The sequence below is a fragment of the Ruditapes philippinarum genome, unplaced genomic scaffold (genome assembly GCF_026571515.1).
Source record: "Ruditapes philippinarum isolate M1 unplaced genomic scaffold, ASM2657151v2 ctg1438_1_1_1_1, whole genome shotgun sequence".
NCBI lineage: Eukaryota > Metazoa > Mollusca > Bivalvia > Venerida > Veneridae > Ruditapes > Ruditapes philippinarum.
This window is the reverse complement of record NW_026851715.1, coordinates 30,474-174,652: the sequence shown is the minus strand read 5'-3', so window position 1 is coordinate 174,652 and position 144,179 is coordinate 30,474. Positions and strand designations below refer to the sequence as shown.

Genomic DNA, 144,179 nt, shown 5'->3' with positions numbered 1-144,179 from the left:
GATTATTCAAATTCATCTTCATCTAAATTCTTAACATTATAAATGTGCTCTTTTAATGCGTTACGTTAAATCTACCGATTATTAAATTAAATGTTGATAGTGAAAAATCTTTATTTAGGTATATGTAACAGATAGTTGCGTGTCCATAACTTTTATGATATATCAATTTATTTGTATCATAGTTTTGGGACCTTTCTGTTGAAAAGCTGTCATGCAGAGTTAAATCGTATACATATACATGCACAGTGCGTTAACTGGAGTGCAGGTATTAGTTACCCGCACTCCAGAGCATGCCCATTGATTGGCTCATTTTTGCCGCGGTTTACTTATTGTGATGGCAGAGAAAGGGAAAGCGACAGAAATATCATATTCAGATGCTCGTTCATTGGTTACCTTTTTTCTGGGGTTTCATGTTGTGACAACAGGGAACGTGTTTTTATGCTTGACTATGATACAAAAGGGAAAGAACATCAAAACACTCGGCAATCTGATTTATACTCGGAGGGGGGGGGGGGCGGGGGGGGGGGGGGGCTCGGACAAATCAGATAGCCTCGTGTTCCGATGCTCTTTCTATTACTTATTTTTCTGAACACACTGATCTCTAGGAATAAGAAGTGAGAATAGTTTTTTCATATATATTTCGTTTAGGAAACATTTAAAAGTAATGGATAGAGTGATACCCATTGTTTCAAACCAACATGCTTATAAAAGTTATCTGGTAATTTCATGTTTAAAGCCAAGAATTATTTTCAAAATTGATATAATTGAACGTTTGATAATTTTATGAATCATACACAAAATATTTTAATAACCAATAAAGTCATAATATAATAATATAATACATGATTATTTAATCAAAACATATGCATTGTTAAACGATGAAAGAATAACAATATGTTGTGGATTTTTTTTCCAAAATCAATATGACCTCATTAAAACACCATTACATAATAACTTATTTCTTAGATAAATTGCTGTGGACATTTATCAACATGATATATCAATGCACTTGAAAAGCAGTATTATACTAAACCTTTTTAAAGTTTGAAAGATACAATATTTCATTATATAAGATAAATTAAATGTATAATTTGTTTCTTAATTAGTGAGATTAAGTAATAAGTGTTAATGTCAGATATGACATGATGAGATATTCTTTATACGGCTTTATGAAGATATGTGACATGCCATTATGGTTCTGAAATTAATTTCAATTTAAATGAATTTTAATTTAATTAATTTGCCCACATACATTGTACTTCAAATGTGAATCACTTTAAATTATTCGTTGTTATATAAATCAGGTAAAATTTTAATGTTATAGAATTTAATGGAAGTAGGAATAATAAACCGACATAAAAATGAGATGAATAATAATTCTTGACTAATTGTGTTTATGAAAGTACAGTTATTATGAACACTACTCTAAGTTATTACAATTTTGAAAAAAATATCGCTGTAATTAACAATATGTTTCCTAAAGTTTCTTATTTATTTTGCAATAGAGTAATATTTAATCAAATTATATTGTAACTACCTGCGTATATTTTCCATGGATTGCAATAACTATTTATTCATCACACTGAAACTCTACACACCATAAATGTTAGCATGTATATGTTTCCATGACGAGTATAGAAAAAAAACATATATAGTCTATGAAGATATAGATACAATTAGTTCAAAGAAAGCAACGTTCTGATTTATATATGTTATATCACCATTTAATTCTTTCTTAATACATACGCGCAAGTTAGATTTATATTTACAACTATCAATGGTAGGATACTACGTCATCGCGCACCTGCTAAATGGACTTGGACCATTTTTTCGTCGACTCGAAGGTAAAATACAATTTTATTATAAGAAAACGTAAGAGTATTAAATAATTTTAAAGAAGGTTTTCAACCTTATTTCATATATGTTTCGGGAGAAGTCCGAGTGGGAGCATTCAGAGAAAAACACTTATCCCGTTTTCAGGCCTAAACCAGGCAATAAATCTATAAACTTTTTTTACAATTATCTCAAGTACTATAGCCATTTTTTGGTGCGCTACATGATTTTTTAATACTCTTACGTTTTCTTATAATAAAATTGTATTTTACCTTCGAGTCGATGAAAAAATGGTCCAAGTGGGAGCATTTAGCAGGTGCGCGATGACGTAGTATCCTACCATTGACTATGGTATCTATATAAATATCAAATGGGCGACTTTTTGTTTGTCAGTGCATTAACAGTTTCATACAGTAAAGATAAGTTAAAATACATGCATGTATATTTACTGTATGTGTGCCAATAAATATTACAAGTGCAAAAAGAAAACGACAATACAAAATGTTTTCTTCATTCTTCAGTAATTTCATAATCAAAATAGTTGACTGCAATTTATTACATGCTTTTCGGTGGTTTATAGAAATATATCAGTGATATAAAAATGGTAATTTCACTGTTTGAAACAGTGAAATTACCACTTTGATAATTTCACTGTTTTGAATTTAAGCCCCTAACGTTGTTTCAGTGAAATACCAGCGTGCACAGAACTTGGTACCAACTTAATGACGTGACGTCGTAAATGACGTCACGTTGTATTATTATTTGGCGCGCTTTTCATTCAGTATTAGGTTTAATGTCTTTTTAAAACGTTTCTTTGCATATAATAAAAAGAAAATTTGTTTAATTTAGTGTAAGATCGAAATATATTTCACCTTGTGAACACCAAAAGTTTTATATTTCACTTGTGGCTGCGCCACTCGTGAAATATACCTTTTGGTGCTCACTCGGTGATTATATTCCGATCTTACACTGAACTAAACAAATATCCTCTATATATTTTGATTAAAGTTTACAGGAGGAAACTAAAAGTACAGCAAATTATATATGTCATTTCAATGGTCATCAGTCAGTTTATAATATAAAATACATATAATATAAAAACAACAAAATGTTTTATAAAATAACCCGACTTATGTGTAATAATAATTCAACTACTGATTGCATAAAAAGAGGTATAATAATTATACTATTTATTTAAAATAAAACATGTAATACTATGTTACTGTACATGATAGCAAAATTAGTCTAAAAAGGACAGTAAAGCAACCGTTCATAGAACATCTTATTCTGTAAACTGTCTTTCTGTGTTAAGTCTTCCATATTGAGCGCTACTGCTTAAGAATGTAACAACAAAGATGCATGTGAATACCGTTCTAAGTAAGATAGTCCTTGCTATAAAGATATATCCATTTTCGAAAGAGTAACCTCAAAAAATATGTCATCAATATTCCATTACCGGTTGTTTTTTTATTTATTTAATATTACATTTATTCTTAGTTATTGTTAAGTTTTTTGTAACAACCATAGAATAGAGCAAAACAGATTGTTTTCACAATGACATAGAGCGAAACAAATACTTTCAACAAGGATTACTGTTTATTTATACAAGTGTCTTGGACCCTTGAAGCATGTCTACAATCGTCTATAATCTGTTCAACTGTGTTATCATAACAAGCAACTCTAATCAAAAGCATATTTATAAATAGGTGAAGAAAAACATTTCTACACCAGAAAGCTTTAAATAACATGTTTAGATATTTATAAACCAGTACAGTTGCTATACACTTAGAATTTTATTGATAGACAAGCTCTTGAAAACTAACAAGAAACTAACAATACAAGTGCTTTTGTTGGTATTGTTGATATCATAAAAGAGCGTGAAAAAAATGTATTAATTCGTAGTTATGTTATCAATATTGATATGTTTTACATATAATTTGAATAAACGCATTGATGCCAATAATCAAGGTAAATAGTTAATTCTTAACCCTATACCTGATACCTGATAATGGATTTGCGCTGCTTTGTGTTTGGAACAGTTTATTTTTTTAGTTTATTGGATTTCAAATACAAAATCTGACCCACTGACAGTATAGAGCCTAGTCAGACTGCATTGATGTACATGCTGTCCTGGCTCTATACTGGCGGCACAAGCTGGTTACTTTCGGCTTCAGCAGGTGATGAGAGTTTATGTCAATTTATCTGAAGTTGTTTTGTATTTAATTAATAACTCACATTACCTGTTGTTAACTCAACCCATCTTTCTGCATAATGCACACATTTTTCTTGGTACCCTTTTATATAAAAATTAAAACTGATCTTATTGAAATTTAGATGTAACCGCTATATCACATTACTTACAAACAAAACCAATATTTGCACTTAAAAATAATACAGATTAAAAATTTTTAATACTGTATGTGTATTAAAATTCGCGGAAGCAACTTTTCGCGGAAAGGTCTACTTTGGGGGTCTTTACAAATATTCGCGCTATTTTGAATTCGCGGAGGTGACTGCCGAAAATCATGAATTCGCATTGACCACTCAGGTTAAAAAATAAGGAAAATAACTGTAATCATCGTGGGAGTTCACAGTTCGCGAAAATTTGAAGCCCGCGAATATTTCTACACATACAGTATCTTTGTTTTTTTATACGTGTACACACAGTAATAAAATAAAGCATAAAGCTAAACAGTGATATTTAACTAAAAAAAGGGAGGTAATAATAATATTTCAAAGACATTTAGTGTCTATCATAAACAGTATGTGGGTGTCTTACAGATAAACTTTTGACACAACTCTGTCGGAACAAAAACGTTTAGCAACCAGTTTTATTTGTTTATACTTGTGTCTGTAAGTCGTTTTATCGCTATGGGATTGTTTTAAAAACGTGTCAGAATTGTTATGATAATAAACATTAGTGATAATGATCTGACATTTTTTTTTTTTGTAAAACGTCAACAAATCCTCATTCATAAAGCATAGTGTATGGGTTTTGTCATTGTACACATAAAAATAGACTATGATCTAAGATCAGACTAAACAAAATAAAGTGACAATAAAGTTATACAAATACGAACGTTTAACCAAGTAGAGACCGCCAGTGTGCAAATGTCAGTCTAATTCATTGCTTTCGGATGATCTCCCTATTCCAAATGTATTTTTGTAAATCAATCCCTAACTTTGTGTACCTAAGAGTGAAATAAAAAAGCCAAAAATTACCTTGAAATATAGATCCTAGATCATGTCCTATGTTTAAGTCTTAGTTTTTACTGATAACCTGTTTGCTATTGCTCCATTGAAGTTAATTAGTCGTCATGTATAATATAAATGTGTTACTGGAAGGTCTACTTTGTCATTTTACAATAAGCTTTAAGACATCATGGAATAAATTTGCAAAATAAATGAATGAATGAATAAATAGATAATTAAATTAATTAATTAATTAATTAATTAATTAATTAATCATTAATTTATTTATTTATTAATAAAATAGTGAGATCTGCATTGTAAATCGTTTTTCTTTAAAGTATGTTTGATGATGTTTATCGTTTGAAGCAGACACAAGTGACGATCTTCATCAAAAGCAACTCATGACATTAATGTTAGTTTATTAGCTGCATAATACGTTACAAAATAAAACTAACACTAAATCAATTTTTACATTCACAAACGTAAAAGTTATAAGGCTGATAGATTGATAAATACCCTGATCCAATTTAAAAATATCAATTTCAGTTTACTTAACCAGCAAAATACCAGTAAACTAGTTATCGGACATGTGGTATTGTGAAGTTGTTATAGAAGATGCGTGAAGGGACAGATGCCATGATATTTTGTTTAATATTAATTTTATATAGGGTTTAAAATATGAAATGCCTATAAAGCCTCAAAAATAATTATGTTTTTTTTTATTCTGCTGAAAGAGCAAACATGTGTTTGTGATGTCACAATAATGATTAAAGAACACCTGTGATGCTTATAACCTAAGCTGAACAAAATATCATTGAATGAGAAATAAAGTGCCATTAAGGTAGCAAAATGTAAACAAAGCCGTTGACCTCTATGCAAAATACTTAATGATAATAACTGCACTTACACATTGCCAAAACACAAAAAGACAAAAATAAACTAAGATAAAAGGCTAATGAGTTACTTATTAGACACTGTGACATGACAATAGATTTTGAGATATAACTTTAATAGCAGTTTTAATATTGATGCTGTGTAGACACTGTAACATGTCAAAAGCTTATGAGAAATACCAAAAATAATATTTTTATGTTAAATAGGTCATTTGGTAAACATTTTTTTTATTATTTTAAACACTAATTCCTCGTGCTTTCTACATGTCATGATTTTGTTAATAGATTTCTGTTAGCTTGTTTCATGGACTATAAAAGTACGCAGACACTTTCGCATTATATACTGTTCGCACTGTTACGATACACTTAATGCATACATTGAATACACTATATAATGTGGGTGTCTTGAGCAATATTGATGTATGTTCCAAGTGATTTCAGCAAATCCATAGGTTCAAATAAACATATGATTTAAAGCACATTTCTTCTAAAGATACAAATCAGATTTAAGATTCATGATATGATAAAAATCAAGTTTGTTTCTGCTTTGTACGCACATTTATTATTTCAAATTTACAAATTTATTGAGAACTGAACGAATAAGGAAAACGATACGGGGTTGTGATGCAGATGTAGCAGTTTAAGAAATGCTTATAGACCTGTTTCTTGAAATTCATTTATTTCTGGTGTAGTTTTAACCATGTAGTGGTATTGCTGTCTTTGTATGTGTTTGCCCGCGCGTATGTGCTTGTGCGAACGGGCATGAGTGAATTCAGGAAAAGTACATACTTTGCGTGTAGTTCATAACTTCACGATGAACATGTATAAAGGGCTTTTGTAATACATTGGCTCACAGTATTACCAAAAGAAGATAATATGTCACACGCAAGACCCAATTCCATAGGCCTAAGGGCAAAGTCAAAGAAAGGGGTTTGAATTTGTATTTGTCATAGCATTAATTATAGATAATGATCGTTTTCAGCCAATAACCGGCGCGTTTATGAAAGGATTCAACCCTTAATGGTACAACACACCATGTGTGGCATGTAAGAGCTATGTCAGTTACGAGGTCGAAAATCTGGAGAAGGTTTGATCCCACAGAAGTAATGGAACATCAATATTATACTTTTGCGAATTTAACAGACGCGCTTGGATCGAATCTGTTTATGAGATATATTTTTAAATGTGCAACATCTCCCACGGCCCCTAGCTAACGTTCTGGAATCAATAATCCTTCAGGACCAGACAAATTACTATACCAACACTGCAGTGAAGTACAGGGCAACTTGTTTACAGCTGCCACACGACACTTTAGAATAAAGATATTTAACTAATTAGCTAACATTACAATATCCAGTAAGTGGTATCAGACAGTTGTTGTTGAAAATAATTTTGTAAGATGTTCAAAAATTTCCGTTATGGGGTTGTAATATCTAACGTAGTATGAATAAAGAATTCGAGATGTTTAATGTGCTTGGAGCAATACCTGAAGAACTAAATCCAAAACATCCGATTTGTACTTTTAATATTTAAGGTGTTATTCGCCTACGAAATTTAGGACCTTATCATCCTTTGTTGAACTCTGTCGCTTAATGCAGCTCTACAACAATGAAATTTATGTTATGATAGTTAGCTACAGAAATACATACATTATTTTTTGACACTTTTTGGTGTACGTTAAACAAATTTATAACTGAAATAATATATGGTTATTGACAAATATCTGGAAATAAACAGCTTGTAGGCAATCCCTTGTTATATAATATGTCATATAAAATAACAGAAATATATCATTTTTCAACCCTGTGAAAAGACTAGAATAGAAGGTGAAAACATTAAAGTTATTTATGGAGAGCAAGTGTTAGTCCAATCGTTATGCAATAGTCTAAGAAGGGTCCAGTATGATAGGAAGCATAACGTTACCATTCAGAACATGATTTCAGACTTAATACAGATTGAAAGTAATCAAAGTTTCAAAATGTTCACCTTTTGTCATTTCTCAATGTGTTGTGTATTATATCAAAACAAACATACATGTATATTGTCTATATATCCTTAGCATTTCTCGCAACTATCTCCAAATTAGGAGCGGATATCGTTTTTCACAATTCGACAATCCTCTATTGCGTAATAAACCGTCCAATATATCTGGATTAAGATAAATCTCTGTATAAACGTTTTGATGCTTCCTGTATAAACAACAGTAGGCCAAACATTCTGTTTAATTAACCAAGCCCAATAACACGATATGCTGTAAATTCCAAGATGTCTTTGAAAAAAGGTGAAATATTTACGAGCAATTGAGCAAAATAAATAGCTGTACAAATACGATTTAATTTTATCAAATGGTTTATAACTTTTACATTTTTTTATACAATAGTTATCAACGTGTGAAAAGGACACTTCCTTGACTTCATAATACATGTAATTTGAAATTTGTTTAAAACGCTTGAAATAAGGGACCACTGCTTGTAAATTGTGCGTAAAAAGATCAGCTATCCTAGGATGTATATTTTTTCAGAAGGTTTTAATGTTTTTTAAAGCGAACATGCAATATTTTCAGTTTTGGTCGCTTTTTTAGTATTTCCGGTTTTTACAAGGTTCCTAGAAAAGTTGGCAATGCTAAAGTGCCAGGCCACTTTGTCGGTAAAATAATCTGGAAACAAAGTGATCCCTCGGAAGCATTAATCACAACAAAATTACATGACAATTGCAATTTTTGTAAGGCTGTGAAAGTTATCCTTATGTTTTATGTCTTGTTTCCTTATTTTCATTCCCTAATGACGTTTTTCATTGTTGTTGTACGATTCCGAGTATTTCTCTTTACCTATCAGAAATATAGAACTATTCAAAATTTAGCGTTGATAAACATATCATGTAATATGAATGGTCACATATAGGAAAATAATAAGTGGAATTAAGAGCTACCATAGGAAATATTCAGAGAATGTCTACCTGTTAGTTTCAACATTTTTCTTACAATGATAAATTGTGATATAAGTTTTTTGCGTACTTAGTTTAACACTTGCATGTATTTATTAAAAGAATATCTATAGATTTTACGCAGTTAAGTTAAACGTTATCCATATAGTATAACACTCATTATGTAGACTTCAAAGAATAATTGTATTATGTGTGTTATTGTGTATCTTTTAAATAACTGTCCCTTTTTCGAGTCAATAAAAGTACATTAGAAATAAGCCGAACTGTTAAATCTATAGCATATTTTTACTGTGCTGACATTGTTGTTAATATAAACGAGGGGGAAATATTCGTATTGAATATAGTAAAATGAATGCAGATAAACCACAGTTGTGGCCTTGAAATGTATATAAACATTTTATTAAATAAATATTTTTAAAAACACAGTATACAAGGAAGTCCAGTACTTCCGCAAAATTTTCATAAAGGATCCGCAATGAAGATAAAGACGTAATAACTAACGGGTGTTACCTTCAGGGTTTTTTTTCTGTGTTACTAGCAATGGAGACCAGATTGAATTGAAACGGCATTAAAATAATATCTCAATGAATATAATTATATTATATTTATAGACAACATTGAGACATCAAAGACTTCAAGCATAATACACCTGGTAATTTTATCAATAAAACTATGATAAACAATGTGTTAGTCAATGATTCGGCTTCTCAGTAATAGTAGACACGTGACAATACGTTGATTAAATATAATTCCAAATATAAATGTCCATCAACGTCACATGCCTACACATATCAAATACAATTGTGAATGTAACATTGTTTAGATACTCGTAGCTTTTTATTCATGGTAACGATATTAGTTAAGATTATATATTTTAGTAGATTTAAGTTTACTCCAATTGTGTAAGTCTCCGTGCATAATATATTTTCTAATACGCCTACGATGTAATTAAACAATGAGCTTAAAGACACTGTATACATTTGCAAACAAATAAATAGTGATACCACCATTGATAATCGTTTAGAAAGTGTGTTTGCTGAAAATTATTCTATGAATCAGACACAGATGATGTTCTTCAAGAAACAAGTTATGACATTAACGTGAGTTTATTTGCTGTATTATATGTTACAAAAGAGAACTAAGTATTCAAATTTGACATTCACAAACGTCAGAGCTATGCAGTAAGTCTGATTTATTTTGAAAATACTGAACTTAATTTAAGAAAGATCAAACCAGACAAAGAAATTAATTATCGCTCAAGTGGTTTTGTGTATTTTTGTTAAAGTAATTGAATCAAGGGATGGATGATATTTAGTTTAATATTTATAAAGGATCTAAAACATGAAATGCCCATTAAGCCTCAGAAATATTTATGTTTTTATTCTGTTGAAAGGGCAAACATGTGTTTGTGATGTCACAATAATGTATTTGGAACATGTGTGATGCTTATAGCCTAGACAAAAAGAACACTGAAGGAGAAATATAGTGACAGAAACGTATGAAAATGTAAACAAAGTGGTTGACCTCTATAGAAAATACTTATTAATGATAACTGCACTTATTGTTAAAACGCAAGAGCAAAAAACATCTGAGATTTTAGGATTATGATTAGCATTTTTAGACACTGTAACAAGACAAAAGAAAAAAAAAACAAAAAAAAAACAAACAAACAATAACATTACTTTTAGGGTTAATAGGTCTTTCGATAAACAATTGCTTTTGATAAAAAAATGAAGCAACTAGATAATAAATACTAATTCGTCATGCTATTACCTACATTGTTCTGTTGATAGGTTTCTGTTAGCCTTTTTCGTAAAATATATAAGTACACATACACTTTCTCTTTATATACTGATAAATATTGACACCTGGTATGTGGATCCACGAATAGTTTTCGTATTGTTGAGATACATTGAATGCATTCACTTAGTACACTCTGTTATTTTGTGTCCTTAGCAATGTTGAGTCCTGTCGCGATTGGTTTCAGCAAATCAAGAGCGATCAATAAAACATGCTTTGATTTGTCTACTTTTAAATCACTTTCTTTTTTTATACATATAAATATGAAGCAGATTTTTTATTTTTATGAATATTTTGATAAAAAACGTTTTTCCTTCTATGCACTTACATATATAATTTCATATTTATAAAAACAATAATGATTAAGGAAAATGATAAGGTTGTGAAGGCAAATATACCAGCTTTAAAGGCCCATGATGATCAAGGTTTCTAATTCTCAAAAACAAATTCTGGTGTACTTTGATAGTATCCAAAATGTTAATCACTGGCCTTGTGAGTTTAAATGTTGTCAAAAGCATTGGATTCTTTCATGTGAGGAAGCTTTGCAGCTAATTTACGTGAAGTCGGTTGATCTTCTGAGATATATAATTAAACATTCATGGCGCTATTCGTCTACGAACTGCATAATAATTTTATATTCTTGTATACCTTATAATCCTTCATTGAACTCTGTCATTTAAAGTAGCACCAAACAATGCAGATTATGTTATGCAAGTTAGCTAAAGGAATACATATTTTTACACATTTGGTGTATGAAATTTATGATTGAAATGATATATTGTTTTTTGACAAATATCTGGAAAAAACAGCTTGTAAGCAATCCCTGGATATTTGATATGTCGTATGAAATAACTAATGTATACCTGTGAAAGACATGATCAGAATGTGAAAAAGTCGAAATTATTTATAATAAGTGTAAGTCCAATCGTTATGCAATAGTCTAAGAATGGTGCAGTATGATTGGAGGCATACAGCGTAACCAATCGGAACATGATGTCAGACTTGATGCAGATTGATTGTTAGTAATTAAAGATACAGAATATCAACATTTTGATACTTTTCTGTGTGATGTCTCAAATCAAACAAATGTCACAAATATTCTCCATGTAATGTTAGTATTACTGCAAGTTTCTGCACGTTAATGCATATATCGTCCATACAATCCTCTACTGCGTCCGTCTATATCCGTCCAATATATCTGAATAAAGATAAATATCTCTATAAACGTTTTGCTCCTGTATAAACAGCAGTAGGTCAAACATTCGTAGTAAACAAGTTTAAGTCTATTTGAATACCCAAACACAATAACACGATATGTTGTAAATTACAAGAAGTCTTTGAAAAATGTGAAATATTTACGAGTAATTTAGCGAAATATATAGCTATCCAAGTGAATTGTATTAGATGTTTTAAACCTTTAACGACTGTTTTGTATACAATATTTATCAACTAGTCAAACAGACAATTCATTGACTACATAATGATTTGAAATTAGTTTGAAAAAAGCACTTAAATTAAGAGCCCACTGCATGTAAATTGTTCGTAGAAATATCAGCTAACCTTATATGTATGCAATTTTTATTTAATCAGGATTTATTAAATATTATTAAATCGAGCCTGCAGCATTTTTAATTTTAAAGGTGTTTTTTTTTTTTTTTTTTTTTTTTTAATTCAATGTTTTTCTATTATAAAGTCCTTTGTCAATTTGTCAAGGCGCAAGTGTCGAGCTAATGTGTTGGTGGAGCAGTGCAAGGTATTTTATGATATTTTCATTACTTTCAGTCCTTCTAGGAAATCAAAAGAATTTACAGCAATTTTTGTACGTATGCGGTCATGACTTTATTACAAACGCGGATACATTTTTGTAACGAGTAAAGTAAACTAAAACAAATAACCCACGGTTGTGGCCTTGAGATGTATATGCGCAATAAAAAAATTTAAAAAACAAACACACACCAAAAACAAATTACAAAGAAGCCGTGTATTTCCGCGAAACTTACATTAAGTATCCGTTATGAAGATAAAAACGTTACAGTTTTTTCTGTGGACCAAACGGATTTGAAACGACATAAAAAGGATAATTGCAATATAAGCCTCAATGAAATATTACTGTATATTAATATGAATGATTGAGACATCAAAGGCTTCGTACACAATACAGCGGTAATCTTATCAATAAAAAAATGTGATAAACAATGTTTTAATCGATTTGTCAGTTTCTCAGTAATAGGTAGCTCGTAAAAATCCGTAAAATTAATATTATTCCGAATAAATTTTCATCAACGTCACATGCCTAAACATATCAGATATTTACTTTACTAATTTGAATCTATTTATGTATAATAGTTAATTATCCTAACTTGATAACTTGGTATAATTGCAGATAACTGACAAAAATAAAAAAAAACAGATAAATAACTTACATGACTGGCATTCCTTTAATACGTAATGTGTCTGGTAAATATTTACATTTGTTTCACAAATTGCCTTGTTTATACGTCAGAGGTCATAGGAACATACAAAAAGTATGTAAAACGTTAAACGACAAATACACAACATGACACTATGCAAGAAAGTGCACACGAGATAATACGATAGTAAGATTAAAGAAAATGTAAGATATGTATTATTTACAATACAACGCAAGCCAGACAAACTGCATTAGTTTAGCTTTTACTCAACTTTTCAATTACTTAACAATTACATTAAAATTATGCTTATCACTATAAGGAACTGTATATATTCAAATGAAAGCCAGAAATGTAGAATAGGAAAATGTTGAAAACAAAGAAAAATTAAACTTTTTTCAAACAATATACGCTGAATTAGATATTTTTTTCTTCGGTATAAAGAAAAATGTTACTAAAATAAGCACAATCGCAAAGATAAACCAGTTTGTTTAAAAATTGGCTAATTTTAGAAAACATTATCGTTCTTGCAATGTAGTATAGTGTCACTTACACGTGATAATAGTTAAGTATTGTCTGATATTTGATTATAACAATATAGATAAAAATTAATATTAATATCAATTGATCAATCATTATTTCAGAAGACCTTAGTCGATGTTTATACTGTATAGATATATGATGCTGTTGAACAATTCATTAAAAGTTTATGACAACACATTCCTTACAGATTTTTATTTATTCATTTTGTAAGTATAACTTTATAAAACTATTCAAATGTAAAATACATGGGAATACATATACCTGTACTAAAGCGTCAACTTAATACAAATCCTCACACATGACTAATGTGCGTTAAAAGGATTGTCTATGTTAGCTCATTTATTATGGGCGTAGTAAAATTTTACGATAACGATATTGCATCATTAATGCACAGAAGCTATGCAATATGACAATTATTACACTGGTAGTGAGAACAAAAATACACTTAATTCGGTTTTGTTTGCTCATACGCAAATAAATTTTGAAAATGATGTTAAAAACTTTCGGAAAATGAAGACGCAATACCTACAATATACGAGTACTTCTACTTTTTATTTTCAAAGTTTCCTCAATATTCTTGCAATGTCATTACGTTTTTCACATATATTTGGCTGTTAGGCCACAAACAGTTTCCTGGATATTTATTTTTCTTTTGGAAAATAAAGGACACATTAGAAAAGAAGATTTCATCTTAATTCTATAATTGGACTCAATTTATGCGTTACATACAATCTTCCGACCATAATGTTAATAGAAAATATTATTTTGGTATTAGTAAATGTACATGTAGAACAGTGTTATAACTTTAATCATGTTTTAACTATTTAATTTCTTTCTACTTTGTTCATATTGACAGAGGAAGAAATCAATTTGATTTTTTTGAAAACACCACTGCATATTAACTTATTTTTAGATAAATTGTTGTGGACATTAATCAACATGCAATATCCGTGCACTTAAAAAACAATATTATTCCAAACCTTTAAAAATTTGAAAGATACAATATTTCATTATATAAGATATATTAAATATATGTATAATTTGTTTCTTAATTAGTGGAATTAAGATATAAATGTATAAGAAAGAAATGACATGATAATATGTTCCTTATACGGCTTTAAGATTATATGAACATATGTGACTTGCAATTATGGTTCTAAAATGTCAATTTAAACGAATTTTAATTTAATTAATTTGCCCACATTCATTGTACGTCAAATGTGAATCACATTATTCGTTGTTATATAAATCACGTAAAATTAAAATTTCATAGAGTCTAATGAAAGTAGGAATAATAATACTGACATAAAAATGAGATGAATAATAATTCTCGACTTACTGGCTTAATGAAAGTACAATTATTATGAATATTACACTAAAGTATTACAATTTTACAAATATATGACTGTAATTAATAATATATTTCCTTAAGTTGATTCCTATTTATTTTGCAAAAGTGTAATATTTTATCAAATTATATTGTAACTACCTGCGTATATTTTTCACGTATTGCTATAGCTATAACTATACATTCATCACAGTGAAACCCTACACACCATATATGTCAGCATGTATAGGTTTCCATGACGAGCATAGAATAAGAAATATATAGTCTAAGAAGATATAGATACAATTAGTTCAAAGAAAGCAACGTTCTGATTTATACATGTTATATCACCATTTAATTAAATCTTAATTCATACACTGCTTAGATTTATAAATACAACTATGGTAAGTTAATATGATTCTTAATAAATCTAAAATGGGCGAATTTTTGTTTTTCAGTGCATTTACAGTTTCATACAGTAAAGATTAATTAAAATACCTGCATGAATATTTACTGTATGAGTGCCAATCAATATCACCAGTGCAATAAAGAAAACGACAATACAAAATGTTTTCTTTATTCTGAAGTGATTTCCTAATCAAAATATTTGAATTCCTAAAGTTTACCGGAGGAAACTAAAAGTACAGAAAAATATATCTGTCATTTCGAAGGTCATCAGTCAGTTTATAGTAAAAAAGTTGGGACAGAAATTACTATCTTCGCAAAGGTCATAAAACAAAAAATGTTTTTTCTAAAATAACCCTACTCGTTTGTTATAATTATTCAACTACCGATTGCATAAAAAAGATGTATGATATACTATTAATTTAAAATAAGAATGTATGTTACTGTACATAATAGCAAAGTTAGTCTTGAAAAGACAGTATAACAACCGTTCATAGCGAATCTTATTCTTTCAAGTGTCTTTCTGCTTTAATTTTTCCAAATTAAACGTAATAACTTAAGAATGACAAAATAAATATACATGTGAATACTGTTCAAACTAAGATAGTCCCTTGCTAAAAAGATATATATTCATTTTCGAAAGAGTAACCTAAAAATATGTCATCAATATTCTATTATCAGGCGTTTTATTTAATAACATTTATTCTTATTTATTGTCAACTTATTTGTAACAACAATACACAAAATAGAGTAAAACAGATTGTTTTCACAAGGACATAGAGCGAAACAAATACTTTCAACAAGGATTACTGTTTATTTATACAAGTGTCTAGGATCCTTGAAGCATGTCTACAATCGTCTAGACTCTGATCAACTGTGTTATCACAACAAACAATTCTAATAAAAAGCATATTTATAAATCGGTGAAGAAAAACATTTCTACACCAGAAAGCTTAAAATAACATGTTTTATATATTTATATACCAGTATACACTTAAAATGTTATTGATAGACAAGCTGTTAAAAACTAACAAGAAACAAACAGGACAAGTGCTTTTGTTGGTATTATTGATATCATAAAAGAGTGTGAAAGAGTGTATTATTTTGTAGTTATGTTATCAATATTGATATGTTTTACATATAATTTGAATAAACGCATTGATGACAATAATCAACATAAATAACAAGATGCAAATATTTAATTTTAAACCCTATACCTGATACCTGATAATGGATTTGCGCTGCTTTGTGTTTTTTTAGTTTATTTGATTTGAAATACAAAATCTGACCTACTGACAGTATAGAGCCTAGTCAGACTGCATTGATGTACATGCTATCCTGGCACACACTGGTCACTTTCGGCTTCAGCAGGAGATGAGTTAATATCAAGATATCAATTTATCTGAAGAAAGTTGTTTACTTTAGTCTTATAAACATTACAATAGCAAATCAACAGTATTGTTATTTAAATTATTACTTACATAATGTGTTGTTAAATCATACCATGTTCCTGCATACTGCACAACTTAATTCTTGTTACCCATTTATATAAAAATTAAAACTGATCTTATTGAAATTTGGATTTAACCACAATGTCACATACTTATAAACAAAATAAATATTTGCACTTTAAAAATAATACTTTAAGAATAATTGTAACAAGATAAAAATTTTAAAATATCTTTATTTTCTCTGTGTACACACAGTAATAAAGCATACAGCAAAACAGTGATACTTAAACGAAAATGACAGAGAAAGATAATAATATTTCAAAGCTATTCAGAGTCTATCATAACCAGTATGTGGGTGTCTGACAGATAAACTTTTGACACAAATCTGTCGAAACAAAAACGTTTAGCAACCAGTATTATTTGTTTATACATGTGTCTGTTAGTCGTTTTATCGCTATGGGATTGTTTTAACAACGTGTAAGAATTGTTATGATAATAAACATAAGTGATAAAGATCTGGTGATATTTTGGTTTTTGAGTAAAACGTCAACAAATCCTCATTCATAAAGCATAGTGTATGTGTTTTGTAATTGTTTATTCCCGTTGCACTGATTTTGTGTACAAATAATAATAGACTATGATCTAAGATCAGACTAAATAAAATGAAGTGATAATAAAATGATACATAAACGAACGTTTAACCAAGTAGAGACTGCCAGTGTGCAAATGTCAGTCTTTTTAACCTTAATTCATTGCTTTCGAATGATCTCCCTATTACAAATGTATGTTCGTAAATCAATCCCCTAACTTTGTGTACCTTAGAGTGAACTAAAAAGCCAAAGATTACCTTGAAATATAGATCCCAGATCATGTCCTATGTTTAATTCTAAGTTTTTACTGATAACCTGTTTGCTTTTGCTCCATTGAAGTTAATTAGTCGTCATGTATAATATAAATGTGTCACTGGAAGGTCTACTTTTGTCATTCTAGAATGAGCTTTAAGACATGGAATACATTTGCAAAATAAATAAATGAATAAATAAATAAATTAATTAATAAATAAATAAATAAAAAAGGTAAAATCTGCATTGAAAATAGTTTTTCTTTAAAGTATGTTTGATGATGTTTATCGTTTGAAGCAGACACAAGTGATGTCCTTCATAAAAACCAAGTCATGACATTAATGTTAGTTTATTTGCAGTATAATACGTTACAAAAGAAAACTAGTACTATATCAAATTTGACATTCACAAACGTTAAAGTTATTAGGCTGATAAATTGAATAAATACATAATCAAATTTAGAATTATCAATTTCAGTTTACTAAACCAGCAAAAAACAAGTAAACTAGTTATCGGACATGTGGTATATTGTGTAGTTGTTATAGAAGATGCGTGAAGGGATAGATGCCATGATATTTAGTTTGATATTAATTTTATATAGGGTTTAAAACATGAAATGCCTATAAAGCCTCAGAAATAATTCTGTTTTATATTTTGTTGAAAGAGCAAACATGTGTTTGTGATGTCACAATAATGATTAAAGAACACCTGTGATGCTTATAAGCTGATCAAAGATAACACTGAATGAAAAATAAAGTGTCATTAAGGTAGCAAAATGTAAACAAAGTCGTTGACCTCTTTGCAAAATACTTAATGATAATAACTGCACTTACACATTGCCAAAACACAAAAAAAAACAAAATTAACTAAGCTAAAAGGTTCATGAGTTACTTATTAGACATTACGACATGACAAACGATTTTGAGATATAACTTTAATAACAGTTTTAATATTGATGCTGTGTAGACACTTTAACATGTCAAAAGCTTATGAGAAATACCAATAATAATATTTATAGGTTAAATAGGTCATTTGGTAAACACGTTTTTATTATTTTAAACATTTATTCCTCGTGCTTTCTACATATTATAATTTTGTTAATAGATTTCCGTTAGCTTTTTTCATGGACTCCAAAAGTATGCAGACACTTTCGCGTTATATACTGTTCGCACTGTTACCCTTCACTGAATGCATACATTGAATACACTATTTTATGTGGGCGTCCTTAGCAATATTGATGTATGTTCCAAGTGATTTCAGCAAATTCACAGGTTCAAATAAACATGTGATTTAAAGCACATTTCTTCTATAGATACTAATCAGATTTAAGATTCATGATATGATAAAAATCAAGTTTGATTCTGCTATGTACGCACATTTATTATTTCAAATTTAATGAGAACTGAACGAATAAGAAAACGATACGGGGTTGTGATGCAGATGTAGCAGTTTTTGAGGCCCAGAAATGCTTTTAGTAGCCATTTTTGTCTGGTGTAGTTTTAACCATGTAGTGGTACTGCTGTCTTTGTATGTGTTTGCCCGCGCATATGTGCTTGTGCGTACGCGCGTGCGTGAATTCAGGACAAGTACATACTTTGTAGTTGAAGATAATTTTGTATGATGTTCAAAAATTTCCGTTACTTTTATTATGGTGTTATAATATCTAACGTAGTATGAATAAAGAATTCGAGATGTTTAATGTACTTGGAGCAATTCCTGAATAACTAATTCCAAAACATCCGATTTGTACTTTTTACATTTATTTTGATATTCATCAAAATTTAGGATATATTTTTGTATAATTTATCTTATCTTCCTTTATTGAACTCTGTCTTAATGCGGCTCCACAACAATGAAATTTATGCTATGATAGTTAGCTACAGAAATACATACATTTTTTTTTGACACTTTCTGGTGTAATATATGGTTATTGACAAATTTCTGGAAATAAACAGCTTGTAGGCAATCCCTTGTTGTATAATATGTCATATAAAATAACAGAAATATATCATATTTTTCAATCCTGTGAAAAGACTAGAATAGGAGGTGAAAACATTAAAGTTATTTATGGAGAGCAAGTCCAATCGTTATGCAATAGTCTAAGGGTGCAGTATGATAGGAAGCATATAGTTACCATTCAGAACATGATTTCACCCTTAATACTGATTGAAAGTAATTAAAGTTACATAATGTCCACCTTTTGTCATTTCTCAATGTGTTGTGTATTATATCAAAACAAACAAATATCGTCTATATATCCTTAGCAATTCTGGCAACTATCTCCAAATTAGGAGCGGATATCGTTTTTTACAATTCGGCAATCCTCTATTGCGTAATAAACTGTCCAATATATCTGGATTAAGATAAATCTCTGTATAAACGTTTTGATGCTTCCTGTATAAACAACAGTAGGCCAAACATTCTGTTTAATTAACCAAGCCCAATATTACGATATGCTGTAAATTCCCAGATGTCTTTGAAAAAAAAGGTAAAATATCTACGAGCAATTGAGCAAAATAAATAGCTGTACAAATACAATTTAAATTTTTATCAAATGGTTTATAACTTTTACACTTTTTTATACAATATTATCAACTAGTGAAAAGGACACTTCCTTGATTACATAATAATTTGAAATTTGTTTAAAACGCTTGAAATAAAGGACCACTGCTTGTACATATGAATGGTCACATATAAGAAAATAATAAGTAGAATTAAGAGCTACCATAGGAAATATTCAGAGAATGTCTTCCTGTTAGTTTCAACATTTTTCTTACAATGATAAATTGTGATATAAGTTTTTTACGTACTTAGTTTAACACTTGCCTGTATTAATTAAAAGAATACCTATAGATTTTTAGCAGTTATGTTAGACGTTATCCTTATACACTTATTATGTAGACTTCAATGAATAATTGCATTGTGTGTATTACTGTGTATCTTTTAAATTACTGTCCTTTCTTCGAGTCAATAAAAGTACATTAGAAATAATCAGAACTGTTAAATCTATAGCACTTTTTTACTTTGCTGACCTTGATGTTAAAAAAAAAGAGGGAGAAATATTCGTAATGAGTACGGTAAAATGAAAGCAGATAAACGACAGTTGTGGCCTTAAAATGTATATAAACATTTTAAATATTTTTGAAAACACAGAATGCAAGGAAGTCCACTACTTCCGCGAAATTTTTATAAAGGATCCGCAATGAAGATAAAAACGTTATAACTAACGGTTGTTACCTTGAGGTTTTTCTTGTGTTACTGACAATGGAGACCAGATTGAATTAAAACGGCATTAAACGAATATTTGCAATAAAAGCCTCAATGAACATCATTATATATTTATAGACAACGTTAAAACATCAAAGACTTCAAGCATAATACAGCTGGTAATCTAATCAATAAAACTGTGATAAACAATGTGTAAGTCAATGTTTCGTAACAATACGTTGAATAAATATAATTCCAAATATAAATGTCCATCAACGTCACATGCCTACACATATCAGATTAAGTTGATTTGCTGTATTATATGTTACAAAAGAGAACTAAGTATTCAAATTTGACATTCACAAACGTCAGAGCTATGGGTCGTGAAATTAATTATCGGACACGTGGTTTTGTGAAGTTGTGATAGTAATTGAATTAGGGGGTAGATGATATTTGGTTTAATATTTATATAGGATCTAAAACATGAAATGCCCATGAACCTTTAGAAACAATTATGATTTTTTTTATTAATATTTTGTTGAAAGAACAAACATGTGTTGCTGATGTCACAATAATGAATTTCCAACATGTGTGATGCTTATGACCTGGACAAAAATAACACTGAATGAGAAATATAATGTCAGAAAGGTATGAAAATGTAAACAAAGTGGTTGACCTCTAAAGAATATACATATTAACTGCACTTATTGCCAAAACAAGCAAAAGAGCAAAAATATATCGGTTTTAAGGCTGATGATTAACATTTTCAGACACTGTAACCAGAAAAAAGAAAAAAAGAAGAAGAAAAAAACAATAACACTACTCTTAGGTATGATATGCCTTTTGATAAACAATTGCTTTTAATAAAAAAATGAAGCAACTAGATAATAAGTACTAATTCGTCATGTTATTACCTACATTGTTCTTTTGATAGGTTTCCGTTAGCCTCTTCGTGGAATATATAAGTACACATACACTTTCTATTTACATACTGATAAATATTGACACCTGGTATGTGGATCCACGAATAGTTTTCGTATTGTTAAGATACATTGAATGCATTTACTTAGTACACTCTGTTATTTTGGTGTCCTTAGCAATGCTGAGGCCCGATGCGATAAGTTTCCGCAAATCAAGAGCGATCAATAAAACATGCTTTGATTTGTCTACTTTTAAAGCACTTTTCTTTTATACATAAATATGAAGCAGATGTTTTATTAATTATTTAATAAAACTCAAGCCTTTACCTGTTATGCACTTACATATATAATTTCATATTTATGAGAATAATAATTATTAAGGAAAATGATAAGGGGTTGTGAAGGCAAATATACCAGCCTTAAAGGCCCATTCTGATCAAGGTATTAATTCTTAAACAAAATATTTAATTCTTGTGTACTTTGATAGTATCCAAAGGATTAATCATTGGCCTTCTGGGTTTGAATGCTGTCAGTGACATTGAATCCTTTCATGCGGGGACAGCTACTTTACGTAAAGTCGGTTGCTCTACATAGATATATAATTAAACCTGCATGGCGCTATTCGTCTACGAAGTTCATGATATATTCTTGTATATCGTATGATCCTTCATTGAACTCTGTCATTTAAAGTACCACCAAAACAATGCAGACTATGTTATGCAAGTTAGCTAAAGAAATACATCATTTTGACACCTTTAGTGTATGGAATTTATAACTGAAATGATATATTGTTTTTGACAAATATCTGTAATTAAACAGCTTGTAAGCAATCCGTTGATATTTGATATGTCGTATAAATAATAAATGTATACATGTGAAAGACATGATCAGAATGTGAAAAAGTCAAAGTTATTTATGAAAAGTTAGTCCAATCGTTATTCAATTTTCTAAGAAGGGCGCAGTATGGTCGAAGGCATATAGCGTTACCATTCGGAACATGATCTCAGACATAATACAAATTGAAAGTAATTAAAATTACAGTATGGTCAGATTGTGTCATTTCTCAGTGTGATATATCAAAACAAACACATATTCTCTATATATCCTTAGCATTACTGGCAAGTATCTCCAAATTAGGAGCGAATATCGTTTTTTACAATTCGGCAATCCTCTATTGCGTATTATACCTTCCAATATGTCTGGATTAAGATAAATCTCTATTAACGTTATGCTGCTTACTGCATAAACAACTGTAGGCCAAACATTTGTAGTAAACAAGTTTGTTTTAATAACTAAACCCAAGAACACGATATGTTGTAAATCGAAAAAGGTGAAACATTAACGAGCAATTGAGCAAAAGAAATAGCTGTGCAAATAAGATTTTATCAGATACCTTTTACGATATTTTATACAATATTATACAAGTGAAGAAGACACTTCTCTCTTTGAAATTGGTTTAAAAGATCCCGCTGCTTGTGAGTTGTTTGAAGAAATATCAACTGACCTTAAATTTAAAGTAAAAAAAAAATCAGTTGGTTCATTATTTTAAGTGGAACGTGCTTTTTTTAAAGATCCTGTTACACATTTTTTTGGTTTAAAAAAAATATTATGATTAAATTAAGATTTATCAATATTTGTAGGTTCGAAAATGTATTATTTATAAAGGTATTACAGAATTTAACATTTCATGTAAATAAAGGGAGGTAATAAAAATTTAATTGATATGCACAAATATTCGCATTACATATTTTACATATTCTTCGATGTTTGAAAATTGTTTTATTTGCATAATTGTGTACATATGTATAAATACACTTAGTGTGGTATACCACTTTGATCCACAACATACAGGATATTTAATATTTGCCAGTTTATCGGTAAAACTGTGCAAAAAATGTTTTGTTATCGTTTTTTTTTGTCCCTATAAGATAGTTTCTTCTCCCCCCCCCCTCCCCACACACACAAAAACACACATATACACCCCTGTGACGTTTTTGCAGTCATCACCAGAGCGGTTCACTTTTAATTTCCGAGAATTCATCTTAACTTAGCAGAATCATGAAGAATTATTTCACCGGAGAAATATGTCATGTTATATGAATGGTCACATATAGGAAAAATAGATGGCGATTGAGTTGATTAATGGAAAAAAGATTTGGAACTGTATTCAGATCCATAGGTCCTTCTAGATCGGAGTCCCTGTTAGTTTCAACATTTGTCCTTACAAATCTAAATGTGAAATTGTGATACAAGTATTTCACATAATTCGTTTAGTTTGAACCTGTATTTGTAATATAAATTCCTGTGTTCGCAAAGCGTTTTATCACTTATCACTTTTTTTTACTTTCAGGGAAATGAAAAGAACATTACAAGGAATAACCCGAACTGTTACATCTACAACAATTCTATAATTGTGCGACCTTTATTTCATTCAAAACGCGGGAAACATTTTGTAACGAGTTCAGATAAACCACAGCTGTGGCCTTGAGGTGCATATGTGCATTGAAAAAACATTTAAAAAAGACATAAACTACAAGGAATTCGAGTATTCCCGCGAAATTTACATAAAGAATTCGTTATGAAGATAAAAACGTAATAACTCTAGGATGTTACCTTAAGTTTTTTTCTGCGTTATCGCCAATGGAGACCAAATTGAATTAAAACGACATAACAAGGATATTTGTAACATAACACTCAATGAATATCATTGTATATTTATTAAAAGCATTGTTACATCAAAGGCTTCTAACACAATGCAGCTTATAATCTTATCAATAACACTGTGATACATGTATATAGTGTATCAGCCGATGTTGATTCAGGCGATAGTTCAGCTGGTTTGTATAAATTCGTTAATCTAATATTATTCCAAATATAAATGTCTATCTACGTAACATGCCTACACATATCAGATACTAGTATACACTTTACAACTATGGATATGTAAGTGTTCATCTATATTGTTCTACAGAAATTAGAAACTTCCATGGGAGCGAGCGCAACCGAATAAATTTCTAATGTTTTCTAATGTTGGTAGATCCGCAACAGATACAAACTATCATATTTAGTGTCAAGCTTTATTTGGTTTAATTATTATTCCCTTTAACACGTCACGACTTTTTTATGAATGCAGTTTTATGGAGCACTATCACACCGTACAAGAAAATGGGTAGACAGCCGTTAACCGCGTCGACATCCGTAGTAGTTTATACATGTCGGTATAAAAACATAGTTGACGGACGGTAAGTATTTATCTAGTTTTAACATATCCCAACTGTGTTCGAATAAATCAATGTTATGGATTCATAGTCAACATCTAAAGGAACATGCTAACAAATTTTAACCTTTGTGCTAGCTTTACTTTACGTGAATTTTGTTTGAAAATATCCGCACTTTCCGATGAGATGCGGCATTTTTTCTTTATAAAAAGTCACAAAAACTTACATTTTCTCATGATAATAGATTATTTTCAGATATGATTTGTAAACGTATTTCGGTACTAGAATTTAGTATCTACCACGACTCATCGACACTGATATTTTAAGATGATAGCTTCCAGTAAAATTCTTAAACTTATGGTAATGTTGTTAAGTAAATCGTAAGCATTGTTGAATAAAGTAAGTTTTAACCAAATAAGAAAAATGTATGACAGAGCTACATGCATATATTTATATTCTGTATTAAAAGTCTCTGCACTACTACGTAGTGATCTCCCCTGATCAGTACAATTATCTTTACAATGTGCCAAGGGAGATAATCACTGAAAGGAATTTGAAGTCTTTGGTGACACCTACCCCACGTCCAAATTTTATACTCGACTAAATATGGTAATTGATTAAAATCCTCCAGATAAATCTACTATAAAATCTTGTCTGCAGGAATGCATTGGTTTGCAGACCTTTTCAAATGCAGAATGAAGAAGGAAATGTATCTAGTACTTTGCAACCTTCAATAAGTCTTCATTTTTTCATAAAAAAATGTATTGAAGGTTGCAAAGTACTAGATGCGTTATCATTAATATTATTATTAGCTAGCTTATTACGAACTAACATTTTTCTTACTAATGAAAATAACCTCTGCAGAGCAAGAACCCCTTTTAAGCAACCGTACTAGTATTTTCAAAATTATACAATAAATTCAAAATATGAAAAACAAGATCAACAAGGAAAGGCGGCGTTCAATGAACGCAACCCCCATATGACCCAGCAACAAGAACCAATGGCAAGGAGCCCAGGCGGACCCCAAACCCTTCTAGTTCTAAAGCAACATCTTACAACAAACAAATCCGACTTCTCAATAGGTGTTGCTTTGCAGATTTGTTTTTCTGTACACAAAGACTATAAGATTTTTATTAAAAGTACTATTATAATTAAATTATAATTCTTGTTATTATACGGAGGATGCTTCGATTTTAATGTTTAAAGTGTACAAATTAAACAGTTTAATAAAGTAAATATACATAACACGTGCACAAACTATTAACATAACATTTATAAATATAAGGTCAGAATTCACTTTAAATAAATGCTTTAAAAGTAGCAAGACTCAAGGTTATTGTTCATTTTCATGAACATTTTGAAAATGTATTTAAAAGTAAAATTATGTGGCGTAAACAAGAAAATAACACTACAAACACACTGCAAACGGCCCCCATAATCCACGTTTATTACCAAAAAGAGGGCAAAATAGGCAAAAATAACCCTAAGTCTATCACAAAGAAGTAATATTGTAAACAATACTACAAAATCAGTCATCAATCGTACATAACATTTAAATTGTTACTTGAATTTTGAATTATTTTTTTTATCACAATCTTAGTACATATTTCTCAAGTTTGATGTTCTTGTCTCATTTGGAGGCATGCAGCTTTAAGATAGTCTTTTGTGTTTAAAGTGTTCATGCATGGCATTTATGCATTTCAAAGACTATTGCCAAGAATAACATACCAATACAAATGATATAGCAACTTTTCTATATCTAAGAGTACATTCCATGATTTGCGTTACATAACGTTCACAGAAGATTTTGCATGCTGTGTCTTTGATTTTCTACGGGGATAGTTTTACACTTTTTTTTCTAGCACAATATACATTTATTAAGCCCCGGTGATTTCTCCATAAACAGTTTCAAGAACTGAATACTAACCGGCAGTTTGATGTGAAAGGTTATTTACAAACTATTAACTAATTTCATCATTGGAAAAGAAGAATAACATTAATTTTATAATTCCATAATGGAGGTTTGTCTTCATTATTTCACTTTGCGTTGTTCATGCTATAAATATATTCATTATAAGTCCTTCGTTATCTTTCTTCGGGTTTTCAAAATCAAATTGTTGCTTGTTTATTCTTATTTATAACAAATATAGTGTTGAAATAATTCAACGTATCATAGTTTATTACCTTAGTTTCCAAATTTGGAAGTATGTGATTTATGGCTATACAGATTAATAACATAGTATAGTTTGTCATTTAAAGCTACAACCTACACGATGCTTCAGTTGCTGTTTAATTGATACGGTAGTCTTATAGCTTTGTCACGTGGGGATCATTAATGCCATTAGTTTTAATAATGAAAAACTTAATATAAATGTGTAGGGTGAAGGATTTCGTGCTGTGAAATTTTCGTTTTCCCTTAGGATCAACCGTATCTCCCCCATTTTAATATTGAAAACTAAATAACAATAAATGTCATGAACGTGAAGAATTTTTCAATGCGTAGATAACATTAACATTTTGCTAGAAAAAAATATATTTAAAATAAAAACAAACATAATGCACCGAATTTATGATATAATTAATTTTCTGTGAAGTTTTGAAATCCTCATTTAAATCCAAAAATTGATCTTTAATATTTTCAAGAGAGAAAGAAAAAAAAGTAAGGAAAAATTTATAAACAAAACGATCTGGAATATACATAATTCTTCTTCTCAAAAAAATAATTCTTTGACACCATCGTATCATTTCACTTACTAACACACTTAGATTAACAACCAGATTAAGTCTCAAGTGCAACTGACATTCATGAGTAAAATACTGACATTCCTCTATTACGTAACGTGTCTGATAAATATTTACATTTGCCTAACAAATCGGCTTGTGTAAACACCAGGGTTCATAAGGATAAAAAACAACTTTTATTCTGGCTAAATAATCAATCCCGATAACATTCATGTTGCTATTGATATCTTTAAAAAGATGGTACTAAAAGGTGGTAACAAGTCAAATCCAAATATACTGACAACATAATATGATAAACAAGATCAACAAGGAAAGGCGGCGTTCAATGAACGCAGCCCCCACCCGACCCAGCAAAAAGAGTCAGTGGCAAGGAGCCCTGGAGGACCCCAAACAAAAACAGGACAGGGCACAAGGCAGAGCACGGGCAGGCAAACCAATACATAAGAATAAATAATTAGTAACCAATTATTCAAGTTTTAGTTAAGGTAGGATTCTCATCAAACCAGTGCTAGGAGGAAGGTGCGAGGAACGTTGCACCTCTTCATTATCCGTCGTGTACAGATTCAATAAAAACGAGCCCGCAATATTTAGATAATCTTATAGTGATTAATATGTCCGAACGAATCTTCCTATTACAGATATATACATTTATTAATGCACAAAATTGACGCAAAACCATTACCATCGCTAGAAAACGTGGATATTCTATAATGATACTATAGTCCTAAGTTGCAAACAAGCTTTCATACCACATAAACGTTACTCATTATGAATTTAAGTTACATGGCTACACATTTAATTATGCTTTCAAAATGATGTTATAGCATTTACGTTGAAAAAGGGATCGCCTTCAGACTTCAAATAACCACCATTCTATTTTACAGAGAAATGTCACTAAATTTAGATGAGAATTGATAAGTAACATAAATAATGTATAAGATTTGAACAGGTGTGACGTATGACATCAAATGGCATATATGGACACACTCTAGCAGCATTACGTATTTCTAAAAAGTACAAGTAAACCAAAAGTTACACATTCATAAAAAAATATTTAAGTAAGAAATACAAAGTTTTCTGAAACAATATGTAGGTAACTTACAAAAGAAATGTTTTACGTACATGCAAGTTTTAAAATTCCGCAAACGGCATCCAAAACGTATCCACTATGTAAGGCTTTTTTATGATTTAGTAAACTTGACACTAACTCACTGCTTGTGCAATCATTCGAAAGTACATGATAAAAATCAAACCTTCCTTAAACAAGATATAAACATGCAGATACATAAGGCGTGCATTTATTTGCAATGTCAACTACACTCCTACATGCAGTTTACTTTATAAGATAAAAAAAATATATCAAGAGTGTTAAAATTTTCTTCCTTTATTTGCTGTTCATAAAGAGAGAAATAAATTATATAAAATGACACATGATATCATGTTTTAAAATACAAATGTTTTTTTATAACGTGATCTTGAAAATGCTACAAGCGTGAGAGAAATCTTGAATACAATATGATGAATTAAAAGTTTGCATTTTGGCAGGGACAACATCGTTGGATGATTAAAACAAAAGAACAACATAGATAGTCGCTAGCATAATCATTAGTTTCAAAATAATTGTTACTAGTATTTGAAACAAAATTGTGTCTAAAATACTTATTATATATAAGTAAGTTTGTTCCTATTGATGTCCGCTATTTCCTTCATGATAATCAATAGTTGATGATTTATCATGATAACTCTAACTGCATATTTTATTTTATCTGGTCCTTCCTAGATGATTGATTCCGCTTATGCCGGTGCTAGGGTGCTTCAGAGATGTTGCACGTTTTTAAATATATCTCACGAACAGGCTCAATCAAATCGAGTCTGCTATTTTCATGATATCATCTTGCAAGTGACAGGCATGATGTACGTTAAATACGAGGATGCTTAAATAACAGACCTAGAACAAAAGTGGTTAATGATATGTACGAACGCTGTTTGAATAACCAATTACCTAAACAAGATTAAAGATTTAAATTCTCGTTCGAAAATGGCAATTATCAAAACGTTAAAGAACATTCGATCAGAAAAAGACGAAAAGTAATTCTTAGCATGTTTACAAAACAATCCTTGTACCGTAAGAATTGTCACAAAACAGACACAGTAATTATTTAACCTTAAACACCTCCAAGAAATGTAATGCATGTTTTGCAAAAGGTGATTAAAGTGGAAAGAACCCGATGATAGGTTAGCTACATTTTATTTTTTGCAAGACACATTACGACAATGAAATATTAATTCATGGATGTTAAAGGCGAGAACACTTTATCATATCCTGTGTATCCTGTTTAAATACAACTTACGTATTAACTACCGTACCTTAATCAATGTCTTGTTGACATTTATTTTTGACAATTTAATAAACTTATTACACACACACACCGAGAATTCTAAAACATCTTTAAGTAATTATGAAGTGCAAGATGATGAAGGCAGATTTATATTTAAAAAAAATAGACAGTAAAGTAAAAAAAAAGTCTTAATATTTTCAAATATAAGTGCATTAATTTTAAAGCTCACTATACAAATGTAACAGTGAGAGTAATGTATAAATTTGTTACAACACGACATCGATTGTAATAATCAAATGACTAACAAACGAACACATAATCGAAAATGACGTTCAAAACATAACACACAATAATTTTTTGGCTTGATTTATTAGCCATTTTGATAATTTTGTTATCTTGTTTTATCACTGTGAGTGGGATTAATCCTGAATGACGAAGTGTAATACAGAAAGAAAAAACCGAAGATTAAAGTGACTCCGGTCGAAAAAGCATTTAGAACAGATATATGACATATGAAGACATGAGAAAGTTCTTTATAAAATGAATTTATGTATGACACATGAATACACATTCATATACATACAATTTACTCCTTATTTCTAATGCGTTTGTAAAGGTAAACATAAGTAAAAGTACCAGAAGGAAAATAGAGCATAATAATCCGGATAATGGAAATCACTCAAAAGCAATGAAAATAATGTTCTTAAGGTGACAATTGTTGACTTTGTGTGAGTCTGCAGTATTGTGCTGCATCTACTATATCCCCTAGCACTGACTTAAGCAGGCTCTCAAGAAGTTTACCATTACTAGTTGCCTTCACTCCCGCAAAGAAATTAAACTTTTGTACATCCCAGAGCAGGAAACATTGCGAATGACCGTAGAAAGGATTTCATAATCACAACGAAAGTTACCTGTACCGTCCGATTCGCATTCCACTTCTCTTCATATTGAGCTAACGGGACGGATTCATGTTAATGAATAAAGAGTGTCATACATATTTTCTCAAAAGAAAAGTTGTGGGAGTATGACAATTATTTAACATTTAGTATCAGTGAAAATAGCATTAAAGTAAATATATCAGTTTGAGATACTCATTAATTGGTGAAACAAAGGATTAAGAAAAAGATAAAAACATTGAAACAAGAACCAAAGGTGTACGTCACGTGAAAATTCAAATATTTAATTCTATTAACATAAACGAACAATCCCAACAAAAGGACTTAATTGCACATTTAAAATAGATAAATACAGAATAAACAAATCTATTTATAACGTGTTCATACATGAAAATATACCACTTGCCCCTCACCATTGTGAGTTTGAATCCCGACAGGAACTTTGGATTCTTTCGTGTGTGGAAGCTATCCAGCTAGCTTACAGAACGTAAGTGGTTCTACTCAGGTGCCCGTTCGTGCACGGAAGGGCACCTGAGGTACAAGTATTCCTCAAAAAGTAAAGCTAGAATGTGCCATATGACCTATACTGTGCCGGTGTGATGTAAAACCCAATCAATCAAACAAAGAAACAAACAAAAACAAACATGAACACATTGTATTTTTACTATCAACCTGGTAAAAAGTAAGATGAAAGAAATTCAATAAAGTTGTCAGTAATAATGTTTTGCCTTTCATGTTTCTTAAAAGGTTTTGTTGTATGAAATAACGCTACACTAATTATTGTGTCAGGATGTCAGCTGTTGTTGAATGATTCAATTACTACTCATTTATAATCATACCTTATGTCAGCAAGGTTGTCCTAATACATAAAAGGTTATGAGGAGGCAAACGTCAAATTATTGCAAGGGTTAAGGTATCTTTTGATTAATCAATGCACACGGAAATTAAAGATTCATATCAAGAAATAAATATAGAGTTATTCCAGTAATCAATGGCTTGTCGGAGGATGAAATGTTAATCAAATGTTATTAAAATTGAGGACACAATAATTGACTGTTCAGAAATTCTTGAAAACTGTTATTTCATGCATGTTGTCTTTCATTGAAATAAAGTAAATTGAAAAAAAAATCACGAACAAATAACAGTTACAATATAGAATTTTAAAATAATATCAATCCATATATTTCCCTTACATGCAAATGTTACGGGGTTCTTTAAATGAAAGCATTTTGAATAATTATGTTTGAAAGCTTGCTAACCATAAATTATGTGCAACAGTAAAACTCAGAGTCTATCATTTTATCAATTCTATTTATTTATCTCATTTTGAAAAGCACGCACATGCTATGTTAGGCCAGGTTTGCTTAAATCGTATGATATCAGCTACGTATGAATGTTGTCACATACGGTTTAAACAAAATTATAAATAAAGCAAGATCATGCGTTTTAAAGTAGCCTCGAATATTCAATTCTTATTCTTTTTATAGCAAAAAATATGTTATCCACAATAGGAAACAAATGACAATAAAACTGTATTATTGTATGTAAATCCTAGAGAAACTTAATTTGATGTTTCTTGATTGTTATTTTAGTAACAAACGAGTAGTTATTAAAGTTATAAATATTTTAAGAAAATACCACAATAATCATTTGAATGCCCATTATTTGTATCTTAAGTCATAAACACAAGTCAACCTATAAATAATTGGCACAGAACATGCGGTTATGAAAAGACTATATACCACACCATAAACAAAGCTACTGATAACATACATACAAAAAAGTACGTCGTCAATTGCACACCTCATAAAAAGGTTTTTATTACCTGAAACTTGTCTGGAGAAATATAAACTAGTCATAAAATGTACATGTGCTTTGCATTAGCTGTAATGTCGACACCTTTCTAGAAAATGGCATATAAATAATTAATACAAAGGTCATGCAGAAAACCTGTTGTATAGTTGTATAGTTTAGCATGCAATGATTCTGTGTTTCAAACGTTATGTATGTTTAATTTGTATGATACAAAGCTGAACATGTTTAGATATTCAATAAAAACTAAACGTCTTACTTAAAACGATGATGTAGGACTTAACTTAAAAAAACACTCATATACAAATACAAATATTTTATATTATTATATTGTATTAAACTCACGTTTTATAAGCTTAGCAAATCTCCTGTCGATTCATTAAATAAATTATTTCATTTTGTAATGAAAGACGTTTGTTGTATTAGATATCGTTATAACGATTGTTGAAAGGATTCAGCTCCTCGGGTGATAATGCAAACAAGAATTATGATTCATATAGGGCCATATAACATGTCTTTAATAAAATTGATAATACACATGTATATGTTTCCTTTTAGCCAAAATACATTTTAATGCAATTGCACATATGCATATTGTTTTAAATATAGTTAAAATGAATATCATAAGGGGTACAACTACGTCTTTCTTGCACATGTTCTCTTTTTATTAACATTAATATTCATGCATATAATTTGAGTGCATGATAGTTCATAACATTTGCTCTAAAAATAATTATCTCTATTTACACTGCACAACATATATATTTAATAAAACTCTTTCAATATTTACTTTCTATAAGAAAATGCTGTTGCCTCAAAACAAGCTTTATTACTTCCAAAATTAGCAATTTCAGCAATAACTCTTCCTATAATCAATTCTTAGGCCACTTTCCAATTAAGTGAGGAAAACCATTTTATACTTTAGTGGTATTGTTCTGTTTACATTTTAGTTTAATAACTCGTTAACAATTATCTTTTACTAATAAGCAGGGTTTCTTGAGTTTTAACATATTTATTTGATGTGTTTATATCTTTAATTTGTAGCATGTGAACTTTATGTTTGTAAATAAGACAATGTCAGCCTCTTGCGATTATTGTGTGTTAAACAGCAATACATATATTGTTACTATTATGAGTATATTGGCTTGTATTAAATAAAAAAATACAGCTACTATTAATGTGTTGGACTCACTTGTATCTGCAAAGAGTCAACAAGTAGATATTACAAAACAAGAATGTCTTGCTCACACATTGTTAGTGTAAATTTATATTTCCACTGAACATGTTATATCCCGTTAACTGCATTAGAAAACACAGGACACGTTGTGTATATATCAAGAACAAATGACATCATCCCACAAACAAAAATACATGTAATCAGGATAATGCAATAAAAGTGTAATGGAAAGTTGTAATGTCAATGTACTTCCTTATTGCTGACAGTATTAATGAGAAATGACATTAAATACAATATATTTAATGTTAACTACTGTTACAGTAGATGCCTTGGCAGAAAACGGCTATGCATATCGTTTTTTTTTCTTATCAATGCAAATCGTGTCATTGATTAAATTAACCTTGTTACATGCATAATGTACGGTTTACAAGCTGGCAAAAACACATAATTGTTTATGTAAGTTTCAAAGATAGTGTGCATTGTGGAAAGTAGAAGTCGAGATATTGATCACTGACATATTTAAGAAAGTATCAATTGATTGATTTAATCCATCCGTTGAATCAATATCCCTCGGGACGTCGGGTTAGTCTTTCATCAAAGAGAAAATCAATTTTAATTTTCTACATCTTTCTAATAACTGATTCATACATTAAGTTATTTCTAGATTGAAATTGTTTTTGTCTGGATCTGGTTATCCAAGAATGAGCCTCACAAAATGACATGTGTTTATTAAGCAACGGTGCTGCATTCGATTGTGAAATTAAGATTACAACATCAATACCAAATCACCATCAGTTTTAAGGCGTAGGGTAAAATAGTTTTAGATATTGTACGAAAAATAAATCTTCAGTCAATATAACAAGTAAAAGTGTCAGAAAGTCAATTACCTGTTCTCAGACCGATAGTGTTTTGTAACTGAGTCTTTTAATGTCAATAATATAATTATTTAATCATTAAACATTTTGAAAAACAAATCATCAGACATAATTTTATGACAATATTGTTCTCCGGATAAGGATATATTGTCTTGAATATTTGTACCATGAAAAATAAACTTTCTGGGCTGAAAATGCCGAAAACAACGTTTAATTTCGCTTGTATTTCAAAATATCATTGTTGTGTTAAAAACTTATTTAGTCGTAAGAACGCTTTTAGAAATATAAAAAATAATGAACAAGCTTATCAATGTCCAAAATTAAAACAGAACAATCTTAGAATTAAATAAAATGAGAAAGAAAATAAATTACCGAATCCATAACGTTACGATAACCCATGTTATTATAATTAAATGTTTTTGTTCTTACGTGAATTATGGACGCAATTTTACTGACTTTACTGACAAACTCTTGACAGGTTAAACAAAGTAATAAATGAAAGGATCCAAAAATGACAATCAATTATAAAAGATGTTCTGGAAACGTGATAGTTGTTGCTCTTCCCTTCTATTACACGTTTTGCACTAATTTAATTGTAACGCTTAAGAACGATACTGAAATATTTCCAAATTCAATTTAGAATTCTTGTGTTTGTTTTTTGTTTGTTTGTTTGATTGATTTGAAAAAAAAAATATAGACAAAACTGTAAAACTTTAAGTGTTTTATCTAGATCCACAGCTAAAAAAATGTTATCAAATGCAATATAGATAGCTATTTGAAACAACGTTTAAGTGATACTTCAACATAGACTTATGAGATTTATTTGAATTATAAAAATCGTTCAGTGACTGTCTGAGAGTTCGTTCAGTTTATCAAAACATATCGTAATATAACATTAAAAAAATCATTTTCCTGAAAAGTTGTATAGATTTTCTAAGCAAACATGATAATCTTTTCAGAACAAATATATAAAACAATGTTGTAAAACGAAATTGATAGGAAAAAATATTCATATGATTACGTAAATAGGCAAATGGTTATTCTAAGTATTTTAAGAAATTTGTTCAATAGTTTGCCCTTTTTTATTTGGTCTCTTGTTAATATGAAATCGACATTATTAATCAATATATTAGGGATATTCTCGGGAAGTAAAACGAAAACGTCTCATGGAAAAGGAAAAGTTTTAATTGCAATGTTCAAGGAATGCGCTACATATAGCATTGATAAAAGCGAAATTAGGTTATCGTTACAGAAGATGTAAATGACAAAATAAAACAGAGAGAGGAAGAAAGGACTCGATTGGTGAGGAATCGTATGAAAAGAGTCATGAAAATTGCCAAACAGGCATTTCACTGAAGACGTTTCTACGATTCGTGGAAAAATGAGTTTAACATATGATAATATATCCTTTGAAGATGTAACTATTTAATTAAGTTTTTTAAATGATTGTTTATAGAAGTTTAGGACAATCCGTGTACTTATCCATATACGTTTATAAAGACAAACATTGTTACTCCCATTTGGCTAATAAAAATCAACTTGAAACGAACTCAAAAAAGTATGCCAATTCTCTTACTAAATAAAGATAATGTTAACATATATTTTGTACATAAATACCATAACATGTTGTTAACTGCAATTTTATACTTTACATATCTAAACATAGATATAAGTATGAGCGAAGTTTCGCTCTTCAATTAATCATGAACTTATTCAATGGTTATATTTCAGTCGCATGTTTAAAATAATTACAATTTCAAGTTCAAATCATAGATAACTCGTCTGAAACAATATATTACCATTATTTCAAACGGAAAAGGTACGAAAGATGCAACATAGTAGCCAGCAATTAAGCCATGTCAAAATGAATTTATCACACAAACATTTCAAGTATGAAGGGGAAGTGACATACTGTATATTTATTTCGTGTTTAATATTGCGAATGTCAAGTCAGTTGAAAGGTTGATTAAATTCAGACTTAAGAATAACAAAGAAGCATTTGTGATGAATAAACAAGTATATTGACCTTACTACTGCGATATTCGACGAGGCGGCTAGAAGTTGTTACAATTATAATTAAATGAGCAAATAATGATTTTAACAGTTTCTCGCCATACGTTGAACGCTTTCGTATCAACAGCAACATAATAAAAAATACAGAGTCCAGTTAATCTATAAAATGAGGGTTATAAAATACAGCATAAGCATGTATCACAACGAAACCGGCATTTTTATTTATTTCATTTTAGATTAAAGGAAATTGATTATAGTTACTTAGATGTACAGACACGAAACAGACCCTATAGGATAATTAATGTGTCGTACAATGAATTGTAAAATGATACTATTCACTAGACTGTTTTTTAACAGATGTATGAATGTTTGTTATGACAATTTATGACAAGTACTTCCACAAATTTAAGAATTGAGAATTGAGTACGGGTCAAGCCGGTGTTAGGGGGCGTGGTGGATGTTGCAAGTATTCATTATTCCTCATGTACAGACTCAATCAAACAGAGTCTGCAATTCTCTTGTGTTTTTGTTGTGATAAATGCTTCTGAGGGATCACTTTGTTTCCAGATTTTTAATTTATACGTGTTACCATTGACGAATTTGTTTTCTTTATTGCGTTATTTTCCCTTTTCCCTTGGGTACTTGAATTACAGAACTGATACTAATGAACTGTCACGCTACTAGGTGCAACGTCAACTTTTTACCGTTCTGCCATTCAAACAAACCCAAAAATTCGGATTATAATCAAATTTAATACAAAAAAAAATGTGTGCTCTACACACTTTTGAGCAAGTAATATTTTTCCTCAGAACTTCTAAGTGAACGAAGTGCATTCATTATTTAACATTTGAGTATAGACAATGATATGTTCTAAAGCAGTACACTCTGTCATCAGCTTTTGCCAAACTACAATAATTGAAGTCATTTATTTCATAACAATAAAATGTCTTGGATGCCTGTCATTTACCTCAGTTTCACTAAAGCCATTTCATTATATATACAAGTCGTTTTTGACCTAACAGTTTTCTAAGTGATGCAATTGATCGCTGCAGGGCAAGGACATCTTTTAAGCAACAATATTAGTATTTTTATACGTTATGTAATTAATTAAACCATTCTTACCAAACACCTTTCAACAAAAATCAAGTTTTCTAAAATTCGTTGTTCTGCAGATTTGTTTCTGTACACACACAAAGACTATAAGATTTTAATAAATTTTAATTATTATAATTAAATCATAAGTGTAGTAATTATATGGAGGACGCTTCCATGTTAATGTTTAAAGTGCACAATTTAAGCAGTTTGATAAATTAAACATAGAGTACACGTGCACAAAACCATTAAGCTAACTTAATAGGTCAAAAACTCACTTATACAGAATGCTTTTAAGGTAGGCAAATTTGTTTAAATATCTTGATGCATGACTGTTATTCATTTATAAAGACTATTATCAAGTATAACACGCAAAGTATATCATTTTCTCTAATTCTGTCTACGAGTATATTTCTACTTGTGTTACATATCATTCACTAAATTTATTGCACGTTGTTTCTTTTATTTTCCACGGGAATAGGTTTACACATTGCTTTTGTTTTTCTAGCACAGTATGAATTTAATAACCCCCGTCGATCTTTTCCTGTAAATGTTTTCAAAAATTGATATCCAACCGGCAGTATGACGTGAAATATTATTTACAAACCAACTAATTATCTGCTATTTTGAAATATTAAGCGGTTTTATTTCCATATCATTACCTTTGATATATTCTTACTTGGACTTGCTAGTAATAATTGATATGCTGTTGTTTTGACACTTTTGTTGTTTCCGTTACCTTGCATGATTAGCAAATTGTCAAGCATGTATCATTTCACAATCTCTATATATGTGGACTGGAAAAAATAATAATATTTATATAAGTTCTCAATGATGGAGTTATGTCTTCATTATTTCACTTCAATATATTATCAATATATTCTAACTCCTAAGTTATCTGTCTTTGATTTTCAAAATAAACTCACCACTTGCTTATTTTGTTTCATTACCAAGCAATGATTGAACGAATGAATAATATTCTACATTGATTTCCAAATCTAGAAGTCAGCTAAAGACGATATGCGATGCGATTGATGGCTATACAGATTGATAACATAATTAAGGTTGATTGTCATTTAATGCTACACCCCATACGTTGCTACAGTCGCTGATTAATTGATACATAAAGTCGTATAGCTTGGTAATGTGGGAATCATTAATGCCATTAGGTTTAATTATGAAACAATTAATATAAATGTGTACGGTAAAGGATTGTGTGCTCTTGACTTTCTATTTTCTACTATTAATAATGATATCTCCCATTATAATATTGAGTTCTAAATAACGATAAATGCCATAAATGTTAAGAATCGTTCAATTCTTAGACAACGTTTGCTAGAAATAGAGAATATATCCAAAATAAAAAGAAGCATGATGCACTGAAAATATAATAGAATTAATTTTCTGTTTGTTTTGAAATCATCATTTATCTATATTTAATTTTTTTCGAAAGAAAAAAAAAAAGTAGGGAAAAGTTGATAAACAAACCAAACTGGAATATACATAAATCTTTTTTTTTAAATAATTCTTTGAAATCATTGTATCATATATCACTAACAAACTTATAAACCTGATTAAGTATCAAGTGCACCACCACAAAAACTGACAATCATGATAAAAGAGACTGACATATCCCTATTACGTAACGTGTTTGATAAATATTTTCATTTGCCTAACAGATCGCCTTGTGTAAACACCAGTGGTCAAAAGGAAAAAATGACTTTTATTCTGGCTAAATAATCAATCCAGATAACATTCATGTTGCTATTGATATCTTTGAAAAAGTGGTATCAATCAAGACCAATCCAAATATACTGACAACAAACCATTCATTCAAGTTTTGATTTCAGTACTATTCTCATCAAGCCGGTGTAGGGGATCGGCGTGAGAACTGTTGCATTTTTTCATTATATCTCTTGTATCCACTCAACCAAACAGAGTCCGCTATTTTTATGTAATTTAATTGTGTTTAATGTTTCCGAAGGATCACCCTTTTTCCAGATTTATAATATAATTTATAATAATTGACTCAATATAGCATGCACGAAATTGACAAAACCATTTCTCCATCGCTAGAATTAGAACATGGATATTCTATATTAATACTACAGTCCTAATTCGCAAACAACATATCACACCACACAAACATGTTACTCACTACGCCTTTTGGTAACAGTGCTATATATTTTGTTATGCATTCAAAGTGATGCTATAGCATTTAAGTTGAAAAACATAAAAAAGGAACACAATACTAAAAAAGATTATGAAAAAATATGTAACTATATGTAGGCAAACTTAAAAAAAAAGAAATGTCTTACTTTTATGCACGTTATGGTCCACAAACGGTAACCAACACGTATCCCCTATGTAAACCTTTCTTACTTCGTAAAAATGAAACTAACTTACTGCGTGTGCAATAATTTGAACGTTCATTTTAAAAATCAATCCTTCCTTAATGAATAGATATAATCGTGTAGATAATTAAGGCGTGCATTTATTTCCAATGTAAACAGCACTCCTGCATGCAGTTTACATTATAACATAAAAAATTTGTATCAACAGTGTTCAATTTGTCTTCCCTTATTTGCTTTTCATAAAGAGAGAAATAAATCATTTAACATCACACATTATATTCATGTTTAAAATAATGAAGTATTTATTTTTATAAAAGCCTTTCTTGAATTTGCTGCAAGCGTGAGATAAATCATGAAATCATGAGTACACAGTGATAAATTGAAATTTTACCTTTAAACAGAAACAGTATCGTTGAATGTATAAAACACACAAACAGGTTAAACTCAGTTGTTAGTTATTTTTCTTCTTGTAATCATCATTTCAATTTTCACAAAAATTTGTTTTTTTAAATTGTGTCTATAATTCTTAAGGTAACTTTGTTCCTATGGATATCCGTTAATACCCATATGATCAGTATTTGATAGTATATCATTATACCAACTTCATTTTTTTCTAGTCCTTTGAGTACCGCTTAAGCCGGCTAGTGTGCGGGAGAGATGTTGTATGTCTCACGAACTGACTAAATGAAACCCCTTCTGGAATTTGCATACTATATTGTTGTTCTCGATACTTCTGGGGAGGGGTGTAACTGAGCTATTTTGATATGTACTCCTTAACAAGGGGGTTCGGGGGCATGCTCACCCGAGAAATTTTTTGAAAGAGGAAGCGATATCCTGGCATTTCGTGACTATCTAAAAGCTATATTGACAACATATTGGTGATGATTTCAAACTCTTTTTTATTAATTTCAAAATATGTTAAATGAACAAGTAGATCTACCTTATATATACAATAAAACAGTTCTTTTATTTATAATTGATTATTTTGCAGCACAAATGTGCGATTTTGCGACCTTCAAACTGATGTCATAGCAACAAATATCCTGTATTCAGTAAAGTTTTAACTAAAAAAAAACTAAAAAAACGCTTGACGTCTGTTTCGTTGGTATGCAAAGTTGTCTACTCGGCATTTACTACCAATAATCATTTATGAGACTTACGTACTTCTGACGTTTTGCCGAGAACTGGCATGACCACTAAAAGGGTCAAATAATGCTCACGTTTGGGTACAGAGCCTTGCTTCTTTCAGAAAAGCCAGGGCTGCTGGACGACATTTGTCAATTTTACGTTAACCCACCACATAAGCCACAGCTAACTCTGAGATTCTCGGACAAAGATGGATTTATTCACATTTAAGCTTGCGTTTTTTAAATGCGAGTACAATGCCCCAATCTCTCTCGGGAAAGACCATCATTCTGCACCTTTCATAAGTAGCAACTGTTTAAACAAATATATTAAGAATGATAATATTTGTGAAAAATTGTCACTAAAGTTCAGTAAATGTGTATGGCCTGTTAAATTTTTCATTACATTTTAATATATAAAAAATTACACGCAAAGATATTTTGAAATCTCCTTTCAGAAATGTCAGTAAATTAATTAAAATTCGTTGCCTATATCATACAGTATGTGGAATTAGATAATATAGAACAAACGTGAATACATTTAAGGATTCATTTAAGATCTTTTGTGATAAAATAAATTCATTAGCATATATACGACTTTAATAATGATATAACTGCGCATTAAACTTAATTGATGACTCGTCGCAATGTGTTGCTGACTACACAAAACAATTATCTCAACAACTTTTACAAGAATCTGGCAATACTTTTAAATAAATGCATACAATTAAGATGGACTTTTACACTCTTTGTCTTTTCCTGAATTTTCGGCACTGCCAAGTATATGACTTGAGAAAGTTTTATGTTTTTTAACGATCTTTGAGAAATGACCCCTATTTGTTAATTGTTTTCTGATTAAAAGATCAGAACAAAAATTAAACATACAAGGCGACGTTGGCAGAACGTAGCCCCCTACACAATTCAGCCACATCAACAGGGTACCCAGAAGGCACCCAACCAAAACCAAAAGAGGACACAAAAGGGCCAATATGGGACAAAAAGGGGGTAAAATTTTGGAAAAAAAATTTTACTTGCCGGCGAACCTGCCCGAAATAGCACGGTGGCAAGATATATTAACCCCAACTCGGGGAATTACTTGGGTTAAAACCGGTGTTGAACCAGGCCCACCGAAGCTTTTTGTATCATTCCTCCGCTGAATCGGTATTAGATATCGCAATAAAGATCATTTTAAAAGATATTAATTTATACTGTATACTGCTACTTGCATAGCTTATTATGTGAGTAAATATATATATTGTAGTTATTAAGATTAAAGTACTTTAAATTTCACGTTCGAAAAGGGCAACCAACTTAAGGGCAAACAGTAATTCTAAGCATTTAAAAATCAACACTGGTGTCGTGCCAAAGAAATGTCACAAAACAATTACAGTTATTATCTATGATCTAAAATACATATTGTTTAACTTCTAAGAAATTTAATGCGTGTCTTGCAAAAGGTGATACGTTAGAATTAAACTGAAAAAACATCCCGAGGATATGTAAGCTACATTTTATAAAAAAAAATGATTTTTGCAAGACACATTCCGAAAATGACATGTTAATTAATGTATATTAAACGCTTGAACACTTTATCCTATCCTGTGTATCCCGTTAAAATGCAACTTGATTATTAACTACTGTATCTTAATCAATGTCTTGTAGATATTTAATTTTTACAAATTAATAAACTTATTACACACACACCGAGAATTATAATACCTCTTTAGATAATAATGAAAAATTCAAGATGACGAAGGCAGATTTATACATACCGGTATATTTAAGTGGATTTCAAGCTATGCAAATGAGACAGTGAGAGTAATGTATTAATTTATTACAGCACGACATTGATTGTTATAAACAAACAAGAAACAAACGAACATATAATCGAAAACGATGATGAAAACATAATATACGATACATAATCTCTGTTTAGCTTGATTTATTGGGTTATTTTGTTTTATTACCATGCGTAGGATTATCCATGTATCAAGAAATATAACATTCAAGTGACAATGGTCGACAAAGCGTTTACAACTGATATCAATAACGTATCAATAACAGCGAAGACATGAAAAAGCCCTTTGTAAAATGAATTTACGTTTAGCACATGAATACAAAATTGATATACATATACCATTAATTTCTATAGCATTATAATGGTCAACCTATGAAAAAATACGAGAAGAAAACTTGAGCATAACAACTGGATGAACATGTAAATGAACTTTTTAACATGTTAATGATGGTGTTAGTGTTGATAGTTTTCACTCCAAATCTCGACTTCAAGACACGTTGAGTTTATCAGAGCACAGTTTAGGCACGACATTGTTCCTGGGCAGGGTGTCAAGCAGTTTAGCAGTACAAGTTTAGCAATACTAGTTGCGTTCAATTTTGCAAGGAACTCATAACTTCTGTACATGCCAGAACAGAGGTAAAATGCGAAAGAGCGTATAGAAATGATTTCATTATACATTGAATTCAAAGCCACCTACCTCACCGAAAATCAGGTCGCCCGATTCACATTCCAATGCTCTACCTATTGAGCTAACCGGTTAGCTCCATGTAAATGAATGAGTGTCTAATGCATTTCTTTTTAAAATCAAAGGAAAAGAAAACCCGTTATAAAAGATATACAGTAGTATGACAATTATCTATCATTTATAATAAGTGAAAATAACATTAAAGTAACTAATAATATCAGTTTGAGTGTGGAATAAAGGATTAAGAAAAGACAAAAACATTGAAATAAGAACTAACGGTTTACGTCACACGAGAGTTCTTATCAATGTTTAAAGCAGCATGCTTAGTTCTATTTAAATAAACGAAACCTTTGAATAAAAGGACTTTTAATTAAGAAAATGCATTTTTAATTAATTTAAACGTTTAATAACTTGTCCATACATGAACATATAGTCTTTTATCTATCAACCGGATAAAAAACAATATGATAGAAAAAAAGACATTTCAATATCTCCATATAAAGTGTCAGTTATAATGTTTTACCTTTCATGTTTCATCAGACGGTTGGTAGCATACAATTACGGTAGTACGGTTCGTGAATAATGATGTCTGCTGTTGAAAGATTCAATTACCACTCATTTAAAACCAAAAGCTTATGCCATCAAGCTTGTTCTATTACATAAACGATAATGAGGAGGCCGACGTCAAATTATTGCAAGGGTAAAACTATCTTTTGATTTACCAATGAACACGGAAATTATAGATTCATCATGAAATAAATAAAAGATTATTCTAGTGATCAATGGCTGGTTTGAGGACGAGGTATTAATCAAATATTATTAAAATTGAGCACTAAATAATTGACTTGTTCAGGTTATACGTCAGGATTAAATTGAAAACAACCCGAGGATATGTTACATGTAACTGCATTTTATAAAAAGAGTTTTGCAAGGCACATTCCGACAATGACACGTTACATGTAATATAACCTATCCTTGTGTTTAAAGTTTAAATGCAACGAAAGTATTAACTATCGTATCCTAAACATATATTAAGCTTAAATGTGATATTTGAAAAAACCCTGATAAGAACTCTCTTTTAAAATATAAAACAAATATCTTTTGAATATACACGTTACGTTTTAATGCCTACAAACTATAGGTAATCACAGTATGATTACAAAGTATCATTACAAAAACTGGCAGTTCTTTTAAGAATAGACAAAATGAATTTGACAAGTAATAGGGAATGCAGCTTTCCAAACAAATTATATATATTCACTTATTCAAATTAAACATTTTCAGGACGAATTAACTAGATTTGAAATTGAGCACTAAATAATTGACTTGTTCAGAAGTTGAAAACTGTTATTTCATGCATGTTGGCTTTCCTTGAAATAAAGTAAATTGAAAAACAACAGTTACAATATATAATTTAAAAAGTAAATCAATCCATGTACTACCCTAACATGCAAATGTTACGGGTTTGTTTTATGAATTTCAAAGCATTTTGAATAAATATGTTTGAAAACTTGCTTACCATAAACTATGTGCAACAGTAAAACTCTATGTGCTATGTTAGGCCAGGTTTGCTAAAATGTAACTTCGTATGATAGCAGCTACGTATAGAGCTTTCATAGCAAAAAGTAGGTTATCCACAATATAAAAACAATGAAAACAAAACTGCGTGGTTGTATTTAAATCCTAGAGACATTTTATTTGATGTTTGTTGTTATTTAAGTAAAAAAAGTCGAGTAGTTATTAAAGTTATAAATATTTTAAGACAATGCAAAAATAAATGATTGAATGCCGTTTATCTGAATTCATATCGAAAATCTATGTCGACTTATTAGCATTTGACACAGAAGATGCGATTATGAAAAAGACCATATACCACATCATAAACAAAGATACTGATTAAATACACACACAAGAAAAATACTTTTTTTATCTAAATAAGCTTCAATTGCATACCTAATAAAAAATTTATTACCTGAAACTTGTTTGGAGAAATATAAACTAGTCATAAAATGTACATATGCATTGTATTAGCTGACAATTCCGTCCCCTTTCTAGAAAATGGCACATAAATAATTAATACAAAGGTCATGCAGAAAACCTAAAAAAGTTGTATAGTATAACACGCAGAGGATTTGTGCTTCAAACGTTATACATTTATTATTCTGTATGATACACAGCCGAGCATGATGTGTTTAAATATTCAATTATAAGTAAACGTCTCACTAAAAATGATCATGTAGGACTTAACTTGAAATTACACTCAATTACAAATATAATAATTACATCAATCAATATAATAGAATTCACGTGTGTAACGCATTTTCATTTGACAATCTTGACGTTTATATAAACTAAACAAGGCTGCCGTCGAATCATGATATAAATCATTTTATTTTGTAAAAAAAAATAGTTCGTTGTATTTAATATTCGTTATAAAGATATAACGGTTGTTGACAGGAAATAGCAGATAATGCAATAAAACAGTTATGGGTATTTTTAACGTCAGTGTACTTCTTTATTGTTGATAATTTAAATGGAAAATGTCATTGCACACAAAAGATTAAATGTTAACTACTGTTACAGTAACGGCCTTAGCAGAAAACGACTGAATCTATTGTTCTTTCTTTACATGTCTTATCATTGCAAATCTTTTCATTGATGTTCCCTGTATAATTTACGGTTCACAAGTAGATGCTTTCAAACTGCAAAAAACACATAACCGATAAGTGGTCTTACTGTAAGTTTCAAAGATGTTGTAGATTGTGGAAAGTAGTAATCGAGATATTGATCACAGACAGATTAAAGAAAGTGTCAATTGATTGATTTATTCCATCCGTTCAATCAATATCCCTCGGGACGTCGGGTTTGTCTTTCATCAAAGAGAAAATCAATTTTAATTTTCTACTTCTTTCTTAAAACTGATCCGTACATTAAGTTATTTCTAAATTAAAATATTTGTGTCCGGATCTGGATATCCAAGAATTATCCTCGTCAAATGGAATGTGTTCATTTTGCAACGTTGCTGCATTCGATTTAGAAAATTGAAATTTAATCATCATCAGCCGTACGGTAATCTTATTTTTGATATTTTTGATATTGTACGAAAAATAAATTTTCAATCAATTTAAAAAAAATAAGTGTTAGAAAGCTAATTAGCTATTCTCAGATTGATAGTGTTTCGTTATTGGATTGTTTTTATGTCATTTATATGACAATTTACTCATTAAATATTTTGAAAAAGAATAAAATAGACACGTGAAAAGTTGTTTTGAGGACATGTGTATATTGTCTTGAATATTATACACTATAGATAAACTATTTTGGGTTAAAATGCCGATAATCACGTTTTATAAGAACCAATATTTCACTTGCATTTAAGAATATTATTTTTCTGTTAAAACATTATTTAGTCTTTAAAAAATACATTAACGACGCTTTCAGCAATATAAAAAATAATGAATAAGCTATCAAAATGTCCAAAATTAAAAAAGAACAATCTTAAGATTTCAATGAAATGAGATATGAAATAAATTACCCGATCCATAGCGTTACGATAATCCATGTAAACTTATTAAATGTTTCTCCTCTTACATGAATTTTCGATAACTGACAAACGTTTGATAGGTTTAACAAAACAATAAATGAAAGATCTAAAAAATACAATCGATTATATAAGATGTTCTGGAAATTTGATAGCTGTTGCTCTTCCCTTCTTATATACGTTTTTTCACATATTTTATTGCAACACTTAAGAACCATGCTGAGAGATTGCCATATTCAATTAAGAATGTTATGGTTGTTTGTTTGAATGATTTGAAAACATAAAAACAAAATATAGACAGATCTTTTAAGCTTTAAGTGTCTTATCTAGATCCTCAGCTTTACAAACATTTCATCAAATGAAAGATAGATAGCTATTTGAAACAAACACTAAGTGAATACTTCAACACTTGTCAACATAGATTTATAAGATTATTTGAATTAAGAACATAGTTCAAATTGTTTTATTAAGTGTATGAGGGTTCGTTTAGTGAGCCTAAGAGTTCGTTTAGTTTATCAAAACATAAAGATATATAAAATTTCCTGAAACAATCTCTATTTCCTAAGCAAACAATCATAATGATCTGTTCCTGATCAGATATAGAAAAAAAATGTTGAAAACGAAATTGACAGGACAGTCATTTACAGAATATTTCCTAAAACAACTTAAAGATTCACATCATTGAACGAATGTTTTAACTCCGTCGCGTTTCGAATTATCTGCATAGGGTAAATGTTTAAATAGATTATGGAAACATTATTTCAATATTTCAAATTATATCTGCCACGTCTCTTGTTGACAATTTCTGCTAATAGGATGACACTATATAAAAAAATTTGAATTAATAACGTCAAACAATGAGAAGTGGATAGAAAAGGGAAAAGTTAAAATTGCGTTGACCAAAGAAAGCCCAACATATATCATAAATTAAAAGCGAAATAAAATAATCAGTACAGAAGATGTAAATATCGAAATAAAACAAAGAGAGAAGAAGGTCTCTATCTGTGCAGATATTCGTGTTTTAACGTTTCTTGGGAAATGTGTTACAACATATTAGAATGTATCCATTGTACATAAACCTATATAATTTTGTCTACTATATGACTGTTCATAAAATCTTAGTGCAATCCTTGTACTTATCCATATACATTTATAAAAAATACATTGTAACACCCATTAGGCTTATGCAAATCAAAATGAGACGGACATTTAACTTTCATCTATTCTCATATTAATAAATGTACGGTATACGTATATACCATACCATATTGTTTTCTGTTAAATGTCAGACTTAAATATTGATATATGTATGGGCGATCGATGTTTCCCATTTCAAATTATGAACTAATGGCAGTCGCAAAATTGTGTTTACCATACTCTGAAACTTGAGCAAGAAACAACAACATAATAATTAATACAGAATTCGGATAATCTATAAAATGTAGTTTATAAAATGCAGTTGAATAATTTATGTCTCGCCACCATGAAACCGATATTTGTAGCACTCAATTCTCATTTTGAGATTAATAAGAAATTATTATAGTTACTTAAATGTACAAAAAGAAAAAGAAAACAATTTATTACTGTTTTATTTAAACAGATGTATTTATGTTTGTTATGACAACTTATAATTATGTCAACAAAGTCTATTTTTTACCAATGACGAATATGTCTTTTGAAATAAAATCATTTTGTAAAGACTCTGACAAAAGGTGTGTGTATAATTCATATGTCAAAGGAAACATTATACTTATATAATCGATTTATTATTCCTGCTTTAATCTGGTCATGTATGTAATATATCATATAAATGTGAAGCTCATTTCTATATCAGTGAAATAAAGCCAACTTCATACTTTATTAAAAGAGGCCGTTGATGTTCTAATGTATTCTGATTGCATATACCGTCAAAGGTTTTATCATCTTTTGCCCGTCTGACAGAAAAGAAACTAAACATTGTATTGTTAAATTAAAACCTTGGAACGTTCGTTTTGAAAGATTGAAAAAGATATGTTTATTAATTCAGACATGAATAATATTTGTAAAGGTTAAATACACTCAAGGGAAATTACATCATTACATCAGAGCTTCTTTTATTCATCATGTAATGTGACAGTATAACATGCTGCATAAAATATTTACTTCACAAACAAATAGTTATCTCTATTTACTTTAATATACGATCGTCAAATATCCTTCATTTATTCATAAGGCTTCACACGTTCAAGGTATAAAACACATTATGTTTTAGACATTAATAGATGTAACGTATTTATTTAAATAATATTGTATTTCTTATCAAACAGTACTTTTGATTTAAAATTCACACCGACACTGTTCTATATGTTTTTGGATGGAACTGAGGCAAAAATGTCTTTTCTTGTAAGTGAATTCACGTGATAAACTCAATCATGTACAAATGCAACATCATGACATGAAGAAGAAAATGTTTGACAGTATCATATTGATTGCAAGCTATACAAAACGGAGCATCGTCTCTTGTCAATTAACACCGTCATATATTTGCAGATGTTTCTAAATTTGTTAAGTTTACAGAATTGACAAAAATATGATTTTGCGAAAATGATAATTTTGTTTTATAACAAATGCGTTAAATGAATTCATAGTCAGTTTTTATTATTTGTATAAAAGAATCAATTTGAGTACCGGAATAATTTTTGAATACCTCTACCACAATATGCCTTCTGAACTTGAAGCTCTGATAATTCTCCGCTCTTCATATATTTCTTCATAACAAGATGTTATCAGTCTTCTTAGCAACTGAGAAATTTGATTAGGATGATGTATTCTTTGATAGACAAATATAAATACGTAAACATATAAAATATGTTTTAATAAATATGTATCCTATCGTTTTCTGTCACGAATTTACAATGAACCATTTATGCAATGTACTCTTAGAAACAAACAATAAACAAAGAAAAAAACAGTGTTACATTTTTATTCGCAATTGTGTGATTAACCAACAAATCACATTTTATGTTAAATCACGATATCTCTTTACAAAACCAACAAGGTACAACATAAATCAAAGATAAAACGATTAAAGAGGAATAAAATTGAATCATAAACAAGGAAATGATCTGTTGATGATTTTTAAAGATGTAACACATTATCTATGGTGAAATCAATGACAACTCATTTACTACTTAAACACGTCTTGTCATACCTAGATTCCTCTGTTTTTTTAACAAACAGTTCGCATACAAACATGTGAAATTATATCTGAAATAACTTGCAATTGATAATTTAATGACATTAATGGTCAGTAATGTATTGTCAATGTTCTTTGTCCTCGATTTTACAAATTTTAACAAAGATAACCTTAACATTGCACATTCAATAAAAGACTTTTTGCAAAATTTAAAAAATAGAGTTAACTTTAGCATAGTAATCAATTCAAAAATAAAGTTAAAACATAACATTAGGAGTATGGCTGTTATTTAAAAGGTTTTTGTAAAATTACTTAAATATATATTTGAAATAGAAAGCATTAAGACATGCGCATAATGACAAATAAATACTGATATTGAAATATTACATATTCCATATGTAACCGTTCATGAAAAAAAGTACATTTAAAAAAAACATCAGTTTATTTATTAGCTTAGAGTTAATATATTGAACAAACTAACACAAATGAATGGCAAATGTCATTCTGTATTCTACTATGCAGGGTAGATATTTACGACTTGGCAAAGGGTGAGTTTATACGGGGATTTGCATGGTTAACATTTAGAGAAAACACTAATTATACATTGCAATGCATAAAATATCAATGAATAATCAATTATTTTTTAACAGAAAATGCTGTACTGGTCTTGGTACTGCCAATATTTAACCTCTATGACGTTTTATCTAATGAAACAACCCATCATCTCCAATTTGCAAGCTAAGAAAATGAAATCAATTTTAATTATGTACTGGTACGGGTAGTAAGCATGAATAGTGGCAACATCAACAGTCATAAAATCACTTGCATTTATATAATATCAAACTTGTTTCTCAATCACTGAATAACGAAAAAATGATTCAACGGCAGCTTTAGTCATAGTCCCGGGATATCAAGTTTATCATACTCGCTACTAAAAATTCAATCTGAGGAAAATGCAACGCGGATACCGATAATTTTACAACAGACTGAATCATAATGAATCAAACGCATGCCTTTACACAATAAAATCTCTCGTGGCAATCAATTCGTACATTTTGATGAAATGCAATTTACAACAGACTCTAGAACAATAGAAAAAATACATGTATCGGTAACAAATCAAATGCTCAAATTCTCATACTCATACAATAATTATTTAAAGTTTACTTATTACTAAATTAGATATTTGTTTATGTATATTTTGCCATTTTATTCTAAATCATAAAATGTTTTATCCAATTTTCAAGTTACCAAGTTATTTAGCCTTAAACATCAACGAATATTTCCTTTTTTCAAACTTCATATTATAGTAAGTTCCATGGCACTTTGACCTTGTCTTAGAAAGGAAATAGTCAATCATCGGTAGTCTTGCTATCCGACATTGATCAGTACATACACGTACCTGTTCAGACCTTATCACTTTCAACATTGACGACATTTCTTAACAGTCCTTTGCCGACACCACATGTCAGTTCACGAAATACCTTTTTATGCAATGATCAAGATTATAATGTTTGATAAAAGAATGCTCGCAAAAGTTTCGATCTTGATTTTGTTTTGTTACCGCTTTGATCGGTTCCAGATTTTCATTTTGTCATTTGAACGGATCGTGCACAGAAAATAAAGTCCATAAAAGTAGCATCTTAATATAAAGCTAAGATCGATTTCGTTGAGCCGTAAATTATTATAACATCATACATACACGCCCGTATAAAATATATAATATCAAATTATGCAACAGTTCTAGATCATTTCGTAATATCCTTAAATTAAAGAATAGCTCATTTCAATGTGAATAAAATGAGACAACAAAACCACCTTTATTAGAGCACGGAAATCAGTCGGTAAATAATGAATCAATGTTAGGCAAATTTTACAACATTTTACCTCCGAAGTCTAAAAAAAGATTATTGTTGTACATTTTCGACAGTTTATCAATTGTTTTTCTTGATGGTAAAACCAATTAAAGTAGATTGTTAAATTTATTATACGTACATGGGGATCTGATAAAATTGTGATTGGTGATATTTCAATAATGATTAATACTCCTTTGTAGTGTGTTATAACTGAAGCTGATAATAATGACTGATTACTATTTGCCAAGGTCTACGATGAGCAACTATAATACCTGACCTATTTGTCTCTTTTATCCGCTTAGTCATCTACCAGCTAGTGTTGCACTGTGCACAGAAAACTATTGATTATAGAGGCTGTTGATAACTGACTGATAAGAATAGACGCTGTCATCGATTAACATCAGTCAGAATAAGAAATGTTAACATTTTAATCGTGTTTGCTTTGGTTGATTGGGTAAATATTGAATACTTATCTAATAACTTACCAGCAGACAATAGCTTAATAAGAGTTTTTCTCAAAGAGTTTTTCTTGATTGTATACAATTACATTGAATAATAATTGTTATTATTTGTTTAAAGAAAAATAATTGTATGTTATGTCCCTAATGCAATTGGCCTTCAGGAATAAAAACGAGAAGATTGACTTTCCTTTTACTTATTCAAATTACTATATAACATTATGTTAACAGCACCTAAGCATGACGAAGATTTGAACGGGATTCGTTCCCTGTATTTTAAATAAAAGTCTATAAAAATGTATGAATAAGAAAGAGCATTAATTTGTAGACTTCAAATCATGAAATAATGCTGGCATTTTTGCGATTGCGTGATTAAACACACTATTCCAAACCCAGTGATTTGGTCATCCTAATAACGCTTCAAAACCCAGTGTCAACGAGCAAGATACAAACTAGCTCTGCTGATACAACGTTTTTAAGGTAATTTGAATTAAATCAATTACAATAAAAACAACTGCAATTTGTAAATGTTTGGATGATATCACTGATTATCTATTATGTAACAGTGCAATCTCATTATACAGGATTTATAAGACGATTTATTAATTTATATTGAACGGTTGATATGATACAATATGGAATTGCATTAGACATAAGATTAAGATTAAATATTTTATATAATAATGTTCAATATTGCACTGTCAATGTCGTAGTCTAACAAGGTCAAAGGAGCGGACTGAGGTAAACAAAAGCCAGAACACATGAAATTGTAAAATTGTCAAATGAAGCACATCAAATGAGAGAAAAAAACTGCAAATAATAATAAAAATATGCTCATTATTGATTTGAAAACCGATAGTGAGTGCAATTCTTAGCCCGATTTGAGTGAGAAAACTTATTTGCAACGCTTTTCATTATTGGGCTCAGCTTTCACAAAGAAATTTTGGATAATTTATTCCGGCATTTTTAGTGTTTCATGATTGAATACCGCAAAGGCCAGTGCATAATTTGAACATATACATTATCTGCCATGAACCTGTTCCTAAGAATTATCAAACACATTTTGTATGCATGTACTCACCTCTTTTTGAGGTTAAATATTCTTCTGTTAAATACAATAGTGTTTTGCGCGATATGGCAAATTATGTGTCTATTTCCCGTTATTAATGAGAAAACATGAATCCTCAAAGGAAGGCCAGAACGGTCCCAGGCTCGGTTTGATTGAGCCAGTTTATGGATGGTCCGGTCAAGTGCAAACAACCGCCCACGGAACCTTCAATGTGACACTTCCTTGCCATTCCATGAAAAGCGGCGTAAGGTCCCCAAGTAATTAACAAATTTAAACCCAAACAAACAAACAAGTCATGAACAGACTCAATTAAACCAGGTCTTTGATATTCATATCAGATAGTTGTTTTCATTGTTTGCAAGGTATTTCCGTTTTTCAGATTTTGTACTTGTCAGTTGCTATGTAGCAGTTTAGAAAAAGTTTGCACCATGCTTCACTTCAGTGTTGTTATATTTTTCTGGTCCTTTGGGATCATTGATTACAACACGGAGTTGAAGTTCCAGTGAAAGGGGGAAAAGAATAGGTTGCAAATTAACTTCATCTTAGACAGATGGATAATGTTCGTTTCCTAATCCAGAAATTTATATATTAACTAAAGTTATAAATTGGATTTTTGTTATATGTTTAGTAACAGTGACATTGACTTTTATTTTTGCGGCTAAAAAGACACTTTACAAGCGGATCTTACTACACATGCATATAGAATGGACAAAGTGAGAATCCCCAAAAGAACGTCCAAAATGGCTCGTTTTGACAGGACCTGTTTATGGTTGAAACTGGAAAGTGCAAGCTGTTGTGCTACATTTTGAAATTTCTCATTTATCACTCAGTGTACGGTATTGGCCGGAAACAATTTTGTTATTTTCAGTGATATTGACTTTCAAATTAGGGTGATTGATTTTAAAACAATCCAAAACGCGGTTGCCACATGAGCTTGCTATACACCAAGTGTATTAACATCTGATGTTAAACTAAAGTAATGGAACGTCCCCTTCCCATCCTTGTTTAACATCAGATGTACTTACATCTGATGTTAAACTCAAGTAATTGAACGTCCCCTACCCATCCTTGTATCAAAATTCAAAACAGAATGTATATCAAATTATAGTATTCAATATATCATCCTATACAGCTTTGACCAACTTGTTTGTTCACAATAACTACAAACACGTTCGTAATTGAATTGAATATTGTTAAACAGCGGGTTACTTCTAACGTCTGTAACATATGTGAGATCTCCATTAATGCATTTCACACATCAAAGGTTATGGTTCTTGACGGTTATAATCACTTTGAGATCAATTTCTTTGCAAAAAAACCGTCACAAGGAATAGTTCTTTGGCAGTTTCTTTACCAATGATTTTGATGGTGCTCAATTCAAATGACACGGTAACAGAAAACATGAAAATAAACATATTTGAATATTAATCGGGTTTCTTAACATTTACACCGTTACGTAGCAAAGCATGTATACCTATATAAAAAGAAATTTAATCTTCCTTTGAACTCTGCTCATCATTTACTCCAATCGTTTATAATCGTTTTTATCGAAATGTTTTGTTTCTTTATGAATATCTGTTTCAAAAGATATTCAATTTGTTTATCAGAAAAAAGGTGATTACACCGACTTTAAAACAACATTCTATCATAATGAATGTTTTCAGAGTAGCAAAGTATTCCAATCTTTACAAGATAATATACTTTGTATGAATCGATCAAGTTAGAACTCATTTGGATAAAGAAAATTGGATCAATTTATCTGTTAGGTACAATGTCATTACACTAATAACATTTGAAGTTCAATCGGAACAAAATCATTATTGAATTTGTATAAGATAAATTTAAATGATACAATTGTTAAGAAGTAAAGCATTCTCAGCAATATTTGAAATTTATAAAAAAAACTGTATGAGTAAATTTTTATGATGACTTTGTAGTTTATTATATTATAAAATCTTAATTATGCAATGACGTCTCCTTTATATGAAACATTTACTTTAAGTTTTGCTGGCAATTTAACATAGACCAGTGTGATAAATAGTCACTATAAAACATATAACTTTTAATATGTTTAGTTCAGTCACATTTACATGTTGAATAAAAATCACAACTAGAAATTCCTACAATAATAAAGCAAAAGAGTATTGAATAACGGCATATCAAATGATAATAAAACATTGCTGAATAGTTGAAACGTATGAAAATGTATCAAGATTAGTTAAAGAATGACAGTTACTACACTGGTATAAGTCTTTAAGAGACTGATCTAAGCTTCAAAGAAATACAGCCGTAATATCGAACGCTGTAATATTAACATGTTTCCAGCGGATGATTGATGGAGGATTTCAATATATCTCGACGACTCGTGAACTTTAAAAGTCGATATGCAAAATATATGAGAACGAAAATCATCAAGGCAATTTACAACCAAACAAAGCAGGGTAATTGGCCTTGGACGAACAAAGTGGACTAAATTCTGAAACAAGAACCGAGCATATGAATATTGTAAGAGACACTTTAAAAACGCAATTAAAATAAAAAGGTTGATACAGTTATGACAAAGATAGTGGGAAGGAAACTGACGGAGGATGGTGGGAACCAATGACAGGGGAATCAAGATTTTACAAGTATGATAACTTTAGCGATTATTTGTTTGATAATGATACTAATTATGTATAAATAATGAAAATACATAAAGCACTTCCTAACATATGTTAAAAAAAGAACACGGTGTCCAATAAAATGCAGACTTGTTTATTTGTCAAATGTTACATTATTATTTGCATTTTAATAACCTTAATTCTTCTTATCAAACATTTATTGATGTTTTGCAAAGAATATATTTTGCAAAGATAATAAATGAAGTGTCAGAAAAACTGATGAAAAAGAAAATGGATTCCTCAAAGAACGCCAAAAATTGAACATTTATCAGGGTAGGTTTGATTGTGAGTTTAGAAACATCCCCGTGATGTGTCCATACAGCGTTGATCATGGAATCTTCAATAGGACCCATTTATGCCAGTGAGGGAAAAGCGGCGTTAAAACCCCAATTAAACGAATGTGTGTGCTCTAAACAAGTAATAATTATTTGTTATCAAACAGCTCGACAACGTTTTATATAGACATAATACTATCGTTGAATAACTTAGCACCTTACATCTATTTTCGGTAAATTATAATTTAAACACATTACATGAGTTGTGAAGGACATGTTCCGATGAAACAATGCATTCAAGTATTTATAAGTATTTTATAAATTGACTTGTAATCCATACCAACAGAACAATTCTTGTGCTATTGACTCCCCATACATATGATGACATTGTATAAGCAATTTTTAATCAATTAAGATTGAAACTTTATGTTTTGATCTGGTTATTTACTGTAACGGCCTTTGCGCAAACACTGTTAATTTTTCTTCCTTTACGACAAGAAATAAGATTGTGTTCTCAAATACAGCCGCCAAAAAACAGATAATCAATTATTAATCCCAATTCAGGTTTTTTATAAGAAAACGTGAAACAGTTTTGAAGCATTTCTAAGATCATAACATTGCAGAGATTGGTCTGATGTGAAATTCTTGTACAAATGTTATTATTTTAAGTATTCTTATCTAAAACTGCACAGATCAGCATTTAGGTAGTCAATAAACTATCAGGCCATATATCTAATACCGTAAGATTTATTGACATCGTCTCCACTTCCGTGAAAGCAACACGACACAAAGAATATTAATAACCTTTATTAACCGAATTTGTGAATATAAAAATATATATCGGTTAAAGTAAAGAAAATATTAAAGAAATTGTACATAAGATTTTTATTTTGAATTTTTTGACTGCGTACGAAAATACCCTCTTGGAGAACCTCAACGGATTTTTTTATTCAAAGTTTTAAACTTGACATATATGCATATCACTGGTAACCATGATAACATTCACAAAATTTTCTGAATGAAACGAAAAAGTAAAATGAGAAAAGTCGCCTGCTGTCTGTAAGATTATTCGGGTGACACTCTTTTTTCTTACTTCAACATAAAATTATTTATGGTAACAAAATTTCAACTCATTGCTTTTTTCTTTAATGGAACATTCCTATTCGGGAACACAATAAAAGACAATGTGAATAACCTATCCTACAAATTGCGTAGCCAAACATTCATAACAATATATAACAATCTGTTTCAATATAAAAAGAGGTATTTGTTGTTGTGTGGATGAACCGGTGACCTTATAACTCAATGAAGTTTGTTTTGTAATACAATGATAGGAACACTCCATCAGCATGTTTTATTGAATTAAGATATTGCCTGCTACACTGTGAAAGCAAGAAGTTACATTTGATCGATAAAATCAACAATGTAAACAAAAGGTGATAAAATGCATTTAATGAAAATAAGATACCAGACAACAACGAAACAATTACAACCTTTTACTGACATATTTATACAAAAGTTTACAGAGACAACATGCGGTATCAGTAATATTACATACTATTTTTCCGTTAATTAAAAGCATCTGGTAGAGGGAAAGATAAGAGGAGTTTATGGTGATTGCCGGGTTATTTTCAAGAAAAGGCACCCAAGCTTCCAGGTCCCCTGAAATCAGCCAGTCATTAAATTAATGAGCTGCTTTAAGATAACTGTATAAAGTACAGTTTTAACTTTTGAACTTGGAAGCAATATAAAAGGTCGCAAATATAGACAAATAATCAAGAATTATATATTAAAAAGATCCTACGGGAATGTTAATGTCTATAAATGGCATGGTTCACATTAACTTCGAACATCACTTTTCTCATAATGCTGATCGAAAGCTTAGTGAGAGAGATTATCAATGCTTTATATGCTTTACATCAGTGCAATAAACCAACACTCATGAACCGCCTCCGTGGTCGAGGGGTAATAGTGGATGACTTCTAATCCAGTTACCTCTCTGGCGTGGGTTCGATCCCCGGGAGATGCTTTGGTAGTTTAGGGCGGAGGAAGGTAGTCTATTACTGGTGTAACTCTCCAGGAACGATGGTTAGGAAACTACCCGCCTACATGACTGAAATACTGTTGGAAAAATGCGTAAAATGAAACAAACAAACAAACAGCTATTGTTGTTCTCGATCCAATTCCTTTCTGCTTAAATGGTAAATTAGATATATATAACCTTGAATAAAAATATGTTTAAACTAAACCAACACTCCGTGCCTTTTTCATAGCTCAATAAATTGTCCATGCAACGTGTTTTTTCCTTATTAAGACTAATTAAAGAGTGAATTTCCCATCAAATAATAAAAACAAGTTCTTTACCATAAATGCCAATGTAGATTATTAAGATCAACACTTCCCTGTGTGCAACAAAAAAACTCGTATCACTATAAAACATTTCTACTTGTTGTATAACTAATTACATTATCTATCGCACTAATAATGACTTGGGGATGAAAATGCTTTCTTAATCGTAATTTACAACAGACACAAGATTGCAATTATCTTAAAATGAATTTGTGTATACAAGCTAACATATATAACGTTTTACTATCATTACTTGATATTATCACATTAAGTCTTGTTACAAGACATAGTTTAATTTAAGATATATGTGCATCACATAAGTTTCTATATTAGTTAATATTTTTGTTTTTGTTGCAGTCAGTTCTTATAGATGCTGTTAATTTACTTATTGGATGTGTGTGTGGTCGTCATTTGCAATAAAAAGTGAACGGAACGAACAAACATTAATAACATTATAAAAATGAGACAATAACCACCAAGGTACGGACACTCTACTAAATGTAATGGTTTTATGACTTTATTTCATATATTAAGTTTCTATTCCTAACATTTGAAACAGTATGATTAGTATTTATTACCCGCTTGACATTGCAACACTATGGCATATACAAATGATTATTCAAAATTATGTTATTCATGGCAATTGAACTTTATTTCTAAGTAAGACCAATACGATTGATAAATTCAGAATAATTCATTTGTCCCTTGCCCTTATCCGGTAGGTCATCTTACAGTCAATATTCATTTATAATTTATTTTGTAGACAAGATATGCTGATATGAGGAATACGACATGAAGTATACTACGGTCGCTAAATATACATTAGAAGAGGAAACTCTCATTATAAATGATTAACAGACAAATCAAATTGTAAATTAAAGAAACATAAAACTAGTAGCGATTTAATAATACAAAATGTTTGAATCATTGTAACGACAAGTAAAACCCAAACGTAATAAACATATTGCAAAATAAGTTGTGATGCAAAATGACTAGCGGCAAGCAGGAAGAGTCAAGAAGGGCCAAAAACAAAAACCGGACAGGGAAAAGGGTGGAGAACGCACTGAATAATCATGATTATATTTGATGTGTAGTTATCTCATTTAGAAAACAAATATAATTGACATGTCTTTCAATGTAACAAAACACTTATTTTGTATAGACTGAAGAAATGCATACACTCCAGTGTTTTGAACCTGTGGTATTTTTTGTCAATTTTGTTTTTTATATTATCCGCCTCTTAAATACGACTTTGGTGTTTTGTGGGATGCTTTTGTTGATGCTGTTGTTTTCAAAGATGTGTACAAAGTATGAAATGGTAAACAAATGAAAAATAATAATGAAAAGAAAAAACGTTCCTCAAAAAACACAAAACGGCACAGTTAATATTTTACAGGTTCGGATTGATTCGGCCAGTTCATGATGGACAAAAATGGTATGTGCAAGCTTGTGTCCACCCACCAAGCAACGGCGTAGGCAATACATGTCAGAGGCGAGGCGAATTTTTGGAAATTGGAAACATGCGCAAATATGGTCACATTGCGGTGATCATGGATCGTTCATTGTGATTTACTTTTCGAGCACTTTGATGAAATTAATAAAGTTTGTTATCAGTTAGGACATTCGGTCTTTTTTAATATTTTAAATAATGAACATAAAATCATTTAAAAGATAAAACACACCATCTTATCTAGCTTGGAATAACGGTTTGTTTAGAATAACGGAATTGTTTATAACAAAGCAGGGCACTATTGTGAAAGCAGAAGTTTATGGTTGATCGATACAAAAGCTATTACATATGTGAGACTTACGAATCACACTTAATACATTTCAACGGTCATTATGATGTTACATAAACACTTTTGAAGACCTTTTCTGTCCAGTGTTTCCGAAGGTTTTTACTTAATTACTCAATGAAAAGAGTAAACAAGACATTAACGTGCATGGATTGTCAACAGATTTTTCTTATGTATTCATAGATTGTCAAAGCACATCTTGTTAACGAACTCAAACAGAAATGTGATCTTTCTGAGATAACTGCTTCACATTTTCTTCAATCATCATTTATTATCATATTAATGGTAATGGTTGAAGAACAAACTTGTGAATATCCTTTTAAAATAATAAAAGTCTTTATCACGGTATGGGGCCGTCCACCTGATATAATCATGTTTTGATTCAATATCAAATCAGATGTAAAAAATCTTATATTTCTAAGCCCTTATTACACCATGGTTAAATAGTTTGTACTTCAATTTCTATTGATACTTGTCAATATTTCATATCTAGTCTGTATTTAGGGAAATAGAAAATTAAAAACCAGGTCGAATTACATGAATTAGTGTCATATAAACTGAGAAATCCAAATAGATTTATCTTACGTCTGGCTGTTTTTTCTTTCCGACTATGTTCTAGCACAAAACACGATTACATTCTGTGTTCGGTCCCATACTATGATTAAGATTGTAATAGGAAGATACTGTTTGAGTAAAACAGCATGGGTCAGTTCAACGTATCTCTGCATCAATGCATCTTTGCACATCATAAGATAAATCATACTTTAGTCATTATAGGAATCGTCTAACACAGTGGCATTTGAAAGAATGAGCTGTGATCGATTTGGTAATAGACAGAAATTTCGTAGATCAATCGAGTTTAAACTAATCATCACTTTTCACAGCTTGAGGAATGTAATTACATATGAAGTTTGTTTAGTTTGTTTAGAAAAAAAATCTAATAATTAAAAGTGATAAGGCCTCCATAATATGTTACATTACCAGCAATATAAAGAATATATTATCTTGGAATATGTTTATTATTTAATTGACATTTAAGTAAGTTTGTTAGATGACTGAGTCATTCTATATGGTATCTTAGCTTAATTCAATCATTTAAGGGCCGTTTTGAACCACGACCAATAAGCGAAATGCATTATATTCAATGCAACCTTTTTATCATTAACATGTTGAATCACAAAATCAACAAAAGTTTGTATCAATAGATCATTTTGATAACGGAACAATGCAAAATGTTTACACAAATAACTGACAAAGATTAAACTTACATCATGTGTTTCAAGAGTAGCGGCTGATCATTAATAAGTACTTATGGCCATAACTCCAAGTTAGTTAAACAGGACAAACTACTATCTCTATCGAGCTCATGATGATTGATAAATAATTGACAGTTTTAACATTGATATGCATTGAAAGGAGACTGGTCAAAGCTTCACACATACCGAATGTTGATAAATATTCGATGACAAATTGGTTTAGGATTCCGATATTTTCGTTAGCTTGTGTGATCTATAAAAAGATATATAAAGTAAGTTTCTACTTGAACAAAAGAAATGTATAGTACACATCTGCATTTGTGATGATTGTTTGGAAAACATTTGTATAAACGTTCAAATACTAGATAAATTAAATTCTAGATCATTAGCCTGATGTTACCAAAACCATTAGGTTTTGCCAACAATAATAAGCAAGACTAGTTTGCATTCCATGCAGTCTGGTCATACACTATTCTGTTGGTTTACCAACTTTAAATTTACATTCAGGTATATCTCTGACTGCCAATAGCTTAAATGGAATTTGTAATAAAAAAGTAGGTTAAAGAACGCCTTTCACGGCAAACTGTTTAAGGTTCGAATATAATGACCCTGTTTACGCACGGAAATGGCCAATATATAATGGTTACAGAACTATTGTTTTGGTATTGTTCTAAGGGAATAAAAAAAGAAAAACCAAAAAATAAACATGTACTACAAATGTACTAAGATTTCATATATACTCGTATTTATCAAAATGTTTTTGTCTCTTAGTGAACTATATGTTACAAAAGATAAAGATCACTACCGAGCAAAAAAAATGAAATTACAGGAAGGAAGATAAAGGTAAACAGTATGGGCTAGATATATTCAATCTGAGTAGCCGGAAAAAATGCACACAGTTAAAAGCACATTCTATCTTAATACATGTTCTTAGAGATGCAAAGTATTCCTTTTTTTACAAGATAATATGCATTGTATGAATCAATCAAATTTAAATTCATTTGGATAAAAGTTATTTAACTGTTACGTGCATTGTCATAACTATAAACATTTGCAGTTCATTCAGGACAACAACATTATTGAATTTGAAGAAGATAACTTTAAATAATACCATTGTTAAGAAGCAAAGCATTCGCAGCAAAATTTGAAGTTGATAAAAATGTATCGATAAAAACATAATTTATATTATCATAGTGACATTGTAGGTTTTTTAGATTATAGAAACTAAATCAGGTAACTATTTAAGATGAAACATTTGCGACGGATCCATTGAAGCATGGCTGACAATTTAACATAGACCTGTGTGATACATAATCACTATATAGAATATACTTTTAAAATATTTTCGTGGACATTCAGGTGTTAAACAAAAATCACATAGAAACCACTACAATTATCGAACAACATAATATTGAATAACGGGGCAAATCTAATTAGAATAAAACATTGCTAAATGGCTGAAAATTTGAGTTTTTCAAGATAAGTTAGAAATTGAGTTATAACACTGGTATGCCCTTTTAAAACAACTGATCAAAGTTTCATAGAAATACAGATGTAAAAACGAACACTGTTACATAAACAAGTTTCCAGTGGTTGATTGATGAAGGATTTCAATGTCGCTACTAAAGTCGATACGCATAATATATGAGGACAAACGTCAACAAGGAAATGCGGCATTCATTTAGTTAAACAACGCATGGCACCGAATGAATAAGGAGAGGGTTAAAGGGCGAAGCAAGAATGGTAATACAAGGATAAGGGGAAGGGAATAGGAAGGTGGGAAAATTGAAAATTTAACTGGTATCAAACTTTAGAAAAACGTTTTGAAATAATTCTAATTATTAAGATTCAACTTTACAAAAATATAAAATGAAGTGTCACTAAACTGATGAATATTGATTCTAGAAAGAACGCCTAAAATTGAAAATGTGCCAGGGTCCGCTGATATGAACATACGGCGCTGATCATAAGACCAATTCGTGCCAGTACATGCAAAAACGGCGTAAAATCACTAATTAATAGAATGTGTGTGCTCTAGGCAAGTAAAACTTGTTCTCGAACGGCTCGACAATGCAATTTATAGGCAAAACATTATAGATGTATTTTAGTACCTTACATCTATTACGTTAAATTATCATTTAAACGCACTACTAAAGGTAGCTCACTACTTTCCGACCGAAATTTGATAACATCTCAGATCTTGATGATATTTGGTATGTAAATAATATATATGTAAGCTTTACTTCCGCAGCAGTGTTTTGTAATGAAAGATCTTTAGTATGACGTCATAGCGCCCCCTATCGGCGTAGGCGGAATAACCTATTTTTATCAATAAAACGGTCTATTTTTATCAATTCTCATTGCTCACTGTTCCTCTTGAATGGTAAGTAAATACGAATTTGTTCTCAAATGCATTCGCCTCTAAAAAAACAATCAATCATGGATACCACTTCAGGTGTTTATGAGTAAATATGCAGTAGTTATGGAGCATTTCTTAGAACCTGACATTGCAGAGATTGTTGTAATGTGTATTTTAGTATGACTTTTGTCATTTGGATTAAGATAAGATTATTTTTGTTAAATAAATGTACCATTTCTTCAACATATTTATGTAACAAAAACATACAATCTTTGCTTTGTCTACAATGCAAAGTTCATGTATGGGAACATAATAAAATACAGTGATAATAATCTATGCTACAAAAGTAAACAGCTATAACCATATATAACAATCTGGTTTTACCTAAAAATAATAAAGTGTTGAATAGTAATTTTTGTTGTGTGTATGGACCGGTGACCTTATAACTTAATGGAGCTGTGTTTGTCAAGTAATGATAAAAATATTTCATTAGCATTTTTGATTGAAATAAGATATTGCCGGCTACACTATGAATGTACATGTAAGAGGTTACATTTGATTAATAACAGCAACAAAAATGTAAACGAAAGGTGATGAAATGTATTTTAATAACAATGAGATACAAGACACAACGAAACAATTACAACATTTTACGAACATCTACGAGACATTATTGAGTATCAAACATGTGACATGCAAAACTATTATTCCCTTGATAACTGGTAGATATGAAGATAAGAATTTATGGTGATTGCCAGGTTATTTTCAGGAAAATGCACTTTAGCTTCCAGGTCCCCTGAAATCAGTCATTAAATTAATGAGCTGCTTTAAGATAAAACTATATAAGAGAGTTTTAACTTTTGAACTAGGAAGTAATACAAAAGGTCACAAAAATAAATATGATGTCAAAGAGTAATATATTAAAAAAGTCATACGTGAATGTCAATGTCTATAAATGGCATGCTTCTCATTTACTCCAAACATTATTTTTCTCATAATGCTGATTGAAAGCTTATTGAGAGAGATCATCAATGCTTTACATATGTCAGTGCAATAAACTAACACTCTTTTACAAAGTTCAATTCACTTTCCATAAAACGAGTTTTTCTTATGAAGACTGATCAAAGGGTGAATTTCCAATCAATTAATAAAAACAATTTCTTTAACATAATTATAAATGCCATCAATACATCCCTGTGTGCAAAAAATGAAACCTGTATCAAAATATACAATTTCCATATTTTGTATTAATTAATAACATTGTCCAAAGCATTAAAAATGAAATGCGGATGAAAAGGTTTTCTTCATCTTAATTTGAAACAGACACAAGATTGCCTTTATTTTAAAATGAATTTGTGTATACAGGCTAACAAATATACTTGATAATGACAAAAGTATTATCTCGGTTTTTACTATCATTTAAAACTAAGTTATACATGGCAATTGAGATTTATTTCTAATAAAGAACAATACGATTAATAAATGCAGGCTAATTCATCTGTCCATTGCCCTTATCCGGTGGGTCATATTACAGTCATTTCTTTATAATTTATTTTGCAGACATGATCTGCTGATGTTAGATATACGATATGAACAATACTACGGTCGCTAAATATACGTTAGAAGAGGAAAATCTGACAATGATGAATTAACAGACAAATCAAATTGTAAAATTAAAGAAACATTGAACTGGTAGCGATATAATATTATAAAATTTGTGCTTCATTGAAACGACAAGTAAAACCCAAAAGTAATACATATATTGCAAAATAAGTTGCGATGGCAAAATTGTGTTGCAATCTCCTCACAACCAGTTTAGCAAAAAATAAAAAAAATGCAGATTTTATGTTTAGGTCTTATTCAAAGTACGGTAAGAATTTTACATAAAATATGATAAACAAGATCAACAATGAAAGGCGGCGTTTAATGTACAAAACCCCCACACAACACAGCAACAAGAACTACCGGCAAGGAGGATCCCAGAAGGTCCCAACACAAAAACAGGAAAAGTAAAAGGCAGAGCACGGAATGGATAATTGGGATGAAATTTGATGTGTAGTAATTTCATTCAGAAAACTAATATTATTGACATGTCTTTCCATTTAACAAAAACACTTATTTTGTATAGACTTAGAAAAGCATAGACTTCAGTGTTTTGAACCTCTGGTAGTTTTTGTCAATTTTCCTGTAATAATTGGCCGTCTCTTTAATACGCGAAGGATGTTGCCCTTTTCATTATCTTTCATGAACTGGCTCAATAAAACTGACTTTTTGACTTTGAACTAATTGCCGTTTTGTGGAATATGCTCTTGTAGATGCTGTTGTTTCAAAGATGGGTACACAGTATGAAATTATAAACAAATGAAAAAAAATGAAATAGAAAAACGTTCTTCAAGAACGCACAAAGCGGCACAGTTAACATTTTACAGGTTCGGGTTGGTTCAGCAAGTTCTTAATGAATGGAAACGGTATATGCATGTTTGATTCCTACCAACAAGGAACGGCTAAGGCAGTTCATGGCAGAGGCGAAGCAAATTTTAAGAAATTAGAAACAATTTGTAATCATGGAACGTTCAATGACTTACTTTTCGTGCCAACTGATGAAATTATTTAAGTATCAGTTGGGACATTTTGAATCCCTAAAGAAAGTCCAACATGGCAAAATTGAAAATGTTGCAGGCTCGGTTTGATTGAGCCTGTTCATGGACGATCATTTAAAAGATTATACACATCACATTGTCCAGCTTGCTCTAACTTGGGTTGTATAGAATAAAGATATTGTTTATAACAAAGCAGGGCACCATTATTGCAATATCAGACGGTTATTGTTGATCAATACAACATCTGTCTCATGTGAGAATTACAAATCACACACAACACATTTAAACGGTCATTATGATATTAACATAAACACTTTTGATGACCTTTTCTGTCCATTGTTTCCGATGGTTTTTACTTAATTTCCCAATGAAAAGAGTAAAGGTAAACAAGACAATAAACGTATATGGATAGACAACAGATTTTTCTTTCATCTCTTATCGCACTTATGTATTCATAGATTGTCAAAGCACATCTTGTAAACGAATTCAAACAGAAATTTGATCTTTCTGAGACAACTGCTTTACATTTTCTCTAATCATCATTCATTATCATATTTATGGTAATGGTTGAAGAACCTGTGAATATCCTTTTAAAAAGATTAAAATCATTATCACGGCATTGGACCGTACACCGGATAGATCGGGTTTTGAATGAAAATAAAAAAAGGAAATTACCAGAGGTAAGAGCAATTCTACTCTCGCCCCATAAGACACTTAATATTTGATTTGAGTTTGGCTTCATGTACATGGTAAATAATTTCTCCCGTTAGAAACGGTGATTTTTAAAACAAATGCATCAAATTCTTTTTTTCTTGATACATGTAAATATTTTATATTTGACATGTATGAAGGGAAATTTAAAATTAAACCGATGCCGAGTTAGTGTCATATCATCTGAGAAAACGATTGTTTTCGTCAAGGGATTTTTTGTGTGCAAAAAACAAGATTATATCCGGTGTACGGTCCCACATTGTGCTTATGGTGTAATAGGAGGATACTATTTGGGATATTCTCAAATAGTATGCAGCATGGAGAAGTTCAAAGTATCTCTACGTCAATGTATCTTTGCACGTCATCTTAAAAACATTCTTTACTCATTATGGATATCTTCTAGCGCAGTGGCATTTGCAAATTATCGAGCTGTAATCGATTTTATGAAAAGCAGAAATCCCGTAGATAAGTCTAGTTCAAAATCATCACTTTTCACAGCTGGGGGAAGGGTAATTACATATGAAGTTTGTTCAGAATGGCATGGTTATAAAATATCAAAGTGTTTCTACAATATTAAAAATTTCCAGTGATTCTTAAATTTTATATAAGCATTGTATAAATAAAAGAAAATATTAAAAGGATTTAAAATATATGGATTTTTATTATTGAAATAAATATCTTACATAAAGTGAAATAAGTATCTTAAAAAAAGAAATTAAGTCATGATAAAATATGTTTTAGTTTTGCTGTAAAATGTTCCTTTGGAATTTAATAAAGTTCACCATCATAAATTCAATGCAAAATATTAAATGCATCCTTAGTTCACAATAAATCTCTTGAATAACATTCGCAAAATAAACCACAAGTTTGTATCAATAACTCATTTGAATAAGGCAACAAAAAAAATAAGAGTACAAAAATAATTGACTAAGATTAAACTTACATCATTTGTTTCTAGTCTAGCGGCGGATCATCAATTAGTTCTTATGGTCATAATCCCAAGTTAACTAAAACAGGACAAACTTATATTTCTATAGAGCTGATGATGATTAATAAATAATTGGAAGTTTTTACATTGATATGCATTGAGAGGCGGCTGATCAAAGCTTCACACATATTTAACCGAACGTTGTTACGTTGATAAGTATCCGATGACAAATTGGTTAAGGATTCCAATACATTCAGTTGGCTCATGAGCTCTGTATATCGATGTATAAAGTAAGTATCTGCTTGTATATAGATATGTTTAGTACACATCTGCATGTGTGGTGTTTCAAACACATATACATTTGTATAAACAGTTCAAATAGATCAATTGAATATTAAAGCATTAACCTGGTGTAACAGAAACCAATAAGTTTTTGCTAACAGTAAAAAGTAAGGATAGTTTGCAGTCTGATCATGCTCTATTATGTTGGCTTACTAACAATTTCATTTAGATATCTTAGAAATTGAACACTGCAAAAACCTAAGAATTTTAGAACGTCTTACACAATAAACTGTTTAAGGTTCTAATATAATGACCCTGTTTACGCACGGAAATGATCAATATATGATGTTTACAGACAAGATTTCGTTATTGTTATATGGAAAGAAAAATGAGGTTAACTGCGTTAAAGTGACTGTTTTATGCGTCTTTAAAAGGCTTTCGCCAAAGTACGACAGTTTTACGTGCAGATATTTCGTTTTTATTTCTTAATGAAAATATTACTATTCATTAAGAGATATTTTTTTACATTTCCCCTGCTATTATTTATAATCTAATTAAAACTAAAATAGTTGATAATAAGTGAATCTCTGTCTTTAATTGTCAAAGATTATTATGAGATAAGAAATGGTTATAAGACAGATGAAAGAAACAATTAGGCCTCCGTCAAAGGGATCTTTTTGATCGGATGAAAATGTACGGATCAGTTCGACCTAATGATTGTTATATATAAAACAAAAATCATACAGATAAGGCGATTAAATACTTATAAGGGCGATAATTATTAGTACATAATTCTAATTCTAAAAATTATGGAAAAAGAAAAATCCCTCAAGAGCAATGACGCGACAAAAAAGACTAAGAATGTTGACTCCTTGAGACTTAATGAATAGTGTCATACCCACTAGCTCCCGCTTAAGCGGCATTTAATCATTCAAGCTTAACGTATTTAGAAGAACTATCAAGAAGAACGAAGAAGATATATCAATACCGAGCTGACAAAGCAATATTTAAAAGTAGCACCACAGCACTTGACCTCTGTTGTGAGATTAAAAATCTAGAAAGAAGGAAAGATCTTTCCTTCGAGGACAATGGAAATAGGGAGTTGAATATTGCAGATTGGACTGTTGAATATAAAGTCCATTTGAAAGTACATTCTTAGCTTGTTCCGTATATTTGTTAAGGACCATCACCTGGTACCTGTATAAAAATAGTATGGTAGCAACTTAGAAAAAAATGTGTCCAGGGCTGTCATAATTCTTATAGTTTCCCGTGTAGTATTAAAACTATATAAAACAAAACATTCTAATAGAAGAATAAAAGTGAGTAATGTTTTTTTCCTAACCTTATGATCGATTCGCATAAGACATGTGACATAGAATGTCTCTGTTATTTACCATAAAAGAATATTGTACAAAACAGAATGAAATGTTCCGCAACGAAATATATTGATTTTATTTTCAGCAAGGTTTCAACAGTTTAGCAATGATATAGTGGGTTCACGTTATCTATGAAATACACACAAATATTTAAAAAGAAAACTACAGCCAGCAGTTTTATTAACTTTAAATAAAGTAAAATCCGTCACAAGCAGCACAATATGGTTCATACTCAGACAGAAGTATTACGTGAGACCTTTATTCATCAAGCATTAAAGTGAACATTGTTGATTATATGTAATGCAGTTCAAACGGTTCAAAACAATTTGCCCGTTGTTTCCACTTGTTTGTATGCATAAATCAAAAATACATAATCCATGTGTATTGGCACGGCTTTCCTCTCTTACAAATTACGATAAAAGCATTTTATTAATACATCTTGACGACCGTAAAGCATTCTTTGGAAAACAAATAAGGAGCAACAAAATGTAAACCAAATTTTATATAAATGTTTGTAACTATTGTTAATACCACAGACACGAAACAAAATTAGATAACAACTTTAATGTGATATATCTACAGATGCCCTACTTGAATGTCTCTGTATATAAAGAGCACAATGACATTTACTTCAATGAAGATTTTTGTCATGAAGCTGGTCGATTCCTTTTGTGAGAAAGCTTATGAAGACTTGTACGATTGCAATAAACAGCTTGTTTTGTTTTACATAGTTCATTTAACTTTTCATCTAACGGTTTCTGCTTCTTATAGATTGGTCTAGGAATGAATTTCAAATCAATCAGCCTCTACAAGCTCTCAAACATAATACTTTAGGTATAGTCAATACTTTCTAATGTGAAAAAATATATCACTGTATGCAATGTGTATGTTGTTGAAATACTTAATGCAAATGATTTGAAGCTAATAATTACATGCACACTACTAATTGAATGTAATTATATAATGAACTTCTAGTTACAAAAATATGAAATGACACAATTTATGATATTTTACAATAAGAACAAGTACACACTCTAACAAGTAGAAATAAAATACATTTTGGTAGGGGTGTGAAAATACTTATGAATTACCAATGAGCTAAAGGCAACCCTATTAACATTATAATACAGTAGAATATTCCTATGTGTATTCATTGTAAATGTGTTATTTCCTATGATACAATGCAATTCATACATTCAAGGGAAATAATTCGGTGCTTGTCTTTTAGTTGTCCTTTAGATATCAATGCTGCGATGCAAACAAAATCTGCAGATGTAAGACATAATACTTCAAATATACTATGATTGCTAGATATACGTTAAATGTAACGCTTCGTGGTTCTCTGGGCGAGGATTTATCAGAACTCAACAAAATTTAATAATAACTCTCCTGAGTTAAATAAATGTATTATTCCACATAATTTCAAGTATTCTACACAATTACAAGAACATCTAAACAGAATGACTTCAAACACACTACTGTCTTACACTGATAATAACATCCTTATATAAAGGTATTAACTATTCCTCTTAATCCAGATTAACTCTGATTTAAGGTAAATCTATATAGTCCTAAACAGTCTATTTGTCCAATCAAAATTCGTCACACTAAGAATGGAAACATTTTGAAATAATAACGAACAAAAGCACATTGTAAAATTAAAGAACACATTGTAGTGTTTAAGATCCTGTATATTGTACTTGAGGTTGCATACCACACTTAAGTGAAATTATATATATGAATATAATTATTTTCTGTACTGCAAATATTTGTACATATTATATGTAATCGTTTAAATATATGCATTCAATTTTTATTGAAAAATTTGACTTAACTTAATAGAAAATAAGTTTTTTAATACCTAACTTTATTTACATGAAATGTTAAATTCGGTTTTATCTTTATAAATAATGCTTCTTGGAATTTACAAAATTGATAAATCTTAATTTGAGCATCATATTTATGATATAAAACCATAAGAAATTGCGTTACAGGATCTTTAATGATATAATATAACTACAATTTTTTGTATTGTAATTTTTAACAACTAGTAAAACGAATTATGCAATAAACTTAATGCAAAACCCTATGTGATAACATAACTGTGTTGCATTTGCTACCAAGCCAAATTTGTCACTAAACTAGTTTTAGGGGAAACACATTTAAATGAAAAACTCCATGTGTTTATTTACCACGTATTATTGATTTATAATTATCTTATTGATCGTATTGGAATACATGATGCAATGAAATTCGTACTCCAATGTATGTTTTTAATTCATATATTCTTAATTTTACTCAATAGATATCACCTTTTTTGAATATTTATACAGCATTTAAAGTTACACAAATATAATATAAAGAATAGTTAAGACATCATCAAGGGCTTTCGGTCTGTCGTCAAATTTTAATACAGTGTGCAGATACAAAATTATTAAAATTATGCAGCAACTCATCCTTACTAACATTGCCCATCAAAGCCATTTAATGTCACGACAAAAAACATTTGTTATATCCTAACTAGCCTTGACTATCTGGGGGACGTCCATGGCCGAGTGGTTAAGGTCGTTGACTTCAAACCACTTGCCCCTCACCGCTGTGGATTCGAATCCCGACAGGGACTTTGGATTCTTTCATGTGAGGAAGCTATCCAGCTAGCTTACGGAACGTCGGTGGTTCTACTCAGGTGCCCGTTCGTGCCTGAAATAATGCACGGAAGGGCACATGAGGTCTTCTTTCACCAGTAAAGCTGGAACGTCGCGATATGACCTATACTGTGTCGATGTGACGTAAAACCCAAAACAAACAAAAACTTGACCATCTGGGCCGTTTGATGTAATATGAAAGCAGTTTGTTACGTGTGATCGATACAACAGCTGTGAAATGTGTTAGATACGGCTTTTAACAAATCAAGGCAATACCTTTAAATGCTTATCATGACATTAACATAATCACATATATAAACCAATAAAGAGATGTTTCACTAATCGTTTTTTATTCGATTTTGTTTGATCTCCTAAGAAGTTATATAACCATTAGTTTAGATACATGCAAACTACTTTTCTTAAAAAAGTCATTTGCGTGTTAGATTGAGTCTGAAAGGGAAAATGAAATAGTGCGCATTAAGTTGAACTTCATTAAGTCTATTAAGTTCACATTTTAGATGTTCAACATTTTTTAACAACGTTGAATCTGTTAACAAAACAAACAAGAATACAGCAATGTTGAATAAGTAAAACTAACATTTTGTTCCTAGTCTAGTTTGACATTCTTTAGCACTTGGGTTGTTCTTAATTCAACGGTTATGCTTAATAAAAAAATAACTATTAATTATAACGAGTGTATGAATAATCATATCAACCTGACAGTTTTTACATTGATATGCATAGAACAGATTCTGATCAAAGCTTCAGAGAAATTAAGTTATGATCTCGGATGCTGTTACATTAATATTTATCAGATTGATGAAGAATGTAGATGTTGATATATATATTGATGTACGTATTAAAAAGTGTAAATTATATATATCTTTATGCAAAGATTTAATAAATTCAACAACATATATTTTTGAATATAAGAACTGTTGCGTTTACATCATTCTTTAATATCAATTATGCACTTTACTTGACTCTTCACATTTTGTCTTTAATGAAGATTACATTTTGTAGAAACGACTCTTTCCTATTAATATGATATGTTGTGCATATTTGCGTGCAAGAAAACTAAAATTTCTGAGTAGGTTGTCAACATACAGCTCAACGATGCTATTTACAGGCAAAAACTCTATAATTCATTTTAGCATCTTGCATCTATTGCATGTATCATCATCATGAACATATTCCTAAAGTGAATACATAATGTAATGAAATAATGCCATAAACGCTACGCAATTTGTCCGAGAACATGTCTAACGTCTGGACGCAGATAGAAATGTTTTTCTTAAAAACCTATCTTTAAAGCCTGTTCAAACCGCTTGCCGTTTTTTCCTTGTCTCTTTAACGGAACAAACTGTTTAATGTTATCTATATTCGTATTTATGTAAACTATACAGGAACGTTTGTGTACTTATGTTATTTATAATTCTAATTTAAAACGCAACAAAATCAATTCTTAGTGTAGGCATTTTTTAACGGGAGATTATAGCTTAGGTGCTATAATTCTATAAATTCTATAATTGTCGTACTAGAAAATCAATTTTGTTAATAACTTTAGATATCTCCTAAATAGAAAACAAATATCTGCACGTTTCTTTCCTACAGATGTGAATAAAGAGGTCTGAATTGTTTTTAAACCTCTTCAAGAGAATAACCTTCTTGTGAACCTCTGTGAAGTAGCTTTTGGTGTCAGGTATAAGAGTATAAGTTGTAATAAAACATTCATTTCAATGTGATTTTATCACCTGAAAGGTCAAACAGTGACATTTGATTTGTAAGGATCTGTAAAGATTAGTTTTCTGTTATTTATGTATTCTTCTCAGATAGTTCAATATATTATAATTTTAGGATAACTTCTAACATAGGAGAGTTTTAAAGGACACAATGTCTCTCATTCTAGTCCTATTTTGTAAGAATATTTGAAATGCTTTTGTGTATATTATAAATCGTAATATTTATATATTTTCTTGGAAATAAAATATATTTAAAATGAAGATTATTAGAGTTCGTACAATTTACAGCTCTATTTACATAAAACATATTTTCCAATATTAAAACAACACATTGCTTCTATAATAGAATTTTGTCTTCTTCTCAAACACGTGACTCCATTGAGAAACCAAAGTCTATATTAAATAAAATGTGATGATATATTGCACAAATATTCTTTCATTTAACACGGTATGTTTAATTTCGAAACCTTAAGGCAGAACAGTCATCATTAATTTATTATTTTATCTCAAATTTTCAACAAAAGTATCTTTAAAAAGATACTTGGCACATTGTTTATCTTGAACAGTTAATTATTCCTTAGTTTCGTATACAAAAGAATTAGAAGGAATGCTTAACAATGCTAGTAATAATGAAGAGTTATTAAAGAATTTAAAAGAGAATTATAGAAGCTTATACGCTATAAACATTAACCTGAACTGTAGGCAAAACTAGACCTATCACTGAAGGTGATTAATACCCCCACCAGCAACTTTGATTTTTTGAAAAAAAGTAGTCTGAAGAAAAATTTGAACACAAACTATCAACTGTGTACAAATAAATATTTCAATTAATTGTAATCCCAACTGGGGTCTCCAAATAAGCTTGCTTTTCACAAAGTTTGATTACAATATCTCATTCCTAACTCTAGTTATTGTCCGGAAACCATTTTTCTATTTTTAGTAACACTGTTACGGTGACCTTGACCCTAGGGGGTCCAAATGCAATACCAACCCAGGTCTTCATATTAGCTTGCTATACACCAAGTTTGATTATAATATCTCATTCCTAACTCAAGTTATTGCCCGAAAACCATTTTTCTATTTTTAGTAACAGTGACCTTGACCTTGACCCCAGGGGATCCAAGCAAAAACACCAAGTTTGATAACAATATCTCTTTCCTAACTGTAGTTATTGTCCGGAAACCATTTTTCTATATTTAGTAACGGTGACCTTGACCCCAGGGGGTCCAAATGCAATACCAACCCAGGTCTTCATGTAAGCTTGCTATACCCCAAGTTTGATAACAATATCTCATTCCCAACTCTAGTTATTGTCCGGAAACCATTTTTCTATTTTTAGTAATGGTGACCTTGACCTTGACCCCAGGGGGTCCAAATACAATACCAACCCAGGTCTTCATATAAGCTTTCTATACACCAAGTTTGATAACAATATCTCATTCCTAACTCTAGTTATTGTCCGGAAACCATTTTTCTATTTTTAGAAATGGGGACCTTGACCTTGACCCTAGGGGGTCCAAATGAAATACCAACCCAGGTCTTCATATAAGCTTGTTATACACCAAGTTTAATAACAATATCTCATTCCTAACTCTAGTTATTGTCCGGAAACCATTTTTCTATTTTTAGTAACAGTGACCTTGACCTTGACCCCAGGGGGTCAAAATGCAATACCAACCGGAGTTTCCTCATAAGGTTGCTATATACCAAGTTTGATTACAATACCTCATTCCAAACTCAAGTTATCGTCCGGAAACCATGATGTGGACCGACCGACCGACGGACCGACCGACCGACCAACCGACCGACCGACCGACAAGCTGACTCCTATATACCCCCCCTAAACTTCGTTTGTGGGGGTATAATTAATGCCAACATTCTCACATTTTGTCCGATGTGAGTACCTAGCTTCATTTACCTTTATTTTGAAAAAGGACTATTTCTGAAACTCTTGTTTGGAAATATATTTTCCTTAACATAGCGTAGATACCGTTATATTTCGTTTAACACATAGTAAAACATTTGACATTTTATTAAGCTTCTTTTGTGTAAGTGTTATGTAAAAACAGTACTAAGGGTATTTGTGACTTTGGAACCATAACGTAAGGGTTATTGAAGCTTTACAAAGGCAATGTTCTCTTTAAACTATGTCAGTCAAGTAAAACTTAGATTTTGATTTTTATGCTCCTGCAGATAATATGAAGCTTATTAAATCTGTGAAATTAATATTTACCAAATCCTCACACCTGTAGATTGACTGAGATTGTTTGTTTTTTCAGGTTAATGTATCTTATTTGTGAAGTTTGCGTAGATTTTACATATTCATTGTCTGATTTACAATGTAACTGATTGATTGATTGGTTGATTGTTTAATCGATTGACTAATGGATAGGCATAAGTCATTTGAGTATCATAATGCCCCACATTGTCGAATACTATTTATTTTCATAAATGCACGGACATTAAATGTGCTTATGTCACAAATGCACGCATAACTTCCATAGTAAATTAAGTTTTTAATAGGGCCTAATTGTTTTAACGGCAGATTATCGCAATCGGGAAATTGATGTCTGTATTGTGTTGTACAGTTCAAATAGTCCATCACAATTTTTCTGTTATTTCTCATGATAAGTAAATAAAACGGTTTCAAATGATATTATTCAAGTCTATGCATATCTCAAAGTATGATAAAAGTATCATAAATATATCATAAAAATCTTAAAAGCAAAACACTCTTGTTAACGTGATAACTTCATCAAAATTGTAAACGAAATGTAAATAAATGTATTTAATTACAGCGAGATACAAAACAACAACAATAACAAAGATTTACAAACGTCATGACACAAGAATTGATTTAGACAAATTGATTTCGTGTAAATGCAAACAGATTCAGAATTTCACATGAACAAACTACTTGTTCTTTGATCTAAAACAACAATTTGAGAGAATAGATAGGGGCTGATTTTAGTAATTGCCAGGATTTTATCATGAAAGAGGCACTCTACTCGCTTAGTAGCATAAAGCCTTTCATTAAGTGGGAAATCTTCTGAGAGATAAATATGGTACATTTTCAATTTTTTGACCTTTTAACAAAATACACACTGAAAAGTAATGTTATTATCAAATGGTAATATATTTGCAATGTCCTACATGAATGTTAATTTTTATAAGAAAAAAATAAGCTTCCTTTAAAAACATTGTATCTTAGATGAATTTATTTTTAAATAAGGTTTCACGTTAAAAAATTGCAATTCCAATCAAATAATCTTAACAAGATCTTTACTTTGAATATCAAGGTCATTATAAATACTCCTTGGTGCTGAAAACACTATGGCAGATGTGCACAATTTATAAAGCTGATTACATACTTAATGCAAATCATTAGAAACTAATTATAAAAGTCATAATAAGTAAATTACCAAGTGTTTATAAATTCGTAACTGAAAATGACACCAGAGCATGTATGTATCTTCTTCATTATGGTATTTGTATCTATTCTCAAAAAGGGAACAAAAAGGGAAAAATAAAAAATAATAATGCGCATAGACATCATAGTGTTGAAAAATTACGTTGTTTTCCTAACCTTAGTGTTGATTCTCAAGACATGTGGCATAGAGTGTCTCTGTTGTTAACCATAGAGGAGTATTGCGCAAAACTGAAATAAAATATATAAATATAATACGTTTTTCAGAAGGGTTTCATCACTTAAGCATTGTGGAAAAATCAATCGCTCTTAATGAAATATACACATTTATCTTTCACACCGATACTTTAAAAGCTTCTCTTTTCCAACATAAAAAACTACAACGAGCAGATATATAGCTATGTTAACTTTAAAGAAAGTAAAAAAAAACGTCAGCAAGGGATCAGGTTCATCTTTAAACACAAGTATAACGTGAAACCTTTTATTTATGAAGCATTTAAGTGAACATTGTTGATTATATGTAATGCAGTTCAAACGGTTCATAAAAATTTGCCCGTTGTTCCCACTTGTTTGTATACATATATCAAAAATAAATAATCCATGTGTATTGGCACGTCTTACCTCTTACACATTACGATAAATACACTGAAAACACATGGAAGACCATGAAACATTCTTCGGGAAACTTAAAAGGAACAACAAAGTGTGAACAAAATTGTATAAAAAATCTATAAAGCCAATTGCTAAAACCACACAATCGGAACAAAATTAGAAATAGTACTTAAATGTGATATATTCACAAATGTCATATGTGATTGCATCTATATACATGTATAAATAGCGCAATGACATTTACGTCAATGAAGATTTTTTCTCATCAAGCTGGTGGATTGCTTTTGTGAGAAAGATTATCAAGACCCAGTACGATTGTTATAAACAGCTTGTTCCTTTTTTTACATAGTTCATTCAGCTTTTCATCGAGCGGTTTCTCTTTCTTATAGATTGAAGTAAGAATGAATTTCAAATCAATCAACCTCAACAAGCTCTCAAACATAACACTTTAGTTATGATCAATATTTTCCATTGTAAAATAATTAATGCAAATGAATTAAAGCTAATAATTAATTTCACAATACTAATTCAATGTGATTATAAAAGGAACTTCTAGATTCAAAAATAGGACATGACACCATTTTTGATATTTTACAATAAGTACAAGTACGCACTAATAAATTACCAACAAGCTAAAGGCAACCCTAATAAAGTTTTGTTTAATTGCCGATTTCTGTATCATATTACATTAAGTTATCCAGATACTATACCTTTTTTCTTTAAGACACAGTTTAGATTCATGCGAATCACACGCACTCATATACGTCTATGGATGTTTTATACTTATTAAATAAAGCAAACATAACAAAAACAACACATGAAAATGTTCAATGCAATAAATAATAAAGATACAGGAAATCCTAAATGCAACAAATATATAATCTATATTCCAACCATTTTGTTAGTATTTATTACAGTTATAATACAGTAGAATATTCCAATGTATATTCATTGAAAATGTGTTATTTCATATGATGCAATGCAATTTATAAATTCAAGGGAATTAATTCGGTGCTTGTCTTATATATGTCATTAAGATGTAAATGTTGCACTGCAGGCACAATCTGCTGATGTGAGACATAATACTGCAAATATACTATGATTGCTAGATATACGCTAAATGTAACGCTTCGTGTTTCTGTGGGCGATGATTTATCAGAACTCAATAAATAATAACTCCCCTTTGTAAAATCAATGTATTATTCCACCAAATATCAAGTATTCCATACAATAACAATAACATCATCTAAAGTGAATGACTTCAAACACACCAATGTATGACACTGACCATTACATCTTTATATATAGGTAAAAACTATTTCTCTTAGTCCAGATAAACCTTAACTTCCTGTAAATTTATAGTCTATAGTCCTAAAAAGTCTATGTGTCCAATCAAAATTCGTCAAATAAACACTATAAACACTTTAAAAGAATAACAAACAAAGGAACATTGTAGAATTAAAGAAACGTTAAAGTGTTAACGATACGATATAATTACATTTTTTTGTATTGCAATTTTTAACAACTTATAAAACGAACTCATGAAATAAACTTTTGCAAAACCCTATGTGATAACATAACTGGTTTGCGTTTTCTACCCGGCAAAATTTGCATTAAATTAGTTTGAGGGAAAACACATTTGACTGAGAAACTCCATGTGCGTATATACCATGCATTATCGAATTTATAATAAGATCTTATTAATCGTATTGGAATACATGACGAATAAAGTTTCGTTTTGAATGGATGTTTTTTTCATTTATATTTTCACAATTTTCCTAAATAGATATCGCCTTTTTTGAATAATTTGTACAATATTTAAAGTAACACAAATAGAAAATAATAAAAAGTCGAGATATCATTAAAGGCTTTTGGTCTGTCGTCAAATTTGAATATAGTGTGCATATAAAATATTCATAATATGCAACAAAATATGATCCTTATTAGCATTGACCATCAAGGCCGTTTAAGGTATTAGCACCCTAATGCATTACCTCCGCGTTGAAGAGTATTCAAATAGGCTAGAATTACTGTTAACTACATTGAAAATGAGGGCCATGGGTTCAATCCCCAGAAAGGTCAACTTTTTTTCTTTCTTTTTTTCTTTTAACATTATTTATGTATATCTCATGTCCCATATGGAAAGAAAAAAGTGTTTAATTTTGAATTTTTAATTTCTATAGGTATTTATTGGCTAAATTATGCTAAATCTAGTAATAAATATGGTACCTGATATTTTCAAAGTGTAATATAATTAAAACTAGACGGTAAAAGTATTTCATATTTTACAAGATCAACCAATATACTTTTTAAAAAATTTAGGGAAACTTTGAAAACAGGCACTCATTTGGGTAAATTTTAAGAATTTTTTTAATTAGGCTCCCTTAGTAGAAAAATGGTCAGACATGTGGTAAAAATGGGTGGGGTAGGGTAACATTTTTATACAGATTTCATAAATTTTAAGAAGAAACCATAATTTTGCGTATGTGGATTGTTAGCTGAATGGTACTATTTGTTTCTTACCAAAAATTCATGCGAAAACATTTTTCATTAGAATGTTATTGGAGATTATTTAAAGGTTCCTCATTTCTAAAAAAGGGCCCTCATAACATCCTAGCTTGAGTTCAGAAAAGTGGCCATAACTTGATTTCCGTACGGTAAACTTTGTTTAAATTTTGCATACAGGCGTACTTTAAGGTATACATCTGACCTATGATGTCATTTCTTTAGTTCCTGATAGTGCCCATTAGGGTCCTAATACTTTAATGTAACGACAAAAACTTTTGTTATATCCTAACAAGCCTTGACCATCTGGACCGTTTGATGTAACACATAAGCATTTGTAATATAATAAAGAAACTGTGCAGAACAAAGCAGGGTACTGTTATGGGAAGCAGTTTGTTACGTTTGATCGATACAACAGCTGTAACGTATGTTAGACACGCCTTTTTAAGGTGTAAACAAATCAAGACAATTATTAAAAAAGCTTATTATGACATTTACAGAATTGTATCGATCAACTTATCTGTGATGTTAGATTATTGACGGGTTTTAAAATTATTCAATGATAAGTACGTGTACCGGTAAGTATGAAAACAAGAGGGCCATGATGGCCCTTAGTCGCTCACCAGAAACAACTGCTTTTCAGTGTAGGAATGTCAATATATTCTAATATTAAATTTGAGCATAGAATATGTTTAAACAATAATTTGAAGAAATGCCATGACCTGGGGCATTTAAGCTTTAGCTTAAACGGGGCTAATCAAATTAATATGAGCAAACTTGATAAAAGACTACCTAAGAATGCTACAAAGTTTGGTGATCATCTATCAATTATTTCAGTAGGAAATGATGCTCGAAGATTTTTTTTCTATTTTTAGCTTTAGCGGCCCCTTAAATGGGCTAATCAAATTAATATAAGCAAACTTGATTAAAGAGTACCCAAGAATGCTACAGACAAAGTTTGGTGATCATCCATCAATTAGTTCTGTAGAAATAGACGTTAAAAGGTTTTCTATTTTTAGCTTTAGCGGCGCCTAAAAGGGGCCAATCAAATACATATGAGCAAACTTGATAAAACACTACCCAAGAATGCTACAGACAAAGTTTTCATCCAACCATTAGTTCTGTAGAAGACGATGTTTAAAGGTTTTTCTAGTTTTAGCCCTAGAGACCCCTAAAGAGGCCAATCAAATTAATATGAGCAACTTGATAAAAGACTACCCAAGAATGCTACAGACAAAGTTTGGTGATCATCCATCCATTTGTTCTGTAGAAGAAGATGTTTAAAGGTTTTTCTATTTTTAGCTCTGCTGACCCATAAAAGGGACCAATTGGAATGACATGAGCAAATTCAAGTGTGACTGTCACAAGGACGCTACAGACCAAATTTAAAGTAAATCTGCTTAGTAGTTTTAGAGAAGAAGACGATTGTTGACGCATGACGGCGGACGACGGACGCCGGAGCATCCCCCTTTGATACTAATAGCTCACCCTGAGCCTTCGGCTCTGGTGAGCTAATAAAAGTATATTCATCGTCATTTGGTTTGTCTCTTCATTTCTATTTCTAAATTAACTGGTTGTCATGCATTCAAAGAGTGTCAAAACAAAATATGGTATCATATTCACAAAGCAACTATATTTGTCTAAGATAGCTTCTCAATATATTTTCAAAATTCTCAATCATTATCATATCCATCACATTTAAGTGTAGAAAGTTGACTACCCGCTCAAGCCGGTGCTAGGGGCGTGAAGGATGTACAGATTCAATCAAACCGATTCTGCAATTTTCATGTAATTTTGCTGTGATTAAAGTTCCAAGGGATCACCCTTCTTCCAGATTCTTTTCTACCAAAAGTACATTGACTGGTACAGTAAATATATACATTTTTCCGAGATGTCCAGTAATGACCAGAGCGTAGATAATTTGCATGTAGCATCATCTTTTGATCTTCTACAAAAGATATACAACTAAACACTCCCCACACACACACACATACACGCGCGCACGCGAGCCATCCAGGGCCGTTAGTTAAGATACGTGCGAAGCACTTTTCTTTGAAATTTAAGATTTGCGTGGTTGATTGAGTTTAAAAGGGAAATTGTAATAGTCCATTAATTTCACATTTTACATCTTCAATATTTTTGAACAACGTTGAATCTTGTAACAAAACAGCAATATTGAATAAGTAAAACTGACATTTTGTTCCTGGTCTAGTTTTTCATTCTTTTTTACTCGTATTGTTCTTAATTCCACGGTTATGCTAAACTAAAAAATAACTATTAACTATTACGAGTGTATGAATAATAATAATAACCTGACAGTTTTTACATTGATATGCATAAAAAAGACACTGATCAAAGCTTCTGAGAAATAGTTATGATCTCAGATGCTTTTTCATTAATACTTATCAGATTGATAAAGTTCATAGATGTTGATATAGATATTGATGTACGTATTTATTTAATATTGTATGTATGTATGTATAGTTAGATAGTTTTATGCACAGATATAATAAATTTAACAACATTATATATTTTGAATATAAGTACTGTTGCGCTTATATCACTCTTTACTTGAGTTTCCGGACATTGTACCTTAAATGATAATGACATTTTGTATAAAAGACTCTTCCCTATGATAATATGTTTTGCATATTTGCGAGCAAGAATGCTTAAATTTCTAAAAAATTTATACAGCTCAACAATGCTATTTACAGGCATACAACCAATGGTTCATTTGTAGCATCTTACATATATTGCATGTTGCATCATCATGAACGCATTCATAAAGTGAATACATAATGTAATGAAATAATGTCATGAATCAAGCATATTATTTCAATGTGGCTACGTAATTTACCCAAAAACAAATTTAACGTCGCGACGCAGATAGACATGCTTATCTTCACCCTATCTTTAAAGCCTGTTCAAACCGCTTGCCGTTTTTTTCTTGTCTCTATAAGAGAACAAACTGTCAGATTAGTGTTATCTTTATCCGTGCCTTTGTAAACTATACAGGAACGTATGTGTACTTATGTTATTTATAATTATGTAGAATGTGACAATGTAAGCATTTTTGAACGGTAGATTATAGTTTAAATACTACAACTCTATATTTATAGTACAAGAAAATCAATTTTATGAACAACTTAGGTACCTCACTGATACTTGCACGTTTCTTAGTCAAAACATATGTGAATAAAGAGGTCGAATTGTTTTGAAACCTCTTCAACAGAATAACCTTTTCGTGAACCTCTGTGAAGTAGCTTTTGGTGTCAGGTTTAAGAGTATAAGTTGTAATAAAACATTCATTTCAATGTGCTTTTAACACCTGAAAGGTCAAACAGTGACATTTGATTTGTAAAGATCTGTAAAGATAAGTGTTTTTAAAAATTAATTCCTCTCAAATAGTTTCATATTTTATGATTTAAGCGCCTATTATAATTATGTTAACAACTATCTTAGGAGAAGACTTTTTTATATGAAACATTATCTGCCATTCTAATTTATATATTTTCTTGGAAATAAAATATGTTTAAACAAAATATTACTGGAGATCATACAATTTACATGTCTATAAACAGTAATACATGTTTTCCAATATAAAACAACACATATAACAACACATATATTAATTGAACTTTGTTTGTACTGAAACACGAAACTCCACAGAGAACCAACAGTCTATATTGAAAACAATGTGATAATATATTGCACAAATATACTTTTATGTAACATACTTTCTAAATTTCTAGACCTAAAGACAGAACAGTCATTATTAATTTATTATTATGTCTTCCTTTCAATTTTTAAACAAGATTATCTTTAAAAAGATACTTGGCCGTGTTACATTTTAAAATAAATTATCTTGAACAGTTATTCCTGAGTTTCGTATACAAAAGAAATAGAAACAATGCTTTACAATGTCAGTAACAATTTATATACATGTCCAGTTGCTGAAGGGTTATTTACAGACTTGAAAAGTGTGTTATAGAAGTTAATACACCATAACCTTTATCCTGAACCGTGTGCAAAGTCGATACCGTCATACTTACAGGTTGCCCATGCGTGTATCTAGCTTCATTTCGCATTATTTTGAAAAAGGACTCTTTCTGAAATATTTCTTATAATATACACATGATATATATCTTTCACTTTTATTTCTGTAGCAAATATCATCAATACTGTTACATTTTGTGTTAAACAAAGTAAAACATTTGATTTTATTTGATCTTTTGAAAGGTTACCTTTTTTAATTGGGTTATCCATACACGGTACCAAGTCCCCAATGAGTAAGGACCTCAATCAATGTCAGTCAAGTAAAGCTAAGATTTTTAAATAAATCTGTGAAATGAGTATCAACTACATCACCAAACATGCAGATTGCATTGACTGAAATAAATTTAAATTTTTCAGTTATATGCATCTAAGCGTTGTGTTTTATGTAATTTTACACGTTAATTGGCTGATTAACTGATTGACTGCATGGATCGATTGATTTTGAGGATCAAACATATTTATTTATATACAGAAAGAGTATGGTTGTTTATTTGGAGTCATCTCACAGGTTACCTATGCATTAAAGAAACAGGTTTCGCATGAAAAAGTTCAAATACACGCATTACTTCTATATTAAAGTTATTATTTAATAGGACCTAATTGTTTTAACGGCAGGTTATCGCAAAAGGGAAAATTGCTGTCTGCACTGTGCGGTACAGTTCATACATTCTATCAAAATTTGTCTGTTGTTCCTCATGATAAGTGATTAAAACTATATCAAATGTTATTATTCAATTGCAGGCATATCTCCATTACAAATTAGGATAAAAGCATAATAAACGTTATAAGGGCAATGAAGCACTCTTGTAAACGTGATAACTGCATCAAAATTGTAAACGAAATGTAATTAAAATGTATCTAATTACAGCGAGATACAACACAACACAACAACAAAAACAATGCAACAATAACAAAGATTTACAAACGACATGGCATGAGAGTTGATTTAGACAAATTGATTGCGTGTTAATTCAAACAAACAGATTCAGAATTTTACATGAATAAACTACCTGTTCTTCTTGAACTAAAACAACAACAAATTGAGAGGATAGATAAGGTCTGATTATAGTAATTGCCAGGTTATTATTAAGAAAGAGGCACTCTAGTTTCCTAGTATCATAAAATCTTGCATTAAGTGGGAAATCTTCTGAGAGATAAATATGATACTAAGTACACCCTAAACTTTTGGAGCTTTTTAACAAATTACACACTGGGAAAGAATGTTATTTTGAAATGGTAATATATATGCAATATAATGTCCTACGTGAATGTCAATGTTTATAAAAAAACAACAACAATAACTTCCTGTAAAATCTTTTATATACAGTAGTTGAATTTATTTCAATTAAGGTTTCACGTTAAAAAGTGCGATTCCAATCATATAATATTTAAGTTAACAAGATCGTTACTTTAAATATCAAGGTAGGTCATTATAAATACTCTTAATGCAAATCATTAGAAACTAATTGTAAAAGTAGTAATAAGTAAAATACCAAGTGTTTATGAATTCAAAACTCAAAATGACACCAGATCATGTATGTCTCTTCTTAATTATGGTATTTGGTATCAATTCACAAAAAAGGAACAAAAAGGAAAAAAAACATAATGCGTGTAAACATTATAAAATTTTAATGTTAGTACAATGTAATAGTCCTTTTTTATACATATACGTGTATTTTAACAGGTTTTAAACAATTATATTTTACAGAATCCCATTTAAGTATTTTGTTACACCGTTTAAACTATTTAACCTTGTAATGTACTAAAGATTATTTGTTTCACACCATATAACACATAAGCAATGCACTTCAGCGTTTCCACCATATGATCTCCAAACATAAATCATTACTGAATTTAACAGTATCATTTTCAGAGTCACGTAATTTATTTTCAATCAGTTCTGTTCTATATTTTTTTCTCGATTTAAATTTTTCATCGCTATCAGTACCATATTGTTCTCGAAGTAATAAAGTTCATAAAAAATGTCAAAACTGGTGGTGTGAAATAGAGATGTTATTATACGTTGTTTGTTAAGTACAATACTGATTATATAGGACTGATATATTGACCTATATTTGGCTTGACGAGCGCGGACTTCGTCTTATATTTGGTTGACTGCAGAAAAATCGTCAAATGACATTCAGTATTGAACTCAACAATTATGTATAGTAACCTCAAAAGTATCATTTGTTAGTCGTCTATGACTTATAAATGCATACAATTCAAGTAACATAGTTATGACAATACTATCACATAAAATTTATATAAAATGACATACTAGTATTGGTGTATAATATTTGATAATTATATTGATTGTATATTCAAAAGATGTACATTCAAAAGAACAAAGTACAATTTAAATGGAATCGTGTGCTAATTAATCACGTGCATCGTACGCATGCATACACAGTCAAAGCAAACCATTAATTGAATAAAATCACCTTAACGACGAGTTTTACATGTACATCCATTTTCAAAGAACACATTAAACATCAAATGATTAAACAATCATTTGAGAAAAAGTTTCTTAGTTTTAAAAAGAAACATTTAGCGGAGGACATTCTTAAAATAAGAATATGTGATTTCTATCGATGTCCTCTCATCAACGTTACTAAACGACAACATACTGATAAGAAAAGAACATAAAAATTATATATTTATATTAATTTTCACGTACCATATAAAATACAGCAGGAAACATTTAAAACAGCATGTATCCACTTAACATGATTTTGCATTACAAAAACAAGCTCAAGGAGGAACATACTTTGGATAATATAATAAAGTTTAATTGTAAATGTTTTAAGCGTCCTGTTTATTAAAACAACAGAAGAAAATTTTAATCAACGAGTGCAAACCAATTAAGTTTACAAATTCATTGTGAACCGCTTATTTCAATGCTAATTGTTAGAGGAAAAGGCAACCTAAAAGTAACCAGTCTTGGAAAGATTTTAAAGAGTTGAAATTCATACATATTTATTGCAGACTTGTATAATCTAGATTATACAATATTTGCAAGAGCAAATGGGTACAGATTGTTCAAGATTTTGATCAAGAACAACTAATCCAATCTCCTAATCAAGTAACTAATGATCCATCTACTAAAATTATTACCCATATTTTCAATTTTGAAAATCTTGGGTATTAGAATCGGGTAAGACGGGCAGACGGCGGGCGTCAAACAAAATGGTTTCCGGTCAATATCTGAAATTCGGATTAACATGTCTATAAATAACATTTGGTATAGAAACAAGCTTTGTGATTGCTTTTGCGTCCCTAAAGTTAAGGTCGTTGTCACTTAAATAGAAAATAGGTTTCCGGTCAATTATTATAGTTCGGAAGATGACATTTCAATGAGAATTTGTGTAAAGCGTATTTAAAGACATTGCTTGGAATCTTAATATCAATGTTTAATCTCTGTGACTAAAATATAGCATCAGTTTCGGTCAATTACTAGAGTTCGGAATAATGATTCAATGAAACTTGGTGTTTAGCTAGCTTATGTAAAGGCATTTCTTGGGATTGCTTCTAGGCTCCTTTTGGTTAGACCAGTTGTCTTAATCTTATATTTTTTAATCGGAGTGTGCGTTTATGCATGTGCACGCGTGCGTGTGTGTATATAAAGATCAGCAAATAATATCTACTTACCATAGCTTTTTAAAACGTTCCGATAATTATGTACATATTTTTAATAATTTAGATTTAATGACATGTCTCTCACGGTGACAGACTTTCAACTGAATAGATTTCTTCCGGAATTTGGCAAATGTGGGTATATCCAAATTAAATCCTTGGATTCATGGTGACTATCTTTGGATTGTGCGCATTAATGTTATATGGTCAAAGTTGTAACAAGGGATATGGGAATACCCCACAATTGCCGAGTTCAAGATAACAGTTTAAAATGCTGAGTTATTTTGTCACATGGATTCTTTACGATTTATGTATCACATAAGTTTATTTCGCGTGTCACTTGCAATCAAATGTATCCTTCTCTTGAAAAATTACGAAACCTTATCATGAATTGGGGACAAATGAAACGTGAACATGTTTAATTGTTAACATTTCACCTTTTAGGTCTATAAGGAGAATTAACGCTGATTAAATATAAATATTAAGGCATGTTATACATGTATTAAATTTAAATCAACTAACGATCTTTAGGACATAAGGACATATCATAAACTTGTCATCTTACAGGATCTGAATTGGTATTGGATCTAATTTTGCTTTTGCAATTAGCTGCCAATGTCCACCGCAGACAGCACTGAAAAAAATACATAAAATAAATTAACAAATAACCATATTATGTTGTGTTTTTACGAAGAGAATAACTCCAGTATTTAAAAATAATTTTAATGTTAAAAGCACTTCCTATAAAATGAGGAATGGAGAAAAACATGTTACAATAAATACTGTAAATATTTGATGTTTTACATCTTGTTATCTTGGTCAAAAAAAAAAAGGAATTGCCTTTAAAGCTTATATATTAAGATAATTATGATAAACGTTAGTCACTCTGATATTTTAGAAACTTCAGCTATTCAGTTGAACTACTGGTTTGTTTCTTAAAGGTGAACTGACATCATTTCTGTATCTGGTCACAAAGGGTGATTTTACAATATTCACCAGTGAATGAACCACGTAGGCAGAAAATGGTGAGAAAAAAAATCTCAATAAAGTTTAAACAAATTTCAAACGTGAATGCTTAAACAGTTAAATCACGATTCTTTATCGCAACAGCTGTCACAGTATCTCGGTGAGGCGCCTTTGTCACCGTGAAGTGACCTTACGTTAAAATTAGATCCCTAATTGGCGAAATCGTGCTTTTATTAAACCTTTTATTAACTCCACTGAGGTTAAAATGCTAAAATGACATAAAATTTCAAAATCAAACGAAGCTTAGTGAAACACTTTAATAGCCAAATATGCAAAAGGATAACAAAAAAGGTCAACCCAGAATTGAATTGGAATCGATTTTGTACAATTCCTGGCCGGTCTTGAGCGAAAAGCGTTGCAACGATTTTCATTTTTGGGTCCTTTTGTATTACACAAATGATCATGCTAGAAAAAAACCCCAGAAAAACGGAATAACCTGAAAAGGTGCACAAAAATAACTGGACCAGACTAACATCAATTGGAACAATAATCTCGGAAAAATATTTACAGTCTCACCATGTCAAAATACCACAGCGGAGTCCCTTTAATAGGGACGTACAATCGTAAATGCTTTTAACTTTGAAATACAAGTGAGTATTTGAAAACAAAAAAGTCTGTTTGTTTGCTTGTTTGTTTCATTTTACGCCTTTTTCAACAGTATTTCAGTCATATTGGCGGGTAGTTTCCTAACCATCGTTCCTCGAGAGTTACACCAGTACTAAACTACCTTCCTCCGCGCTAAACTACCAAAGCATCTCCCGGGGATCGAACCCACGCCAGAGAGGTAACTGGATTAGAAGTCATCGACTCTAACCCCTAGACGCACAAAAAAAAGTCGTTAACCGTATATCACACCTGCTGATAATTGTAAATTCAAACTTTCAAGAGTTGAGAACTGCTCAAGACAGTACTGGGGGACATAGGGGATGTTGCAAATTTTCTTTATCCCTCATGTACACACACAATCAAACAGAGTCTGTAATTTTCAAGTAAGTTTGTTGTTTTTAGTATTTCTAAGGGATCACTTTTGCCAGATATAATCACCATTTTTTTTTAAAAAATTTTGGGGTTCTGTTGTAATGGGGTTGTAGCTTCATTTTTTTCTCCCAATGAAAGTTTAAATTACACGATCTACGGTGTACCAAATTTTGGATTTGAGCCTTCCCTTGGAATAGGGGATATCGTAAATTTTTTAAAAGAATAAATGCTATGAATAGTTTGACTACGTTGACACCCTTGCCTACAACATGCACGGAAAACTATTGTGTATGGATTGTGCCATTTCGTGTTTTCGCAACGCAAGGTGGCAAAGCGAAAAGTAAAAAAAAATACGGGGGCAAGAATAAAATCACGCTATACAGCAGGAGCGCGGGCGAAAAGTTGAGATTTCATTGTAAATATTTAGTTTTATAGGGCGTTAATAAGCGTGCTATTTTTCACACTGCGCTTAATTATTATCTTGATTTTTTTTTGCTCCGCGCCCCGCTTATGTGCGTGTTTTTCGCTTCGTGCCCCCGCCATTTTAATTTGTTTATTCTCGACTGTCGAATGGCACAAATCAGTCACCATAGGTATCGATACCAACCTGCTTGTTAACAGATAAAAGAAACTAATACAGATTTGATACGAATATTCTGGCCTTAACAGTTGCTATGCTTCCCAAGCGGACAATTTTAACACTATATTTTAGTTCCACTTTCTTATAGTTTGTCCCCGTTAAAATATATTCTATCGCACAGTTTGATCCCGACAGAAGAGCATTGTTCTGGATTGTCAATTTTAAGGCAGAGTACCGGTTATTTAACAAAAATCAAGGGAGGGTATATTAACAATATAAGCGGAGCAGGTGAAAATCATCTCGTTCGCATGACGAAGATTTGGCCTATGCTGATCTGTTATGGCATTATCTATCTTATGGCCGTTCTATTTTATGACATCCAAACAGTCCTCATGGCAGTGCTAACTTTACGGGCGAAAATAATTTACCTGGTCGCTTATCCGCACGTGAATAGTTCTGTTTTCGTTTTATTTCTTTGGAATCGATAGAAGAAGAAAACTAAACTGATAGACACATTATAAATGAGAAGATGTACCGGGGTAGGGGCGGGACAGATATATACCTCCCACAGGTAGTGTTAAGGTTAAACCAAGTCAGTTTGTTTAAATTTGAACCCGTCGCAAGGAAATCAAAACTACATGGCAGAAATGTTAATAAGTGAAACAGTTTTCAGAGAAAAAAACATCAGTTTATGATTACTCAAATCATTTTTCTCTGCCTCAGGGGCATTAATTTGTTATAGATTTAAATAAATTGATACAATAATTACATGTATATAAATGAAATTACTCTAAAGTTAAAAGAAGCCCCGACATTGATGCAGAAGTAAAGGAAGTGTGAGATTATCATTGTGTACATTATTCTTTTGAAAACGGGGGTCATTGGTCGAGTCGTGCATGTCGCTAAGTTTAAAATAGAGAGAAATAAGAATCCGTAAGGAAAGCTCAACACGGCAAAATTGAATTGCAGGCTCTGTTTGATTGAGCCTGTTCATGGACGGTTCTGTCAAGTGCAAACTACCGTCCACGCCCCCTAGCACCGGTTTAAGCAGAATCAACATTTAACATGTACTGGTAAATTTAGAATTCCGAATCATCCGCAGATCTGTTCATATGTTGCCTATATGCTGCGAATTTGAGTCCCGTCAGTTACTTTGGATTCTTGAATGTAAGGAAGCTATCAATTTTGCTTACCGAACGTTTGTGGTTCTTCTCAATGACCGTTTGTGCTTGAATTCGACTAAAAATATCTTCCTCCACCAACAAAGCTAAAAATGCGTCATATGCCCTCTACTTTGTTGCTGTTACGTAACAATATACACAACAATTTCACAGGAAACCAGTATGACCCTTGTCTTCATCTGATATGCATTATCAAAAAATTCAAGAAAATTTCCCTACCTATTTTACTCATTAAAAAACGTATCCTTTAAACCTTGCGTGAGCTAAAATATGATCAACAAGATCAACAAAGAAAGGCGGCAGCGTTCAATGAACGCAACCCACACACCCCCACACGACCCAGCAACAAGAATCAGAGGCAAAGAGCCCTGGACGACCAAAAACAAAAACAGGACAGACTCGATTGCCGGGTGGTGATTCCTGTGGTCTGTGTAGCCAATATGTTTTACACTTATCGATTTCTAGTTGGCGTACCGACTTAAAAATTTACAATTGTGCTATTGTGCTTTTATTTATGCTAGATATTTTATTTCATTTACTTATTTTATATTAACAAGAAAACAACTAATTTTGAACGGCCTTAAACAGAAGTAGATAAGCTCTTATCAAGGTGGTATTTAAGTCAGATATATGTTACACTAAACCATTAGTCTTCCATACTCGAAAGGATACAAATCAAAAATGCATCTTTCAGTGGTCGTTGTTATGCTTGTGGTTGCAGGTATGTTAAAAACAATGAAAATTTATTGCTTTCATCAAACTTATTTTTTTTTGTTGTTTTTTTTGTTGTTGTTGTTTCATCATGATCTGGAAAGCACACCAGAACAGAAAAGAATGATTAAAGCGGCAAACAAAGCTGTATTTGAAATTTTTAGTATAGAAGTGTCAATTTGAAGAAACTTAAAACTGCCACATGCTCCGTATAGTACCCTATACGGAACGTGATTGACAATAGGCATACTAGTATTTCATAAACTGTATTTAAATGTGGATGCTTATTTTGATTGCTATATGACAAACAAGATCGACAAGGAAAGGCGGCGTTCAATGAACGCTGTCTCCACCCGACCCAGCATTAATAGCCAGCGGCAAGGAGCCCAGGAAGACCCCAAAGAAAAAGTTCTTTTGATATTTATAAAATAGAAGTAGTTTACTAAGTTTGTGTTTTAATTCCTTTATGGCAATATTCATAGCAATTCATTACTTCCTAACAGGTGCCCGTAAAATTCGAAAATATCCGGTAATGTAGCTTTGCATGAACAACGTCTAAAATAAAAATTATCTCCAATGTATTCGCAAAATCGCGCGAACTTGTCCGCGCAAACAAATATTCGCGCTTCGTGGCCATCCGCGAATAAAGCGAATATTAATTCGTCGCGCATATTCGTTTGGTTACAGTATTAGACAGTATGTCGTGTCGGCTCTATTAATCTTGTACCAATTAAAGAATTGTCTTCAAACCTGACTCAAATGTTCACCTCAACTGGGCAATGTGCAAAACCCATGTAAACTTTGTGCCGGCTTAAAGTCAAGGTCACATTTGAAGGTCAAATATTGTGTTAGAAATTGTTCTGAAATTAAAACATGTGCTTGAATATTTTAGAACTAAAACAGATAATCATTTGAAACTTCAAATACGTAATATTATGAAGTGTCGCAAGTAAGATATGCAGGTCAAGTTTCATAACTAAAAAATGTGGGGAGATTACTGTGTATTATATTTTGACAAAGTTAAGTCCGTTTTATGTCTTTCAATTTATTTTATTTTATTTTATTTAAAATTTATTTACTATAATATTTCTTAAACCAGAATAGATTTATGCTTGAAACTTAAAATTTATATGAATGAATACAAGCAAGCTTAGATGACGAAAATTCTACAATTCCTTTGAATTATGACGCAAGTCATGCCCCTTTTAGGCTTAGAAAATGTTCTGATATAAACATAAATACTTAAATGTTTCTGAAACTAGAAAATATATTCACTTGAAACTATATAATATATGAAGGGTTACAAGTAAGCTCAGTATGCAAAGTGTTTCCACTCTTAATTACATTTTGACATAATAATTCTATTTTCTTAACTTCATTGCTCTCGTTTGTTTGTTTTAGTACATTGAGAAAATGAAAGGTAATTTGTAACTGTGTCAAACATGATTTGACAATATATATTTATACTATTACCTGTACAATTTGGCTTTTTTTTTCACCAGAGATAATTTCTTTTTAATATGTATATGGATTTGTGCTACTAAATTTATTTCCTTAACCACCTTCCAAAGTCGTTTTCTGTAAGGATATTGGTGGGGGTATAAATCACATTCAGCGATAATTCTAGTTTAAAAAGTCATATTTTCATAGCTAGTTATTTGAAGAAATGTACACACTAGATATTTCATAAGCACGCATGTTATTCTGTACCACTTTTGTCTGATGAATTCATTGTCCGGTTAATTTCGATTAACACGCAGAGTTGTCATATACTAGACTTATTATCTTAGATTGACTTCAAATGGCGTTCACTGAGCGCCGTCCTTCTTAATGATCTACTTTTTCACATTTTGTCCTTTCAATTTGGAAAAGATCATTCATCATTTTGACTGCGTAGTGAACAGAACATGATTAGTCGACACGGATGTGCAGGCTGGTTTTGGTTTGTAGTGGTTTTAAGGGAACATTTTTCTTTGTCGTCAGCAGGCTATAGGTTAAATTGTACGTTTTATCTTATCTCGTTCCGATGTGAGGATAACCCGATGGAACAATGAAGTATGTCGCGTTAGGGCTGAAATTGGAACAAATTTCAACAGAAAGTGCCAATCTGCAAAAAAGTGTTCTATTTTAGTCAAAAGAGTTTAGCATTCAAATACGGTATTAAGTTTGCTTAAAAGACAGAATATTTTGAGTTTACTTTGTCGATGAAACATAAGAATCGAACTTGTTAAGTGTGTATACATGCACTTCTCTGGTATAAATAACAAAGCTCGTTTTATATTTGACTATTGTTTAATGTCAAAATTGAACGTTTTAAAAAAGACAACCGAAACAAGTTGAGCCTATTTTAGTTTCTGTATTTAAGATCAATATGGAATCACGAAATTTTACTCTCTCATACATCCCGTCAGCAAACTTTTAGCAAATTATTAACAACAATAAGTGAATATCGGTAATTAAAAGTGTCATAATCGAAATAAATGCATAAAAAATGTATACTTATAAAAATTCAAAGTAAAAGTAACGGTAATACCTATACGTCACACTTTTATAAATAAATATTCGAAGACGCAGATATTTTAAATATTCAATTTCCAACTTCAAATTAGATCAATTCGAGAGATTTAATTGCAATCCTATTATTAGGAAAGTTTAGCACTTAATACTTGCTTAACATTTTGAACATTGTAAAAAGATGTGAAAAAGGAGATAATAACTTAGAAATCATTGCTTTTATTCAGTTTTATCTTATAAATCTTTTAAAATAAAAACAAAAGTTATATCATTCAAGTTATGGCATTATGTTCAAAATTGGTTTTTCTATAATAGAAACAAATCAATGATCATATATTTACATTAGGAATTATGTAGTATATACATATAAATATCATAACACATGCTCGAATAAAGCAACGTAATTATGTAATTAAATAATTGAAGTATTGGCATAAATGGTGTATTTGTATCAATAATTTTTTTTATTTGTCAACTGATTAAGCTTATTTAAAGCAGCATGCCTCCAGACTCATCCAAAAGGAAGCAAATCTACACATTATCGATGGCATTAACAAACCACGTTTATTACCAAACAGTGCTCAAAACATGCATAAAAAAGCCATTACTGCGTTAATTACTGCGTCGCGTTAATAACGCAGTAAAAATATAGTTGTAAATACTGAAAATACAGCCATTAACCGCACATAATATGTAAAATATTACATGAATCTTGAAACTTTTACTTTTCCGAACATCTTTGTACATTTTTCTTTAGTTTGATTTTATTGAAATATGTTGACTCATCTTGAGGCACGTAGCTTTAAGCAAAACGTGTTTATTGTTAAATTGTGTTGGATGTTGTTCTATTTAGTCATATGAAATCAAATCAAATTGAAAAAGTTAAAATACAATGATGAGTATAAAAAACAACTTGATATAGTTACGTTTGTTACTAGTACTGGTCAGTACATCATAATTATACAATTTACGTTTGGAGTTAACTTTGAAAATACTCTACGATTTTATGATAAACCTTTCTGTGCTCTACCTTGAGTCCTGTCCCTTTTTTGTTCGAGGTCCGCCTGGGCTTCTTGCCACTGTTTCTAGTTCCTGAATCGTGTGGGGTTGCCTTTATTGAACGCCACCTTTCCTTGTTGATCATATGTTATTGCTCTTGAGTTCTGACAACTGATAATAACCCACATTTTTGTGATTTTGTTTGGCGCTTCACATTATGTTCAATAAAGTTATTTTCTTTTGTTGTTGTGTCTTTCTTTTTTTTTTTTTTTTTTTTTTGTTTTTTGTTGTTTTTTTTTTTGTTTTGATTTTTTTTATTTTTTTTTTCAGGCACGGTTTACTCTGAATCATGTAATTCGAGAGACGACTGCAGAAATCACGACACGACCAAATGTGAACACCACACCCACGTGTTTTGCAACACCCAAATTAACCAGTGTATATGTACAACTGATTCAATCCAATCCGGTAACTCATCTTAATAGCAATTATTATTATATTTAGGGCCTTATTGCATTTAGTGTCCAATTATTTTTTTTAAATACAAGAGCGATCAGTAATCACATGTGTCGCCTCATGATGGCCAATTTCATGTTGGGACAAATTTTGTGACAGACGGACAGACAGACGGACAGTGCACAACTAGACTAACCACTTTGTACTGATCATTCCTGTAAAGTTTGGCATAAAATTGCACCAGTAGTTTATGAGGAGTAGTCCGGACAAGCTTTTGCGTATCTGGCAACACACAGAAAAAAACACCTTTTATCAAAGGGCCATAACTCGGCAAAAATCATTCAACCGGAAAACCCGTGCAATATGCGCAGCACTTGAGCTACAGATCAATCCTGTAAGTTTCGTTGAAATTGCATAAGTGGTATAAGAGAAGTAGTCTGGACAAAACTTTTAAAAATAAAAATTTTTAAAGGGCCATAACTCAAACAAAAATCATTGAACCGGAAAATGCTGACAATATGCACAACTAGACTTGGTACTGATCATTCGTGTAAAGTTTGGATGAAATTGCACCAGTAGTTTTATGAGGAGTAGTCCGGACAAGCTTTTGTGTATCTGGCAACACACAGAAAAAGAAACCTTTTTATCAAAGGTCCATAACTCGGCCAAAATCATTCAACCGGAAAAACCCGTGCAATATGCGCAAGGACTTGAGCTACAGATCAATCCTGTAAAGTTTCATTGAAATTGCATTAGTGGTATAAGAGAAGTAGTCCGGACAAACTTTAAAATTAAAAATTATTAAAGGGCCATAACTCTGACAAAAATCATTGAACCGGAAAATCCTGGCAATATGCACAACTAGACTTGGTACTGATCATTCTTGTAAAGTTTGGATGAAATTGCACCAGTAGTTTATGAGGAGTAGTCCGGACAAGTTTTGTGACGGACGGACGGACAGACAGACAGACGGACAGACGGACAGACAGACGACGGAGAAGTGATCCCTATATGTCGCCACTACTCCGTAGAGGCGACACAAAAAACCGTTTTAAAGTCTTAGACTCCGAAGCCGCAACCTTTACCACAGCCCCAACCCTATCTCTCCCATCCACTACCTACCACAGCCCCACTCCCTTCCATTCAACACACCTACCCAAGCCCCTTCCACTTCCCATACTGTGATTGGTCTTTCTTTGAATTCACTATTGTGTTATGAGATCCCATGTAGATTTTATTATGTCTTATAGCATACTTCAACTTACTAGAACTAAATGGCAAAAATTCCCAAAGATTATTGCTTTAACAGCATCACTTAAATAATATATACTGAAAGCATTTACAAGTTAACATGTAAAATAAATACTACAAAATCCTTTTTGTGTGATATTCTTTACGGTTTCACACCAATTAAATCGTAAGTGGTTTATTGTCCGCACAAATATAGTTTGTAAGGACTTTTGTTGGTGTTTCTTTTCTTGTTTGGTCGAAGAGCCGAGGTCGTCGGGAATATGAAATTTTAATTGCTTCTAGTACAAATTCATATAATGAGGAAATGTTTGATTCGCCTTTTTTACCATAATTACATAATCGACATAGAAGCTCAATGAATGCACACGTTACATTAAAAATACTTGGATTATTTCAGGACAAACATGCACGATGGTGGATTCATGTCCAAACTGCGATAACGGTAGACACAGACATTGTGTTGACGGCCATTGCGTTTGCACCAGGTTTTAATATGCCAATCAATATTTCAGTACAAGAAGCGAAAATAATCATGCTTGTATTATTGAATTGTTAAAATATTAATAAAGTTAATAAAATTAAGTAATAAATTTGATAATCCGCATAATATACCTGTCCTTTGTTGTGTCCGAATTTACCAAAAATCTCTAGGGTGTTGTAGTCCGATTTTATCAACATTCTATAATGTGATAACCTTCAAATTTATTATCATTTTCTTGTGTGTTGAAGACGGAATTTATCACTGTTCTCTTAGGTGTATAAGTCATAATTTATCACCTATCTCTAGGGTGTTACGGTCCGACTTTATCATCTTTCTCTAGGGTGTTGAAGTCCGAAATAATTATCATTCTCTTGTGTTTTGAAATCCGAATTTATCATTTTTCTCTTGTATGTTGAAGTCGAAATTTAACACCTTTCTCTTGGACGTTCAAGTCCGAATTTAATCACTTTTCTCAAGACGTTGAAGTCTGAATTTATCACCTTTCTCTAGGGTGTTGAAGACCAAATTAAGCATCATTCTCGAGGGTGGTGAAGTCAAAATTTATCACCTTTCTGTCCGAGTTTATCACCTTTCTCTAGGATTTTGAAGACCAAATTTATCACCTTTCTCTATGTTGTTAACGTCCGCATTGATCATCATTCTCTAGAAGTTTGAAGTCCGAATTGATCACCTTTCTCTAGGGTGTTTAAAACCGAAGTTATCATCACTATTGTGTGTGTTACAGTTAGACATAAGTACTTACTACATGTACTACCAATTCCCACATGTTTTATATATGTCATTATCAAAATCACATCATGGTGCGTATTTTAGGTTCTTCAGTGTAGAATCGAATGTGTAAATGGTGGAAGCATTTAAATAATAATAATCTACTTCACAAAGTTGTTGGCCTCCAACGTTTCGAGGGGATAAACCCCTCTTTTTCAACGAGTTTCTGTTTATTTTTATAAATCACATTTTTAACTTCTTATTTTACATTACGTTTTGTATCAAAATTAAGAGGGGTTTATCCCCTCGAGACTTTGGAGGTAAAAATTTTTATGAAGTAGATAATTGATAAGTAATATTACAATTTAAATTTTCAAATAAATTTATTGTCAGTACCAAAATACTCTATGGTGTACCTTATCTTTTGAAGGCAGACAAACATAAGATGATTACAAAATAATTTTCAGAATTTAATGGAAAATCTTTTTTGTTTTGCGATTCTTTTTTGTTTTGGTCATTTTTACAATAAAACTATTATTCTGGTAAAAGTAAAATGGAGTGAGCGAAAAAACGAAATTGTGTACACAAGGTATTAGTCTAGTCCTTCTTAATATGGTACACCAGTCCCAAAATGTGTTGTTCCAGTCTAGTTTTGGCTTCCAAAACTTTATAAACCGTTTTTTAATATTTGTGTTTTTCATTAGATGCGGCATTAAAGTTTTGGATTAGACCCGTTACGAAACCTAACCAGAATAACATAAGTTGAAGTTGATTTAACCTTATTTTTCACTTACAAGTACCGTTGTCCCAATCAATTGTTGTGCATTTTGAGATAAAACAATTATTTTAATATCGTTGTATACCATTTACAGTCTCAGATTATTAATACTGTCATTAAAATTGCCTATTTAACTGTAAAACATCATTTACGCCGGCTACAGTCGGCCATGACATTAGGAGCTACGCGAGACCTCGTATGACGTCATTCACGGGAACCGATTAGAGTAGAGTCGTTTACTATATTCAGTTCATCTTTGTTGACATTATTTAAACATTTATGATTCAAGATAATGTTGATTTATTTTCTTTAATTTTTAGTAATTAAATATGATTGTATTATACAAAAGTCAGTAAATCACTTTTTTTCAATATCTTTCAAAAAGTAATTCATAAAAAAGGTTGGAAGTACATCGGTTCAGAAAAGTCAATCTCGTAATCACATGGTCAAACATTTTGCAAAATGGCGGCCAAGTGCTGAAACTTTTACCTGTTGGAAATTATTAGGTGGTTTATGTTCGTAATAAGTTTTTATTTGTTCTTCCTTGGCATATCAACAGATGATATATAGTTTTATCAAGGTATGCTTCACTTTACTTCATGGCATGTTCGATGAATGAATACGAGCTTGTCAGATTCCTGGCACGATTATTGGTGGACTTTCCCTATGTGTCTGTCTTCAGCGTTCACGTCCTTCTGATAAACCGTATGATAAATCCCTTAATGTCCTTCTGATAAACCGTATGATAAATAAAGTGTTTTGACGGTAAAAAAAGAAATGAGAAGAAAAATATAATTTGAATACCGCATTTTGCATTTTTAAGTAAACAGTTTACGCAATTAAACTAAACGGACATTGATTCAAACAGTTTTTTTTACTGAATGCCAATTATGCCCCAGAAATGCTTTTATTTTTATTTGTCAAAAGTTTTTTAAAAAAAAAAACCTTTTAGTTTACAAATCACTCCTCGACCAATTACCTGGATCATCTTTTTCTTTTGTTCGGTATTTTGGAAATTAGTAAATGTATAATGGTTTAGTACTTTGTATGGAAGTCAAAATACTTCTTTGTTTACATTTTGCTATTTCTATGACTAACAGTTTCACTATTTCAAGCGCTACTTTATTTATGTACCAAGCATCTAACATGCTTTATAACTACTATGTAAACGTAATGAACTCTATGTTTGCCCTTTGGTAAAGAAACAATATATTATTCGTTTCTGAGGCATAATGTGTCTTTAATTTATATTATAGCATAAACTCGGCTATTTTTCCCTCTTTTGCCCATGTTATAACGGGACCAAAACCATGTGTTAACATAGTCACGCGCTCTTGTTATAGCCCGGTTTCACCTATGCGCAATAAATACAGGGCCCAGTAAACAAACAAACAAAAAATGACGATTTGGCCTGTTTGCCAAAGAGTCATGCGCTCTTGTTATATTGAAATTTATTGATTCGAGGGCCTCAATCGTATATTCAAGTAACTATGCCGGAAAAACGGCGTATAGACATCGGTGCTAATCTTGGTTGTCGCCCTTTCTAAGAAACGGACAGTTGTCAATGTAAACAAATACTCAGTACAGTAGAATCTACCTGTCATTCAGTTTAACACTCCGATTAACTTACAAAACTAGATAACACAAAATTAATATGAGAAAATGTTTTTATTTATGTTAATGTTGATAAATTCTCATTATATTTCTTTGAGAGAATAATGCTTAGTGCCTGATTTTTTTAAAAAAAATTTATAAACTTGTTTGCTTGAAAAAAAAAACCGATTCTGATGTCACTGATCTTTTTTCTACCGTCAATCTGAAATCATTCTAAGAATTTCTGAGGGTCATGTTTTGTCTTGGGTAGAGGGTAGAGTAATGTAACGTTTTATTTTTTTCTTGAGATAATAAATCTCCAAAGGCCAAGCTTTGTTAAATCAATTAAATTTCAAAATTTCGTTCGGTTCCGAGAATTTTCTAAGTTGTTGGCCCCGGAAAAATGAAACGGATACGTAAAACATAGAATTGGATAAATACCGTCCAAGCACAAGAATTTAATGTAATTGTGTTTTGTATAAACTATACATCACGAATTTGTTTGAAAATTTTATGCTATAAAAGCGTCAACGCACGTTTATTTCGTGTTATAAAGTCTGCAGAGTCCCTCGGAACTGTTGGAGCCCTCGCCCTACCGGGCTCGGGCACCAACCGTTCCTCGGGACTCTGCAGACGTTATAACACGGAAAAACGTGCGTTAACCCTATATAATAGGTTTAGGCCGTAAAAGTTGTAAGTCTACGACAATTAAACCGAGTCTTCAATTCTGCAATTTTCGTATTTTCATTGCGTCCAGTGGGTCATCGCTTTACATTCAATGTAAAACAGATCTCCGTTTCCGTCAAATCATTTTGGTTCACTCTCATTAATCATTATCTAAAGAAGAAAGAACAGATACAGTGAAATATGAAATCTGTGTCACAGTTATCTATCTAATTATCAGCTATGAAATTCCCTTGTTATTAGATACGAGAACAATTATAGGACAATATATCATAAGGTGACGCTAATTGCTTGACCTTTCCAAATCAATATGCTTGAATACTTCGTAACAATCCATGCACTATCTGATACAGTATAACAGTAGAATCTTGAAGAATTTTTTACAAGTTGCTGTTACGTGTATTTACCCTTGTCAGGCTAAATATCTTAAATAAACTTGTTCGTCTGACAGTCTCGACAGAATCATTTATCGTTTTCAGGAAAGGTTTGAATAGCAAATAATGCAGGCAATGACATGATGGCACAGAACTTTCGGCGAATCATGGTCTGACCTGGTCGTATGGGTATAATCTTTTGTTGTCATGTTGCTGCCATTAGACTCAATGTTAAAGTGTATAAAAGAGCACTTTTAAGATATTAATGTCTTTAATGTCCAGAAAAACTTTGTTAATCGTTTAACGTTTGTATTACGTGAAATTCCTTTTAACTTTCTTTAATAATCTGAGACATTTGGAAGAAAACACATTTCCTTTCGAATATATATTTATTTCAATTACATTTTACTAATCAATGAGTATTAATCCATTTAATGATTTTTATTTAATAAATACAGGTATAATCAAAATATTTAACTGAACAACTTTTTATTAACAAGTCAGTCTTACTTATTCATTTTATTTCACCCACAAAGTAACATGTAAAATATCTCGTGCACAATCATTCCCCGTAGGTGAACTAAAACAATAGGTTTAGTAAATGTACGTGAATAAGGAAATATTTTACGGATTGTAATATATATACAAACCAAAGCAACTGTAAACAATGCACTTTATTTCACTTCAGAGGACCTTGACCAAATACGAAGTCATCCTGGTGACATTTCACACAGCTAATCATGATGACATAAATTTTAGTATAGTGTAGATAACAATGGTTTATTGGTATTTTTAAGCGTAATCTAACATAAGCTTATGAATTAGAATTGATCATAAAATCAAACGTTTCCGTCAAGTGAACAAGTATTTTTATCTTATAAATGGATTCTCTTCAATACATCTCTCATTACTGATATCTTATACTGAATATGTGTGAATATGCCTGTTCAAATCTGCAATAACAATGACGAAAAAGTGTTTACCATTTAATATAAACATATTAAGCAAATATACAAGATTTCGCAGTTATTAATTAAAAAAATTATAGTGCACTATTCAATATCAAATTTTCGAAGCTGTTCTCCGTAATATAAGGATGGTAATTCTAGTTTAGTTTTAAGACTGCATTTCAGAAATTTCATTAAAACAGAAATAGCAAAATTTCGTTTCATATTCGCTTCTGAAAATTTTTGTGTCCAGACGACAAAATTGAAATTTTAAAGCGTAAAGGTCTGTAACCTAAATGTAGCGAAATCAAAATTACATTACTTTTACTCTTTTGTGAACAACAACCCTAGTGAAATGTGTAACTATACTAGTAACTGAAATTGCCGTGTTTCGATCTCCAAACGTTGCGAAAGACTGTGCGCATACACTAGCTGAGGGTAGTCTCCAATTACATGTGTACGAAATAAAGTAATACCACGGGTTTTTCCTTTAAAAATCATAATATTTAAACAGCTTTTGATTACATGTACACAATAATTTTCAAAAAAAAACCCTATAGAACTGTATAAAATTTGTTCTTAAGACGGCGGCAAACTAATTTTATACTGCTATGAAATGCAGTTTTTTTAAAAATACTTCTTTATAATTGGTAATAAATGATAAGAACAAATTATAAAATAACAGTTGCAGCCCTTGTTTGTACAACAAGTTTCTTATCAACATGTCTCTAGACGCACAACATCTGACAGAAAAGCCAATTTTTACAAATAAAATAAAAAATGAAAAATAAAGAAATAAATGTCTTGTTAGAATTGCAAATTTATCTTTCAAAAGTATGTAATTTTTATTGCATGTATTAGTGTTACCTTATTCACAAATTTGATGTATGGCACCAGTGTATGGTATCTTTGAATATATTTAAAAATAATTTTTTGTATATAGGCTATTTTTCAAGCAAAAATGATGCCCTGTAAGAATCTCAGAAAAAAAGGTCTTGTTTGAAGTAAGTGACGTTAATAAATGAAAATGAAATTTTTGAATTGCCATCGTCCCATCGATGAAGCGATGCATGGTCATTTTTTTATAACTAGTATTTTTGTGTCACCCTTTTGTGCATCATCAATCTTGTTCAGAGCAATTTACAAGTAGCAAGATAAATATATTATGCCAAGTTCATTTCAACAGCTTAAACTCAATGTTTTATATTATGTTTCACATTTACATTTTTAAGTGATCATTCAACTTAGCATGGACTGAATTATTCATTTATTCAAAAATTGTATCCTTTATGATGAGTTTTGTCCCATAATCTTGCTACCACATAGCTGATCAGGTTTACAACTGGCTGATATTAGCATACAAGCTTAAATATAAGGTTTGATATTTTGACAAGTTGTATAATTGTAAAATATGTTGTGCAGATTAAAGACGCTGAAATGCAAGTGTTTTTATGGTGTTATATTATGAATCTGATGCTTAAATTAAAACTTACCAATATTGTAAGTTTCATAAAATATTTCTAGTAAAGATGGTATTGAATTTAACATTTAATGTTAATAAAGAGAGGTAATTAGAAATTTATTTTCGATAAAATCTAAGCCAGCTTTTTCCAATAAAAATGAATGCATTAGTTTTAACATTTCATTATAGGTACACCATTTGCTGTACATATTGAACATATTTATGGATTTTTGCATTCATAATTGCTTCATAAGAAAAGTTAAATACATATACAAAACTTCACTTAACTGTATGTTAATTACAACATACAGGATCTATAATACAATATAAAATATAAGACATATATCGGAAGACAACACGTGGTTTATTAAACGAATATCTAAGTTTGTATAAGACAATGGAAACAACATAACTATTTAGTATCTTGATTTAAGTCTTGATTAAAATTTAACGGAAAAAATGAAACATTTTGTGAATCAGTAAGTATAATGTTAATTTTTTTTTCTGACCAATTAAATGTATTAGATTTTGCACAGCGATTATTTCTGAACTATCGCCGTTAATGAGATATCAATGATAATAAATGGTAAGTATCTTTTTCTTTATTAAACGTTATATACTGAATGTCAACAGTCTGAAATGGAATGAATATGTAACTGATGAGAAATTAATTCATAATATGATAAGTCAATTGTAAATTAAAATGATTAATCATTCCGCTGATATTCATTTCGGAACACCTATTACTTTTTAACACGTGTTTGATACCGACGAAAAGTAGCGATTAATTTGACTGTTCACATCATTTGGATGTTGTTGTTATTATTACATGTATTCTAATACTTTTATTGATTTTCAGTACTTCATGCGCTTTGATTTTATAGCATGTGTAATTAATGTTAATGTTAATACATCGTATTAATAACACATGGATGATTTTGTTATTTATTGTTTTCAAATTATTATTTTTTTTTGGGGGGGGAGGGGGTGTTTAGACTTTTACGTTTATTTCCCCGGGCAATGATTTTATCAATTAAGTGAAACACGGAAACCTATTCAAAATATTCTGAATTCGTAATAAAACAGGAGAAAGAACAGACTGCCATGACGTTTATTGAAATAAAAACAATAAGATTGACAACTCGCGTGATAAAGATATAACAACAAAATAAAAATATTATATGTTTTTCATGCTAACTAGAAACAATTTTCAGAGGAATAGATAACCTTTAAATCAGTCATAGTGATTCTTGTGAATACAGATTGACAGCGCACAATATTATAATTGTTTTATTAGCCTAAAGCAGCAAGCCTCCAGATTCATGCTAATTTTTTTTATAACAAAATGTATTTGAAATTAAAAATTGTGAAATGAAAAAAACAAATTGATTGACACAAGTCATTGCAAACAGCACTTGCAATCCACGTTAATAACCAAAAAAATGGGAAAAATAAGCAAAAAAGTTTAGCCAAAAATGGGAAAATAAGCAAAAAAGTTAAGCCTTCACTGCGTTACTAACGCAGTGGAAGGAAATATGGTGATTCATACTGCAAAATCAGTCCTTAGTTAATCAATACTTTAATTTCGATTTTTTTTTACTTATTTTCTTCTGAGACTTTAATACTTTTTCTTTCTTTAACTTTTATGGCTCATCTGGAGGCATGCAGCTTAAAATCGATCTTAATCTGGTACTCGTATACAATTGCATTACAAAATTTTTATTTCTTTAACTTCTTTTAACTTTACACGAACTCAACTACATGAATTCAAGACGTAAGCTTCATAAGATATTGATCGTTAATTCCAACAATTTAAGTTTTAATAAAAACCATTACATCTTTTACTCACTAGTATGAAGACAAGTTTGTAATTCAGATCAAGCTTTGCGTACTGCGATAGCTTATTTTCAAATTGCTTATTTTATTTGTTTTCATTTTTAAACGTTGTTACAAAAAGTTGCGCGGTACAGCCGATTTACCAAATTTAATATGTTACGATTATTTTGAAATACTGCAATCCTATTAGACAAAAACATAATATCAAACACGAAAGTTTTTTTTTTTCGTTATAAATAAGGAATTCCTTAAAGGTATATCAAACTGTTTCAATAATAATCCGTTTTTGTGCTTATTACTAGTAGTGATGTGTAAATGTGTCAAATATCTTTTATCAAGGCTCATAACGTTACTGGTAAATATGCTTATTTATGTTTTCACCATGAAGTGCATGGTATATAATGAGCTACATTAATTTATGAATTCGAAAGTCTGTGCATTTTTTTCCCGTTATCTATAATGTTTAGATGTGTCATTAAAGTTATAATATACGATTTCTCTGGCCTGTGATTATTATAAGTATCATTTTGTTTACATATAATAACCATGTTATTGATTATTATTGTGTTTTTGTAAGTACAACGTAAAAAGGACATTTTTAATTTCATATACGTTATTTAAAAAAAGGAAATTGCAACTGTATCTTCTATAACAAGGTATACAAAATTTTATCAGATAAATCTAATGATCGTCCCAGTGATACTTGTCAAAACTTATCACTACTTATTATCAGCAAACTTCCGGTTGTAATGATTTGTATTTAATTGATTAATTATCAGATTGACATTATCAATAATTATTAGACAGGAAGTTCTGTGTCTGTTCTGAATGTGATAGCATTTCAATTATCTAACAATTAGATAAACGCATATAAAATGTACGTTTTTACTTTGAAACTTTAAACTTTCAACTACTATAGATAAAGTATGAATGCAGTTTTGTTTTCGGCTAGTCTGGATTAAAACATATAAGGTATTTATATATATCATTTCATTAATAACTAATTATTATAACAATAACATCTTTATTTTCTCCAAAAAGGGGCTTATTCTTTACAATTATACAATTAAAATGAAACAAGAAAACTATTATCAATACAAATGATCAGAGAATATCTATGGTTGCAGTATAAAAATCACATATACTTATATATCCACACACATTATTACCATGTTTTTTTACACACATGTAAATGTTAATAATGAAAATTTATATAAAGTTTAGAAAATATCATTATATAATCGATCAATTAAATAGTTTATCAATAAATTTGTATATAAGAGCCGTATGATTATATGGAAGGGTCCGATAAAAACTGTATTAAATTTGTTTGTATAATTGTATTATTTCTTTGGGGGGTTGAGGGGAGTGGGAGGTTGGGGAGTAGAATGCTTTGCCTTAAAGATTGATGAATTAATTTAGAGTGACATTATACCCATCCATGGGTATAGAGTAAATGAACATGCAACATTCACAATAAGTTTACATTTTGCCGTAATTCCATTCCTTTCAATTTTACTTCTACATGAACGGTAAATAACTGACACATTATAATTTCGTGTCTGTTTTTGCTGAATTCTAAATTACGTCTTAAGCAATATCAAAATAATTTAAAATTGTAAAATAATTAATTTATCTTATCACTTTTTAGGTTAAACGGAAGACGAAGCATAACACGGATACAGTAAAATATTGTTAGACAGGTTTGAAGCTGGGAAACGTGGAAATCTAGGCAGACACGTGGAAATCTAGGCAGACACGTGGAAATCTAAGCAGACACGTGGAAATACACGCACAAAGTGTGCTGTGACACGTGGCGTTTTGCCAACCAAAATGAGGAAGCACAATGGTGTGAAGGAGTTTAAATGTGAATTATGTGAACGTTCTTTTTCTTTTCGCTCTACTCTGAAAAGACACATGGCTAATCCCGCTATTCATATGAATGATTTTAAATGCAGAATGTGTGAATATGTTGGCACGGACAAAATGTCGTACATGATTCATTTTAAAAACAATCATAAAATGGAGAAGAGGCACAAATGCACGGTATGTGATAAAACATTTACGTCGGCAAGTACTCTTAAGGTACACATGACAATTCATACTGGAGAGAGGAATTACACCTGCAAACTCTGTGACAAATCCTTTAATTGTAGTACTCATCTTAGAAGGCATAGACTTACGCATACTGGTGAGAAGAGCAATAAATGTGAACAGTGTGATTTTGCCTGTTCTCAAAGGGATAATCTGAAGAAACATATTATAAGAAAACACAATAGTGAGCCTAAATCTACAACTGTTGTTTCTTAACCATTTTTATCCTGAGAAAATTGTCGTCTGCCTTAAAACTTATTTACATAAACTATTTCGAAAGGTTCTTTTTTATTGTGCGAGGTGGATAGTATACGCGGAATTTTGTTAACACTTGAAAACTACTCGACGTAAATCAATTAGATTTTTAACTTGTTTAAAGGAATTAAATGTTCAAAGAGTCATACGGTGTACATAGATGAATTTTATTTGTGATTTAAAAAACAAAATAAAATTTACTTTGAGTACCACTCTTATAAAAATGGAACTCAAAACAAATTTTAGATAAAAACTAACTTTCAAATTTGTAAAAAATTATGGTGGCATATCCCTGCCACCAGAAAATCATATAACTATCTAGTTCGTTAAGAGGTTAACTAGTTACGTAATCGGTTAACCCCTTAATTACATAGTTAGTTATGTGGTTAAAAAGTTACGTAACTAGTTATTTTTTTTTCAATAAATAAAAGATCATACCTGGAAATAAATGCATGTTTGTGCCTACAACTGCCATTCTTTTATAATTTTACCAGTTAAATGTTAAGCGTAGGTTAACTAGTTACGTATCTAGTTCACCTGTTAATTAACTAGATAGTGAAGTTATTAACTAGTTACGTTACTAGTTAACCTCTTAATTAACTAGTTAGCTATATGGTTATCTGGTGGCAGAAATATGCCACCATAGAAAATATAGCCTTCATACAGAGTGATTTAGAAATTAAGTAATGACAGTCCTATTTTATGTTTGCAATATAAAAAAAAATTTCATTTGTTTATATATTTTAAAGTTTATATTTTTAACACTTTAAGACAGCGTAAGTCTTATTTAAGTCAGCTTGTACGATGTGGGTAAAAAGGGGAAGGGTTATAGTTTTATAAACCAGCTTTTATTTGAAAATTAGTAATAACTGTACACGTTGACTTAGCATAATAGTTTATTTCTAACAAGATACGTTTGATCTTATGAAATCAAAATATAATCTCGATATATACATGTCAATACAATTTAAACTAAATTTTCTTGTTTCTTTAAAAATAAAAGTTTATTACCTAAATGATCAAAATGTGTTATGTGCGCATTAGTTTATACAAACTTGTTTTAGTTCGAATGTGTTGGAAACTATTCGGTTTTTAAAACACTACCTAATCTGTTCCTGAGAACAACCGGTACTTAACGATGAGTTCAAAATTTATTTGCTCATGACATCAACGGCTCTGCCCTATGCCTCTGACTGGGTTTGAACTCACGTAGCCAGCAATTGTCTGATAACTACTGCGACTTCTTAACCACTAGACCACGCCGCCACCCTATAGTTATATTCACGTACGGCACACGGATGACAACTGTTCCATAATGATATATACATTTAACCCGTTACTTAAATCAAATTAAAGGCCTTTTATTATTTGGAATCTTTTAACAGTTTCCAAAATGTTACTCATTGACCACACAGATTAGCCAAGTGTTTTTGGCAATAACACCTGTCGTACTTCAGTACTTTATTTCATATATTTATACTCCAATTGTAACGATATCGGTTACAGCGAAATTTTGAATATAACGATGCTTCTTTCATGTCCCCTACACAAATTTTCACTTTTTAATGCGAGTTTTTTATTACCATGAAAGGCGTTGTAATGCGATGACCGGTAATGACCAGCTTTTAGCATTAATGACAGTCATTTAAATAATTAAGATAAATCTCTCAAATTTCTTGACCACATCTAAAGGATATATTGACGATCATATCATCATCATAAATACTCGGTAATATTAAAAGAAATCTACTCGGGAAGCAATTGCATACCATTAGCAATCTAATTATGTAGACAAAATTACAGTATTCTTTTAACTTTTCAAAAGCTTTAACAAAATATAGGAAAGTAATTATAATATTTTATAAATTTTGAGAGGATTAGTTCAAACATCTTGATACAAAATATTTTATATATAGAAGGTTTCATTACCATATATCGTTATAATGGATATTTCCCTAATTAAAGTAATTTCCCAAGGGTGTAACTTAGGTGCCTTTTATAGAGTTGTATCCCTACATTGATGTAAATATGGATTAGAACTGTACAGTCGAAGAAAATTTTGACCTCCAAAATGCCAATTTGTTATTATATTTTTGTACAACAATTTGATTTATTGTTTTTATGATGTGCAACATCGATATTTCGAATAAATACATAAGTGTATACATACATATTTCGTATATGAAACTGAAATAGGCACTACATTGTAACTCCAGTGAGGTCCAAAATTCTAAAATCATATAAATTAAATAACATATGTACACCAGCTTTTACACTTAAAAACGGAAAGATATGCAGAAATTTATTAAGAAATAAATTCGTATCCCGATTTGAGTGGGTAAAAAACGTTGCAACGATTTTTAGTTTTAGGTCATTTTTCACATATAGAATTATTCTTGAAAAATGGAGTGAGAATATTGATCGAAAAGTTTGCGAACAAGTTATTTGTCCTGACCTACATTAAAAAGCACCTTAATCTGACAAAAACTATTTTGTCCAGTCCAGTCGTGACACAAACAACACTTCAGTGGATATCTAAATCACCAAACAAAATCTTAAGCTCATTTACAGTGTCTTAAGCTCAATTACAGTGAACCGTTTTGAGTCTTAGCTACAACAACATTGATTTAATATTTTATGCGTTTGTTTTTTGTTGCTGTTTTTTTGTGGTTTTTTTTGCTGATATAGCGTATACGCCTCTATAGTTTATGACAATAAGCATTATGTAATGCATAGACAGCAAACTATTAAAGTCTACGATAATATAAAGGGTAACAACTTATTGAAATTTTACAAAAGTTAAAAAAAAATTTGGGCTACAAAAACACAACTTTTTTTTGTTATAAATATATATATAGTGTAAATAATTCTCATTCCCGCCCACTATGTTTGCAACATTGAAACCTTATATATCACGTTTCGCGTTTACTTATTGATAATAACAACACCATGATTAATTTACATGATATAACAAATGTGTAAATGACAATGAAACATTATCAGTTATGGATATCATGAATGATTAATAAAATACATTGTTTGTTTCATTCAATTGAATGTGAACTACAGTACACAAGTACGATATTAGAGTTTTAAGAATGGCATTATATAATATAAGTGTTACCTTTGTTTGCAAAATGCACATATACAAATCTTAAAACTCGATTCTAATTTCTGTAAAGTACAAAAAGAAATTTTACATTAAAGTGAATTGGTCTGTAATGGAATGTCTGTAATACAATGAATAATTACTCAGATAGGAAGTAGTATTATACACAATAACCAACTGCGAAATAATTATACGTTTAAGTTGTTACCAAGAATGTGATACATTATGTGATATTTCATATATTTATAAAAACAAATATTCTGTTGCAAAATAATATTAATATTTTCATCATATAAATATTCATTCACGATCACTTTATTGACAATTTAATAAATAAATCATACATTTGATGATTTCTGTTGCTTTGATCAATATCTGAAATAACTGTGGAAAGTAAAATACACAAATACTACTTTGTAGACGAGTCCACTTTAGTATAGCCCTAAAATGGTTATGCTTTAGAAAACAATAAACTTGAATGTAGTGATCAATATAATATTTGAATGCCAGCACAATTTCCTAATATTCATTGTTTTGAACAAACTATTCTGTTAGCATGTGTCTAGCTGGCATATTAAGCATATTTTACAACATCATTTATTTCATTGTTATATCTTTAACATCTTAAACATGCAACACGCCAATCATTCAGATTTTATGATCATAACTAAAATAGCACAGTCTGTGCTTTCTTGATTGGTTTTCGTGTTTTCATAATATTCTAAAATAAATTTGTCTGTAACACAGGAATTTTAATATGATGATCGCAATAAAACTGTGTGCTCAATATAGATGTTTGATTATTTCATATTAGTAAAATACATCATATAGTTTTATTACATGGTAAAACAGAATGAGAAGATTAATTTCAAATCTTTAATTATCGATATTTGTTTAAAGCTTGCTATTATATTATGGACTTGTCTTAAACAATAATACTAATGAAATCAGTCAAACACTATTATCATTTTACAGAAACTATTCCACCAGAATATTTTTGTATCATTATTCTATATGTTATGCATTATTCCATTATTGACTGGTGTGCAATTGAATATAATGTGTTATTATATAATCTATAAATAGCTTTGAAATGCATTTCCCTGATTGGCTAACAAGCAACTTTTTGTAAAAAATAACAGGTCAATATCTGAGTATATTCACTGTTTTTTTTTCTAAAAATAGATTTTCAGAGTATATTCACCGGTTTTTCTTCTAAAAATAGATTTTCTGGAAATCCCTAAAAGATGCGTGACTTTGACATGATGTAGCGCCAAGTTTGATGTTATTTTTCTGAAAAAACGTTGAGTTAGGTGTACATAAGAGTCAAATTAGTCTATTTTAGTAACCGTTTTTCATTTTTAAGAACAATAGGGATAAGTATACCAATGGAAAGGGCCAAATTATGGAAACACTAGGCAAGCTTCCGTCGTATGCAATGGCAGATGTGATAAGCCATATAAAAGCTATTTATAAATTATATAATAAAACAGATATGGACTTTTTAGCTGTTGAACATGATGTGATATGTACTGAAAAATTAATATTGACCTCGGCTTATTTCAGTACATATCACATCATATTCAACAGCTAAAAAGTCCATATTTGTATAATATTCACCGGCAGATGACATATCATCGCCTCGGGTCAATATGACTTTCTGCCGGTGAATATCACATCTTATTTAAGCTGAAGCCGGGGAAAAAGACGCACGAAGAAGGCGTGCAACAACTACGCGAACGCTGCGCATACAAAAGTAACTCAAGTTTATGCGTAACATTTAACTATAAGTAAAGTAATGAACTTTTAATCGAGAAAAATATCATAAAGAACACGAACTAAACGCAACAATTATTTTTTTAATAATCACACGTTATTATCAGTCTAGGATATATGATCAATGAATGTGAGTCTCAATCTATTTTTAGACTGAGAAAATCTTATTTAGCTATTCACCCACTGAATATGATTCTATAAAAAATTATGTTGACTACTGTTTGGACCAATGGAATTGCAGCTATATTTAGATCATATAATACTATAACTTGCTTTTCTTTACATATCGATATTATCCTATCTACAGTTTGTTTTGATTGGTGTTGTTTTGTAAACACAATAATAGACTTCCATGAGAATGAATACAGTAAAAGTAAGTAAGATCACGTACTTATTCGTTAATGCTGGTAATAGATATTGAGTATATTTTATATATTGTACAAAATGAATTTAATTCTTGAAAACATTTAAATTGTAACTCGTATTCTTGATGTTTTGGTATAAATTTGTTTATATTTGTTCTTGTTCAATAGCTTTATTGTCCTCAATTATCTAAGCTTGGATTTTATTCTTCACCAATAGGCGGGTCATCTAAAAATCGTCAATCTAAAATTATATACTGGAAAACGTTACGAATAATAACGGAAACATCAAGCATATTTAGCAATCTTTTACGTCATTCAAGCAGAGTTTTGGATCATTAATACAGAGCAGCACATTGTTCCTTCACGCCTTTGATGTGTAACAGACATCTTCTTTGAATATTTGCAGACATCCATCCCATTAAATTTTGATATCATATTATGACCTTTGATGCATTGCTACTTTGTGTAAATTAAACAAAAACAGACGCTGTTTAATGGATTATCATACTGTATCATTATGCTACATAATTTACACTTTAATGTCCTTACACCTGGTACAATCTTAAATGTTTGCATACAATTTAAAAAATATTTGGATTTAATAAGTAATTACAGCATTATAGGGCAAAGTCATCAACATCATGTCTGTATAGCCCCAGTGCAGTAGTCCTCGGACAAATTTATTAGAAATGACATGGTAAAAAATATACAGGAAAACATGAAAGGGAACTTACCTTTTTAAAATCAACATTAGATAATCCCTTAACTTTTGAAACAAAACATAACCGTTTCCATAGATGCATCCGTTTTATAGGACACTTAATTACAAGTGTACTCACTGCACACTATTTTAGTCCCAAGTGAAGTAGTCCTCGTACACCTGGTTTTTATCTCATTTAACTGTATAATTTTCACAAACTAAACTGAAATCACTTCATATATACCTAAACTGATTAAATATCTCAAATTCAAATAGTGTGTGCATCATTTTCTTTCTATTTTTGGGTATTAAGACAACAACAACAAGTAGTGAATAGTTTCACTCAAATTCTTAAAGTACAGAACACTAATTTTTTTCCTTCTGTGGAAATGCTTAACAATACAAACAAGGTTAGTAAATATTGTAACTGCATGTATATAATTGTTAGACAAAATGAATATTGTGAATACTGGAACAAAGTTTTTACAGTTTATATTTCTGTCAATGAATAAAACAATCAAACAAGTCACTGTGTTTGCTTTTATTGTTTTGTTGTGTTTTAATATGATTTATTCTTCCTGACACATTTCACAAAGCCACTCATCCTTTGTAACCAGACTCAAGTCAAAAAGAGTTTGTTGACTACTTGGTAAACATTCATAGTGGAACCACCTTTCACATATGATGTTGTCACATCCTACCCAAAAGCCCCTGTCCCTTAATTTGCATATTGAACAGTCAATACCATCATCAACGTAATCACAATCTGAGTTTGTCTCCATATGTATTTCAGCTGTTGCTGAGGATGTTGAGGCACTCTGAGATTCGGATGAATTCAGGTCTGCAACTGTGATCCACCTTGCACCTTCAATTCTTTTTCTTTTTTGTTTAGGTTTGACAAGTGGAGGTTCAACAAGGATATGTGCCAAATCTGCAGGGACAATACCTAATTTTACAAGACGGTTTGTAACAGAATGTCCTCCACATTCTTGACAAGATTCATCTTCTTCCAATGGATTTTCACCACTACTAGAAATGTTCATTGCAATTTCAATAGGGTTTGACACCTGAGTTGGATTCAATGGGAACATGCCAGTCTTGTGAAATGCTGACATGATATCATGAGGTGAAATGCGGTTAATCCCATGGTAAAGAAGACTTGCAAATTTATCTCTTGGCACTACACGGGCCCCAGCATAGCCAACTGACAAAGCTGATTCTGTCATCTTCTGTTTCAGAAGATGAAAGAAACCTTTATCCAGAGGTTGTAGCAAGTGAGTAGCATGAGGAGGCAAAAACAAAAGTTCAATACCTTCCTCAATAGCAAGATCTACCAAATCAGGGCAAAAGTGTGAGGCATGATTGTCCATAGTTAGAAGAACTGGACGTTGAGACCCACAGTTGGGTACAAATATGTCACGGAACCACTCAAAGAACAATTTCATGTTGATGTAACCATTTTGAGTTGCAGATAGTCGGTATTCTTTGGGAGCAAAGTCGCAATTACGTGGCAGTGTTTTCTCATATATAATGCAAGGTGGAATGACTTTACCTGCAGCAGATATTGCCAGATGAACTGTAGTATGACCTGTGAATTTAACTACTTGCTGGTATGAGTGCTTGCCTTTTCGACTGATAACTTTGCCTCTAAATTTTTCTCTAGCACTGAAACCACTTTCATCACAATTGAATATGCATTGTGGCTTATCATGAAGATTTTTTGATGTAAGAACTTTATCTAACAGATTAAAGTATTCAGTAATTTCTTTATTTGTAACATGTGCCCTATCTCTGTCTAAAACATCAGGGTGCTTTTCTGACAATTCTGGATGTCTTTTAAGAAATTTTCTTATCCATTCATGGGAAGGACCATTAAGCATGTTAATTTTAGTATCTCTGCCAGACTTTTTGATAATTGCCCTTGTAAAAGCTCTAATCATACTTCTAGTCAAGGGATAGCCCCTGTCAGACATATACAAAGAATAGTTTACTAAGGCTTTCTCTTCACTTTCAGTCAATGCTCTATCTGGACCCATCTGTGTGATTTTGTTCTTGTATTTGCCTTTTGAATGATCATATAAAGTTTGCTTCGGGATCCCAGTTGATTTAGAAACACTTGAAATTGAGCATCCATTTCTAATTTGTCTTAAGGCTTTAGCAAATTCATCTTGAGTGTATTTTTTAGGCCCCATGTCTTCAATGAACAGTTATAATCTGTTAAATGATAAACAATGTATAAACAAATATTTCTAGGGAATTATTTTGCACTTTAATTGCAATATTTACAACTGAATAATTTGTTTGATTTAAATCAGCAATTTGTCATACAAAATAAAAAAATGTACTTTTTTAACACTGTAATTATCAATGATAGTTTTATTTAAGTGATCTTTACTCTTTATTTAGTCACTTGTATAAACTTTCATATTAAAAAAAAATAGGAAATTAGCATCATGATAAAATTTAGGGGATTGATACCCTATTTAAAAAAGAAGCAGAAGAAGCTATTCACTGCATCTTTGTTTACCTCGTCTGCAACACTGGGAATCCCAGTCTAAAAATAATTGTTTGTTTACAAACAAATGAAAATTCTGGTAGATTTACTTTTATAAATATTTTTTTACCTTTTAATATAAATTCTATAAATATTTTAAGTAAAATAAGATTTTACCAGTTGTTTATTTTCATGCGATGTACGGAGACCAAGCCAGCAATGTTCCTTATTTACATTTTTACGCTCACGTGAAAAACCGGATGTTTGTGAAAATAACGAATAAACAAAAGGAAATAGCAGTTGTCAACACCCATGTTTAGTTTATTTCTCAAATATTAATGTATGACATAATAAACGGTGTTTATAGTGTAATCGTACGAGGACTACTGCACGTACGAAGACTACTGCACTGAGGCTATCATTTGTTTGTAAATGATTCTCTATATGATATTTGGTAAATAGTTTAATATATGATAATATTATCTCGTTAGGGAAGATGTTTTAGCTTGTTTGAGCCACTCTGGCGTAGGGTTGTAGTATCATGATCTTTGTCTAGGAAGACTTTTGTAGAATATCTACGTTTGTCTACATGCATACAAATTATAACACCACTCGCATCCTTCTCTTGGTTACGTCATTTATATCATTACCCAATTATACTGACATTTCTGAATGTGACAGATTTGTGATTTTACTAAATCTGAAGTAATCCAGATTACATTTCAAAATATCATATGCATATGATCAATTTTAATAATTGTTTGTAAAACATCTGAGACTTTGCAACTATGAAATATATATCGTATATTGTATATAGGAAGATAATTATGATAAAAATAGCAAATAAATCATATAATTTTGGATTGCTGAACCTAATCTCTACTTAATCTACTCAAATTTACATTTTTATTCAATGATACCTAAATCACATACTGATTGAATTATTCATGGTATTCATGGTGATATATATAATTCTATCTCTTTAACACATTATTATTAATCAATTGATATAAACCCACGGAAATACACCCGCTAAAACACGATTTTGCCATTTCATTAGATGAGCTTGCACGGATAAATACTGAGGCCATGCTTGATATTCTTTTTGCATATCAGACTGGAGTTTCTGTGAGTTTTACCCATGCCGGAAATTTCATCTGGCATGGGGGCTGCCAGATGAGTCGCGTGCTGTACAATGGCACGCTTAGGATGACGTCATTTTACCGTTACGAATCGTACGCTGTTGTAAGAAACTAGTTACGGTTGTAATGATAAAAATTGAAAATGAAGATAAAGAATTTAAAATATAATGAAATATATGGTAGAATATGCAAGAAAAAATTGTCTGACATATGTTTGCTGTTCGGATTAGAATATCCGTCCCTCGGTCACCCGCACATAGGCGGTAACTCGACAAGCCTCATTACCGCCCAAAGGGCGGGTCACCTCTGGACGGATATTTCGATCCGAACCGCAAAATATGACAGATATTATTAGTCTTACCGATTTCTGAACGAAACAGGTTCAAAATTAATCAGATTATTTAATTCATTAAGTCAATATTATTAGGAAAGTATAAGTATTAAGTATATAAAGCATGTCGCTGCTAATGGATTTAATACAAGTCACATGTGAAGTTTTGTATTTATTAGGACCTTTTTCCTTGTCCCACAAGAACATTACATTGCTTCTGCAGGTTTGAACATATCCAAAATTTCAATAGTTTACGTCTAAAACAGTTCGGTTTCTTTAAATCATTTTTTTTGTCGAAATAGACACACTAAAAACTTGTTACAAAAACAATTGTTTTATTTCTGTTTCAGAATTTCCCTTTAGATTGAATTTCGCCAAAATTTCTTAGAATAATTAATGCTTCGAGCATGTTTCTTGAGTTTTTAGTCTAGTTAGCATGTTAACCGCGTTTTATTTTCATATTTACCTGGCACTTATATCCTTACCATACAAGACACCAATCATATAGCTGTTATTATAACATAACAGTTCATCGCAATTAGTGTATAATACTATTAGTGCTTCTATTTTTAGCAGATGATGTTATGTTTCTAGCTTGTTTTCGTTTTTACCAAAAATTTACTTGAATCCGGAAAATATCTGGAATCTGCAAAATGCGCATGTGACCATGATGAAAATCATCCAATAATGTATAAAACGTCGATCCCACAGTCAAAACAATTTTTGGTCTGTATACATTGCACTTTACTTTCTAACTTGTGTGCTTGTTTCTTTTATTTAAAACAAATTTGATGATAAAACACTTTTTATCAGTTTTTTATCCCACTTTATTTTCTTTGTTATGACTATAAATACCGCTTCGTTTAGAATAACACATAGATATATAGCACATGTCTTTTAATTGTGTGCATTGTCTTACAAAATATTCATTGTACCTTGAAAAGCAAATTAAAATGTTCTTGTATATGTCTCTACATTAATGATATTGCTTGCTCTTTTCTTTTCTAAATAATACATTAGCTTCTGTTTCTTACATATATCATATACTTTCGTACTGTTTCTAATTGTTTTCTCTTAGTTTACATACAATGCATTAACTTTTAGCCTTCCTTCAATCCATGTGGCCAGTGCCCAGTGGCACGTTTGAAATATTGGCGAGTTCGGTTAAGATGTGTTAAAAAGTCAACATTGTTTTAAGAAACAAATCTTTAAGCTTCAAACGATTTTGGGCACAGTTCACAGGCAATATGTTATTCATGTAGCGTTTTTGAATAGGAATTCTTTAAGGTTTTTCGATATGACGGACTAGAAATATTTTTTCACAGAGTTATGTTCTATTTCATGAAAGTAATATCAAGGAATGTGAAATCATTTCAGGAGCTGCAGGAATATATTATCAATGCTGTTATACAGATTATTAAAAGACATACTAGTATGTCGGGCGTTCACTAATATTTCTAATTATTCGGCTGCCTTTTATACGACCTTACACGATGTGTTGTTGCGTATTGTTTTTTATTGTAAGAAACAAATATTGAAGTTAAATACGTGACGTAACTATATATTTCCTGAAAGATAGTAGATACATACATCCAATCAATTGTAATATCCTATATAGTAATAATTAGAACAAAGTTTGCTGTCATCTTATATTTTTCTGTCTTTACTTATGACATGTACATTTAGAAAAACACATTATAACTGTGAGTTAATAGGACTAATAATGTGGACCTCTGACAGCTTTAGAACAGTAGCTTTATGAGTATTCGACCACTAAGAAAAACATTCTACTATGAATTCTATAGAGACATGCCTTTGGCTTAACCTTGTGAACCGGAAAGTAGGAAATTACAGACAATTAAAGTAGTGTGATCTTGACATGTTATTTATATTGCAATAAAATATTTCATTATTGGAGTTTCCATAGAACTAAAAAACCAGGGGTGCATTTCACTAACGTACTTAAGTTATCGTAACTCGAGTTCGGACGTAACTTTTTGCGTAAGCAGAACTTAGTCGTATACATTTGCGTATCACTAATCTTTCTTCGAAACGCATTTGCAAAGGTTTAAATGTAAAGTTACGCTATTTATTGATGGCGCAAATTGCATGTTCTGTTTTGTGAAACACAACTTACGTAATTTTACGTTTTGCGTAAGTCCAAATTGACGTGAAAAGATACGCTAAACTTACGGAATATTAGTGAAACGCTCGGCTGACATGCGTGTAAATAATTTTAAGAGGGACAACATTTGCTGGTCAACCATTCAATGCTAAAATAATTTCTATTCGTTTACATGCAAATAGTTTTGCTTTCACCTCCAGTCTATTTGCCTTAATAGCTATACTCATATTCTTGTGCTTATGCAATATTTCTTCTATATTAACCAATTCATGTGTCGTCTTGCATATCGGTAAGACATCCAACAATCAAATTATCGGATTCCATAATGCCATAAAAAATGTATCGAGGAACAATAGCTTTTTTCCTTTGACTCAGTTTGTGTAATCTACTGGGAATATTCTTAATGGAACTTCCATAACAAACCTATTTCCTTTTCTTTCTATTTCCCTATAAAATCACAGGAAGCATAACTTGACGTTGAATCTAGTTATATTCCCTACAGTAGATAAGAGTGTGATTTCCAAAGGAAGTCTTTTAAAACTTCTGACTAAAATAAAGTAAAAAAGGATGAATGAAGAAACCTTTTCACACATTTTAAATATTGGTATAACGTTTCACGAGAGAGAAAAAAACTATTTATGCTGATACAATATTGGCAATGACTTTATTGTAATGTGTGATTTCTATCCTGTGTTTGAATTTCAAAAATTGTAAAAACATCCTTCTACAAACATTTTGTGATAAAAAGACAGACATGCACCATTTAACTGATAGACTGTATGTAAAAGTACCATTATTTTCTCTGAAGCTGTCTATTACAGTATAAAACTGTTTATTAATTAGGAAAATTGTGTATTCAGTAAGAAAGCTTTACTGGTTTAAAAAAAGATATTCCAAAGAGTTACGAATTCAAGTTCCTGTCGGACTTCACTTTTCCTCCGCCCTGTAACAATTAACTCGGGTTTTTATACTGTGTATATTGTGTGCGATAGAAAGTTTTTCTATTGAAGCAGACAATTATAATAGTAAGTGTAATACAAATTTAAATCGTCACAAAAAAGAAACATATCAAATACGTATCTGTGTTATTTACCTATCGTGCATGAATTAAAAACTATGTCAATGAATGTTTATTTTCACAAGAACGCAGTAGGCGATTCGACATTACGTTTGTTTCTCTGCCACCATCTAAAATAAATGTAAATATTTGTAAGATATGCATCCATCATAAATAAAATATTGAAAAAACAGTGACATGCTCCTAAAGAACGATTTTTGTAGATCTTGATTTCAGTTTAACTATTAATAACATAATTTATTCCAATTCAGATCTTTTAAATATTTATCGTATTCTTTATTGTCAAATTCAAGAACTTTTGCGACGCAGTAGGAAAGGGAAAAATGCAGTTTTATATTACAAAACTGGCCATCCCCAAAAATAAATATATTCATTAGAACTCTTGCAGAACGTGATGTTTTCATTGAGGAATGAAATATTTATGAAAGCATTCCATTTTAAAAATCTATTTAATTTTGTTCATTAAATATGCGACGCATTGTCTGTAAACAGCAAGTTTATGCTGACATTCGTCTTCGGAATCATACTTATTTTGAGTAAATGAAGTAAAAAATTCAGCAAGTCATGCAAAATAATTTTTTTTGTTGATAACATTTAAATAAACTTCCATGTTAGGCATGATTTATTTAAAAGCGCATCGGCACCAGTCATATGGCGCCAAAGCAGGTAGGATGGTTTTGGCTAACCCCGGGTGTTACAAACTTAAAGCAACAACAGGGATCAAAACCACCTCATCTGCTTGAGGTAAAAGATGCACAGGTTCCAATAATTTGTAGGCATTTACTAGCCTCTTATTGCAATTCTGATGCCTACACCCTTAATGCAGATGCCTCAGAAATCCATATTTTATTCAAGAAATGTCGGTGACTAATATTGTATTACTAGTAATCATTAATATAGAGCATGTCAGATGTTAAACAACTGAAGAAAGTAGCGCTGAATGTGAATTAAAAGATTAAAATATAAACAAAATATTTTATATTGCATGCAAATACTAGTAACTAAGTCACGTGATGCAATGGTGGCAAATGTAAACAATAAAAACAGTGATAAAATATTTATCAAATGTAGATAAATGTGAGATAAAAACAGGTTTAAAACAGTCTTAACATGAACATAAATGAAAATAACAAGTGTATAAACTGACATTATTGATTCTTTATCAAACAAGAGTTATCACGGTGAGAAAATTGGTATAAGACTTCCCCACCCATTCCAAATAATAGGCATGGAGAAAAATTCAGCAAAACTAAGTGCAAAGGGTTGTAAAAGAACTGAAGTAATAAGTCATGACGTAAATATCAATCATACTCCCCCTACATATGAACAATATGACGAATGTCAGTGTTATCGAAATACATGTAGTCATGAAATAACACCAGTGTCGAGTCAGATTAGTGAAGCAAGGGAAACATTGTATCCCTCGCCTCCACCACACACACCCCCGTTCTACCAGACACTTGCAATGCATAAATATGAAAGTGAAAACATGCAAGCGGCATCAAATTCCAATCCTGCAATAAAAATGAACCATTATATTCAAGGAACAAACCATAATGCATGTTCTTTACCCGCTCCACCACCTCCACCTTTGGAACAAGAATATGAACAAGTTCCGCCATGGGTCCATATTCTACAAGGTCTAGAACAAAGACTAGAAGCAAGATTGATGAATATTGAAATACAGCTCTCAAAACAAAACACAAACTGGGTAAGATTTGAGGAAACTCTTGCAAATCATAGCCATAGAATAAAAAATGTAGAAGAACAAGTTTACTAAGTGATCTTACCAAAATGAAGAGCACAATTAGTAAAATAGAAGAGGGGTTACAAGTGTTGACAAATATTCTGGCACACTCAAAGAAAATATGAAATATATTGAAGCAAATCTTGAGCATACAAGAGAAACATTCAGTGCAGTGGTAGATCAAAAATTTGAAGAAAATAAATGTATTGATAGCTTAAGAGAGGAAGTTAGAAAACTGAACATAGCAAATGAAAATTTAAAGCAAAAACAAGATGAGCAAGAAGAAACCATTCTAGACATCCAATGTAGAAGTATGGAAAATAATTTGATTTTTTTTTTTGCATTGAAGAAACAAATTTAGGTCCCGGTGAATATGAAAATACTCAAGACATATTGAAATCATTCATAAGCAAATACATGGCAATAGATGAAGAGACACTATTTCAAAAAGTACATCGATTAGGTAGAAGAAAGGCTGACCAAATATAACCCAGACCTATTATTGCCAAGTTTAAAGATTTAAAGCAAAAGGACCTCATAAAATACTCAGCGCCAAGTTTAAAAAAAACACAAAGTTTGCGGTCAGAGATCAGTTTCCTAAAATGATAGAAGACAGAAGGAAAGTCTTATATACAGAAATGAGAGCTGCCAAAGACAAAGGGTCAAATGTCAAACTAGTTAGGGATCGCCTATATATAGACAACAAAGATTTTCCCTAACAAATACAGATGGCAATCATAACACTAACCAAGCAGAGGAAGAACCCAACAGAAGCCCCGCTAATACATGGAGACAAACACAATACAACAAGCCAAAAAATGTTCAACAAAATAAAAAAGTGTTTTACAATAGCAACAGACACCTGCAGTTCAGTACTCCAATATCAACAGCAAATAGATTCCAAGCTTTATCAGACAATATGCCAGAAAATAGACACCAAAATAAGCACACAGGAAAAAGGGATGCAAGGTCCCCCCTAGATCATGACTTACAAACCAAAACACAAAGAGAAGAACCTTTATCAGAAGATAGTGGTGAAAGTGACCTAGAAATAAGAGTGATGTCTCACAATAATTACAATGAAGAAAGTGATAAATAAGGGCACACAGAGGACAACCAAATTATACATGGACATGAAGACAATCTGACTAACAAACAATTCATACAAAAAGAAACATTAAAAATATGTAGCATAAATGTATGCGGCTTGAAATCAAAGGTCATAAATCCAGATTGTATTTCATTTTTAAACAATTATAATATTATAGGCATACAAGAGAGTAAGCTAGATGATATTGATACTATATCAATTGATGGATTTCAAATATATTTAAGTAATAGAGAAAAAATAGCAAGATATAGATCTGGAGGCATAGCTCTTTTTGTGAAAGACACCATTGTGCATCATGTTAAAATTTTAGAAAGTAGCAATATGCTAATATTATGGTTTGAAGTAAACTTTGATCAAGAAACTTATACTGACAAACTTACATGTGGTGTAACTTACATACCACCAATAAGATCAAAATATGCCCATCCTGACCCTTACCTTGAAATACAATCAGAAATTTCAAAATTGAATGCTACTAAATTACTGCTTTTTGGAGATTTTAATTCAAGGGTAGGCAGAAAACTAGTTCTGGCTTCCAAAACTTTATAAGCCGCTTTTTAACATTTTTGTTTTTCATCAGATGCGGCATTAAAGTTTTGGATTAGACCCGTTACGAAACCTAGCCAGAATAACATAAGTTGATTTATTCTTGTTTTTCACTTGCAAATACACTTGACCCGATCAATTCTTGTGCATTTTACGGTTAAACAATTATTTAAATATCGTTCTATACCAATTCAAGTAATAAACTATTAATACCGTCATTAAAATTGCCTATTTAACTGTAAAAACATCAATTTTCGCCGACTACAGTCGGCCTTGACATTCAAGTGCCACGCGAGACCTCGTATGACGTCATTCGCGGGAACAGATTTGAATAGAGTTGTGTACTATATTTAGAGAACATTTTTTGACATGATTTCGATTTTTTATTCAAGATAATGTTTTTTTTATTTTCATAAATTTTTTAGTATTTAAATATGATTTTATTGAATATAACAGTCAGTAATAACCCTTTTCAACATCTTAAAAAAAAGTAATCTATAAAATATTGGAGGCACATGGGTTCATAAAGGTCAATCTCGTAATCACGTGGTCAAACATTTTGGCAATATGGCGGCCAAGTGCCGAAATTTTTTACCTGTCGGAAACTATTAGGTAGTTTATGTTCCTAATAAGATTTTTATTTGTCCCATCCTTGGCTTATCAACAGATTATATATCGTTTTATCAAGGTATTGCTTCACTTTACTTCGTGGCATGTTCGATAAATAAATACGAGCGTGTCAGATTCCTGGCACGATTATTGGTGGACTTTCCCTACGGGGTTATCTTCAGCGTTCACGTCATGTCATATATATAAACGGGTACGCTGAAGACCTTAAGCTAGCAGAAAACAAGATTATGTTGATTGTGATGAGTTTTTATGCACCTTAAATGGTAATGAGGAGCTTTTATATGATACATATAAGATACAAAATGAATTTGAAAAGTGTGATATACCTATGAAAAGAAAAACTACTGATATTAATACAAATGAGTATGGAAATATGCTTATAGATTTTTGCTCTGACAATGATCTTTTTATATTAATTGGAAGAATAGGTACAGACTATTTAAATACTAAAACAACTTGCAAGGGTAAAGCACTATAGACTATTACATATGTTCAGTTAATGTTTTAGAAATGGTAACAGAATTAAAGGTTGAACAATTTTTCCCTTTAATTTCAGATGTCCACTGCCCTGTTGTTTTAGTTAAAACCAAATTGATTACTATTTAAAAAAAAATTCTTCTACAAAAAAGGCCCTGAAAATATAAAACTGTTGGAAGATGGCGAAAAAAAAAGAAAATATTGTATCAAACATAGATTTGACCAATATTTGACAAAAATACTAAATGATATTTAAAACTATTGAACAAATAAATACACCAACACAGCAGGATTTGGACAAATTGTAACCAGATAGGTAACATTTTCTCAAGTAGTTGTCTGGCTACATTTGGTAAAAAAATAAGCCATGATACCAATAAGGTTAAAAATTCTCAACCCTGGTTTTAATAAACAATGTCAAACATTGCGAAACAAAAAACACTTTGCACGCAAAATGTACAATAAAAATAACAGTGCACAAAATAAAACTATTTTAAAAAGTATCAGTAAAGAGTACAAAGCCACATTATCTAATTCACACAGGAAATTTAAACAAAACAGAGTGGAAAATCTAAGAAAGTTAAAATCAAACAAACCAAAAGACTATTGGAAATATATTAACTCTGTTAACAGAAACAGTCTTAAATCACAGGTAAAGCTAGATGACCTGTATAATTTTTTCAAGGATGTAAATAATGGAGAAAATGATGAAGTCACTGGTGAAGAAAATGACGAAAATCTTAATGAATTAAATGAAGAGTTAAATAGACCTCTATCAGATCAAGAAATAATAAAAGTAGTCAGATAATATATTAAATGAACATATAAAATCTACCTTGCCACAAATGCTCCCAATATATAATCAACTATTCGATTTTATTTTAAATAACGGTATAATACCAAAAAGTTGGACTGAAGGAACTATTATTCCAATCTATAAAAATAAAGGTGATGCAAAATTCCCAGAAAATTACAGGCCAATAACTCTTTTAAGTTTTCTAGGAAAACTGTTTACAGGGGTAATCAATGAAAGACTTCAATATTTTTCAAAAGCATCAAATCTTATAACAAACTGTCAAGCAGGGTTAAGGGAAAATCACTCAACCATTGACAACCTTTTTGTAATCCAAAGTCTGATAGATTTACTTAGTGCCAAAAAACAGAAATTATACTGTGCATTTATTGATTTCAAACAGGCATTTGACACAGTCTGGAGAAATGGGTTATGGATGAAAATGTTTAATAGTAAAATCAATGGAAAATGCCTTATTTTAATAAAGAATATATATAATGAAATAAAGTATTGTATAAGAACAGATGAAGGAACATCTGCATATTTTCCATGTTTAAATGGTGTTCGACAAGGAGAAAATTTATCACCTTTTTTGTTCTCAATATTTTAAATGATCTAGGAAACTATTTTGAAACAAGTGGCCTACCTGGAATTGAATGTAAAGTAAATCATATGGATATATTAATTCTTTTTAAACTTTTTATCATTCTGTATGCTGATGACACTGTCCTAATGAGTTATAAAAGTGATGATCTCCAAAAAAACTTAAATACTTTTGAAAATTACTGTCACAAATGGAAATTAACAGTAAATATCCCAAAAACTAAGATTTTGATATTTGGTACAAGAAGCAATAATTATAAATGCAAATTTAAATTCAAAGGAATTGATCTAGAAATTACAAATGAATACAAGTATTTGGGAGTATATTTATCTAGAACAAAAAGTTTTTTAAAGGCTAAAAAATACATTGCAAAGCAAGCTAATAAGGTTATGTTCTCTCTTCTGAAAAAAATAAGAAACCTGGATTTACCATATGACCTACAAATTGACCTTTTCAATAAAATGATAAAACCAATTCTATTATATGGATGTGAAATTTGGGGAGTAGGAAATAATGAGATTTTGGAGAAGGTACAACTAAAATATTATAAACTTATTTTCAATTTAAAAAAATCAACACCCTCACATATGCTATATGGTGAATTAGGAATAAAACCCTTAGATATAGAAATTAAAACAAGAATAATATTCATACTGGAGCAAGTTACAAGATATAAATAGTAATAAAGTGTTCCAATCAAATGTATTTCATCAGTTTAAGCCTTCAAGAACAAGGGTTTGCTTAATTCTAAATGGATAAATTTTGTAAAAGATATTATTTGCAAAAATGGTTACAGTAATATTTGGACTGATCAAAGAAATATAAATGGTAAATGGTTTGCTTTGTCATTCAAACAGAGAGTAAATGATCAGTATATACAGTCTTGGAATGAAATAGCCAATAGATCAACTAGCAGCATAAACTACAGAATATCTAAACCTAACTTTATCATGAGTGAATATCTCAACATCTTACCAAATAGATTATGTAGAATATTTATGGCATTTAGAACAAGAAACCATAAACTACCAATAGAAATAGGGAGATGGAATAGTACCCTAATTAATGACAGAAAATGCACTTTATGTTACGACAAGAGCGATCAGTAATCACATGTGTCGCCTCATGATGGCCAATTTTATGTTGGGACAAGTTTTGGAAAGATGGACAGTGCACAACTAGACTTGGTACTGATCATTCCTGTAAAGTTTTGATAAAATTGTACCAGTAGTTTATGAGGAGTAGTTTGGACAAGCTTTTGTGTATCTGGCAATACACAGAAAAAATCACCTTTTTATCAAAGGGCCATAACTCGGCCAAAAATCATTCAACCGGAAAACCCGTGCAATATGCGCAAGGACTTGAGTTAGAGATCAATCCTGTAAAGTTTCATTGAAATTGCATTAGTGGTATAAGAGAAGTAGTCCGGACAAACTTTAAAAATAAAAATTATTAAAGGGCCATAACTCTGACAAAAATCATTGAACCGGCAAATACTGACAATATGCACAACTAGACTTGGTACTGATCATTCCTGTAAAGTTTGGATGAAATTGCACCAGTAGTTTATGAGGAGTAGTCCGGACAAGTTTTGTGACGGACAGACGGACAGACGGACATTCTAACAGGAGAGTAATTATGTGGCTACTCTATTGTTCTCTCTATTGTTCTTTTTAGCCACGCAAAAGAAAATAGCCACATAAAAGCATTACGGAATGAATGACATCAAAGAGAAAGAACAGTTACCTATTGTCCCTCTAGCCATATAATTACTCTCCTGGGAGTGCGGACGGACAGACAGACGACGATGAAGTGATCCCTATATGTCGCCACTACTCCGTAGAGGCGACACAAAAACCAAACTGGAGATGAGTTCCACTATGTGCTTGAATGTAATTACCTTAATGAAACAAGATAAAAACACATTAAAGGTATTATCACCAACACCCAAATACCCTCAAGTTAAATCAACTCTTTAACAGTAATAACAAACATGAATTAATAAAATTATGCCAATTCTTGGAAATGATTATAAGGCTCTTTAAGTGATAATAGCAGAAATTCACAACCATATACAAAAGGAAGAATGTTACCAGAAGTATTCACATATTTATAAGTATATTTACATAGTAAAAAAAAACAAAAGAAAACAACATCATTCCATAAGTTCAACCCCTGTACCTGCCATTAAATAGCTCTTATGTTTTCGTTTCGATTAAGAGTTGTAAGTAAGATGGCAAGACAATTGAATTAAATAACAAATATGTACATTTTGTCAATGTATAAAAGTGATGTTACATTAATTTTAATAACTCTTAATATTTTTTTTCTGTTTTTTTTTTTTTTTTCCGATTAAGAGTTGAAAGTCCCCTGGCAAATCATATAAATAACAAATATGTATGTATATGTTTGCCAATATAATAACAAGAAATGTAATCTGAATGTACAGTTAAAACTCATTTATGCTTATTTGCATAACTATGTATACAATATGCTGTGTTTTATTTACTTATTTTTGTTTACATGTCTTTCATTTTGTTCTCACATATATGAGTAATATAAATCAGTATTAAAGCATAAAAGACATATTATTTTGTAGAAAATGATTGTGATCAAATTGCAAAGCTGAACTAATTTTCAATTTAAATCATCATCATTATTATCATGTACATTTGCAGTTAATTTTTCTAAATACACATGATTGTATATTTTTGCTCAATCCATAATATTTTATGTATAAACATGCAATGCCTCATGTTGTGTTTTAATTACTTATTTTTGTTTACATGTTTCAAATCTGCTTTTACATATATGAGTAATATAAATCAGTACTAAAGCCTGAAAGACATATTATTCTGTAGAAAATGATTGTGACCAAATTGCAAAGCTGAACAATTTTTCAATTTAAATTATCACTATTATTATCATGTACCTTTTTCAGTTATTTTTGTTAATACACAATGTATGTATATTTTTGTTCGTTCCACAATATTTTATATATAAAACATGCAATGCCTAGTGTCATAATAACGGCGTAACTATTATAGAAAAGTCACACCCCCTTTTTTCCTTTTCTCTGACAAAATGATAAATATGCATGTACAGTAAACTCACCTATCTCCAAAGTCTGTGAAACTCTCATGCTTATTATGTATTAATCATGCTGGACAATGTATAAATCCATATCGAATAATAACTTTTTTTCTTTTTGTTGGTACTTGTAACACAAAACACATGCATCTTTTACCCATTAAAATGTAAACACGAGCGTCTGCCCGAATGACACACACCTGGCTAGACAAACAGGGAGTGACCCGTATCAATCTTACATATGACGTAATTTTAACGGTAGATACTGACCAATCAGTAACTAGTAACACAGGTAAACTATGGAAGACTGATAAACTCTTCTTTCCCTGTGGTCCGATTCCGCTCTGGACAAATTAAAAGAAATACTTTTCTTTTCCTTTTTTTCAGAATTTACTAAGTAGTATAATTCTAGACTATATACTACCTCTGAAACTGATTTTCATATATACAGATCTAGTCATTATTATTATTATTATTGCTTTCTCCTGTACTGTTTATTTTACGCATTTTTATTACGTAATAGATAGTTTACTATATTATATAATGGTTACCGTATATAATCTCATGATTTAAGTTGTCCTCTGAGATATTGCATGCTGTTCATCATTGTGACTTTGTATGTTTTATTTATATAATGTTTTTGCTCCTGTATTTGTATATATGCAAACTGAGCTGATATCAATAAACGAAACGAAACTATTATTTGATATAATATTTTATACAATAATTATTCCCATTGCCAACAGAGTAAAAGTAGTAAAAGGTAGTTCATGTATTTATATAGAAAATGATATTTTCTTTGAAACTGTAACAAGATACCAACAATAACAAGAGCGATCAGTAATCACATGTGTCGCCTCATAATGGCCAATTTCATGTTGGGACAAATTTTGTGACAGACGGACAGACAGACGGACAGTGCACAACTAGACTTGGTACTGATCAATCATGTAAAGTTTGGATAAAATTGCACCAGTAGCTTATGAGGAGTAGTCCGGACAAGCTTTAGCGTATCTGGCAACACACAGAAAAAAACACCTTTTTATCAAAGGGCCATAACTCAGCCAAAAATCATTCAACCGGAAAACCCGTGCAATATGCGCAAGGACTTGAGCTACAGATCAATCCTGTAAAGTTTCATTGAAATTGCATAAGTGGTATAAGAGAACTAGTCCGGACAAACTTTAGAAATAAAAATTATTAAAGGGCCATAACTCTGACAAAAATCTTTGAACCGGAAAATGCTGACAATATGCACAACAAGACTTGGTACTGATCATTCCTGTAAAGTTTGGATGAAATTGCACCAGTAGTTTATGAGGAGTAGTCCGGACAAGCTATTGTGTATCTGGCAACACACAGAAAAAAACACCTTTTTATCAAAGGGCCATAAGTCGGCCAAAAATCATTCAACCAGAAAACCCTTGCAATATGCGCAAGGACTTGAGCTACAGATCAATCCTGTAAAGTTTCATTGAAATTGCATTAGTGGTAAGAGAAGTAATCCGGACAAACTTTAAAATTAAAAATTATTAAAGGGCCATAACTCTGACAAAAATCATTGAACCGGAAAATGCTGACAATATGCAAAACTAGACTTGATACTGATTATTCCTGTAAAGTTTGGATGCAATTGCACCAGTAGTTTATGAGGGGTAGTCCGGACAAGTTTTGTGACGGACGGACGGACAGACAGACAGACAGACGGACAGACGGACAGACAGACGACGGAGAAGTGATCCCTATATGTCGCCACTACTCCGTAGAGGCGACACAAAAAGGTTTTGAGAAATAGCATTTCAAAGGCAAAATTTGGACACCCATCAGACACAAGGAAATATCAGCTATAATACGTCAGTCGTGTAAACAATTACAACACAACCACGTACCACGTATGTAACAAGATTAAATTAAAATTGTCATAAAAGATGGATGAAAACATAAGATTTGCGAAAGTGGCTATATTTCCAGTTCAGTTCGAAATATTACGTAACCTATAGCCAAGATAGTACCTTACAACTATCAAAGAAAAGCAGTCCGGCACTTCCATATTTGTAAATAAAATAACAAAAAATTAAAGTCTGAAATCTCTGCCAAAAGCCAGCCTATTACAACATTGTTAATTATTTTCTTTACATTCATAATCTGAATTCCGTCATTCTTGTCTTACTACAAATAAAATGAGTATTATTAAAGCGGAAATTAAACTGATAGCCTGCCAAAAACCCAACAATGAGGTCACAAATCAAACTTTATGACAAACTTATGTAGATCTTGTCAAAATGCAAAGCATTTCATAATCATTTCTTCCCAATCAATATATATACTTCCAGTTAATTATTGGTTTTACATTAAGTTTAGATATCAATGTTCAAAATAATGATGATTTTTGCAATATTGTAAAATGGATTAAACCTGCATCTGACACATGCAAGAACGAGAGGTATAGAAGTTGAGCAGATATAAAACGGTAAACCGTACTTTATCTCAGTATTGTTATATTTTCTGGATTTTTTTCAGCTTATGTGAGAAACATTTCATGATAAGACAATCCTGGTCAACAATGAATTCTGTATACATTTTCTTAATCTATTATTTTACCCTAAACATTACATTTTATTATATGATAAAAGAAATCACCAAAATTACCGTTAGTGCACTTGTTATATTCAGACATTATTTTTGCTAAATTGAACGCTACATGTGTTTCTTTGTCAGCTGACAAGACGTCAAACAGTTTAAAACTCAGAACACTGAAATCAAGACCATTTAATTATGTTTTTTCATAGTAAACATATGTTGTGATCTTAAATTCGTGCTCAAAAGTATAGCATTTTTATTTAAACAAAAACGAACTTCAAGGTGTTTTCTTAATCACAAACTAATGTTTTGCACTGATGAAGGCTGAAACGTCTGCAATAAATAATAATGATCATGTTAATAATTAAAAGTTGGCCTTGTTATTGGGCTGAAAACTGTCATATTAGCCTGAGGCCAAAGGCCGAAGACTAATATGGCAGCCTCAAACCCAAAGTAAGATTACATCATTTCTTAAATGAGTATGGTTAGGTTGAATATACACAGATGTTCTGTTCAAAGTAAAATTGAATATTTAAATTTGAAAACAAAGAAGACAAATATAATAATTCAATCATAATGTACAGGTTGGTTTAAAATAAAATATTACTTAAACCCATTGTTTAGCTTCAAGTTCGATTTATGTTGCAATCAATTTAGTTTAGATGTCTGGAAGAAAGAACTATCTCGAATGTGCAAACCTTTCTTTATAACATCAATTCTATTATATTAGTTTCATTTGCACAGCATTGTGTATATACAATACATTTATGTAAATATTCGTCTTGGGTGTTATAATCTGCTACTTTTAAATAAGATAATATATTCATACATGCAAAATAATGCTTATTGTTGATAAAAACATCTCAATTTCTTTTACGATATGTCATTCGTAATGAATAGAAATAATAGACTACTGATCCTCACGCACGTATACAGTTGTTTCTGCTTTGCAATTCATATTATGTTTGTAAAATATATGTTTTTGCTTGTAAAATATATGTTTTTGGGCTCCAAAGATAGTTAAATCTGAATAAATTCTATATCTATTGTTAACATTTTTGTCGTTTGCCACTGGATATTTGTTTACAATATAAAACCTAAACACGGTGCTAGAGGATGAGGTACTCATTATCACACATGCACAAAAGTAATCTAACCGAGGCTGCAATTTTCATGTAATTCTGTTGTGATAAATGCTTCCGAGGGATCTCCTTTTTTCAGATTTCTAAGATCCTTTAATTTGCATCATCCTTTATTAGTTATTACAACCATCTGTCTGCGACTTTTATTGACCTTAATCATATTAGTCCCCTGTCAACAACTGTCCAAAGGTTTGTAACATCTTAAGTTGCGTCCCTTATCCGTTGCATGAGATATCGATATAAAATTACGTACATAAAGATTTATTGACATGTTAAAAATTTACATTTTTTTCCGAATGATTTTATAACAAATAGATGAGAATAAAATGTTTATGAAACGCTCTGTCTAATTCTTTGTCTAATGATAGCTTACTTCAGATTGCATGTGTCACTGACCCTTGCTGGATTTACTTTTTGTGGTTACTTTGAATAGGACTTACAAGGTTATTAGCCTGGTGTCTAACAGTCAGAAAAAAGTAGGATGAATGACTGATTGAATTTCGGTGTAATGACGAATCACAATTTTTTACGACATTTGGAGGTGTAACGCATTGAATAGGTTGCTAAACCTAAAAAAACTGACATTTATTTATTTTTCCCGTGTCGGTGACACTACAAAATGTTGCATGTAATTCAAATCAATGGAAATAAAAATGCTCATGCTCCGATCTGAAGATGTTTGGAATCATTTGTATGTCATTTAACAACATTGTTTCATCTCAATTGAACAAACAGAACAAATAACTGTAAATACAGACTGTTTCATTGAGTCTGTTCATGCCAGCTGACGGAAAGTTCAAAGTTTTAGAGACTCTTATCTTTGAAGTGTCGGCTTAAGTATCCACAATTGTTTGTAATGTGCACATTGTTGTTGCAATATGTCCATCTTGAAACTAGATCAAAGTTATCAAAACAGTCTTTGTGTAACCTAAGAAAAATTACTATTACCTTAAAGGGACTCCACTGAGGTTTAAAAGCCTAACAACATAACATTTAAATTTCTAACATACACGAGCTGGGACACTTTAAACAGAATTCTAACACTCACGTGATTTTGTCACTATAGACAAAGAAGGAAAAAAACTGGTGTTAAACTGCCAATAAACCCCGGTTAGGGACTATTTGTATATGCGCTGTTATGTTTTCACCCTCGATTGTATAGTTTACAAAGCATTTTAAAGCAACAATAAAAAGCATTTTTTATTTATATTTTCAGTTCGTATAATGTTTCTTTTCATATAATACCGAAATAATATCTCACATACACTAACGCCACATATTAGATCCATATCAGTTAATAAATATTTTGACATAACGCCGCCATTCCGTTAGCAGCGTAATGACGTCATCCTGACTAAACAACTCATTCATATACAAGCTGACGTTATTTCATACATACAAGAATGATAAATGGGGCACTGGTGTAAACACAATACGACGTAAGTTTTTATTGTTGAAAACTTTATAAAATAAAGTGTTTTTTTTTCTTATAATTTCTTTTGTTTAATAATTTCTATATCTTCGCAACAGTAGGGTGCGAAAATCGAACAGCGTTATACGAAAATCGCCGCTTGAAAAAATAACATTAGCTAGTGATCTTTTATCGTGTTAGAATCGAAAAAACATCGGCCTGAGAGGTGTATATCGGCTATTTAACACCAGTTTTGTCGTTTTTTGCGAGAAAATTAACCACTCAGGCCTACGGCCTTCGTGGTCAATTCCTACGCATCAAAACTCCAAACCGGTGTTAAATAGCCGATATACACCTCTCAGGCCGATGTTATTTCTTAAATATATGCAAAGATAGTTAAGAAATATACTTTGAAATAAATTGAAAATCGTATTTTTATGCTTTTCTTAGCCCGTTTTGAGTGAAAAGCGTTTAAACGTCTTTCAATTTGTGTCATTTTTTACAATTTGAATTATTATTCCAGAAAAACGAAGTGCGCGAATGATCTGAAATTTTGCACAAAGATTAGTGATCTAAACCTTCTTAAAATCGTCCATTTAACAGGAAAAAATATTTTCAGTCCCATCATGTCAAATAATCTCAGTGGAGTCCCTTTAATAATATTGTGAAACGGTTGTAACAGAGAACTTTATTTCATTTTCAGAGATACGATCAGACTTTATTTATTGAATTAAATTCAGTTCGCTGTGTATTCTTGTAGCTTTTAGGTCATCATTCCATCAATTAATGACTTTTTTATAAACTACATGGAAAGATGTGTATAGGTCGGTGGTGTGAAAGCAACTTTAAAATAGAATTATATTAATAATAAGGTTGATATCAAAGCGCCTTCTTTTATAATGTCATTTCAACATAACAGCAGAAATTTTCTATAAGAACCAATTTTAAAAATAAAAACTTGCGGAAAGTACTGAACATTGAAATGTGGATGGATATTATGATTTTCTCAAAGTCTTAAAGACAGAATCAATGTCTATAAAAGCTTATTGTATCTGCAATCTTTTCTATCTTTTATGATAACAAGTTACATCTAATGGTACTATCTTGTGTATATGATGTAATTATCTATTGAACAGTTGTCTGGTAAAATGGTAATAAACTGCAATAAGTGTCTTAAGTGAAACCATTTTCCCATTTTATAATGTCATTATTTGTCTGGTTTACAGTGAACTTTAGAACCATTGTTTTCTTCTTCACAGAAAAGGACATGGTTTAAAAATACACGTTATATCTCACGTGACTAGGAAATAGAACGTGTATACTTAAGTTGTAATTATTGTGCTTAAATAAAACTAGAAGAGATGGTAAAAAGGTATGCATGCTAACTGATTATATAATAATTTTTTCATGAAATAGCAAGCTCTAACACACAAGTCGAAGAATTTTGATAATAACTTACAAAGAATATTGTGTTAATGCTATTACAATTAACTTATTTTATTGCTACAATGCAATTATGTTTGTGAATATGTTTTTAATTCTAAATTGTTCTTTAACCTCATACTTAGAATTTTATGATATCAATACAAGCTTTATTGATTTTGTCTGATATAAAAAATTACCTTTAATTCAAGGCTTTATTTATTATAATTATCAACAATAAATAATTATGTTTTAATTTGTATTCAGTACAACGCCGGTTTCACATGCCTTAGAGTTCTGATAAAAATAATTTAACATAAATGTCAATGTCTGTCTACAAATCGCCCCCAGATGCGAAGGACGTAATGGATGATGTTATTGACTTCTAAATGATTCTATCAAAAGATAGTCCAGATGCATCAATTATTTATCTAATTACTCGGTAAACTTGTTCATGATCCTACACTCATTTTATTGTTGAAAGTCATAATTTGTTTACTTCAACAAAATTCCTAATCATTAATTTTGCTTTGATTTTAATTACACATTTGTAATATTACTTGCAATATTCTACGAAAATGTAAAGAAAATGTACGTACAAGTAATTAACTATTTATTGATGTTTCAACTACTAAACATTTCAGATGACTAGTTTAATTTTACTTTGATCAAATGATGAATTGCTAACGTGTTTTGTATTGTTTTTTATTATAATTTATTTCTTATTTATTTATTTCTTTCTAATTTTTATAATTTTATTTTATGTATAATTATGTCTGTGAAATCGTGTTTTGTACGGCCAGATTTGTATGTATTTAAGAGAAGAAACTTAAACGGGTGTTAATAAGATATTTATCGCTAAACTTTAAAGTGCTCAGTTGTATTTTACATTGTGTTTTAATAATTGTTTTATTAACACCTTTTTATCAAGTTCAGTAATTATAATTCTAAATATCTGCCGAAATCTAGTCCTTTGTGAGATTCAGTGTTTGCATTTCAGAATGCATTTTGTTTTCATGACAGTAGACAGTAGACATTTTATTTTATTCCAATAGGCTTTAAAGGCCATGCGGACATAAATCATGCACAATAACGAACAGTGTATGACATAAACATATATACATAATATCAACAATCATGAAAAGAAAAAAAGAAAAAGAAAAAGTTTGGAGAAGATCAATTTTGATTGATAAAGTCAATACCAGCCGAAAATATTCTTAAGTAGTTACATAATAAACATTTTCAAATCAAAATTGATCTTTGAACCACTAACTTATAGATCTATTATATATACATATAAACATACATACACACATATACATGTACATACAGACAAAAAACAAAATATCAATTACATGAGCCATTTATGCAAAATTTGTTGTAAATTAATTGAATTTTAATACATAAACGCATTGCCATATATTTATACACACATCCTAAAAAATTAAAGTCCCTTCGCATCAATTGCAGATTTAATAATTGTAACAAATCTTTATCTTTCATTTTGGATTTTTGAAAACTTCGAAAGTCCAATTTCAAAAGTGATTTGACTATTCATGTTAAGTTGCAAAGAGACCTTCGAGCTGACTTAATTGCTAACCTTATCATATAAACATGACATTCATATCAATAGAAAACATATTATATATAATTATGTACAACGTTTTAATTTTCTCCATAATTATATCTGTCTTGCCGAAACGAAAGTGCAAGACAAATCATATGGATATTATTTAATTTTTTTTTTTAACATGAACATTACAACTGGAAAAATTTGCATTCTTAATCATATAGCAAAGAATTTCTAATAATAAATGCTTTGTTTATATATATTCCTAAGTTTTTATAAGTTTTTAAGTATGTTCTTATTTTCTGAGTTCATAAGATCTACAAATTTATACATGCTAGGCCGTATCCAAAATTTTCTGGCAATATATTTTTTCCTAATATCAATGTACATTACACATTCAATAATAAAATGATATTCATCTTCTACCTTATTACATGTTATACATTTTCTATCACTAATAGGTGTTCTGGTGGGTTTGGTCCATCGACCGGCTTCAATGTGTAATATGTGAGATGATACCCTTAAACGAGTAAATGATTGACAAAATTTATGAATATTAAAGCATTCCAAATATGATTGAAATCTAAATGATGCAATTGTGTTATAAAATAGAGCCTTACTTGATTGGTTAAGTCTTGCATTCCAGTTCTGTATAAATTGATCACTTAATCTTTGTTGAACAACAGAAAGAAACATTTCGGTATTACCAACGCCTTGAAAAATCCACGCATCAACAAACCCAAAAGAACATAGTAAATCTTTCAATAATGTACACCAGTTTGTTTTATTTGGACACAATTCTACATCCGTCTTCAATAAATTATAAACAATAAAGATATATTTGTTTTGTTTTGCTTGCAAAATTCGTAACCAATATTTGATAGCCTTAAACATTTGTACAGTTTTAAATGATACTCTGCCTAACTCGCCATATATGAAATCATTCTGTGTAGACTTTTTTACACCAAGTAATTTTTTGCAAAATTGCAAATGTACTTTCTCAATAGGTAAATTATTTGCAAAACAACAAACTTCACAACAATAGTTCAAGATAGGGGATACAAGCTTATCGAACAATTCTAGCTTATGTTTGGAGGTATATAGGTAAACTTATGTAAGTATTTGTTCAAAGTAAAAATAGCTTTTTGTGCTTGCCCAGCTAATGTATTTTGAGCAGTAAATAGCGAACCTCCTGTAGTAAATACCACACCTAAGGAACAAAACTTACTAACAATTTCAATGGGATCATTATTATAATTAAATATCGTGCCACCAGGAATAGTACCACCTTTTCTAAATATCATACTTTTAGTTTTAGAAACATTCACTTTAAGCTTCCATTTAAAACAATAATCATATAAAATATCTATACTACGTTGCAATTCTTCGGCTGAATTTGCAAAAATCACAATGTCATCAGCATACAACAACATAAATATTTTGAACATATCAACATCTATTCCATCTGCCTTGTTATGAATGAATATATCTTCTAGATCATTAACAAACATGAAAAATAAAAAGGGAGATAAACACTCCCTTGTCTCACGCCCAGCAAACATGTGTATTCATCACTTAACTTATTGCAATACTTAACTCTAGACTTAACAGACTCATAAATTGATTTTACAATGTTGAAAATATTACCTCTAAGCCCTAACTGTATTCAACTTGAACCAAAGATTTTCACGAACTACATAATCAAAAGCTTTTGTATAATCAACAAACAAAGTAAAAAGTTGTTTCCCTTGATTAAGAATATGGGTTATTAAGCCATTAAGTACAAAAATATTATCTACAGTGTTCATATTCGCCCTAAATCCTGCCTGTGCTTCTATATATACATTATATTTTTGGGCCCAAAGTTTCAACCTATTATTTATAATTCGTGTAAAGAGTTTACCAAGACTGCTTAATAGTGTTATACCACGATAATTATCCACATTGTTTACACTTCCCTTTTTATGCAGTGGAATCACAAAGCCTTCAGACCACCTTGTCGGAAAATAACCAATTTCAAAAATCTTGTTGAACAATATATAATGCACATTCTTCAAAACATCTTTGCCTGTAGAAAAAAACTCATTTATCAAACAATCTGGACCCCCTGACCTATTATTTTTAGTTGTTTAACTAACAATCATTATCTCGACGAAGCTAGATATAATTGAAACTGACAATTATTAAAATGTAGCTGAAACTGAAACCTCGACAGAAACTAAAAAGTTGAGATACTAGTAACATATAAATGAATTATGTATATCTTGTCAAAACGACAAATCCTATGATGATCATTTATTACAAATCAATACCAAAACAAACTTTACATCAAGATATAATCAGATATCTTTCAAACAATGATGAACATTGCAATAATTTAAAACCGATGCGAGGCATTTTATTTCAACTCACTTAATTGCCGTTTTAGTCTTGTTTTGACTTCTTACTGACTATCCCCGTATATGTTTTTGGGATAATCAGTAATATGGCAATTCATCAATATAACGGAAATAGATTTGGAATAAAATGTGTATGATTACAACATATATTCTTAACTTATATGAAAGAGTCATGGCACGTTTGTCGATGTTTTTAAAAAGAATTATTTTTTTAAATTGTCAAAGAATGAGCATGTCAGATATGATCTTAGCTTGGTTAGTTTCTAGAGGTGTAAAAATTCCGCAAAAATGAAAATTAAAAGAAGAAGAAAATAATTGAATATTTTATTAGCCATTTGAATTCTTTATTTTCATTATTTTCCTTCTCTTGACTTCATTTGCAAAACATTCAGTAGTCATAATGTTCAGACAAATATTAAGATATTGCTTCGTCATAACATTGATTATTACATGTATTACAAAGCAACTTGAACTGTACTGAATTCTAATATCACTCACTTTGGTATGCAAAGGATATTATTATTATTCTGAAATTTCTGTTATACAAGAGAAATATTCTTGTTTGAATGAAGTAAAATTGTGATCTTCAAATTTATATTTTGTTTGCATTAATCAGGACATGTGCAGGCGTTGGTTTGAAGAGTCATAATTCATTGAAAATAAATTCATTTTAACAAAACATACAGTCATGCAAAATAAAGCATATAATAGATGATAATATATCACAATAACTTCGGATATGAGATGATCGCTCGGAATGAAAAGTTGTATATTATTACTGATTCACACGCTCATCGAAAGGGTGCATTAAAGGATGGTTACTGCCAACGCAGTTGGGACAACTTTACGACTGCTTGTCAAAAACTTTACATTTTGCAAACAAAGAATGTTTATGATTATTTTTTAAGGTAACATTACATTGCATTTTGATTATTTCAAGGCACTGTTCAAATAAAAATAGATTTGAGATATAGGTCATATGTCTGTTAATCAAAAGTAATAACTGCTATTACCAGACCTATGTATCTTAATTGGTGAATAAACAGTTTAATGGCGCGGTTATTATGGATATGTTTATATATGTTCATGACACTTGCGACTTATATAGGTCAAATCATTTTACAATGAGTTACAGATATCCTGTAGAGAATTGCCTTAAGTTTAACCTTGTAAAATAAACAGTACGGAAGTATCCGACGAATAAATTAGTTTGATAATGACATGTTTGTTAGGTACATTTAGGTATCATTCTCAAGCTCAATGTCGAGAGAAGGTCAAAGCACTAGGAATCTAGCTTTGAGAAATTCTAGTATCTCGCGCTAAAAACAATCCTGCTCATTATTGAGACCATTCTGTAAGCAATTTCTAAAACAATTATTCAAACTAATACATGACAGATAAATGCTTA

At 30.7% G+C, this 144,179-nt stretch overlaps 2 protein-coding genes across 2 annotated transcripts; one reads left to right on the top strand and one right to left on the bottom strand.

The window, feature by feature from the left end:
* The first annotated feature begins 92,313 nt into the window (after positions 1 to 92,313).
* On the top strand, positions 92,314 to 99,478 carry LOC132737914 (uncharacterized). Its single transcript, XM_060725291.1, has 4 exons — positions 92,314 to 92,355; positions 93,588 to 93,686; positions 97,520 to 97,657; positions 99,294 to 99,478. The coding sequence occupies exons 1-4, from the start codon at positions 92,314 to 92,316 to the stop codon at positions 99,450 to 99,452; spliced, it is 438 nt and encodes a 145-aa protein (XP_060581274.1). The 3' UTR covers positions 99,453 to 99,478.
* Positions 99,479 to 116,033: 16,555 nt separating this feature from the next.
* Positions 116,034 to 118,986, bottom strand: LOC132737921 (uncharacterized). Its single transcript, XM_060725304.1, has 2 exons — positions 118,751 to 118,986; positions 116,034 to 118,293 (listed from the first exon to the last, which is right to left on the bottom strand). The coding sequence occupies exon 2, from the start codon at positions 118,269 to 118,271 to the stop codon at positions 116,649 to 116,651; it is 1,623 nt and encodes a 540-aa protein (XP_060581287.1). The 5' UTR covers positions 118,272 to 118,293; positions 118,751 to 118,986; the 3' UTR covers positions 116,034 to 116,648.
* Positions 118,987 to 144,179: the final 25,193 nt, after the last annotated feature.

Coding starts and splice junctions, on each gene's coding strand:
- LOC132737914 (XM_060725291.1), top strand. CDS start 92,314: ATGTACCGGGGTAGGGGCGGGACAGATATATACCTCCCACAG. Junction 92,356..93,587: donor CAGATATATACCTCCCACAG/GTAGTGTTAAGG, acceptor GTGGTATTTAAG/TCAGATATATGTTACACTAA. Junction 93,687..97,519: donor TGTTATGCTTGTGGTTGCAG/GTATGTTAAAAA, acceptor TTTTTTTTTCAG/GCACGGTTTACTCTGAATCA.
- LOC132737921 (XM_060725304.1), bottom strand. CDS start 118,271: ATGGGGCCTAAAAAATACACTCAAGATGAATTTGCTAAAGCCTTAAGA.